Below are 144179 nucleotides of genomic sequence, written 5' to 3'. Positions count from 1 at the left end.
GCTATGTTGCTCAGTTTGGCTGTGTTAGTTCCACAGGAAGTTGTCCTTCAACTGGAAGATGTTGTTGAGGGGACATACCTGCCTGTGCTGTTTGCTACTGGATTGTGCTCCTGATACCAGCAGTAGCAGGAAGTGCCCTAAAAAGTGACATGCTGACCTGTCACTCTTGATAGCCAGTATGCCTTGACATCCATGTGTGATGAAAATAGCTTCAGTCTCCTGCAAAAAGGCTGAGTCATGTTTCAGGTTCTCTGTGTTGCCTGTTTGAAAGACTGCAACACTACAGTTTAAGTCTTTAGTCCAAGAACCCGTGACTAAGGAAAACATGTTGACACTACTGGGGGTCAGTGTTACAAGTATATAAAAAATGTCAGCGCATAGAGACACCGGGATGCAAGGAACAAAAAGCCAGGTGAACGTCCAATAAAAAAGAATCACAGTTTATTGGTGATAGGGATCAAAGAAGGAAATACATTGAAATGCATACATTACCCTGGGCTGGAGAGACAAGGGCACCAGCAGCGTGCAGCATAAGTGCTAAGAAGTCGATTCACCAAAGACCGCTGAGCGGTGTGTGTTCAAAACCGGAAACCAGCCGGAGCAGGGATGGAGTGACTCTGCTGTAGGTCCGGAATCATGACGTAAACCGGAAAGGCACCACTTGCGGGGAGGAACCAGGGTGGAACGCGGTGTATCTTGTTGCCATGTTTCGCGCCATGCACTTTATCAAGTCATGATAAAGTCTGTAAGGTGGAGGGTAAAAACAAGCCTGTGGGACTCCCCAGAGATTTCTATGCTGCCAGCCAACGAGCATGGGATGGATGCTGTCACAGATAAAAGTACATAAAAATGGCAGCGCATAGAGACACCGGGAATATATTTTTGCTACAGGAGACAGCTTATGCTACAAAGTACAGATTGCTAGTGCCAGCTTAAAGGCTCTTTTTCTGTACCGCTGTCTACCTATTTAACATGAAGAAAAGATAACAAAAAGAGGGGCGCACCGACCTAGTGCATTACCACTAAAAATATTTATTAAAATAATAAAATGCATAAAATATACTCACAAACAAAGTGTGATAATACACACGTATCAACAATTCAATGTGTCAGTAGAGACGTCTCGAAGGAAGCCAGACACTGCATAGTGCTGGACGGCGTGCTGCAGAACCGCACGGAGCTGCTGTAGCTTAGGCTGGTTGATGCGTTTCGAGGGCGAACCCCCTTCCTCAGAGCCAAGAAATGCACTAGGTCGGTGCGCCCCTCTTTTTGTTATCTTTTCTTCAGTTTGTATCGGATACCCTTGGTCCTGAGGTGGCAGCGAGACCTTCAGTCCTACCCATCCATATTTGTTGGATATTTGTTGGAAGTTTGCCTCTTCCTTCCCATTATTGCACTAGAGCGCAGGAGAATTGAACTACCTATTTAACATTTTTGTCTAAGGAGTCAGCCAATCTGCTGTTTTTGACTAAGGGGGCCCTGTGCCCTACCCCTCTCTCCCACATTTTTCCTGTTGTGAGAAATAAACTTCTCTTTGTTTAAGCATAAAAGTGACTGGTGCCCATCTTTCTACCTTGTACACCACCCACCATGCCTAGTAACCTGCACCCTGAGGAGGAATGTCGGCTCTCCCTGTCTCTGGGGGTCATCACCAGGCCTCTGTAGGTTGAAGGGGGGGCTCTACATTTTGGCGCCCAACGTGGGGCTCTATTTTTGCTATGGTTGCCCCTAGCAACTGGCTGCAACTACACAGGAATTTTATTTGGCGAGTGTCCTCTTCATCTTCAAGTATTTGGGGGGGGGGGGGGGCTCTACATTATTGTAATTGGTGTTCTAAATCCCTAGACTTTTCCAGCTTACAAAAAAAATAAAGAAAAATTTCTTCTCATAACTGTATCATATTTAAACTATATTAATATAATATACCAAGGTATATTCCCTGCGCCAAGGAATGAATAAAACCAGTGAATAATATAATATAAAAAAATTATAATATAAAAAATAAATTGTTATAATAATAGAAAAATATAGTGAGTGGTGCAGCAGCAGCTATAGAATAAATTGATATATAACCATAATAGTCTTAATAGTAAGACTACCTACAGCGCTTGCTGGGTGTGCCTCTAGTGGTAAAGGTAAATTGTGTTGTGTGAAGTTTTTTACCCAGATGTAAACATAATAAAGTGTTCAAGTGCAATAAATATCTGACTAAACCAATATATAGCAATACAATATAAATAACAGTGCAGATTGCAAATACATAAATTAATGTTCAAATAAATTATATAGAACTGTGGTGAGAGCTATAAAGTGCACGTGATCCATAAAAAATATATAGATATGCAAATCAAGTCCAAAAATTGTGACTGTAGTGACCAGTTCAAATAATATAAGTCCTTTGTGCAAGTGCTTATCCAGTAAGCCCAAGGTGCAGGTGCTCAATATGGACTTCCAATATCCTTTTTCCTATATACTTTGGCCCGTACCCTGTGAGAGGTGATAGGAGAGGAGGAATCCTTACCATCCCACTACCCGACCGGAGAGCCAAGGGGGAACCCTTCCTGGCCTGGGGGGCCAATAAAGCATAAGTGGTCCTAATGCTATAAGGAATGGAGCTGAAAGTTTCAGCTCCATTCCCAGTTGACGACTCCTAAGTGGAAACGCGTCGGAGGGAGCTAGCTGTGACATCCCACGCCACGGACCGTTCTGCAGGCAGCCGTGCATGCTCTTGAGCTTGTTTTGCATTTGTTTGTCCTGTTGGATGTAAGTAGCTGTCTTTATTTCTGAATAAAAGTTTTGAAGGTAATACACTATCAGTCCCTTTTCTTTTCATTGGGGACCTGCTCTGTGGAACCTGCTCCTTACATTGCTGGAATTTCACTACTGCAAAGCGGACCAGCTTCCAGGCTTCCTCGCGGAATTCCCTGTTTATGGCAGTCCATGCTCAAGTCTCCCTGATTTCTGCGGACCAGCTTCCAGGCTTCCTCGCGGAATTCCCTGTTTATGGCAGTCCATGCTCAAGTCTCCCTGATTTCTGGTAAGCACCCATCTTTACCATAAAGTGTCACTTCACCAACGCCACAGAAATCCATTACTTGGAAGCTTTCCTTAAAGGTTTTCTGCGGTAAGGGGCCACCTTGACCAATATTAAGGATCCCATTTGGGAACACGTTCATCTTTATAGAGTGGCACGTTGAGTTGGCACAGAACACCGTTTCATTTTAGAAGTTTTTTGGCACTTCACAATTTTTGAGAGACTTATGTTTTTTTCATTATTGTTTAATTGATCAACACGGACTCATTCACAATGAATTTATATGTTTTGCACCTATTTTGATATGTGTTAATCGTCAAATGTTATGTTTATTGATTTTCATTCATATATTAGGTTAGCGCACTATTCACTCTTCTCATTTACCCACATTCAATTTTCTAGTGCTGCTTTCCGTCTCTAGCACCTATAAATTGCTCACCTTTTCACTCTCACCATATATATATTTATATATATATATATATATATATATATATATATATATATATATATATAAAAATATATCTATATATATATATATATATAGATATATTTAGCAAAGTAGACAATATAGATGTAGAGTCTGTTCCGGTTGCCAGGTCCACCCTTCACCAATTCAAGGCTTCTTCAGGACCCAATATAACAGTAGAGCAACAATCAATATGGTGGATCATAGGGAATCCATTTAGCAAAGCCTGGGGGCAGGCACAGAGGCACCAGAGCTAATCACCAACCTGGTGTGGCTTTCACAAGTCAAAATCTTTTGGATAATTATGTATGTCAATTTCTGACTCTGGGGTTGTTGGAAAAGATCCTGGTAGGAGGAAGCGGAGAGAGAGAGAAGGTCTCAACTACATGTCCTGTCAATGCTATTTATACCAGATCAGAAGACATAATTATTGCCAGATAACTACGACTGCATTACAAGCTGGTTAGGTAATGGCTGGAGTGTCTCCTCATCCCTGCAGATTGTGTCTTCAGATCATGGACATAAAGACAGATGCCGCATCATCCTCAAGGGCCCCTGCAATGAGACTTCGCTGCAAAATTCATCTGTAGGTATCTCTATAAACAATTATATTTACCCAGGCATATGTGCACAATTCCACCAGGGCTCCTATCGGCCCCTTTGCTGGTAATATCTGTTTGTATATTGAATGTATGTACTGTTATTAATCTTTTCTTATATAAAGCTAAGTATTATTTCTATACTGGTTCTTTCTTGTATAAAGCTAAGTATTACTTCTATGCTGGTGCGCATCTATAGACTTATGGTTATTGTTTCATGATGGTTGCACCGTTGGCACCACCAATTTTATTATCAATCCCACTCTTCCACTTAGTGAAGGTTCTGGTTCTCTTATTTACCTACAGGTTTAGCACCATATCGTGTTTAGGGAGGGGCATTTCTCATAACCCCCCTAAAAGATGGCTACATATTCTTCATATTATAAAATAAAATCCCAACAGGGGTGGTGGCAACATGTGTGCAGACCTAGAATCTCCCCAGTAGAGTTCAGGAGAGATTGAGAGAGACTGGGGGTTTTAATTGTTGGGGTATGACAGTGTATATCTACGTATATGCAGAAGTTGTGAATAGTGTTGAGCGAACACGGACTGTATTATTCGTGTTCGTACCGAATAATTGGATTTTTTGTACCCGAACACGGACACGGACACTTTACTGTATGTTCGGGTAAAAATCCGTGTTCGGTCGTTTTATTTCTGGGTTTTGCATGCTTTGGCGCTCTTTTCATGGCGGGCTTTCAACAGCCAATCAACAATCGTTTAACTGGTGTGCCTTAAGCCATCCCAGCCATGCCTGCAAATGTCTCAGTAGCTGTGATTGGCCGTCTGAAGCATGTGACCAAGTCTTTATAAGTTCGAGGCAGCCGCAGCGGCGTCATTATGCTGCTTAGATTCAGGGACAGAGCACACATCAACGTGCTGGCTGCTGATTAGGGAAAGATAGGCAGGAAAAAACCATTTGTGTCCGGATAGAATTGAGGGACAGGTCGGAGTGTTTAGGCAGGGCGAGTTGTAGGCATTTTAGGGATAGAGTCTGCTGAATTATATAGGGTCAGTGTCTTCTACAAACTACAATCGATATTGCTGTATGGGGGGTGGGGTCTGCACTCAATCCTGATCTACGATCTCTTCTCAATCCTGTTAGGGACAGAGTCTGCTGAATTTTAGGGAAACTGTGTTCTACAAACTACAATCGATATTGCTGTGTGGTGTGGGATTGGAGATAGGCAGGTGTCAGTGATCCACATCCATTTTTCTGTGTGTGAGCTGCAGTGAACACAATCTTTTTGGGCTGCAGTGAACACAATCTTTTTGGGCTGCAGTGAACACAATCTTTTTGGGCTGCAGTGAACACAATCTTTTTGGGGTGCAGTGAACAAAATCTTTTTGGGGTGCAGTGAACACAATCCTTTTTGGTGTGCAGTGAACACAATCTTTGTGGGGTGCAGTGAACAAAATCCTTTGTGGGGTGCAGTGAACACAATCTTTTTGGGGTGCAGTGAACAAAATCCTTTTTGGGGTGCAGTGAACAACATCCTTTTTGGGGTGCAGTGAACACAATCTTTTTGGGGTGCAGTGAACAAAATCCTTTGTGGGGTGCAGTGAACACAATCTTTTTGGGGTGCAGTGAACACAATCTTTTTGGGGTGGAGTGAACAACATCCTTTTTGGGGTGCAGTGAACAAAATCCTTTTTGGGGTGCAGTGAACAAAATCATTTTTGGGGTGCAGTGAACACAATCTTTTTGGGGTGCAGTGAACACAATCTTTTTGGGGTGCAGTGAACACAATCTTTGTGGGGTGCAGTGAACACAATCTTTTTGGGGTGGAGTGAACAACATCCTTTTTGGGGTGCAGTGAACAACATCCTTTTTGGGGTGCAGTGAACACAATCTTTTTGGGGTGCAGTGAACACAATCTTTGTGGGGTACAGTGAACAGAATCTTTGTGGGGTGCAGTGAACACAATCTTTGGGGGGTACAGTGAACACAATCTTTGTGAGGTGCAGTGAACACAATCTTTGTGGGGTGCAGTGAACACAATCATTGTGGGGTGCAGTGAACTCAATCTTTGTGGGGTACAGTGAACACAATCTCATACTGAAGGTTTGAGGGTGCTGCCTGTTCCATACTCCCCCTACTCCTCATCTAGCCTTTTAGGGGTACAAACAATAGTAATTGGGGCCTAGTGTGGTTGTGTACGTGTGATATACATACACTTTTTTGGGATCATATTTTCTATTCCGCTATTTAATCAAAAACCTTTGGGGATCAGTTAAATTGGGGGATAGTCTGTGTTGGTACGTGTGAGAGAGATCCACCTTTCCAAGTTGTTGGGGTTCATCTCATACTTCTGAAGGTTTGAGGGTGCTGCCTGTTCCATACTCCCCCTACTCCTAGCCTTTTAGGGGTACAAACAATAGTAATTGGGGCCTAGTGTGGTTGTGTACGTGTGATATACATACACTTTTTTGGGATCATATTTTCTATTCCGCTATTTAATCAAAAACCTTTGGGGATCAGTTAAATTGGGGGATAGTCTGTGTTGGTACGTGTGAGAGAGATCCACCTTTCCAAGTTGTTGAGGTTCATCTCATACTTCTGAAGGTTTGAGGGTGCTGCCTGTTCCATACTCCCCCTACTCCTAGCCTTTTAGGGGTACAAACAATAGTAATTGGGGCCTAGTGTGGTTGTGTACGTGTGATATACATACACTTTTTTGGGATCATATTTTCTATTCCGCTATTTAATCAAAAACCTCTGGGGATCAGTTAAATTGGGGGATAGTCTGTGTTGGTACGTGTGAGAGAGATCCACCTTTCCAAGTTGTTGGGGTTCATCTCATACTTCTGAAGGTTTGAGGGTGCTGCCTGTTCCATACTCCCCCTACTCCTAGCCTTTTAGGGGTACAAACAATAGTAATTGGGGCCTAGTGTGGTTGTGTACGTGTGATATACATACACTTTTTTTGGATCATATTTTCTATTCCGCTATTTAATCAAAAACCTTTGGGGATCAGTTAAATTGGGGGATAGTCTGTGTTGGTACGTGTGAGAGAGATCCACCTTTCCAAGTTGTTGGGGTTCATCTCATACTTCTGAAGGTTTGAGGGTGCTGCCTGTTCCATACTCCCCCTACTCCTAGCCTTTTAGGGGTACAAACAATAGTAATTGGGGCCTAGTGTGGTTGTGTACGTGTGATATACATACACTTTTTTGGGATCATATTTTCTATTCCGCTATTTAATCAAAAACCTTTGGGGATCAGTTAAATTGGGGGATAGTCTGTGTTGGTACGTGTGAGAGAGATCCACCTTTCCAAGTTGTTGGGGTTCATCTCATACTTCTGAAGGTTTGAGGGTGCTGCCTGTTCCATACTCCCCCTACTCCTAGCCTTTTAGGGGTACAAACAATAGTAATTGGGGCCTAGTGTGGTTGTGTACGTGTGATATACATACACTTTTTTTGGATCATATTTTCTATTCCGCTATTTAATCAAAAACCTTTGGGGATCAGTTAAATTGGGGGATAGTCTGTGTCGGTACGTGTGAGAGAGATCCACCTTTCCAAGTTGTTGGGGTTCATCTCATACTTCTGAAGGTTTGAGGGTGCTGCCTGTTCCATACTCCCCCTACTCCTCATCTAGCCTTTTAGGGGTACAAACAATAGTAATTGGGGCCTAGTGTGGTTGTGTACGTGTGATATACATACACTTTTTTTGGATCATATTTTCTATTCCGCTATTTAATCAAAAACCTTTGGGGATCAGTTAAATTGGGGGATAGTCTGTGTCGGTACGTGTGAGAGAGATCCACCTTTCCAAGTTGTTGGGGTTCATCTCATACTTCTGAAGGTTTGAGGGTGCTGCCTGTTCCATACCCCCCCTACTCCTCATCTAGCCTTTTAGGGGTACAAACAATAGTAATTGGGGCCTAGTGTGGTTGTGTACGTGCGAGATACATACACTTTTTTTGATCATATTTCCTATTCCGCTATTCAATAAAAACCTTTGAGGATCAATTGAATTGCGGGATAGTCTGTGTCGGTACGTGTGAGAGAGATCCACCTTTCCAAGTTGTTGGGGTTCATCTCATACTTCTGAAGGTTTGAGGGTGCTGCCTGTTCCATACCCCCCCTACTCCTCATCTAGCCTTTTAGGGGTACAAACAATAGTAATTGGGGCCTAGTGTGGTTGTGTACGTGCGAGATACATACACTTTTTTTGATCATATTTCCTATTCCGCTATTCAATAAAAACCTTTGAGGATCAATTGAATTGCGGGATAGTCTGTGTCGGTACGTGTGAGAGAGATCCACCTTTCCAAGTTGTTGGGGTTCATCTCATACTTCTGAAGGTTTGAGGGTGCTGCCTGTTCCATACTCCCCCTACTCCTCATCTAGCCTTTTAGGGGTACAAACAATAGTAATTGGGGCCCAGTGTGGTTGTGTACGTGTGATATACATACACTTTTTTTGGATCATATTTTCTATTCCGCTATTTAATTTAACTGGGCCTCCATGCGAGACCTGTGTGCCTTGTTGCGCTGTTTTGAGTACTCCACCAACATGGCCAGTGGCAATGACGCCGTTCTCAGCTTAACTATCCCACTTCCATGCCTCCTTGAAAAAACAATTCGGGCGATGATGGAAGAGGATGTGGCACAGGATGAGGAGGAGGAGGAGGATGAAGAGGTAACATTTCCAAGGCTTTCAGGGCAGTCATTCGCAAGGGGCTCCGAGGGTGGGTTCCTGCACACGCAAACGCCAGGGACGCAATTGTCCAGCAGGGGCACAGTTCTGGAGGATGAGGAGGATGAGGAGGAGGAGGAGCTGGAGGAGGAGATGGAACCATGTTCACAGCAGGGTGGCACCCAGGCCAGCTCATGGCCATCACTGGTGCGTGGCTGGGGGGATACAGAGGACACGGACGATACACCTCCCACAGAGGACAGCCTTTCGTTGCCTCTGGGCAGCCTGGCACACATGAGCGATTACATGCTGCAGTGTCTCCACAACGACCGCCGAGTTGCCCACATTCTAACTTGTGCTGATTACTGGGTGGCCACGCTGCTGGATCCCCGTTACAAGGACAACGTACCGTCCTTAATTCACTCACTGGAGCGCGATCGCAAGATGCGCGAGTACAAGCGCACGCTGGTAGACGCCATGCTGCTGGCATTCCCATCTGACAGCGGGGCCACAGTGGAAGCACAAGGCAGAGGAGGAGGAGGAGGAGGTCGCCAACGCAACCAGGGCACCGCCAGCACCTCAGAAGGCAGGGTTAGCATGGCCGAAATGTGGAAAAGCTTTGTCAGCACGCCACAACAAACAGCAGCACCAGCAGCTCAGATGGAACGTCTTAGCAGGAGGCAGCATTTTACCAACATGGTGGAGCAGTATGTGTGCACACGCCTACATGTAGTGAATGACGGGTCTGCCCCCTTCAACTTCTGGGTCTCCAAATTGGGCACATGGCTTGAGCTTGCCCTTTACGCCTTGGAGGTGCTGGCGTGCCCTGCAGCCAGTGTATTATCTGAACGGGTATTTAGCACGGCTGGGGGCGTTATAACAGACAAGCGCAGCCGCCTGTCCAGAGACAATGTGGACAAGCTCACGTTCATTAAAATGAACCAGGCATGGATCCCACGGGACTTTTCCGTACCTTATGCAGAATAGCAATGGATACCGACCTTACCCACCCATTGTTCCATTTTTGCTCTTTCTCACTCTTTTGGGGTGTACCCTCATTTAAAATTTTTGAAAAGAAGCAGTGTTGGCTACCTCGTCCTCCTCCTCAGGGCCAGATTAATGTAGGGGCTATTGGAGCTGCAGCTCCAGGCCCCTACCTTTTATATAGGCCCCGGGTTGGCCATATTCACTGTTACCGCTCTTCTGTCACTTGTAAACACAGAAGTCTGGCTTCTATGCTCGCTTCCCCAGGCAGCACCCTCAGAACCTCCCCACACAGCGTGAAGGCCGGACAAGGAGGGACAGTTGGCGATGCATGGATGTGTTTATGGGCTTCAGAGACAGCATCCCATGTTGAATTAGGCATGCATGGCTGCACCCTTCCTCCTCTGGGTGCATGGCAAGGCACGGCCCTTAAGGCCCTTCAAAATCCTCAGCACCAAGCCCATGATGCTGTTAATCCGGCCCTGGTCCTCCTCCACCGCCGCTTCCACCTACACCGCCCATAGGTGTGCGCAGCCTATTGCATTAAGGTGTGCACCCCAAAGTTGAAATACACATGCATGTGTTTGCCAGCAGGGAGAGTAATGTATCGGGGCCATGTACCTGTAGGCAAGGAGAAATAGAGCAGAGCAGGTCCCAGGGAGATCTTTCCCATCTCCTCACTGGCAATGCTATGTGCCCTAGGTGATTAGGGTGTGCCCAGGCACACCCAGCACACCCTGTGCGCACGCCTATGTCACCGCTAGGCTTGTGACGGTATCAGATTTTCATGCTGCGATTAATTGATTAAGGTTTTGCCACGGTATACGGTATTATCACGGTATTCTATTATTAAATTTAAATTATTAAATTTCCACCTCACTTCAATTTCATTGCTGAATTTAGGGGCTTTGGTTCACTTATGCACATTATTATATAGTCAGTCAGTACAGACTCTGTGAACCAGGCCTAAAATAGGTCATCAAGCAGTGTCTGGCCTAACTGGTGATAACTGGTTCTGGCGCTCGGCTCCGATCCGATGGCCTGGTCATTAAGAGGGCAAATCCTTGTGGTCAAGAAGTGGTTAAACCTGAAGGAGGTGTTGTTTATAAATTACTTTACTATTGCTTTAGGCCTGGTTCACATGTATGCGGGTTGGGGGCCCACATTTGCACAGGCATAGCAGCCCATTGATGTGAATGGGCTTGAGCTGCTATGCCTGCGTTTTCAGCTGAAAAAAGGTGCATGCAGAATTTAAAAAAATGCAGTGGCCATGAAATCCATCCTTCTTTTGCACCATGCGACTTACCTGCCGTTGCTGCACACGCAAACTGTTTATTTTTAAATGCCGTGCCCACGTATACAAAAAATGCAGAAAGCTTGCCAGAGCAGGAACTGCAGGTTAGTCGCATGGTGCAAAAGCAGGATGGATTTCAAGGCCACTGAATTTAAAAAAAATGCTGCATGCACCTTTTTTCTGCGGAAAATGAGGGCATAGCAGCCCGTTCAAATCAATGGGCTGCTATGCCTGTGCAAATGTGGGCCGCCAACCCGCATACATGTGAACCGCCAACCCGCATACATGTGAACCACCAACCCGCATACATGTGAACCAGGCCTAAAGCAATAGTAAAGTCATTAATAGATAAAAACACCGGTCCTCCTGCAGGTTTAACCACTTCTGGATCGCAAGGATTTGCCCCTTTAAAGACCAGGCCATCGGATCAGAGCGCCAGGACCAGTCATCACCAGGTAGGCCAGACACTGCTTGATGGCTATATAATAATGTAATGTGGGCTGCTAGGCGTGTGTGTGTGTATATATATATTTATTAGAGCTGCACGATTCTGGCCAAAATGAGAATCACGATTTTTTAGCTTGGAATAAAGATCACGATTCTCTCACGATTCTCTGTGTAACAAAAAAAAAAAAAATTGGGATAACTTTACTGTTACGTTTTTTTTTTTTTTTTTATTCATTAAAGTCTAATCATTGCGTTTGAAAGACTGCTGCGCAAATACAGTGTGACATAAAATATTACAACAATCGCCATTTTATTCTGTAGGGTCTCTGCTAAAAAAATATATAAAATGTTTGGGGGTTCTAAGTACTTTTCTAGCAAAAAAAAAACTGATTTTAACTTGCAAGCAGCAAGTGTCAGAAAAAGATCCAGTCTTTAAGAGGTTAAACTTCCTTTCTCCCTGGCAGAGGGAAGGAAAAGATACAAATGTAATCATTTTTGTTTATAGTTAGGAGACTTAATGCTGAAAGGTGTTAGCTGAGTGAGTGAATGAGTCATCCAGCTCACTGAAATGTATCAATTCACAAGTCAGGCAGACTTGACAGAGAAACTCGGTATTTTAAAAATGCCACAATAACAATACCGTGGCTATGCAATACCGCGATATATCGAATTACCGAAAACCGGCATATGTCTAGTCACCGCCACATCCACCACCACCTCAACCTCCCTCCTACTCCATATGGGCCTCGTCCTTCAGAGATGAAGAAGAACATTGTTTTATTTTTCTGTTTTTTTTTGTTGTTTTAAGTTATTTCCCTATCCACATTTGTTTGCAGAGCACTTGCCATGCTCTTAATTACGTTTTGCTGCCATTTGCAGCACTCTAGCCCTTTCCTTTGGTGTTTTAGAGCCATTTTAGTGCCTTAAAGTTCGGGTCCCCATTGACTTCAATGGGGTTCGGTGTCCGGGAAAAGTTCGGTAAAAGTCCGGGACACGGACCCGGACTTTTTTTTAAAGTTCGGCCGAACCCGTCGAACACGGACATCTAGGTGTTCGCTCAACCCTAGTTGTGAACAATAAAATAGTTACAATATCACAGAGAGAGCATAATGGACTGGTAGCATCAGGTTTGAGTATTTGTACATACAGGTTTTAAGAGTTTACAAGGTGAGACATTGGCGCTCATCGTGGGGATTGTGGTCAATCATTACAAAGTAGACCACAATGCCCAATGGTCAAGGAATTTCTGGTAGGAACCGTTTCGAACTGCAAAACCACGTTCACACTCTTTAATCATATTTATTTGTGCTGTTACATCTGATAGGGAGGGAAGCAGGGAGCATCTCCATTTGTGCGTTATGAGCAATCTCGTTGCAAAGAGAATTTGTGTGACTATGGATCTAGCCTGAATGGGAATTGTTTGGATGCCTATTGACAGGGTGGCCAGATAAATGTTTAAATACTTATTTCAGGTGGGCTAAACCCTTTCTATTAACCTCATAATTACGAAACCTGACTTTGCTATCGTACATACAGGATGAAATTACAAGACTTGCAACACTGACCCCTTAGTGTGATTTAATCGCATTGATGGCATCCAAAAAAAAGCCATCATACACGTCCAAAATAATAGAGCAGTATAAGTCAGATCAAAGAGTAAAATTACTTTTTAGTAGAAAATAAGAACAAGGGACTATCTAACTACCTAAACTTCAGTGTGTAGTGTAGTAGCTGCAGTGAAGAGGTGAGAAGAGTAGCCGAAGAATGAAGCCAAGTCCTCTTCCGTTTCTGGAATCTTTGTGGCATTCTGTGTCAGGATCAGTTTCACTGTCACCACCGTCGCTTCTCTCAGAATATCAGTTATCCAGGTTTATAATTCAGGCTAGCTCTCTACAGCTAGTGCGTTTAACCCTTTAGCTTAACTGGTAAGACACAAAAGTCGACTGTTCAGGGAGGAAAGAAGGTCAACTTAAAGGGGATGTTTAGCAATTTTGTGGATTTTTTTTTGTTGTTTAGCAATTTTGTGGATTTTTTTTCTTTGTTGACTAAATATATTGAGTATTAAAGGATAAAAAATGTTAATCATCACTGAAGGCTCTTAGGTCATGGTATATCTAGTAGTAGCTGGTCAGATTCAATTGTTCTGCAATGTTGGAGTAATTTACCCATTTAGCCAACTGGCTTCCCTCTGTGCTGTTATGGGAGCAATCCATAACAGCACAGTGATCAGATTTTTATTTTTTTTTTAAAAAAACCTGTGCTAAAATGTAAAAAAAAATAAAATAAATAGGAAAAAAAAATTTTTAGCTGCCCCCCGTCAGCTCGTGCACGAAAGAAAACCTATACGAAAGTCGTGCCACAAATTAAATCGCTGTTCAAACCACACATGTGCGGTATCACCGTGATCGACAGAGTGAGAGCAATAATTTAAAAAAAAAAGCTATGCTCTAACTCTAAACTGGTAACTGTTAAAAGTTTTTAAAGCGTCGCCTATGGAGATTTTTATTGACCGTAGTTTGTCGCCATTCCACGGGTGTGCGCAATTTTAAACCATAACATGTTGGGTATCTATTTACTCGGCGTGACATCATCTTTCAAAATATACAAAAAAAATTTGTTAACTTTACTGGTTAGTTTTTTTTTTAAATGCAGTGAAATGTAATTTTTCCCAAAAAAATGCGTTTGAAAGACAGCTGCGCAAATACCGCATGACAAAAAATATTGCAATGACTGCCATTTTATTCTCCAGAGTCTTTGCTAAAAAAAAAAAATATATATATATATATATATATATATATATATATATATATATATTATTATTATTATTATTATTATTATTATTATTATTATATGTTTGGGGGATCTAGGTAGTTTTCTAAGAAAAAATACTGATTTTAACTTGTGAACAAAATTTGTCAAAAATGGGCTTGGGGCCAAAGTGGTTAAAGTTGAGTTAATAGAAAATAAAAGAAGAATATTCCATACTTACAGCCAACAGGGACAAATCTTTGGGGGTTTTTTTCTCATTGTTTACCTGTCTGTTTTTAGCTGCTCGGTTGAAAAGTTTATACTTTTACTATGGTTTGACACTATGTTGTAGGCCTCTAAAGTCCCGCTAGGGGGTTGTTTGCTTCTCTTGTTTGCATTAATTTGGGATTTTGGCCTAATTATCTTGTCGTCTATACCCTCATTTCCAATATTATTCATAACGCATTAACACCGTTTCAGGGGATCCTTCTTTATTAGGGCTTGGTACTGTTAAAGCTTGTACTGAGTTCATGGAACTGGAGGGATCCTGAAGGCTAATTAGTATGAATACTATTTACCCCTCAGTATTGCTCCAGTTTTAAAAATCCAGTACGCGTTTTATTCAACAGTACCAAGTCCTAATAGAAGGGGAGCACCCAACACACCTTGGCTTCTTATGTTACTTTCTACATTTGACTCTTTTCTTCTTACACATTCAACTCTCTTCTTTCCTTGCATGGGCTGTGTCAGGATCTGTGTCATTACATGGGTCACCTGCTGGTGGCACTGTTGTTCCTGGAACTGAGGGGCGCAGTTCCAGGGCCCACCAGCGGGTGTCTCCCAGCAGCTGGACTGTTCTTTTAATTAAGCTGCACCTGAGGAGGACTGCTGAGGGAATATAAGCCCGCCCTTCACTGAGGCTCAGTGCTTCAGTATTTTCTCTGCTAGCCGTGTCCCTGTCTGAACCTGTATCCTGAAACCTGTATCCTGATCCTGAGTCCTGTTCCCTGCATCCTGCTTCCTGTACCTGGCTCCCTGCTTTCCTTGTCTCCTGTCCCTGTCCTGTCCTGCTATTGTTTGCTCCATCCCTTTGTATATAGTTTGTTAGGTTCTATTGGGGTTTTGTACTGTTATCATTTATATTTTGTTTACTTGTTTATGGTCACTGGTGTTGGTATTGGAGTGTGTCATTTTGCTTAATAAACTTATTTACATCTTTATCCATCTGGGTCCTGATTCCTTGGTGCAGCCAACTGATCTGATCACCCTTGCTGGATGCCTGCATGTGGTATCCCTGACAGAATACTGAAGCCACTAATGATCAGATCGGTTGCACCTGGGAATTAGGAATTTTCTGGTTGTTGCAAGATGCAGTCAGAGGAGGTCTTTTATTTTTCTTTGCTTGTAACAGAAGACAGGGAATATTGTCGCCAAATTTTGAAAACTTACACTAGCGAGCAGTTGTTGGAATGCATCCGTCTGGCCCACTCGTTTGTTGACAAAGGCAGAGTTTTGTTCAAAGAGATTCAGCCACTTATTCAGCTCTGTGCAGAGTTGGCTTTATCTAATACCCCTAAGGGTGGTGATGATTATTCTCCTCCTTTTAGTGTCTCTCAGGTGGTATCTCTTGTGTGGCTCTTGGAAGATGATAAACCCTATTTTATTGAACATTATTCAGTGTATTCTCCAGAGGCCCTGTTGGATTGCATGAATGCTGTATATTCTCTAATCAGACAAGGGGGTTGTAAATTGAGTTTTGTTCAGGCCTTATTGCAAACCTGGTCAGATCTTTCCAATTTAGCATCAGCTAACTCACACCAATCCACTTCTGCCTCTGGACACCAGTTTTCTCAAAGTTTATCCTCTCCGTTACCCGTAGCAACCACAGCTGCAGTTAGGTATGGTTTGCTTTCCACTGCTTGTTCATATCCTGGCTTAACGAGTTGCACTTTTCCTGCATTTAACTCTGTGAAAACTTCCTCTACTACTCTGTTGCCTCTAGCAACCTCTCATAAATTCTCCTCTGTAACTGTCTCTCCTTTTCCACCATCTCCCAATACTGCCATTTCGCTTCCATCTACTTCACAATCTATTCATAGCCCTGCAACCACTAGCAAGATTTCTGTATCTAAACCTAAAAAGAAAAGGAGATTTTTCCCAACACATACAATTATACCTGTTACCCAGCCTGCTGATCCAGTGCCCGCTGATCTGGTGCCTCCTACTGAGCCTGCTGATCCAGTGCCCGCTGTTCTGATGCCTGTTGTTCCAGTGCCTGCTGATCCAGTGCCCACTGATCCGGTGCCTCCTACTGAGCCTGCTGATCCAGTGCCCACTGTTCTGATGCCTGCTGTTCCAGTGCCCGCTGATCTGGTGCCTCCTACTGAGCCCGCTGATCCAGTACCTGCTGTTCCGGTGCCCGCTGATCCGGTGCCTCCTACTGAGCCTGCTGATCCAGTGCCCACTGATCCGTTGCCTTCTACTGAGCCTGCTGATCCAGTGCCCGCTGTTCTGATGCCTGTTGTTCCAGTGCCCGCTGATCCAGTGCCCACTGATCTGGTGCCTCCTACTGAGCCTGCTGATCCAGTGCCCACTGTTCTGATGCCTGCTGTTACAGTGCCCGCTGATCTGGTGCCTCCTACTGAGCCTGCTGATCCAGTGCCTGCTGTTCTGATGCCTTCTGATCCAGTGCCCGCTGATCTGGTGCCTCTTACTGAGCCTGTTGATCCAGTGCCCACTGATCCGGTGCCTCCTACTGAGCCTGCTGATCCAGTGCCCGCTGTTCTGATGCCTGTTCCAGTGCCTGCTGATCCAGTGCCCACTGATCCGGTGCCTCCTACTGAGCCTGCTGATCCAGTGCCCACTGTTCTGATGCCTGCTGTTCCAGTGCCCGCTGATCTGGTGCCTCCTACTGAGCCCGCTGATCCAGTGCCTGCTGTTCCGGTGCCCGCTGATCCAGTGCCTCCTACTGAGCCTGCTGACCCAGTGCCCACTGATCCGGTACCTTCTACTGAGCCTGCTGATCCAGTGCCCGCTGTTCTGACGCCTGTTGTTCCAGTGCCCACTGATCCGGTGCCTCCTACTGAGCCTGCTGATCCAGTGCCCACTGTTCTGATGCCTGCTGTTACAGTGCCCGCTTGTCTGGTGCCTCCGACTGAGCCTGCTGATCCAGTGCCTGCTGTTCTGATGCCTGCTGATCCAGTGCCCGCTGATCTGGTGCCTCTTAATGAGCCTGTTGATCCAGTGCCCACTGATCCGGTGCCTCCTACTGAGCCTGCTGATCCAGTGCTCGCTGTTCTGATGCCTGTTGTTCCAGTGCCCGCTGATCCAGTGCCCACTGATCCGGTGCCTCCTACTGAGCCTGCTGATCCAGTGCCCACTGTTCTGATGCCTGCTGTTCCAGTGCCCGCTGATCTGGTGCCTCCTACTGAGCCCGCTGATCCAGTGCCTTCTATTCCGGTGCCCTCTGATCCAGTGCCTCCTACTGAGCCTGCTGATCCAGTGCCCTTTGATCCGGTGCCTTCTACTGAGCCTGCTGATCCAGTGCCCGCTGTTCTGATGCCTGTTGTTCCAGTGCCCACTGATCCGGTGCCTCCTACTGAGCCTGCTGATCCAGTGCCTGCTGTTACATTGCCCGCTGATCTGGTGCCTTCTACTGAGCCTGCTGATCCAGTGCCCACTGATCCGGTGACTCCTACTGAGCCTGCTGATCCAGTGCCTGCTGTTCTAATGCCTGCTGGTCCAGTGCCCGCTGATCCGGTGCCTCCTACTGAGCCTGCTGATCCAGTGCCCGCTGTTCTGGTGCCCGCTGTTCTGGTGACCACTACCCAGTCTGCTGACCCAGTGCTTGCTGTTCCAGTGCCCGCTGACCCAGTGCCTGCTGTTCCGGTGCCTGCTGATCCGGTGTCTCTTACTCAGCCCGCTGATCCGGTGCCAGCTGATCCCGTGCCCGCTGTTCTGGTGACCACTACTGTGCCTGCTGATCATGTGTCTGCTGATCCTGTGCCTGCTGATCCTTTGCCTGCTGACCCAGTGCTTGCTGTTCCAGTGCCCGCTGACCCAGTGCTTGCTGTTCCGGTGCCTGCTGACCCAGTGTTTGCTGATCCAGTGCCTGCTGAGCCACGGTCTGCCGCCCTGTTTGATGTGCCACTGTCTGTTGCCCAGCCTGGTGTGCCACTGCCGGATATCCTGCATGCCGCTGGCGCTCCCCTGCTTGATGTCCAGCTTGCCTTCAGTCCCAGTGTTGGGACATGTGTTGCAATGAGGGCAGGTGTATCCCTAATGTTACGCCTCTTCAGGAACTTGACCTGTGGGGTGCCAAGACGGCTTCCAGACCCTGGTGGTGGGGCGCATGATCAATTGCTGGACTCTGGTGGCACGCCTTCCGGCAAGTTAAAGGACTTTGGCCTAGAGAGTGCTAGAAGACCCGCAGACATGGAGGGGAGACCTTTTTGGACTTTTGGGGTAGAAGCACAATGGAGCGTCCGGAGGCCGCTCCTTAAAGGGGGGGAACTGTCAGGATCTGTGTCATTACATGGGTCACCTGCTGGTGGCACTGTTGTTCCTGGAACTGAGGGGCGCAGTTCCAGGGCCCACCAGCGGGTGTCTCCCAGCAGCTGGACTGTTCTTTTAATTAAGCTGCACCTGAGGAGGACTGCTGAGGGAATATAAGCCCGCCCTTCACTGAGGCTCAGTGCTTCAGTATTTTCTCTGCTAGCCGTGTCCCTGTCTGAACCTGTATCCTGAAACCTGTATCCTGATCCTGAGTCCTGTTCCCTGCATCCTGCTTCCTGTACCTGGCTCCCTGCTTTCCTTGTCTCCTGTCCCTGTCCTGTCCTGCTATTGTTTGCTCCATCCCTTTGTATATAGTTTGTTAGGTTCTATTGGGGTTTTGTACTGTTATCATTTATATTTTGTTTACTTGTTTATGGTCACTGGTGTTGGTATTGGAGTGTGTCATTTTGCTTAATAAACTTATTTACATCTTTATCCATCTGGGTCCTGATTCCTTGGTGCAGCCAACTGATCTGATCACCCTTGCTGGATGCCTGCATGTGGTATCCCTGACAGGCTGCCTCTGTGTGATCCCTTGACCCCCCTAACAGATTGGGCCCCCATTACTTGACCTTACCACTGGTAAGAAGGCATAGTACATTTGTACAGAGAAGAGCTGAGCTGACATGTGTGGAAACCATGCGTGTCTTAATCCCAAAAATATTGCATAGAAACCAAAGATGAGGGCCCAAGGGACTTTAACGAGACATACACAAAATTGTAAAATTACATTAGTTTATTATAAAAAAATAGTAAAAAATACATAATGTTACACACAACAAAGATGATCATCAACAAAAAACATTAAACATTTTCATTGCATATATGTACTTGTTAGTCTGAGCATCGACAATATCAATGGTCTGTGCTAGATGAATCTTGATGCGTTTCGCAAGACACAATTTTGCTCCATCAGGAGAGAAGCACAGTGTAACGCTCCTGCGTTTTATGTATAATGTGGATTTACAGCTGCAGAAATATTCCATTTCAGTAGTCATGTAGAGAAACGCTGAGACACCAATCCCAACTCCCAAGACTCATCATGTGTGGATAGTCTCAATTCAGCAAGTAGATACACACACTCAATAAGATGTTCCTAGAGTGACTTATATGTATAGTAATATAGTGATGATAGGCTGAAGAGACAGGTTGGGTAGAGATGGTAGATGACAGACACTTGAAAGGAATGTTCTTGAAAGTAAGATAGTAGCAGATGGGATGCAGATAGGTTAAGCAATCATGTATGGTAGCAGATGATAGAGTAGCAGGTGAACATACAGGATAGACCAACCCAGTGCAAGAGCAGATGGTATTAGGCTCAAGAGCTAGCAATCTTAGTTAATGCAGATGTAGTAATAGTCCTTAGTATGCAGAGCTAGATAGTGTAAGCTTTAGTATGAAGGTTATAGAGGTTTCCCCTGTGGGGTACTTATCACTAGTAGCAATGTAGTAGAGGAGAGGTTCGGCAAGAGCGGATGATCCGGTAGCAGGATACAGGGATCAGCAGAGTGGTTCGGATAGCGAGGTATGCTTGCAAGCATGAGAGCTTCAAGGCAGATTATGCGGCGTTGAACGAACATGTGAGTGAGACCGCCGGAGGTTGAAATAGCCGCTCCAGCGGCGCTCAGTGATGACAGCATCGGTCTTAAAGGTGTATGCGCACCTTACCAAAAGAGAATGGTGGGGCGCATACACTTAGGAAAAGTGGAATTAGGGTACCAAAAGGTACCAGAACATTACAGTACCCCCCCTTAAGGCCGGCTCCTGAAGGCCTCTGGAGCTGGTTTGTCTGGGTACTTTGCATGAAAGTTGCGGATTAATCTAGGGGCATGTATGTCAGAGGTGTTTAGCCAGGTGTCGTCTTGGGGCCCATAGTTCTTCCATCGAACTAAGTATTGAAGTTTTCTTCTGTGGATACGAGAATCCAGAATCTCTTTTATCTCATATTTTTCTCCACCTTCAACTTGTACAGGAGGAGGAGGTGGGATAGTAGGCCTTATTCCTTGGTCCGGAACATGGGGCTTCAGTAGCGACACATGGAAAATGGGATGTATTTTGAGGTCTATTGGCAATGTAAGCTGTACTGCAGCTTTTCCAATAAGTTTCTTGATTGGGAAAGGTCCCAAGAAGAGAGGTCCAAGCTTTTTGCTAGGGATTTTCAGTCTTAAATTTTTTGTTGAGAGCCAAACGAGGTCCCCAATAGCATACTGAGGAGAAGGTCTTCTGCGAAGATCATAGTACTTCTTTTGTTGACTATGAGCGTGTGCAATGGTAGTATTAAGCAAACCCAGAGAGTCCTTTATTTGGGTAAGATAGTCTGAGGCTACTGGGTTATTTGAAGGAAGGATGCGTGGTGGAAGAATAGAGGGATGAAACCCATAGTTCAAGTAGAACGGACTCTGCTTGGTCGTACTCAGTGGCGTACCTAGAGCATTTGGCACCCCGGGCGGATCCTATATCTGGCACCCCTCCCCCCCCCCGACTTTAAAATGTAAAAACACCCACAAAAAAATGTAATGTTTTCAAGAATATTTTTTGCACAAATTTCACAGCCCCCCCATCACAGTGCCCCTTGCAGTCTGCCCTCCATCTCTCTAATCACAGTTCCCCCTTTTGCACTCTCTGCCTCCCCTGCACAGTCCTACCTTCAGCATAGATAGATAGCTAATACTATTAGCAATGTGTTTAAGTTTGAGTAAGAGATTGGAGACTTGCTAAAGGAGATATTCAGAGACTACAGACATGATACAGGAGATGGTCAGAGACTACAGACATGATACAGGAGATGGTCAGAGACTACAGACATGATACAGGAGATGGTCAGAGACTACAGACATGATACAGGAGATGGTCGGAGACTACAGTCATGATACAGGAGATGGTCAGAGACTGAGGACATGATACAGTAGATGATCAGAGACTGAAGACATGATACAGTAGATGGTCAGAGACTACAGACATGATACAGTAGATGATCAGAGACTGAAGACATGATACAGTAGATGGTCAGAGACTACAGACATGATACAGTAGATGGTCAGAGACTACAGACATGATACAGGAGATGGTCAGAGACTGCAGACATGATACAGGAGATGGTCAGAGACTGCGGACATGATACAGGAGATGGTCAGAGACTACAGACATGATACAGGAGATGGTCGGAGACTGCAGACATGATACAGGAGATGGTCAGAGACTGAGGACATGATACAGTAGATGATCAGAGACTGAAGACATGATACAGGAGATGCTCAGTCAGAGACTGAGGACATGATACAGGAGATGGTCAGAGACTGAGGACATGATACAGGAGATGCTCAGCACTTGGGGGGTGGGCAGGGAAAATCAGGGGGGTGGAGAGCACTGGGGGGACAGGGAGCACTTGGGGGGCGGGCAGGGAAAACCAGGAGGGTGGAGAGCACTGGGGGGGGCAGGGAGCACTTGGGGGGTGGGCAGGGAAAATCAGGGGGGTGGAGAGCACTGGGGGGGGACAGGGAGCACTTGGGGGGTGGGCAGGGAAAACCAGGGGGGAGCACTGGGGGGGACAGGGAGCACTTGGGGGGCGGGCAAGGAAAACCAGGGGGGTGGAGAGAACTGGGGGGGGGGACAGGGAGCACTTGGGGGGCGGGCAGGGAAAACCAGGGGTGGAGAGCACAGGGGGGGACAGGGAGCACTTGGGGGCGGGCAGGAAAAACCAGGGGGGAGCACTGGGGGGGACAGGGAGCACTTGGAGGGCGGGCAAGGAAAACCAGGGGGTTGGAGAGCACTGGGGGGGGGACAGGGAGCACTTGGGGGGTGGGCAGGGAAAATCAGGGGGGGTGGAGAGCACTGGGGGGGACAAGGAGCACTTGGGGGGCGGGCAGGGAAAACCAGGGGGGTGGAGAGCACTGGGGGGGCAGGGAGCACTTGGGGGGTGGGCAGGGAAAATCAGGGGGGTGGAGAGCACTGGGGGGGACAGGGAGCACTTGGGGGGTGGGCAGGGAAAACCAGGGGGGGAGCACTGGGGGGGACAGGGAGCACTTGGGGGGCGGGCAAGGAAAACCAGGGGGGTGGAGAGCACTGGGGGGGGGGCAGGGAGCACTTGGGGGGTGGGCAGGGAAAATCAGGGGGGTGGAGAGCACTGGGGGGGACAGGGAGCACTTGGGGGGTGGGCAGGGAAAACCAGGGGGGGAGCACTGGGGGGGACAGGGAGCACTTGGGGGGCGGGCAAGGAAAACCAGGGGGGTGGAGAGAACTGGGGGGGGGACAGGGAGCACTTGGGGGGCGGGCAGGGAAAACCAGGGGTGGAGAGCACAGGGGGGGACAGGGAGCACTTGGGGGCGGGCAGGGAAAACAAGGCGGGGAGCACTGGGGGGGGACAGGGAGCACTTGGGGGGTGGGCAGGGAAAACCAGGGGGTTGGAGAGCACTGGGGGGACAGGGAGCACTTGGGGGGAGGGAGAAAGCACTGTGGGGAGCTGAAGAGCATGGGGGGGGCTAAAGAACAGGGGGGGTTTAGTGCATTGGGGGGGGGCTAAAAGCACTGAGGGAGGGATTAGGAGCACTGGAGGAGGTTAAGAACTTTGGGGGGCCAGCAAAAGAAGTTGTATAGGAGGGGGATGGGGCAGCTGCATATAGATGAATTGATCTTTCCCTATTCTTCCTGCAGGAGGGAGAGGAGGAGAATCAGTTATTCAGCAGGAAGCTGCAGGAAGAATAGAGAAAGATGAATTCCTCTATATGCAGCAGCCCCATCCCCCTCCTATCCAGCACACACTTTTGCAATGGTCACTCACCTTCTTCCCGCCGAGGCTCCGCCCCCTTATTCCCGCCGAGGCTCCGCCTCCTTATTCCCGCCGTGGCCCCGACCCCGCTAGCAGCACAGACTGAAGGAGCTGCCACTGCAGCTGCCTTCACACTGCGGGATCTGTCTGAACACACCGGGCAGGACACCGGCTGACACCCCCCAGTGAGTGGCACCCGGGGCGGGCCGCACCCCCGCCCCCCCCATTGGTACGCCACTGGTCGTACTGTGGGTTGCGTTGTTGTAGGCAAATTCTGCCAGAGGGAGAAGATCCACCCAATCATCCTGTTGGTAAGAAGTGTAACAACGTAAATATTGCTCGATGCATTGGTTGACTCTTTCAGTCTGTCCGTTGGTCTGCGGATGGTAAGGAGAAGTGAGCTTCTGCTCAATTCGTAGTATGTGACATAGTTCTTGCCAGAACTTGGAAATAAATTGTGATCCACGGTCAGACAGAAGAGTTTTTGGGATACCATGTAACTTAAAGACATGTTTCATCAGGAGTTCTGCCGTTTGTTTGGAAGAAGGTAGTCTGCGAATAGCAATGAAATGTGCCATCTTTGTCAGATGGTCCACTGACACCAAGATGGTATTAAATCCTTTGGAAGGAGGTAGTTCTACTATAAAGTCCAAGGACACAACTTCCCATGGAGTTTGGGGTATTGGTAGACTGCATAGTAGACCAGATGGTCTCGTAGTGTCAATTTTGGACCTGGCACAGACATTGCATGAAAAGACGAATTTTTGTATAGATGTTTTCATGTCAGGCCACCAGAATTGTCTGGTAATCAGATTAAGAGTCTTTGTCATACCCATATGTCCTGCCATAGGCACATCATGCGATAATTCCAAGATCTTGGTGCGTAGGGTAGGTGGTATGTAAAGTTTGTCGTTGTAGTAGAGGAAGCCTTCTGCATCGGTATTTAGTTGTGGTGGGGGTGAATCCAAACTTATACCATGCAAAACCTCTTCCTTCAAAGAACGGACAACTCCAATAATACGCTTGTGAGGTATTATAGGAACGGAAGGGATTTCGAAGTAGTTTTCTTCAGTTAGTCGTGATAGTGCATCCGCCTTTTTGTTCTTATCTGCAGGTGTGTAGGTCACTAGGAAGTTAAACCTTAGAAAGAATAGTGACCATCGTACCTGTCGGTGAGAGAGAGTTTTGTTAGTCTGAAGATATTGAAGATTTTTATGGTCCGTGTATATAAGTATTGGTAATCGGGTGCCTTCGAGTAGATGTCGCCAATTCTCCAGAGCCAATTTTATAGCAAGCAGTTCCTTTTCACCCACGGGGTAATTTACCTCTGGACTGCTTAAGGATTTAGAAAAGAAGGCGACTGGATGGAGTGGTGAAGTGTTAGTTGGTCGTTGGGAGAGTATTGCTCCTACTGCCATGTTTGACGCATCTACTTCCAGAATGTATTGGAGGGATGGGTCTGGATGGCGTAGTATGGGAGCAGAAGTAAACCTTGTCTTTAACAGGTGAAAAGCTTTATTTGCTTCATCTGACCATTTGAATGGTCTCTTAATGCTAGTGAGCTGTGTGAGGGGTCTCACAATGGCAGAGAAGTTCCTGATGAATTTCCTGTAGAAATTAGAAAATCCAAGGAATCGCTGCAGCGCCTTGCGGGTGGTTGGTGTAGGCCAATCCTGAATGCAGGATATCTTACTCATGTCCATCTTGATTCCTGTTTTGGATATGATGTAGCCTAGAAAGAGTACCTCTTCTTTATGAAACAAGCATTTTTTCAGTTTCACGTATAGGTTGTGTGCAAGCAATCTCGATAATACTAGTCTTACATGTCTTATGTGTTCAGACAAGGATCGTGAATAAATAAGTATATCGTCCAGATATACCACAACACAGACATCTAGTAAGTCTCTGAAAATATTGTTTATAAATCGTTGAAAGGCTGCAGGGGCGTTGCATAGCCCGAATGGCATTACAAGATATTCGAACAATCCGTATCTGGTTCTGAATGCAGTCTTCCACTCGTGTCCATCACGGATTCGAATGAGATTGTATGCCCCTTTCAGGTCCAATTTTGAAAAATAGGTAGCTCCACGCACCTGCTCAATGAGTTCAGGGATAAGCGGTAGAGGATAGCGATCTTTTATTGTAATAGCATTCAATTGCCTATAGTCGATGATAGGCCTGAGACTTGAGTCCTTATTGCGGACAAAAAAGAGTCCTGCTGCTGTGGAAGAAGTGGAAGGTCTAATAAAATCTTTTTTCAAATTCTCATCCAAATATTCTTTGAGATGGGAAAGTTCATCCTGTGAAAGAGGATAAACATGACCGAACGGCAATTTGCTATTTGGGAGTAGATCAATTCTACAATCATAGTCTCGATGGGGAGGTAGTGCTTGAGCATTTTTCTCAAGAAAAACCTCAGAGAGATCCTGATAACATAGTGGTGCAATCTCATCTGTCACCACAGACAGGATCTTCCTGGAAGACGGGAGGTTACACGTACCCTCGCAATAGCAAGAGAGGAAGGCCAGGGTCCGTTCCTTCCAACCTATGGTTGGTTGATGTGCGTGTAACCAGGGAAGTCCCAAAACAATGGGAAAGTGGGGTGAAGGTATTAGATCGAAGGTAGTGGTCTCCATATGAGACCCGTTAGTAGTGACTAGGAGTGCCTGTGTCTGATCAGTGATTGGACCAGAGGATAAAGGAACACCGTTAATAAGACTCACTGAGACAGGTTTAGGTTTAGAAATAATAGGGACTTTATTTAAAGCAGCAAAATGTATGTCAATATAATTTCCACAAGATCCTGTGTCAATCATGGCCTTAGTAGTAATCCTGTTCTGGTCCCACTGTAATGTTAAGCAAACAAAAAGGTAAGGGTTAGTAATTGAAGTTGTCAATCCCCCTAGGAGGACATGTGAACACTCACCCTTCTTTTTGTAGACTAGGGGACAGACGTTTATCTTGTGATCCGGGGATGCACAGTACAAGCAGAGATTACCAGATCGTCTTCTGGCTCTTTCCATAGTTGATAGAGGTGGGCGTATGGTTCCTACCTCCATAGGAGTGGGGTCATCGGCCGAAATCCGAGAAGAACTGGATAATGGCATTGCCATTTTTTCAGCCTTTCTTTCTCGTAGTCTTCTATCTATGGTGATACTGAGTTGTATCAATGCATCCAGGGTTTTTGGCAGATCCGCTCGGGCGAGCTCGTCTTTAACGGCCTCTGATAGGCCAAGCCTAAATTGAGTTTTCAGAGATGCATCATTCCATTCTGAATCAAGGGTCCATCTCTTGAATTCTGCGACAAAGTCTTCCACAGGTCTCCTACCTTGTTTCAAGGACCTTAATTGAAGATCGGCAGTACTCTGCCTATTGGGATCATCATATAGGCTAGTAAGTTCTGCTAGAAATAAGGTATAGGATTTGAGAAGCTGATCGTTTTTCTCAAAAAGAGAGTCTGCCCAGGCCCGAGGATCGCCTGTTAGGTAAGAAATAATAGTACAAACCTTAATGTGATCAGTAAGGTAGGTACGGGGTTTTAGCAAGAAAAGTAACTCACATGCGTTTTTAAATTCGCAAAATATTTTGCGATCGCCTGTAAATACCAAAGGAGGATTTATTTTGGGTTCAGGGGACTGAGCAGTGGTAAGTTGTGTCAGTCTGGTTACCTGCTGCGTCAGAGCCTGATTTTCTTCTCTTAATTCAGCAAGTGCGTGTATTAACGCAGTTACTTGCTGTTTTAATTGTGTCACCTGAGTGGTTATTTCTGCTGAATCCATTTGAGGTTCGTTCAATCTGTAACGCTCCTGCGTTTTATGTATAATGTGGATTTACAGCTGCAGAAATATTCCATTTCAGTAGTCATGTAGAGAAACGCTGAGACACCAATCCCAACTCCCAAGACTCATCATGTGTGGATAGTCTCAATTCAGCAAGTAGATACACACACTCAATAAGATGTTCCTAGAGTGACTTATATGTATAGTAATATAGTGATGATAGGCTGAAGAGACAGGTTGGGTAGAGATGGTAGATGACAGACACTTGAAAGGAATGTTCTTGAAAGTAAGATAGTAGCAGATGGGATGCAGATAGGTTAAGCAATCATGTATGGTAGCAGATGATAGAGTAGCAGGTGAACATACAGGATAGACCAACCCAGTGCAAGAGCAGATGGTATTAGGCTCAAGAGCTAGCAATCTTAGTTAATGCAGATGTAGTAATAGTCCTTAGTATGCAGAGCTAGATAGTGTAAGCTTTAGTATGAAGGTTATAGAGGTTTCCCCTGTGGGGTACTTATCACTAGTAGCAATGTAGTAGAGGAGAGGTTCGGCAAGAGCGGATGATCCGGTAGCGGGATACAGGGATCAGCAGCGTGGTTCCGATAGCGAGGTATGCTTGCAAGCATGAGAGCTTCAAGGCAGATTATGCGGCGTTGAACGAACATGTGAGTGAGACCGCCGGAGATTGAAATAGCCGCTCCAGCGGCGCTCAGTGATGACAGCATCGGTCTTAAAGGTGTATGTGCACCTTACCAAAAGAGAATGGTGGCTCGCATGCACTTAGGAAAAGTGGAATTAGGGTACCAAAGGTACCAGAACATTACACACAGATATCTTAAGATGTAGCAGTAGCCTGTAAATTAAAGATACTCAAAGTCCACTTGTCAGGACCCTACTGTTTTCACCTGTCCACATATCCAGACTATCAAGGGAAAGTGCATTGAAGCGGAAACGAAACGCTAAACTCCTCCCAAAAAGAAGGGAAAAATTATGCTGTTCAGTCTCTCCAGGAGTTGGGGGAGAGGGATACCGGGCCAACAGGACACACAGAGCAGGCAACCCTCCAGATGGCAAGGCCAAAAGATGAAAAAAGGCCTAAACTTCTCCTGTCTGGCAGCGTCTGTATATGGAACTGGAGTAATGAAAGTTTTTTTCCGCTTCAACGCACTTTCCCTTGATGAAGCGAAATTGTGTCTTCGCGAAACGCGTCAAGATTCATCTAGCACAGACCATTGATATTGTCGATGCTCAGACTAACAAGTACATACAGTATATGCAATGGAAATGTTTAATGTTTTTTGTTGATGATCATCTTTGTTGTGTGTAACATTATGTAATTTTAATAATAAACAATTGTAATTTTACAATTTTGCGTATATGTCTCGTTAAAGTCCCTTGGGCCCTCATCTTTTGTTTCTATGGAATAGTACATTTGTACTGTGCGCCCCTATAGCTTGGCCCTCCATCCCCTGCTCTTCAGGGGCAACCAAATTTCCCTTCTTTGCTACATACCATCCTAGGTTGTTCTGAGTGACCGCTGACCAATTTATTTGTTCAGATTTGGCCTACACATGTACATGATTTTCAGTGTACGCAGTGTACGCTGTTTTTCCAAGTACTGTATTTTCTGGCGTATAAGACTACTTTTGAACCTCAAAAAAATCCCCCAAAAATGGGAGGTCGTCTTATACGCCGAGTATAATATCTCCAAGGTAACCTAAGTATAAGTATTACCGGTAGATCATGTAATAGGGGGGTCGTCTTATACGCCGGAAAATACGGTAATAGCTTTTATTTTGTGGTATACTCCATAACCAATGTAATTTATTCACTATTCTAAGTTTCTATGTCTGTATGATTTTTTTGCGGTCTCTGATGTTCTCCATGCACTTGGATCACTGACGGATTAGAACTTGCTTTGTATGACCCCATAGGAGGACATCCTCTCCATCTGGAATAAGACAGCCAACGATCAGCTGAGTACAGTCCGCATCCGAGACACCCTACGGAGAGTCCTCAACCTCCCGCCAAACACAATTATGGAGTACAAATCTCACAACGACAGTCTGAAGTAAGTTAGAACGGGTTTGATAGAACAAACAAGTGGTTACTGCCCTCACCTGTAACTGGTTACAGGTGAGGGCAGTAACCACTTGTTTGTGCTAAGGATTATATTGGCCAGGCAATGCATTGACACCTTTGCTCCCATGGTGCTATAGGCTGGGTGTTCAGTGTGCCCCTGTGTCTTTAAGAAGGGATGGGCTCCCTTTAGGTATATCTGCCCTACACCTATCCATTTAAATGTATGTGCTTCCATTGTTGGAGACTCACAGAATTTAGAGTTAGGACCACAGAAAATGGGGTGCCTTGTCGGGGCTCTGTGGCTTACGCATCTATTTGCAAATGTGTGCAACTAAACCCCTGTTTTTAAGGTATACTGTTGGACAAGTCAATTTGGTTGGTTGCAGACTGGTCGGTAAGGAGAGCCTGGAATTTTTTTTGTGTCTTGTCATAGAACGGGTCTGAACCTGGGAAGATCCAGATGTCTATGTTCTGTCCCTTGTCTGCGCCACCCATTATGAAATTGACATATTTGCCCCAATATGTGGCCATTGTCTAGAAATTGTCAGTGCTTTGTACCACAATATTAGAGACCAGGCTGTCACCAGACTCTTTATCCCATTAACAACCTTCCTATAAGATGATATGTGCATTTAACATATTTTATAAATGTTATCTACTTGTAAAAGTCTCCCTTGCTTAGACTTCCAAAAACCCTGGGACTTCTGCTGGGAGCCTCCACCTTAGATGTGATGTCTGCAGACCCCCAATTGACACTCTTTAGTGTTCCCCTTCACTCCTCCTCCAGCAGCTACATCAAATGTTTTATGTAGAGGGAGACAGAGGAGCTGGGACATCGCAGACAATATTTAGACACTCCCAGAAGAGGCACCGAGGACAGTGACATACACGGAGGGAGGTTGCTGTGCTGGGAAATTGACTCTTCCTGGAGTAATCATATTTTCTAGCAAGTTCAAAGACACACTGCAAGTAAAAGAATGGTTATGGAAAGAATAAACCCATGCTTTTTTCTGTGCTATCACCATAAATGTTCTTAAAGCGGAGTTCCGGTCATGAAAAAAATGTTTCAATAAAAATACCCCCGGGACAGTCAGGGCTAGTACATTCCACAATGGATAGCCTCTGAACTGTCCTGGGTCGCACTTACCTGCAAGAAGAAATAGTTACCTTTAAAATTTCTTCTCCAGCGTTGCCATCTTGGATGTGGGCAGCTGAAGCCAGCGCGTTCCTCTTCTGCGTCCTCTTCCGTGTCCTCTTCTCCCAGAATGCGCCTGCGCCGGCCCCGCTCGTCACTTCCGATGCTGTGCCGCATTCCTCCACAGCTTCTGGGCATGCCCAGAAGCTGCTTAGCAGGGAATGCGGCGCCGCACCGGAAGTGACGAGCGGGGCCGATGCCGTCGCATTGATTCCTGGGAGCGATGACGTTCAGCTCCTAGGAATCATTGCAAACCGGAAGTGACGGCGTGGGCCGCGGCCGCCGAGGGAGGAAGTGTAAGAAAGGTGAGTATATTTTTTTACAATAACAAGGTAAGTGAAAAAAAAAGAAAAATCGTAACTATCCATTTCTTTTTCAGGTGACGAAAAGCAAGCGGATGGCCACAAAATCGATTATGTCGATTTTGTGGCCGGAACTCCGCTTTAAGTTGATGACAGGGTCTCTTTAAGGTAGAGTGTACTGTAAGCCTAAATTCAGCAAATCCCACTTCTGGGGAGGTAATGGTCCATGTATATGCTGATTCTGGGAAGGTGGGTTTTAACTACTTGCCGACCAGCCGCCTCACTTTTACTGTGGCAGGTCGGCTCTATTTCACGAAACGACGTACCTGGAAGTCGTTTTGTGTAATTGCCAGTGCTGATTGGCCAGAGGGGGAGCCAATCAGTGGGTCAGGTGGACGCGATGTCTGCTGGCCACCCGTGATCGCTCCCTATAGACACAGGACAGCGGTCTGCATATGTAAACAAGGCAGTCCGCCGTTCTTTTATAGATAAACACAGGGATCCTGTGTTCCTGCTGTTTAGGAACATAGATCTCTACTTCTAGTGAGTCCATCTCCCACACAGTTAGAAAGCATGCCCTAAGGACACACTTAACCATTTGATCACCCCTGGTGTTAGCCCCTTCCCTGCCAGTGTCATTAGTACAGTAACAGTGCATATTTTTAGCACTTTTTAGCACTGATTACTGTAATTTTGTCCACTGGTCCACTCAAAAGCGTCAGTAAGGTGTCTGATCTGTCTGTTGCAGTCTTGCTAAAAATCGCTGATCACTGCCATTACTAGTAAAAAATAGAAATAAATAGAAATTACATAAATCTATCCATTAGATGCGATAACTTCTGCGCAAACCAATCAATATACACTTATTGGGATTCTTTTACCAAAAATATGTGGCAGAATATATATTGGGATAAATTGATGAAAAAAATTAGATTTCTCTTTTGTTCATTGACGGACACGGCTCCTGATCTTCTTAACCCTTGGGTTATACTGCCTCTTACAGGAGTAGGACACTAGGCAGAAAAAAGTCTGGATACGCCTATGGGCAGTCCCAGGCGGTATTCTCCCCATATCTGCTATAGGTACTCCATTTTCTTTCTGCCTAGTCAGGAGTAAGGACCTAGTTCCTTGCTGGGATCTCTGGTCCTGGCAAATTTTTTCTTTTTAGATACATTTTTTTCTCCTGTTTTTTTCCTGTGAGATTTACAATCAACTGCTGGACTGGGTGACGGGCTGGATAATCTAGATTCAGTAGTCCCCCCAGTCTGGCAAGGGAGCATGTACAGACCTCAGCTCCGTGATAGGTCGGCCACCAGGACAGACAGAAGCTGGCCTGCGAGTTAAATGCATCGAGAGGTCGCATATGTCTGGGTCTCGGCCCGAGTCGCAGCTATCCTCCTGGCCGACAGCCCCCCCATTTCGATGGCGAGGGGTTCTGTCTGGAGTAGTGCCTGCCTGGTTCCTGGTATGATGAGTAGCTGTCCCCCCTCTCCCCCTGGAGGGTTTTGGGGTGGACATGGGCCCCTTCATGGGACGTTCGGACCCCTTGGTTCCCCTCCTTCCCATCAGGCACCCCCTCATCTGTCCTACCATGCTACCCCTCTCCATCCACTTATGCTGGGACTGTGTGGGTGGTTTGGTCCACCTCCTGGGTTGGGGGCAGGGTGGTATGCTGAGGATGGGGGCGGGGGTTTTTCAGCCAGCCACCGGACGACCGGCTGTGCGGGGGGGGCTGTACCTGATGGGGGCTCCTGCCAAGGCCTCCCATCCTGCCTGGACCTGTCCTTGAGGCCTAGGGATCCCTCCTGAGTCCCTGGGAGCCTTGTGGTGCCACACGGGGTCGCCATTTTGTTGTAACCTTGTGCTGTATAATGCACGGTGGTCATGTTTGTGTAGTCCGTCGGCCATTTTGCGGTGGTTTGCCATAGAAAACAGCGACAGCCATGTCTGTGGAGCCTTCTGGTCAGCATTTTCAGTGGTGGGAGCCCTTCCTCATCCCCTGGTGCTGATTCCTGGATCCTTTAATTTCCTGTTTGCCGCTCGTGCAGTGCAGATTCTCCTGGTGGCTGCGGTGCCTGGTTTCTGTGGGGTGGTGAGTCTGGTGGGGTCCTCTCCCTCTCTGCTGAGGATCAATTGATGCTCTGTGACTGGCAACCAGGTGGTGCTGCCAGAGCGGTGGGAGTTGTCTCTTAGCAGTGTTTTATACTTTTTTCTGGGGTCCCTCTGATGACTCATGGAGTCTTTGGAGCACAGGCTCCATCCATGCACTGACAGCGGTCCTGGAGTCCTTTGTATCCCATGTGGAGGTGGCTTTTGGGCGAGGGGCCAGCAAAAATGGGCTCCCTGCCTTCCCCTGCCTCATCTGTCTCATCAGATCCTGAATCTAATTCAGCCGCCACAGACGTGGGTCACCCTACTGGGTCTGTGACCACGCACCCTGAATCCTCAGATAGTGAAGAGATCTGCAGCTACGCATGAAAAGGTGCTGGCGGACGTACTGATTGTATCTGTAGGTGAGATCTTAAAGATGGAGGACGCAGCTGCGACGGAGGTGCAGGTTCCCTTTGGCATTCACAAACCATCCAGAGCAGCAAAGGTGTTGCCTTTCCCCTCCTATTTTGACAGAATTGTCACCAAAGTGTGGGGACGACCAAAGCGTCCCATTGGGATCCCTAAGCTAGGCGATACCCCTATGTGGAGTCCCTTCTTAAGAAGTGGACTGTTCCACAGGTGGTGGACCTGTCTCCGGTTTTCAGATTAAACAAGGCAACCATGATTCTGGTTGAAGAGTCCCCGGCCTTTAAGGATGCGGCTGACAGGAAGGTGGAGGCTGTGGCCCGCAATATGTACACCCTGGCTGGTTCGGCACTAAGGCCGATATTCACCATTGCCCTGATGTCACAGAATCTGACTGAATGGGCTAAGCTTTTGCGCCGTGACCTGGGGGGGGGGGAGTATCTCCCCCCTGCCTTTGCTGAGCTGGTGGACCAGCTGGTCCAGGGGTTGCAGTTTATCTGTTATGCTTCTGTGGATGCAGCTCCCCTAGTGGTTCAACTCTCTGTTTCGGCAGTGGTCCTTCAGCGTGTCTTTTGGCTCAAATGCTGGTCTGCGGACCAGACTTCTGAAAAGGCCTGGACTGACCTTCCCGTTTCAAGGAGATCGCCTGTTTGGTGCTACCCTGGATGACATCATTAAAGTTTTCACAGGGGAGAAGAGTACCTTTCTTCCGCAGGCTACTAAGGGCAAGGATGCTTGTCATAGATTTAAGCCCTCCTTCTCAGCTCATAAGAAGTTTTTTTGTCCTTCAGGGTCGACTGATAAGGGATTGAAGCCCTTCGGGGCCTCCTCTGGAGGATCCAAGCGAACTTGGTCTGACAAGTCAAGAGCGGGCTTCTCCAGACCCAGACAAGGCCCCTTCAGCATTAAGGTGCGCCCTCACCCGTATGGGGGGATGTCTTCCTGGTTCACAGACCCGCGGACTTCCCTGGTACAAGACAAGTGGGTCCATGAGGTCATAAGGCCCGGCTACAAGATCAAGTTTGTTCTTACCCTCCAGTAAGGTTCTTCCTTCCAGCGTGCAACTGTCCCCGGTGGGCTTACAGGCTCTTTTTGGGGAGGTGCAAGAACTTTTACTTCAAAGGGTGATTGTCCCGGTTCCAACTTCAGAACGTTTTCAGGGGTTTTACTCAAACCTGTTTACAGTCCACAGGACTCCTCAAGGCGCTAAACTCCTTTGTGTGGGTGCAGAAGTTCAGAATGGATTCCATTCGCACGGTGGCGGCTTCCCTGCATCAGGGGGATTTTCTTGCCTCTATCGACATCAAGGACGCTTACCTTCCCATGCCAATATGTGTCGGTACAAGCGTTTCCTCCACTTTGCCGTGGAAGAGGAGCATTATTAGTTTGTGGCGTTACCCTTTGGTCTTGCCTCTACTCCTCGGGTCTTCACAAAAGTGTTGGCCACGATGCTAGCATTGTTACGTCAGCAGGGGATCGTGGTTCTGCGCTACTTGGACCACCTTCTTCTGTGAGCAGAGTTTCCTACTGCGCTGGTGGAAAAGCTGGAAATCACCATACGGACCCTGAAGGAGTTCAGCTGGATTCTGAATCTTCAGAAGTCTGCCTTGGTTCCTTCCACAAAGCTAGACTATCTGGGTCTGACTCAGCCTTAGCCAGAGTACTCCTTTCTCTGGACACACTCCAGAAACTGCAGGCTGCAATTTGCCCCCTACTGTCCAGCAGATGGTCATCCCTCTGGACTTGCGTGTGGGTGCTGGGTCTGATGGTGTTGACCTTCGAGGCGGTCCTGTTTGCACAGTTCCATACGTGGTCCCTGCAAAGGGAGATTCTGATCAAATGGGACAAGAATTCGCAGTCTCTGGAAAACCAAATCCAGCTGAGCCGGGGTACAAAAGGGTCCCTGATCCGGTGGCGTAGCGCTCCGGCAGGGCAAATCCTTTCTCCCCTTCAATTGGATGATGGTCACCACGGATCGTCTCCAAGGATGTCCAGTGCGTATTCAATCAGACAATGCCACAGTTGTGGCTTATGTCAATCACCAAGGGAGCACAAGAAGTGTCCTGGAGGTAGCCAGATTTCTAAGGTGGGAAGAACATTTCGTTCCAGCCCTTTCAGCTGTACACATTCCCGGAGTGGAAAACTGGCAGGCGGATTACCTCAGTCAGCAGGCGTTGGACCAGGGAGAATGGTCTCTTTATCCGGAGGTGTTTCATCAGTTGTGTCTCTGGTGGGGCACCCCCGAAGTGTTAGAAATATCAGTTAGATGTCCGATTTATCCACCCCAATGTCGCAGTCCTACTAAAAATTGCTGATCACTGCCATTACTAGTAAAGAATAAATAAATAAAGATGCCATTAAAACATCCCCTAGTTGTAGACGCGATACCTATTGCGCAAACCAATCAATATACGCTTATTAGGATTTTTTTTACCAAAATCATGTAGCAGAATACATATTGGCCTAAATTGATGAAGAAATTTAACTTTTTGCATTTTTTATTGGATGTTTTCTATAATAGAATGTAAAAAATATTGTTTTGTTTTTTTTTTCAAAATTGTCAGTCTTTTTTTGTTTCTAGCGCAAAAAATAAAAACCGCAGAGGTGATCAAATACCACCAAAAAAATGCTCAATTTGTGGGGAAAAAAGGACATCAATTTTATTTGGGTACAGCTTCGCACGACCGCGCAATTGTCAGGTAAAATAACGCAGTGCCTATCACACAAAAAATGGCCTGGTCATTAAGGGGGAGAAAAAACTTCCGGTCCAGAAGTGGTTAAAGCACACAAAAGCCGCTCAGCATAGGTCCTTAGGTTGAGTAATGATATAAGTGTCTTTATCCATGGTTGCCCAGATGGGGCTCATTCACTCCAACAAATCGCGCTGATTGCACAGCTGCTGATGTGCGCTGGAAGTAAACAGTTTCCTTTTTTCCTCTTCTATGTTAGAACTTTATTTAAAAGTCACAAGTGATTTTTCATTAAAGGAGAACTCCACCCAAAAGAGGAAGCTCCACTTGTCTGCCTCCCCCCCGCTCGTTTGGCACCCTTCTGGCTCAGTTTACCGCATTGAAGTGAGCAAGAGGTTCCGCCCCTCCTCCTTCCCTGCAAATTGCCCATGCGCGGTAGGAAACTGGCTGTAGAGCCGCAAGACTTCACTGCCGGTTTCCCTTAGCCAAAATGGTGGCAGTAGCCCCCGAGAGCCAATTCAAGAATCGGCTCAGGTTAGAACACTGCTGGGTGCCTGGACAGGTAAGTAAGTATCCTGATAGTAAAAGTCAGCAGCTACAGTGTTTTTAGCTGCTGACTTTTTATTTATTTTTTTTTTGGGGGGGGGGGGCGGAACTCCTCTTTAAGTTCTATCTCCCCACAGTGACATTGCAATGCGGTAGCTTGCATCACAACCCACTGAGCTGAAAAAAAGATATGCATGCAGTTCTTTTTTCAGTGCACAGCGCTGGCACATGGAATAAAACCATAATCGTTGTTTTCTACTCACTGTACACATTCAAATCGAAGGTTGGAAGCGTTCAAGCTTATCTAAACCCAAGAACAAATATTTGATACATGGCAGCTTACCAGTCCTTAGATGTGGCGCCTGCATTCGTTTTCTTCTTTCAGGCTTTTATTCCTTTATTTTCACCCGGTGATTCTGCCAGTAACACACTTTCTGTCCTAGGGTGACAACGCTCACTCACCGTACTGTAGGGTGACCAGACGTCCCCAGTTTCTGGGGACTTGTCCCCTGACCAAGTCTGTCCCCATTTTTATCCCCCATCTATCCCCCCATCTATTCCACCCTCTATTCCTCCTTCCATCCATCCAGCCCTCCTTCCATCCATCTATCCATTCCTCCCTCTATCCATCCCTCTATCCAACCATCCCTCCCTCTATCAAACCATCCCTCCCTCCAACCATCCATCCATCCCTCCCTCTATCCATCCATCCCTCCCTCTATTTAACCATCCCTCCCTCCATCCACCCATCCCTTCCAACATCCATCTAACTATCCCTCCCTCCATCCAACCCTCTATCTAAGCATTCATACAACCATCTCCCCTCCATCCATCCAACCATCCACCCATCGCTCCCTCCAACAATATCCCTCCCTTATCCATCCAACCATCCATCCCTCCAACCATCCCTCCCTCATCCATCCAACCATCCCTCCCTCCATCTATCCAACCAACCCTCCATCTATCCAACCAGCCCTCCATCCATCCAACCAACCATCTCTTGTTCCATCCATCTAACCATCCCTCCCTCCATCAATATCCCTCCCTCATCCATCCAACCATCCCACCCTCCATCTATCCAACCAGCCCTCCATCCATCCAACCAACCATCTCTTGTTCCATCCATCTAACCATCCCTCCCTCCATCCATCCAAACATCCATCTATCCCTCCATCCACCCCTCCCTCCAATCATCCCTTGCTCCATCCACCCCTCCCTCCATCCATCCAACCATCCCTCCTTCCATCAGGCCAGGGCTCTTGCACACAGGTGGCTGAGCCCATTCAGTGTAATTGCAGCCCAGGTACAGTGTACACAAGTCACTGACATGAATAGTTTTGTGCTGCTGTATTACTCTATACAGTGAACATAAACATGATTACAGCAGCGTACAACTATTCATGTCAGTGACGGGCTGTACATTGCACCTGGGCTGCAATTACACTGAATGGGCTCAGCCACCTGTGTGCAAGAGCCCTGAATCTCAATAAAAGTAATGTGAACATTCACTCTGTACTATCACTCTCTTCTCATGTTAGTGTAAATTATATCACATATTGAGTTTGGTGGTCAGTACCATCCCCAAATGCAATCTTTTCAAGAGTATCAGCTAATTTGCAACTCTGCAATGTATGTAGTGCATACCTGAATGCTACATTCTGTACATAGCGCTCTCCTGAACCCTGCACTGTGTACATAGCGTGCTCCTGAACTCTGTATGTAGCACACTCCTGAATCCTGCACTGTGTATGTAGCACATTCCCGAACTCTGCACTGTGTACGTAGCACACTCCTGATCTCTGCACTGTGTACATAGCGCATTCCTGATCTCCACACTGTGTATTTAGCACACTTCTGATAACTGCACTGTATACGTAGAGCACCTTAGAACCCTGCACTCTGTACGTAGCACACTCCTGAACTCTGTATATAGTGCAACCTTGAACTCTGCATTCTTAATGTTGCGCACGCCTGAACTCTATACATAGTGCACCCCTGAACTCTGCATTCTGTACATTGCGCACCCCTGAACTCTGCACTCTGTACATTGCACACCCCTGAACTCTGCACTCTGTACATTGCGCACCCCTGAACTCTGCACTCTGTACATCACGCACCCCTAAACTCTGCACTCTGTACATCGCGCACCCCTAAACTCTGCACTCTGTACATCGCGCACCCCTGAACTCTGCACGCTGTACATCGTGCACCCCTGAACACTGCACGCTGTACATTCTGCACCCCTGAACTCTGCACGCTGTACATCACGCACCTCTGAACTCTGCACGCTGTACATCACGCACCTCTGAGCTCTGCACGCTGTACATCTCGCACCTCGGAACTCTGCACTATGTACACCGCACATCCCTGAACTCTGCACTATGTACACTGCGGACCCCTGAACTCTGTACATAGCACACCCCTGAACTCTGTGCATAGCACACCCTTGAACTCTGCACTCTGAACATAGTGCACCCCTAAACTCTGCACTCTGTACATAGCGCACCTCTGTGCTTCTTTGGTAAGCATAAAATACAAAACATGTTTAACATTTGGTAGTCATAGCTCAAAAAAGTAGTTTTTGCCCAGATATATACTTTAATAAAGATTTTATTTACTTTACCATAGACAACTCAAGTTTTAGAAATACAAAACTGACTCTATAGCACCCTCCTTCTCTTTCTGTAAACGGGTGCATGTCACCACACACTGTCCTGGAAGATCATGGCGAACCCAGACCTGGAATCAGAACGTGACTCTGTCGTGCTTTGGTCAGACCATTTCAGAAAATCTTTGCTTCAAATCTTCACCGGGTCTGAACCAGGAAAAAACTCCACCAATGCCAACACATCAGAGCAAAACTTTCAGCCGGGTTGTCAGTGTGGATGGGCGAATAATATAAAGCTGATATTTTTCTTGCATATTAAAAAAAAAAGTAATTTACAATAAAATATTTTTGTGATGTTTTCCAAAACATTTACGGCACGTTTCTTGGCTTTGAACTTTTTAAAACTGGCATGACCCCACAGTCAAGAACGTCAGTCTTCGGTGTTCTACGAGCAACAAACACACAGCAGAATACCTGGTAGGGGTGGTTAACTTGAAGTTGTACATGGGGGAAACTGACGTCCACCGCCTATGAAAGGGTGCTCTGGCGCGCTGTTGAGGTGCCCCATGAAGAAGATGGCGAGGGTGCCCATCATGAAGAGGGGGAGAGCCCCCCAAAAACACAAGACGTCTATAACTTTTCCGATCATGATCCAGTTTTCCATTTCCTAGAGATGAAGAGAAGACACTAATTACAGCTGTGCTACTTTCTAAAGGATAAATATGGCCAATATTTTTCTTACGGGTCACAGGAGTGCCCTTTTTTTTGAACTCCTGTGATACTGATTCAGGTGACAGCGGGCTTTCATAGCGTCACTCAGCCGATCCAGGCTATGCAAGGATCTCGACTTTAATGTTGGGAACCACCCATTTGCCTGACCAGCAACTGGCTTAAGGCTCTCAGCACGCCACTGAGAGTTGAGCCAGTCACCCCCTCTACAGCCTGGCGCTTCAGTGAGCACTGGAGGGGCAGGGCAGAGAGCCGGTGACTGACAGTCACCGCTCTTGGTTCAGTGACGACCGAGAACTGAATGATCTTATTGATGCTGTAGCCACATAGGTGAGTATGTTTGTTTTTTTTTTTTAAATCCCACACTTCTCCTTATGGAAGCCTAACTGCAGTTTTATTTTATTTTTTTATTTAGGATATAGTGGGGAAGACTTAAAACTTCTGTCTGGTTCTTATTGATGCCTGCTCATTTCCTGTCCCTGTGACATGTATACAATATTAAAAAAGTTATGACCTTTCCTCGCTGTACTGGAAAATTTTATCAAATACTTGCCATGATTTTTCTTTCCTGGCACCAATTCGTAGCAGTATACATGTGGTATCATGCTGCCATGTTTGCACCAAGAAAACAGAAAATTGCATCAAATACTTACCATCATTTTCCCTTCCTGGCACCAATTCATAGCAGCATACTACCACATGTAAACACGACAAGGAAATTAGGCATCAACAGGTAACCAGACCCTGTGTAAGGTGGGCAGTCTCTGTATAAATAGTTCATAAGAAGTACATATAAGGTTGAACTTCATAGGACAGGAGGAAATGATCCAACAAAAATGGGGGGATCCTGAGACATGTCCAAGCACTAGGGCAAGCTTATTCGCAGGAGCAGAAGCAGGCTCTAAATGTCCGGCAGGAGAAAGAAAAGTGCCTCTAAGTGCAGACAGTTTACAGGTTTATTAGGTGCAATAAAATACAAGGAGCAACTCACATGGAATGAAGTTATACAAGCTCATCAGGAAGGGGAGTCCAAGATATCAGTACTGGATGTCTGCGATGTGGTCCGCTGCTGCGTGAAGGGGAAATAGGCCAATGTGATGAGGTAATGGATGTATAAAGAGGGTTCACATCCAAGGATACCCAACAATAATTATCTTCCCAGGTGTTTACCAGACCCCTTATTTTTACACCCCCCCTAAAGTCCACAAGAACTTAGACAACCCCTCGGAATGCCTCATAGTGGCTGCCATGGACAGCAGTACCAGTGGCTTCTCCCAGCACATAGACCAGTTTCTACAACCACTTGCTCAAAATCTACCATCATTCATCCACGATCGCCTACATCTTCTGGAACTATCGGCTCCGTACACCATAAATATTGTTTAGTAACCTTGGATGTGAACTCTCTTTATATATCCATTCTCTCATCACATTGGCATATCTGCCTTCATCTATTGTTCAACCCCTGACAGACACATAATTATTTTACATTCAATGGTGACTACTACTTCCAAATTCAAGGCACTGCAATGGGAGCCGAGTTTGCACCATCGTACGCCAACCTTACTATGGGCCACTGGAAGTCTACTTACATCTGTTACATCAACCCCTTTCTAGACCATATCATTTTTATGTCTGGTACATAGATGACATACTCATCATTTGGGATGGCCCAAGCTCCTTGATAAATTACTTTGTCATCTACTGTAACAACAACGCCTTTGGCCTACTTCAGTACAAAATCCGCAGAGTCTAGCCTTCCTAGACCTAGAGCTGTCACCAAAAATATACAATTTATGCCAAAAACAATTCCAAACCCACAGCAGGTAATTCCTTTCTACACTACCAAAGTTGCCATCTACCACAGTGGATCAACAACATCCCCTAAGGTCAGTTCTGCCACCTCAGGCACAACTGCACAAGAGACGAAGACTACATCACCCAAAGTGTCTCACTAACCCACACATTTTTGGAAAACGGTTACCCTCAACCTCTGGTAGAACAAGCCTTCCTACCCTATAGGGATAACCTCTCTTCCCCCAGGAACAGTACAGAGGTTAGACATCAGGCCATGTTTACCACCAGATATCATGGTAACCATCAACAAATTGAACACATCCTAGCCAAACATTGGCGCATCCTGCAACAAGATCTGTTCCTACAGCCCCTCATCCAAAACAAACCCAAGGTTACGTACAGAAGGGCTCCCAACTTGAAGAACAAAATTGCCCCCCAGTAAACGTAGGCCTCTTGCTTCTTCCTGATCCACTAGTATACCCACCTTCTTTGCTATAAAGGTTAAGTACCAGTGCAAAAAGACTTTATGCAAAACATGCCCCTTTTTTACGCATAAACAAAAGGAATTTATAGCTAAAGATAAAACGTTCCCAAATAATGAGTTCTACTGCTGCTCACCTGACTATGTTGTTTATTGCCTTAGGTGCCGTTGCAGTATGTTATATATAGTCTGGACTATTACACCACTCGGTAAGAGGTTCAGGGAACACCGCCAGTTCATCGAGAAAGGGAATGATGAACATAGCGTTCCCTGACACTTTCTGGAGCTATCAAAAATACCACCTCTGCCACAACAGTGTGGGTCATTGAGGGTGTCCTCAGGGATCTCCCCAAGGCAGAGCGCTTTGCCAGAGGGAGACTTTTTGGTTTTACAGCCTTGACACCCTTTCTCCTGGGGGGCTCAATGAGGAGCTATAAGTTGCCACCATCTTGTAATCTCCTCTACCCCCTCCCTGTTGCTTTGGCTCCTGGGGCACCACAGTTATACTGTATATTGATCCTCATTCCATTTTTTATCGCATTTTACAACGTCTCATGCTACCCACAGATGATGCATTAATTCCCTTCATATTCCATATGGTATTATTCCTCATAGACGTAATTGTCACTCCTCCTCAGTCCATGATGTGGTTGCCTGCCTTTTCACACTTTGCCACAATATACCATGATAATGGCATTACCTTTATTTGTTTCCTACCATGATGTTACATTCTTTTTATTCTTATTTTTATTGTTATATGGTCCTGCATGGGCCCACCTCCTTGAGGTCATGTTTGTTATATTTACTCTACATGTATGCATATTTTATCTATACATTTACTGTATCTCAGGAACCTCTTATGCCCACCCTATCTTTTATTGATTGATATGATTTCAGTAATTGTCTATCCACATTAGGTTATAATTGCTTGTTTAGGTTCTATCATTGTCCCACCATAATTCTTATTGTAAATGCTGCCCCAATAATGTAGTATCTGGTTCTATATTCCACTATACACGCAGGCACTAGGACCCTGCTAGCCCCGGTGCCTTTCCATTAATACAGCTCCCCCTGCTCCACTCTCCTGCCTGATGATGGAGTGCGCATGCCCAGGATCGGCATCGCGAAGACTCGGAAACGCGCTGCGACCTCCTCCTCCCTCCGGTGATGTCATCTGCACGCGTTGCTCTGACATCTTGGACTCCCCTTCCTGATGAGCTTGTTTTACTTCATTCCATGTGAGTTGCCGCCTGTATTTTACTGCACCTAATAAACCTGTAAACTGTCTGCATGTACATGTATGCTGCCATGTTGGCGCATAGGAAATGTGTTTTTAGTCTGCGTCCCCATTGGAGAGATTTCTTCTCACTTCCTGTCTTTTGTATCAAATACATCCCGTAATTTTCCTTTCCTGGTGCCAATCCATGGCAATCCATACAAACACATTTATACTGCCGCATGGGTGCCAGGAAAATGTGTTTTTAGTCTGTTTCCCAATTGGAGAGATTTTCCCTCACTTCCTGCCCTGACAGGAAGTGGGGGAAAATCGTCCTAATAAGGACACTGATGACAATCCAAAGCAAAATAAGTTTGAAATTGTGTTTTAACCACTTCCAGCAAAATCACGTAACTGTATGTCATTTTGCTAAAGCGATTGTACCGGGGTGATGCCTGCCGCCTTCTGCAGCTCTGCCCAGGTCTCCCGTCCCACCGGGAGACCCAAACGACCAAACGGCACATCCTCCGGCTGGCTGGAGACCCAAACAAAGCCAGCTTTGATCGGGTCTCTGATGTAGTAAAAAATTGCAATGACCGCCATTTTATTCTCTAAGGTCTCAATTGACCTGGTCTTGAAGTGGTTAAAGGAGGCCTTTGCTGAACCCTATATTTTCTTTAGGAAATAATTCAAAATAATTCTAAATATTCAAAATACTCTAAAATAGAAAACCACACTGCTCAAAAAAATTAAAGGAACACTTTTTAATCAGAGTATAGCATCAAGCCAAATAAACTCCTTGGATATTAATCTGGTCAGTTAAGTAGCAGAGGGGGTTGTTAATCAGTTTCAGCTGCTTTGGTGTTAATTAAATTACCAACAGGTGCACTAGATGGGCAACAATGCGACAACTTTGAAAACAGGAATGGTTTTACAGGTGGAGGCCACTGACATTTCTTTTCCCTACTCGTCTTTTCTGACTGTTTGTCACTAGTTTTGCATTTGGCTAGGGTCAGTGTCACTACTGGTAGCATGAGGTGAGTGATACCTGGACCCTATAGAGGTGGCACAGACAGTCCAACTCCTCCAGAATGGCACATCAATACGTGCCATTGCCAGAAGGTTTGCTGTGTCTCCCACCACAGTCTCAGAAGCATGGAGGAGATTCCAGGAGACAGGCAGTTACTCTAGGAGAGCTGAACAGGGCCTTAGAAGGTCCTAAACCCTTCATCAGGACCAGTACCTGCTCCATTGTGCAAGGAGGAACAGGATGAGCACTACCAGAGCCCTACGAAATGACTTCCAGCAGGCCACTGGCGTGAATGTCTGTCCAAACAATCAGAAACAGATTTCATGAGGGTGGCCTAAGGGCCTGATGTCCTCTAGTGGGCCCTGTGCTCACTGCCCGGGATTGTGGGGTTCAATTGGCATTTGCCATTGAACACCAGAATTGGCAGGTCCGTCACTGGCACCCTGTGCTTTTCACAGATGAGAGCAGGTTCACCCTGAGCACATGTAACAGACGTGAAAGGGTCTGGAGAAGCCGTGGAGAACGTTATGCTGCCTGTAACATTGTTCAGCATGACCGGTTTGGTGGTGGGTCAGTGATTGTCCGGGGAGGCATATCCATGGAGGGACACACAGACCTCTACAGGCTAGACAATGGCATCCTGACTGCCATTAGGTATCAGGATGAAATCCTGGAACCCATTGTCAGACCCTAAGCTGGTGCAGTAAGTCCTGGGTTCCTCCTTGTGCACGACAAAATCTGGCCACAGAGTATGCAGCCAGTTACTGGAGGATGAAGGAATTGATACCATTGAATGGCCCCCATGCTCGCCTGACCTAAATCCAATAGAACACCTCTGGGACATTATGTTTTGGTCCATCTGATGCCACCAGGTTGCACCTTAGTCTGTTCAGGAGCTCAGTGATGACCTGGTCCAGATCTGGGGGGAAATACCCCAGGACGCCATTCGTCATCTCAATAGGAGCATGCCCCGACGCTGTCAGGCATGCATACAAGCTTATGGGGGCTACACAAACTACTGAGTACCATTTTGAGTTGCTGCAATAAAATTGCAGCAAAATGGACTCGCCTGCTGCATCGTTTTTTCACTTTGATTTTTGGGGTGTCTTTGAATTCAGCCCTCTGTAGGTTGATAATTTTCATTTCCATCAAACAATGTGGCATCCTTTCATTCCTAACACATTACCCAGTCCATACCAGTATAGATCCTAACACATTACCCAGTCCATACCAGTATAGATCCTAACACATTACCCAGTCCATACCAGTATAGATCCTAACACATTACCCAGTCCATACCAGTATAGATCCTAACACATTACCCAGTCCATATCAGTATAGATATCCAGCATGATATTTTTCCCCATTAGGATCTGATGTGTTTTCAAAGTGTTCCTTTAATTTTTTTGAGCAGTATATATATATATCACACTATTCCAAAAAAAAAGTTGGGCCCTGAATATAGCAAAAATAAACCAAAAATATGTAATATACGTACCTGTATGGAAAAGCATAAATCCTTACCTCTCCCGCGCCTCTGAACCCGATTTGATAGGAGTCATCCAACGACGTTTCTTCTGATTGCTGATGTCATGTCCCTCGCTGTTCCACCAATCACTTTGCCCCTACAGCGCCCAGTGGTGATGTAGAGGCTCGTGGGTGGTACCAAAGAAAACACTTGGAAGCCTTGAATGTTAAAGATCCCTTGGGCGCTTGCAGAGAGCCAACACCTGAGTTGGCACCTGCCAAAGGGGTATTAGGCATCTCCTCTTGTACAATAGCGTGTTGCATTACCATGCGTCTGTATTATTTGGTTCTATGGTCAGAAGCTAACTTTTTTTAAATAGTATAATGCATAGTTAAAGGGTCTTACCTGCTAAAAGCATCTGAAATACGCTTATTGGAGGGGGGTTTTTTTTACCAAAAATATGTAGCAGAATACATATTGGCCTAAATTTATGAAGAAATTAGATTTTTTACATTTTTTTATTGAATGTGTTTTATAGCAGAAAGTAAAAAAATAATTTTTTTAAAAATTGTCATCTTTTTTTGTTTATAACGCAAAAAATAAAAACCGTAGAGGTGATCAAATACCACCCAAAGAAATCTCTATTTGTGGGGAAAAAATAAAGGACATAAGTTGTATTTGGTTACAGCAACGCATGACCGTGCAATTTTTAGTTAAAGTAATGATGGCCTGGTCATGAAGGGGGGTAAATCTCCTGGAGGTCAAGCGGTTAATGTGTGAATGTGTCAAGCCAGTTGCATAAATCTCATGCAATTTTTTTCTATCAAACCGTTAGAGTGCACAGGACTTACCGCACTGGTCTTATTCTGGTCCTTTGTGCTGGAGGTGATGAAGTTGCAGGCCTCCACACACTCCTTTATCTCCGGGGCACAGTGGGCCAGATTTTTAAATAGGGGAGCAGTCACCCCGACATCAAATCCATCAACTGCAACAGAGCAAGACAATTGGTTACTACCATTGATGTAATATCCCTTCACAGATTCTATGTTCATCACTAGAAGTCTCTGCTCTCTAACCTTCCTCATTCCCCTCGGTGGCTTTGAACAGTCCTGTGTTGCACATTCGCTCAGCTCTCTGTTATACAGTCCTCCTTCATTATCTGTAAAAGCCCAACTCTGGGTTCCACATCCCCAGGATGCCACCTTCCCCTCATAGGAGTACCCCCTGACCCTGCAAATTTATTAGCCCTACCTTTTCTCTAGGTGTCTTTGAGCCAGTTGTGCAACATAACAGGTTCTCTTCACTCTCCTCTGGCACATGTAAAGTGGTAGCGCACCCCTCTATAGATTTTTCCTGCATGTGATGGGCTCTTGGTACCTTGGGCCCTCCGGAAGTGGACTGAATGCCAAGTGGGTGTCATTGAAAATGGAAATGGACTGGTAGAAGATCGCTGACAATTAAAGTGGTTGTAAACCCTTCCCTATACCCAGTGAAGTGACCTCAGGTGATACACAGAGATTCAACAAATCCTCCTACATACAGTAATTTGTGCGTGTCTATCTGCAGCCCTTCAAAGTCCAAAATGTATACAGCTTGTCTGAACTTTCAAGAAAGTGTAGCAAGGTTTCCAGGCCTGTGGCCTGATGTGGGTCTGCCATTAGTACCGGAATCCTCGCCAGCCCATGTGAGCTGAGTCCCCAGGTGTGACAATTGAGACAGTCACAACTGCGGCATCTTTGTTTGTGTTTTTTTTATTGGAAATTAAGGGGATGGGAGAAGGGAATGAGTGGGATACTCCTTTCGGCTTTAACTAATTACAATTGGGACTTGATCCTGGAAAAATGCCCGTTGGCGCTTCCTTGACGGTAGCGAGCGCCAGCCAACGCTCACTAAACAAAAGAAAACTCTATAACTTCAAGAAAGTGTTGAATCCATGAGTTATAGTCCTGTAGGTCCAAGACTGAAAACTGTAGAACTCCTGATACTGTTGTGCTGTGTAAGCCACCAAATACTTTCCCCCGCTTGGTACAGCTTGAGGTAGTATGTTGTAGAACTCTGTGTAACTGTCACTGTACTGATACGCTCTGCACACTTCAGGGCCCAAACTGCAGGTGCCCCTTTGACCTTGAACTTTTCAGGGTCCACTGACTATGTACCCCCTTTACAACTTCAGGGTCCTCAACCTAGGTACCCCCTTTACCGCTATCTGACACTGGATCCCAGAACCTCTCCCGGAGTGGTCCCCTCTGACACTAGGCAGACCCCCAGGGACAATCCGCAGTACTCACGACCTGTGTGGGCTTTCCTGGGACTGGACCCCTCTCACACTCCGCAGGCTGTCGGCACACCGGATCCCCTCTGTTCAGCTCAGCACTCTCTGGATTCTCAGGCGACACCCTGAGACATCCACCTTCCTCAGACAGGAGGAGAGACAGCCGCACTCTCCTTTCTGGGACTCTGCTCCCGCCAAAGACAACCTGTCACGCACTTCCTCCAAACTTATACCCACTCCCAGAATCCTTTGCAGCATAATCTGCCTTCTGGGGTAGTTACAAGCTGGGATGTGTCCCCTGATTGGGGTTCCCACACTGCCCTATGAGAAGCCTCTCACAGGAGCCAGTGGGGATACTTCTCCCTTCAGCAGGCGCATCTGGAAGCCCTGACACCCTACCTAACAAATCACAGCCCTGCTGTTAGGCAGACAAGGCCCACTATATTTTTACCTAGCTACATGGAGCTAAAATTACACACAGGGAAGGGTTTTGGCATTGTTGGATTTACCAACAGGGAAGAGTTTTCTTTGCTTTTTTCCACCATATCTACATCTACAGGGTCGGCTTTTGCTACCCATTGGTTATGCTTTACTGCCACAACATGTCTATGAGTCTGCCCGCTCATTGAAAACCATGCACCCCATATGTGGCTGATATTTCAATGATTCTCGGGGAGGCTGAAAGAGACAGCTCCCTCTACTTGCTAGTCTATCAAAAATATATCTATACAGGCATACCCCACTTTTAAGTACACAATGGGACCGGAGCATGTATGTAAAACGAAAATGTACCTAAAGTGAAGCAATACCTTTTTTCATTTCTCAATGCATGTAAATACACTAGCTCCATAGGAAATCTTGGTCAGCTTGACATGGTACTGCTTTCAAACCATAAGTGACAAGGATACCAAGCTTGGGGAGCATGTTAAGAGGATCCAGGACTATGACATGGTAGATTACCTAGGCTAGCTGGCCAGCCACAAATATGATATGTTGTAGTCCTGGGTCCCCTCTCGGTGCTCCCCAAGTTTGGTGTCCCTGTCACTTATGGTTTGGAAGCAGTGCCATGTCAAGCTGACCAATATTTCCCATAGACACCAATGTTAAAAACCGGGAGTAGTGCAATGCCAAGCTGACCAGGCTGTGTCTGTACTCGTGAGTGTACGTAAAGTGAGTGTACTTAAAACGGGGTATGCCTGTATATTAGCAAATATTTGATCCCCTTCCTTCCCAGTTCTAGTGCCCCTTTAACTTTGTACCTTTTGTGCCTGATCACATGATCACTGTGATTGGCTGTCACAGTGGTCACATGATCGGGAAACCATCAAAGCTGATTTTTAGTTGAGACCAGGAGCTGTCTTTGGCGGTTCGGTCACTGTGCTGTGAGCATGCTCTCAGGACAGAAACCCTGGCTGTCCATGGACGAAAATATATGTGTTGCATGGATGACAATAGGTTAAAAATGAAAGTCATATACATAATTAAATTATGATTAAAACTGCAATATGTCTGTGAAGGTTCTCATTCACCCAGGTCATAGTATACAGTATGTAGAGGTAGATAGTCACAGTCACCAGGACTAGTTCTGTAATGTTCAGGACGTTTTGCTGCTCAGCCAGGAGACTTCTTCAGTTCTAATGGGTATCCAGAATGAACCCCAACATTTGTATCCACATTGGTGATTTAGAATAGACCCTGACACTATCAGTATATAAAGTGTAAAAAGGTCCTCAGATTTTTTAAACATCAATAGTTCCTCTTTCCTTGCCGTGAAGGAATGATGGTAACGTGCACCACCGAAGAAAGAGTGCTCCCAAAAGGAATCACCACAAGCGATTAAATGAGATTCTTATTAGCTGCTTCTGTTACTCACCGCTGTCTGCTTTGTACACCCCTGCGCTGGGCTGTGGAGGGGACAGGAGCAGCCGGCTCAGGCTCTCAGCAGCTCGCACAGAGGCTGAGCTGGGTGCCGGTCTAGGCATATGGGAGGATCCTGACCATTTGGTCGCAATCTTTCCCGACTCTGTGACCTCAGCCCACAGTAGGCTTCAGCCTGCTGTCTGTTGAAAATGGGTCACAGGAGTGCAAAACTACCTTCTCCTTTAAGCTGCCTGTGGATTCTGCCAAGTCAGCAAGTGGTCATACTGTCCACACAGTCTGGGTCTAAGAACATTGCAGATGTTGATTGTCCCAAGAACACTGCTGTCATGGACTTGCAATAGTTTGGCAAAGCTTACCTGTCCCATCTTGTCTGTATTAGAGGTCAGACTGCACTTCTGGTTCCTTTTTATCACCTCTACTTCCTGTTCCTGCCCCACCCAGGTCATCACAGGAAGTCTATATTAACCAGTGCACTGCAGGTCTGCTTTGCTGTTCAACAGTGTTAGTTTCCTGTTTGCCGTGTGCTTAAACTACTCTTCTGTGTACTGACTTTGGCTTGTCTCTGACTATTCCTGTTTGCCTGTTACCCTGACCTTTGGCCTGTCCCTTGACTAGCCTTGTCTGCCTGTTACCCCGACCTCGGCTTACCCATCACCATTCCGTGTGTCCTGAGTGGCTGCTTCCCTTCTCTCCCTACAGAGCGTGACCTGGGGGACCCCAGGGGCCGCAACCTGGGCCCAGCTGCAGCCAAGTCCATCCTCACCACTAGAGGCTCTGGTGAGCACCTGCTGGATCTTAGACTCCGCGCCCTGGGGAATCTTGGGCTCACGTTCCGGTCCATCCGCAGCAGTCTGCTATTGGGTTCACTACCTTGTGCTGCGCCCCTGCCTCCAACAGGGTGCAGTTGTCACCTGGCCACAGGTGACCAGACAACTGCATTTGTAACCCAAAATATGTGCTCTCCAGAAATATGCTAAACTTCCTCTCTCAATGGGCTGTGGCCTTTCTAAACCTTACTTGTTATGTTGCCAAGTGTACTTGTACAACTATAGATATAAATTGAGGCAGCCATTTTGTCAGCTGAACCAATTTTTAAAAGGTCAGTTTATGGAAAACTTCCAGTGTCCAAAGTACAAAAACTAAAGCAAAGAAAACAGGTGCACCAAACAACCAAGTTCAATCATTAAAAGTAAGAAGATGGTCGATTGGTTGGTCCCCGTACCTGCTCTACATTTGCTCTAGCTCTTGTATTTTGGCTCTTTGGTGTAGCTATATAATAATGAATTCATTCTGTAGGTTATGTGGGGTGTATTTTTTAGTCAGCCCAAATATGGCTGCTTCTGCACAAAATGGCTGCCTCTCTGCCCTGTCCTTACCTATCCGCCACCTCCACTGCCCCTTTTTGCCTTTGCGTTCGCCCTCCTCTTCACCTCTGTGGCCCCGGGAGTCCCGGCTCAGCCCGTGTCGCTCCCTCTGCCTTTCAAACATCAGTTCGCTCCGCGGTTTCTTCAGCACGTACTCCTCGGCCTTCAGCATGATCCCCAGGGAGCTCTTCCTCCTCTCCTTTTGTGTCTCTTCTTCCTCGCACGGTTCGACCTTCATGTGGAGGTATCGTGGTAAGACCTCCAGGAGCCTCTGCAAGAAAGACCAGGAAACTGGAATTCACAAGGCTGTAGACCATGCTTGACCTTGAAAAAGGTAGTTGTCTGGCTGTTCTGTTTATCTAAAGCCCTGGGCCCAACCTGAGGAGGACAGAGCCAAAGACTGGGGGCATGTTACAAGAGACTCCAATATCTCATGAAATACGTTTGGAGTCTCTGACTATCTCCTGTAGTAATATGTCGACTGTTAACATAGAATAAAATAGAGGGTGCACAGGCCTAGTGCATTATCCTCAACAGGTCGGCTCTGAGGAAGAGGCAAGCCTCAAAACGCATTAGCCTTTGGTACTGCTTGATAGTCCATTGAGATGTGGATGTTCCATCATAGACGTTAATTGATGTTTTTATAAAAAACTGTGATACAAGCATTAGTTTGTGAGTATAAAACTTACCTCTGTTCATTTAATAAAGATACGCATTGTGGATAATGCACTAGGCCTGTGCGCCCTCTGTTTTTTTCTATGTTTCCAGTATATTAGACTTCCCCTTCTTTGGAGGGCAGCAAGGTGTGTTATATCCCGAGATGTCAGATTAAGAGTCTAGAATTGCGTCTGGGCCCTCTGCTAAGCGCAGGAGATTGAGTTTTGTGTCTTCAGTGTATTGAATTTCGGTTGTCTCTGACCTGCCCCTGTATTATGTCTGCAGTCCCATAGAGGATATTTTTCTTTTCCTGCTTTGGCTTCCACTGTCTGGACAGGAATTGAGGGGAAATTCTTCTCATGGGGACACAGACAGAGATAAAATCCTCACAGAAATTTGAGATCTTTCTTACTTTTCAAAAAAAAAAAGTTTTATTGCTGTCTGTATCCCCATTAACCACTTAAGCCCCGGAAGATTTTACCCCCTTCCTGACCAGGGCCTATTTTGCGATTCGGCACTGCGTGACTTTAACGGACAATTGCGCGGTCGTGCGACGCTGTACCTAAACTAATTTGACGTCCTTTTTTTCCCACAAACAGAGCTTTCTTTTGGTGGTATTTGATCACCTGTGCGATTTTTTGATCATGCGCTACAAACAAAAAAAGAGCGTCAATTTTGCAAAAATAACAATATTTTTCACATTTTTTTATATGAAATTCCCCAAAAAAAAATTTAAAAATCAAAATTTTTTAACATTTTAGGCCAATTTGTTTTATGCTACATATGTTTGGTAAAAAAAAATCGCAAAAAGCGTATTTTGATTGGTTTGCGCAAAAGTTATCGCGTTTACTAACAAAGGGAAAGATTTTTGTCATTTTTGTTGTTTCTTTTTTTTAACGAGTAATGGCGGCAATCTGCGATTTTTCTTTGCAGGACTGCGACATTGCGGCGGACAGATCGGACCCTTGACTGACATTTTTGACACTTTTGGGGTTACCAGTGACATTACTGCAGTAATCAGTGCTATACATATGCGCTGTTACTGTAAAAATGACACTGGCAGTGAAGGGGTTAACTTTTTGAGAGGGAGGGGTTAAGTGTGTCCCTAGGGGCGTGCTTCTAACTGTGATTGGCTGTGGCTTGAGGTGTAAGAACAGAGATCAACAGTCCTACATAGCAGAACCGTATGATCTCCATTCTTGCACAGGGGAGAATGACAGGCGGCTGTGTTTACATTAGCCGCCTGCCTTTCTCTCGCTCTAACGGACGATCGTGAGTGCCCGGCGGACATCGGGTCTGCCAGGCACACGCGCGGGAGAGTCCGTGAGCGAGCGTCCGCCGGCGCGCGCTCGCTCCCTAGAGCCTCACAGGCGAGCGACGTAGACCTACGTCGCTTTGCCTGTGAGGGGCTGACCGCCGCAGTAAATAGTCGTGCGCGGTCGGCAAGCGGTTAAGGATCTTCCTCAAACTTCCTGTTTTGTTTGACACACCATATAACTATATAGAGTCACAGGGACACTCTGGTGATGTAGGAATTTCAGTGATGGGGGAGAAGACTGGGGTCATAGATGGCAGAACTGGTTGGAACCGTCAATACATTTCACGGGCTGTAGAGTCTTTTGTTGGATTTGCGCAGCATCCAATTCCCATCAAGGGGGTAGAATAGCTGGCTCCGAGATGAGTCAAGTAAATGTTTGAACATTCTGACTGGGAGAATTGTTGCCTCACCCGTTTCATGGTGGCAGTCAAGTTGTGTGTGTTGGGAGTCCTCAGAGACACGTTCAGAACTATGACACAACTGAGCACAATAAGTGTTGACACGATCATCACAAATATGAGATATCTACAAAAGAAACAAAGGGTCACGATCCAGTTCTGGGCAGGTTCTCATGCCATCAACAACCCATTCACAGCAAGGCTAAGTATATACATCAGTACATTAGTAGATATTAACCACTTCGTTCATCGACAGACGCAGCTCCATATCTTATTGCAGGAGGAAAAAGCATTACCACGTGTAAGGGGGCTCTCCCTGCAGGCATAAGCCCACACACTCTGCTACAGCCTCTAATTTGTTTCTGCCTAGTTTAGGAATAGGACCTAGTTCCCTGCTGGGACTTCGGTCTTAGCTATTTAATAGGGAAACTTTTATATGTAATTTTTTATTTTACTAGTTAGTGTTCTGGAGAACTACAAGCAACAGCCGGCTGTGGTTTCAGACTGGATAATCTTCGCATTCTGATTGTGAAGAGGACCTGTCCTCATCAGCCGCCACGTGGGAATGCGCATTAGTGGAAGCACTTATAGTCTCAGTGCCGGACACTTTTAAAAATGAGAGATGAATCTACAGCGCCGGGTACGCAGGTGACTTTTGGCTCCTGCAGATCCCAAAAATCAGGCAAGGTGTTTCCTTGCCCAGAATTTTTTGACAATATTGTTAATGAACAATGGCAGCGCATCAAGCACATGCTGATGGTGCCTAAGCGCTTTAAACACGGTTATCCCTTTGCAGATGCAGTTTCCACTAGCTGGACCGTGCCACAGAGGGTGGATCGCCCGGTTTCCAGGCTGAATAAGTCTACTGTGGTTCTGGTGGAGGAATCACTGGCTTTAGCAGACCCTGTGGATAGACGGGTGGAGTCTCTGTCCCGCCATCTACACGTGCTAGCGGGTTCCATATTTGAGCCAATCTTTGTGAACATTCTGGTGTCACAGACGGTTACTGAATGGGTGAAGTTACTTAAAGGTAACTTGGAAGCTGAGCGGTGATTGAACTAATAGACCAGTTGGCTCAAGCCCTTGTGTTCATGGAAAATATGGTTTCCAACCGTCCGGATTTGACGGATTGGATCGGATGTCAGCGGACATATCTCCGCTGACATCCGATGCCCCATAGAGATGCAAGGGGCATCTGTTCAGATCCGCCTGAAAAACGGACAGGCAGATCTGAGCGGTCCGCTTGTGTGAAAGGGGCCTTATGGGAGGGATCTGGGGTCGTGATTGGCTTTGTTCGGAACTCCATCCAGCCGGTGGACGTGCCGGCTGGTCGCTCGGGTCTCCCGGTGGGACAGGAGACCCGGGGGGAGCAGTGGAAGTTGGCAGGAGGGATGGGGCGTCCCCTCCCGATGCTTATGATAATGGCTGAGTGGCTACACTGTACATATAAGCGCATACAAACGCTCAAATAAATGCCCAAAAAAACACTCAAAAACGCAACGCTCAGGTGTGAATGCAGCCTGTACCCTCAGTCTTTATAGTGTAAAAAAATTTAAAAAATGTAGTTGATAATGAAGATGGTCCTAGGCAAAATTTTAGAACAACCAGGTGATCAATGTAAAGTTACTTACTTGCCGATAAGTGGGACACTTAGAGACGTTTCAGGAACCTTCTGAGCAATCAGGAACAGGAACACAACCTGAGCAAGGAGAACCGAGATAGAGGTGGTACATTTCTGACCACCAGCTGAAAGTAGACAAAGATGGGACAGTGACTAGAAAGAACTTATTGTACATTTCAGATGATTAGCTTAGCATTTGTACTGGGCCGGTCTCCCCAAAATAATTTTTTTAGTTAGGAATGAATTCTGGTGAGCTTACTCAAGCTCTGGCTTTGAATGTTTTAGGGAACTAAAAGATAAAATCTGTATTTTCTCACCAACAAAATATCTCTTCTGCAATATCCAAAAAAAGTCAAACATGGAAAATGATAATGCTTCGCAATAATGGCAGTAGGTAGGTGGACCTAGGAACTTAGGCTTAAGCCCCGTACACACGAGAAGAAATTTCATCCGGCGACCGATCTGCCGATTTTCGGCTAGTTAGTATGGTGCTTCCGACAACCGACAACCGACTCCGACTTTTCGGGCCGAAGAAATCCTGGTGTGCAGGCTATACAATTTTTGTCGACCATCAAAACACATCTGATTTTCGTCTCATTAGAACAGATTTCGATGGGGAAAAATCTTATGAGCAAGACTGGGCATGCTCAGAGATGAAAGAACACATAGAAAGCAATCCAACACATGACATCACTTCTGAAGTAGAATTCTGTCGGGAAAATTTGTGTGCAGTCTAGAGCACATTCCAACCAACAGACACCACTCTGGACAAAAGACGGACGACCGGTTGGCGGAAATTTGTTGCATGTGTACGAGGCTTTAGAGTCTCCACCACTGGTAACTCTCTAATATGTATGGCCCTCATGTACCATACATAAGACCTTCCGACACAGAGTACAGTTTCAGCATTTAAATGAGACTTGGATTATTACTTAACACATGTCAGCAAAACTCTACTGATGATGCCTTAGGTAGACTATCTTGGTTTATGATTTGCAGATCATGGCACTCTTTCAAAGTATACAACACCTCAAGGTACTCCCATCTAAATGGGGTCCTTACTACATCAGGGTCCTCAGTTTTCTCCCCTATATAAAGAGGAGCTCCAGTCTCTCTCTCAAAAAAGGAAAAGTCAGCAGCTTCAAATACTTTAATTTAAGGACACTGACCTGTCCTGGATCCAGCGCTGTCCTCATTCAAACCGATTCTTCAATCGGCTTTAGGTCCAGGCACCAGCATCTTGACTAAGGGAAACCAGCAATGAAGCCTTGCACAGTCGGCTTCCAACTGTGTGAGCCACGATGCGCTTTGTGAATTGTCCCGCAGTCTTCTGGGGCTGTGATGTGTCCCAGAAGGCTGTGAGGGAATCTGCCACACCGCAGTGATCTGACCAGAGGTGGGTTAATGGGTACCTGTCAAAATCAGGTACCCACTCCACCCAAAGAAAAAACTGGGTGCTAATTGTTAAACAGGAGGTAGGGAGAAGGAGACAGCAGCTTTTGGGTGAAGTTCCGCTTTAACCACTTGCCGACCACCCCACGTATATATACTGCGGGACGGCGGCTCTTACAGGCGAAATCATATACTGTACCTGTAAGTGATTGCCTCTCCTGGGTTTATGGCACGAATGCTCGACACAGCATGCCTCGTCCGTGCCCATCAATGTCACATCAGTGTTCATCCATGCCACATCCATGCCACATCAGTGCTCATCCATGAACATCCATGCCACATCAGTGCTCATCCGTGCCACATCCATGACACATCAGTGCTTATCTGTGCAACATCCATGCCACATCAGTGCTCATCCATGCCCCATTCATGCCTCATCCATGCCACATTAGTGCACATTCACCAATCAGTATAGTGTGTGAGGAGAGGAGGGAACCAGTGCAGCAGTGCGAGTGGGCTGGATCCGGAGTGTCCACAATGCTGATCTGTGCCCATCAATGCCTATCCATGCCTTATCCGTGCTCATCCATGCCACATCAGTGCTCATCCGTGCCACATCCATGCCTCATCCGTACCTATCAATGCCACATAAGGCCTCATCCATGCTACATTAGTGGTCATCCGTGCCACATCAGTGCTCATCCGTGCACATCCATACCTCCTCCGTGCCCATCCATGTCACATCAAAGCTCATCCATGCCACATCAGTGCCCATCTGTGCCACATCCATGCCCCATAGGGGCCTCATCCATGTCCCATACGTGCCTCATCCACGCCACATCAGTGCTCATCCGTGCCACATCAGTGCTCATCCGTGCCATATCAGTGCTCATCCATGCCACATGAGTGCTCATCCGTGCCACATCCATGCCATATCAGTGCTCATCCATGCAACATCCATGCTACATCAATGCTCATCCATGCCACATCCATGTACCATCTGTGCCCATCCATGCCACATCAGTGCTCATCCATGCCTCATCAGTGCTCATCCGTGCCACATCCATGTCACATCAGTGCTCATCTGTGCCACATCAGTGCTCATCCGTGACACATCCATGCCAATCAGTGCTCATCTGTGCCACATCCATGTTACATCAGTGCTCATCTGTGCCACATCAGTGCTCATCTGTGCCACATTCATGCCTCATCCATGCCAAATCATTAAGTAATAGGAAATAAATTGGCGCTCCTTTTAAAATAAAGGACTAAAATGAGAATGCAATTTCCCAAGAAAGAGGGGGTGTAAATGTGAAGGTAAATAAATCTATGGAGGTGCCAAATAAAGGTAATAACTGTACAAAGAGCACAACAATTGTGCGATGAAACCAAAAACAATGCTAAATGAAGTGTGACATCAGTGGCAAATAAACTGTTATAAAATTATAATGTTCACTGGCATAAAATAAAATAAATGTAATCCAGCAAAGTGCAAAGACAATAAAGTGCTCCAATGCAATAAATATATCACAAAAAACCAATTCATGTGCAAATGAGCAAAATGATGCTGAGTGAAATGTGCCACCAATTCTTTGGTATACAAAGTAAATGTCGTACAATATAAGGTAGTGCAAAAGCAATAAAGTGCTCAGGTGCAATATAAATAATAAATCACAGAAGGATTGTCCATGTGCAAAATGGTGCAATATAGTGATGTGCTTCAAAATATACAGTGACTCTTGTGACTCTTCTTATATATACTGAATATATATATATATGGTGTCTCTTGTGATTTTCCACTGTTGTCAGTTGAGACAGCGTGTCACCCCAGTGAGTCTAATCCTTAAATAAGTACAATGGCCGCTCACCTGTGATGAATATTGGCCCCATTTTCATCTGTGAAGGAAGACCTGGTTTCCTTCCCCTCTCACCCAGTGATTTTCATCACAAATCATATGAGTGTATATGGAGGTGAGCAGCCATTGTACTTAGCTCACTGGGGTGACACGCTGTCTCAACTGACAACAGTGGAAAATCACAAGAGTCACACATATATATATATAAGAAGAGTCACAAAAGTCACACATATATATATATAAGAAGAGTCACACGAGTCACACATATATATAAGAAGATTTACAAGAGTCACACATATATATAAGAAGAGTCACAAGAGTCACTATGTATATTTTGAAGCACATCACTATATTGCACCATTTTGCACATGGACAATCCTTCTGTGATTTATTATTTATATTGCACCTGAGCACTTTATTGCTTTTGCACTACCTTATATTGTACGACATTTACTTTGTATACCAAAGAATTGGTGGCACATTTCACTCAGCATCATTTTGCTCATTTGCACATGAATTGGTTTTTTGTGATATATTTATTGCATTGGAGCACTTTATTGTCTTTGCACTTTGCTGGATTACATTTATTTTATTTTGTGCCAGTGAACATTATAATTTTATAACAGTTTATTTGCCACTGATGTCACACTTCATTTAGCATTGTTTTTGGTTTCATCGCACAATTGTTGTGCTCTTTGTACAGTTATTACCTTTATTTGGCACCTCCATAGATTTATTTACCTTCACATTTACACCCCCTCTTTCTTGGGAAATTGCATTCTCATTTTAGTCCTTTATTTTTTATTTTAAAAGGAGCGTCAATTTATTTCCTATTACTTTATATTTCTTATAGTGGTGACACTGTAAAATTGGCAGCATCCTTTATAATATATATTTTTTCATTTTTTGTGATTCTTAATTTTCATCTGATATTGATTTTTTACGTCAATCACAATTTTTCCAGTGATAGCGCATTGGTCTTACTTTCTTGTATCATGCCACATCATTGCTCATCCGTGCCACATCCATGCCACAACAGTGCTCATCCGTGCCACATCCATGCCCCATCAGTGCTCATCCATGCCACATCTGTGCCACATCAGTGCTCATCCATGCCACATACATGCCCCATCAGTGCTCATCCATGCCACATCTGTGCCACATCAGTGATCATCCATGCCACATCTGTGCAACATCAGTGCTCATCCATGACACATCCATGCCACATCAGTGTTCCGCCATGCCACATCCATGCTACATCAGTGCTCATCCGTGCCACATCCATGCCACATCAGTGCTCATCTGTGCCTCATCCATGCAAAATCAGTGCTCATCCGTGCCTCATCACAGCCACATCAGTGCTCATCCATGCCACATCCATGCCACATCAGTGCTCATCTGTGCCACGTCCATGCCAATGCCACATCCATGCCCCATCAGTGCTCATCTGTGCCACATCCATGCCACATCAGTGCTCATCTGTGCCACATTTATGCCACATGAGTGCTCATACATGCCCAATACGTACCTCATCCATGCCACATCAGTGCTCTTCCGTGCCATATCAGTGCTCATCTGAGCCACATGAGGGCTCATTCGTGCCACATCAGTGTTCATCCGTGCCACATCCATTTCCCATCCGTTCCCATCCATGCCACATCAGTGCTCATCCCTGTCACATCTATGCCACATCAGTGCTCATCCATATAGTTACATAGTTACATAGGTTGTGAGGTTGAAAAAAGACATCAGTCCATCCAGTTCAACCTATGATGTGTGTGTGTGTTTGCTGTTAACTGTACATTGTATACTCCTTTATGTTGTGGTCTTTAAGGTGCCCATCTAATAGTTTTTTAAAACTATCGATGCTCCCCGCTAATACCACTGCTTTTGGAAGAGAATTCCACATCCTTACCGCTCTGACAGTAAAGAACCCCTTACATATTTTAACCACTTAAGCCCCGGAAGATTTTACCCCCATTCCGACCAGGGGGTATTTTGCGATTCGGCACTGCGTGACTTTAACGGACAATTGCGCGGTCGTGCGACGCTGTACCTAAACGAATTTGGCGTCCTTTTTTTCCCACAAACAGAGCTTTCTTTTGGTGGTATTTGATCACCTGTGCGATTTTTTGATCACGCGCTATAAACAAAAAAAGAGCGTCAATTTTGCAAAAATAGCAATATTTTTCACATTTTTTTATATTAAATTCCCCAAAAAAAAATTAAAAAATCAACATTTTTTTACTTTTTCGGCCAATTTGTTTTATGCTACGTATGTTTGGTAAAAAAAAACGCAAAAAGCGTATTTTGATTGGTTTGCGCAAAAGTTATCGCGTTTACTAACAAAGGGAAAGATTTCTGTCATTTTTGTTGTTTTTTTTTTTAACGTGTAATGGCGGCGATCTGCGATTTTTTTTGCGGTACTGCGACATTGGGGCGGACAGATCGGACCCTTGACTGACATTTTTGACACTTTTGGGGTTACCAGTGACATTTCTACAGTAATCAGTGCTATATATATGCACTGTTACTGTAAAAATACACTGGTAGTGAAGGGGTTAACTTTATTTGGGAGGGAGGGGCTGTGTGTATCCCTAGGGGCGTGCTTTCTACTGTGATTGGCTGGGGCTTGAGCTGTATGGACACTGATCAACGGATCTACATACTAGATCCGAGAGATCAGTGTCTTAACACTGCCTGACATTCTCCCTCTCCCCCGCCGATCGCCGAGTGACACGCGCGGGGGGGTCCGTGACCACGCGGGAGCGGGAGCGCGCCTCCGGGGGCGCGCGCTCGCTCCCTAGACCCTCACAAGCTAGTGACGTAGCCCTACGTCACTTTGCCTGTGAGGGGCTGACTGCCGACGTAGATCGGCGTTAGGCAGTCGGCAAGTGGTTAAGGTAAAACCGTTTTTCCTCTAGTTTTAGTGAGTGGCCACGTGTCTTATTGTATTCCCTTTCTCTGAAAAGTTTGTTCCTTATGCTAGGGTCATCACCAGTACAGTATTTGTACATTGATATCATATCCCCCCTCAAGCGTCTCTTCTCCAGAGAGAATAAGTTCAATGCTGATGTCCTCCATTCCCCCATTCCATACCTTATCAGTGCTCATCCGTGCCACATCCATGCCTATCAGTGCTCATCCGTGCCACATAAGTGCTCATCCGTGCCACTTTCATGCCACAACAGTGCTTATCCATGCCACATCAGTGCTCAACTGTGCCACATCAGTGCTCATCCATGCCACATCCATGCCACATCAGTGTTCCGCTATGCCACATACATTCGACATCAGTGTTCATTCGTGCCACATTCATGCCACATCAGTGCGTGTCCATGCCACATCCATGCCACATCAATGCTCATCTGTGCCTCATCCATGCTGCATCAGTGCTTATCCATGCCTCATCAATGCAACATCAGTGCTCATCCATGCCACATCAGTGTTCATCACTTATAAACAAAACGATCGCTTGTCAACAAACCGGTACCATGTCCGGTTCAGCTCCTCTCCTCACGCTAATCCGTACAGTGTGTGAAAGGAGGGAGCCAGTGCAGCAGTGCGAGTGCGCTAGATCTGGAGTGTCCACAGTGCTGAGCTGTGCCCATCCATGCCTCATCTGTGCCCATCCATGCCTCATCTGTGCTCTTCCATGCCTCATCTGTTTTCATGCTTGCCTCATCCATGCCACATCAGTGCTCACCTGTGCCTCATCCGTGCCACATCAGTGCTCATCCGTGCCACATCAGTGCTCATCCATGCCTCATCCATGCCACATCAGTGCTCATCCTTGCCACATCAGTGCTCATCCATGCCACATCATTGTTCATCCATGCCACATCCATGCCACATTAGTGCTCATTCGTGCCACATCAGTGCCATCACTGTGCTCATCAGTGCCTCTACAGTGCCCATCAGTGCTCATCAGGGCCACTACAGTGCTCATCAGTGCCCTACGGTGCCTCACAAAAGTGTAATAGGTAGTCAGGAAATTAGATTTGAAATTTATGTTCCTAGAACTCCTTTACATACATAGTTACATAGTTTGTGAGGTTGAAAAAAGACATCAGTCCATCCAGTTCAACTTATGATGTGAGTGTGTGTTTGCTGTTAACCGTACATTGTATACCCCTGTATGTTGTACATTGTATACCCCTGTATGTTGTACATTGTATACCCCTGTATGTTGTGGTCTTTAAGGTGCCCATCTAATAGTTTTTTAAAACTCTTGATGCTCCCTGCTGATACTACTGCTTGTGGAAGAGAATTCCACATCCTTACTGCTCTGACAGTGAAGAACCCCCTGCGTATTTTAAGGTTAAACCGTTTTTCCTCTAGTTTTAGTGAGTGGCCACGTGTCTTATTGTATTCCCTTACTCTGAATAGTTTGTTCCTTATGCTAGGGTCGCCAGTACAGTATTTGTACATTGATATCATATCCCCCCTCAATCGTCTCTTCTCCAGAGAGAATAAGTTCAGTGCTTGTAGTCTTTTCTCATAGCTGATGCCTATTTTTCTATCTCTTTAAAAGGGAAACCTTTCTTCCTGACTATTTATGGCAATTTATTAAATGGCCACCCATCTAAGACTAATATTTAAAGTGATACTAAAGCCTCATCTTTTTTTGTTAAAAATAACAAACTTGTTATACTTACCTGCTCTATTTAATTGTTTTGCACAGAGCAGCCCAGATCCTCCTATTCTCGGGTCCTTCATAACATATTTACCGGCCCCTTCCCTGCTCGCCATCCTGACATATTACCCGCAGCAACCAGTGGGAGAGGGGAGGTGGGAACCTGCCAGAGCGGATGGGGGGCCAGGAGACAGTTCAGGGTACCAGGGGCAGAAGGGGTGGGTCGGGAGACAGACAGTACAGGGGGACCAGAGAACAGCAGGGGAATGGAGAAAAGCAGGGAACCGGAGACGAGCACAGGGGGGGGACTAGAGAACAGCAGGGGACCAAAGAAGAGCATTAGGGGGACCAGAGAACAGCAGGGGAGCAGAGAACAGCACAGGGACTGGAGAAGAGCACAGTGGGGACCAGAGAACAGCACAGGGACTGGAGAAGAGCACAGTAGGGGGGGGGGGCTGGAGAAGAACACAGGGGAGACTAGAGAACAGCATAGGGGGGGGGGGGGCAAAGAACAGCACAGGGACTGGAGAAGAGCACAGTGGGGACCAGAAAACAGCACAGGGACCAGAGAAGAGCATGGGGGGGGGGGACTAGAGAAGAACACAGGGGAGACTAGAGAACAGCACAGGGCCTGGAGAAGAGCACAGGGAGGACCAGAGAACAGCAGAGGGAATGGAGAAGAGCACAGGGACCGAAGAAAAGCACAGGGGGGACCAGAGAACAGCAGGGGACCAGAGAAAAGCACATGGACCAGAGAAGAGCACAGGGGGGACCAAAGAGCAGCACAGGGAATGGAGAAGAGCATGGAGAGGGGGGAATGGAGAAGAGCACAGGGGGGGACCAGAGAACAGCACATGGACCAAAGAAGAGCACAGGGGGGGACCAAAGAACAACACAGGGAACGGAGAAGAGCATGGGGGGGGGGGACTGGAGAAGAACACAGGGGAGACCAAAGAACAGTACAGGGACCAGAGAAGAGCATAGGGAGGGGACCAGAGAACACAAGGAATAGAAAAGAGCACGGGGGAGCAGAGAAGAGCACAGGGGGGACTGAAGAAAAGCACAGGGGAACCGGAGAAAAGCACAGGGGGGACCAGAAAACAGCAGGGGGTCAGAAAAGGGGGGTGGGGTGGGAGAGAACAGAGAAGTTGCTGGGTAAGATCACAGAAGGGCCAGGAGAGAGCTGAGGGGCTTGCGGGCAGCAGAAGGAAGCTAGAGAGGAGAGGCAGCATATAGAGGAACCAATGCCCTCCATCTTCCTCCTGCAGCCGCTGAATGCCCACTTTTCCTCCTCTCCCTCCTGCAGGCATTCAGTGACTGCAGGAAGAACATGGAGGGCATTAGTTCCTCTATAGGTTACCCTTCCTCTCCAGGATTAGAGGGAAGCCACACGGGCCCCCTGGACCATGGGGCCAGATCGCAATGGCGACCACTGTAGTTACGCCTACTGCAGTGGAGGAAAAAAAAGTTCTGGCAGGATGAAGGAGCAATGAGGTATGAATGGAATGCTGGCAGAATTCTGAGGCTGTGACAGTTGGAGATGAGAGATGGGCCACTGGTGAGAGGATTGCTTGGCATACAGAGGAGTTAATAAGACTAGTAGATGAAAAGATTGCAGACAGGGAATTCTGAGGATGGAAATATTCCCTCATATACCTTCTACAAAGCACATTCTGTCTGTACAGAGGCAATATACAATGGTGATCGAAAGTTTTGGAACCCCAGGTAAAAATTTGTATTAATGTGCATAAAGAAGCCAAGGAAAGATGGAAAAATCTCCAAAAGGCATCAAATTACAGATTAGACATTCTTATAATATGTCAACAAAAGTTAGTTTTTATTTCCATCATTTACACTTTCAAAATAACAGAAAACAAAAAATGGCGTCTGCAAAAGTTTGGGCACCCTGCAGAGGTAATATCTTGTACTCCCCCCTTTGGCAAGTATCGCAGCTTGTAAACGCTTTTTGTAGCCAGCCACGAGTCTTTCAATTCTTGTTTGAGGTATCTTTGCCCATTCTTCCTTACAAAAGTCTTCCAGTTCTTTGAGATTTTTGGGCTGTCTGTCACGCACTGCTCTTTTAAGGTCTATCCATAGATTTTCAATTATGTTGAGGTCAGGAGATTGTGAAGGCCATGGCAAAACCTTCAGTTTACGCCTCTTGATGTAATCCCCCTCGTGGATTTTGAGGTGTGTTTAGGATCATTATCCATTTGTAGAAGCCATCCTCTCTTTAACTTCAGCTTTTTCACAGATGGCATCAAGTTACCATCCAAAATTTGCTGAAATTTTATTGAATCCATTTTTCCTTCTACTCGTGAGATGTTCCCTGTGCCACTGGCTGCAATACAACCCCAAAGCATGATTGATCCACCCCCATGCTTAACAGTTGGACAGAGGTTCTTTTCATTAAATTCTGTGCCCCTTCTTCTCCAAACGTACCTTTGCTCATTCCGGCCAAAAAGTTAAATTTTAAGCTCATTGGTCCACAGAACTTGTTTCCAAAATGCATCAGGCTTGTCTATATGTTCATTTGCAAAGTTCAAACACTGATTTTTGTGGTGAGGACGTAGAAGAGGTTTTCTTCTGATGACTCTTCCATGAAGACCATATTTGTACAAGTATCTCTTTATAGTGTAATAGTGTACCACAACTCCAGTGTCTGCCAGATCTTTCTGGAGGGATCGTGCAGTCAAACGTGGGTATTGAATTGTTTTTCTCACAATCCTGCGAGCTGTTCTGTCTGATATTTTTCTTGGTCTTCCAGATCTTGCTTTAACTTCCACTGTTCCTGATGACTGCCATTTCTTAATTACATTCCAAACAGAGGATATTGACATCTGAAAACGCTTTGCTATCTTCTTATAGCCTTCTCCAGCTTTGTGAGCGTCAACTATTTTCAGTTTCAGTTTTCTAGACAACTGCTTAGAAGATCCCATGGTGCTGATTGTTGGGGCAAGGTCAGATGAGTCTGGGCATTTAAAACTTTTGAGATTGACATCACCTGGTCTTCCCAGATGATGATTGAGAACAATCCATGACACTGGCAGGTCTCAGCCTTGCAAAGGGGGCAGTGCATGCAATAAATTCTGCAGGGTGCCCAAACTTTTGCAGACACAATTTTTTTGTTTTCTGTAATTTTGAAAGTGTCAATGATGGAAATAAAATCTAACTTTTGTTGACATATTATAAGAATGTCTAATCTGTAATTTGATGCCTTTTGGAGATTTTTCCATCTTTCCTTGGCTTCTTTATGCACATTAATACAAATTTTTACCTAGGGTGGCCAAACTTTCAATCACCACTGTAGTTTACACTTTACAGAGACAGGAGAGGATCACAGCAGCGCTGCATAGTGAAAGAAGATAGGAGCAGGAATGGGGCCTGTTGTCAGAATCTTCCCACTGGGCTGCAAGCAGGGACTTCTATCACCTGACAGCCATGCACAGTGCTGAGTGATAGGAGGAGGGGAGCCAGTTCCCCCACCTGTGCAAGTGCCAAGTGCCTCTGGAGTCGGGGGCAGAGCTGGCAGGTAGAGCCGCTCTGCACAGAGGTAGTTTGCTTCTACAGAGTGCAACCACAAAGCGTGTCATCGGTTGCTAGGACGCCGCCGGTCCTGGCAACCAATGACTGCAAAGAAATTTGAGGGTGGAGGTAGATGCTGAGGTGTCCTGCTGACAGCAATCATCACTGGGTGCAGTGTGTGAGAGCACACATTGCACCCATTGACTATACCCTCATTGAGTGGAGCTCAGAGACTCCAGTCCAGATCTGCCGGACACCGGGACTTACTTTAAATCTAAGGACGGTCCTGCGGTAACGGGACGGTTTGGAGGTATGAATTGGTGAGAGCTCTGCAATGAGTTCTTGGGTCTGCATCCCTGCTGTGTCCACCAGACCATCTCTACTGGATTTTATTTTTATTGCTATATTATGGGGACTGTAATAGGAGAGGCTGGAACATGCAAAGATGGACAGGGACACTCAAATCTCGCAGGTGGACAGGAACAAAGACTGGAATTGTGACAGGTAGGTCTTCACTATAGGATTTTAGACTCCATCTTTGACTAAAATATCACTTTTGGGTGGACTGTCCCTCCCTATATACCCATAGACTATTCTATTACTGTATGAATTTTTGGGAAAAATCAGTTGACCTTATATGCAAAAACATTTAACCCTTATGGAAACACTAAACCATTCCTGCTAAAGTCAGTTCATGTGGACATCTAGTCTATGGGAACTATCCACATCTGCAGGTTAAATAGAATTTATAGTGGTTTTGTACATGTTTCCTTTGTCTGTTTATCTATTTGTCTATTTATTAGGGTCAGGGTTAAAAAATATTTTAGCCCATTTTTGTTTCGTTAACCACTTGCCGCACGACTATTTACATTGGCAGTCAGCCCCTCACAGGCAGAGTAACGTAGGGGTACGTCGCTAGCCTGTGAGGGTTTTGGGAGCGAGCGCGCGCCGCCCGAGGCCCCCCCCCCGCGCGTGTGCCTGGTGGACCCGATGTCCGCCAGGCACTCGTGATCGTCCGTGACAGCGGGAGAAAGGCAGGCGGCTAATGTAAACAAAGCCGCCTGTCAGTTCTCCCTGTGTAAGAATGATGATCAAACGGTTCTACTATGTAGGACCATTGATCACTGTTCTTACACATCAAGCCACAGCCAATCACAGTTAGATACAATACATTTAACTCTTTCACTGCCAGTGTCATTTTTACAGTAACAGTGCATATTTATAGCACTGATTACTGCAGTAATGTCACTGGTAGCCCCAAAAGTGTCAAAAATGTCAGTCAAGGGTCCGATCTGTCCACCCCAATGTCACAGTCCCCCCAAAAAAATCGCAGATCGCCGCCATTACGCGCTAAAAAAAAACAACAAAAATGACAAAAATCTTTCCCTTTGTTAGTAAACGCAATAACTTTTGCGCAAACCAATCAAAATACGCTTTTTGCGATTTTTTTTTTTTACTAAACATATGGTTAAAAAAAATTGGCCTAAAATGTTAAAAAATTTTGATTTTTACTTTTTTTTTGGGGAATTTCATATAAAAAATGTGAAAAATATTGTTATTTTTGCAAAATTGACGCTCTTTTTTTGTTTATAGCGCATGATCAAAAAAAATCGCACAGGTGATCAAATACCACCAAAAGAAAGCTCTGTTTGTGGGGAAAAAAGGACACCAAATTCATTTAGGTACAGCGTCGCACGACCGCGCAATTGTCCGATAAAGTCACGCAGTGCCGAATCGCGAAATAGGCCCTGGTCAGGAAGGGGGTAAAATCTTCCGGGGCTTAAGTGGTTAAGGTAAATATAAAATATAGAACAATAACATTGCGTAGTTCTTCATCCAGTCAGCAGATGGCGATGTAGTCCCTATTTTACATACTTAGCTGGAATCATTTTCAGCTATGCTGGTAGAAGCCTGCTATATACAGAACTCATTGCCGGCAATGCAGGAGAGGAAGGAAGTTGTGAGAAACTTGGCTCCTCTAAGACTTCTTGTGGTTACAAGGGGACAGCTGTCGGATTGGACGCTGGCACCCAATGCAACTTCAGTGGCCATTTTAGGTCAGGCAGAGTCTATATTACCACTTTAATACCTGGCACTTTTACCCCCTTTCTGCTTAGGCCAATTTTCAGCTTTCAGTGCTGTCACAGTGTTGAATGACAAATGCATGGTCATGCAACACTGTACCCATATGAAATTTTGTATCATTTTTTTTTACACAAATAAGGCATAGTTGCCAACATTTTAAAAAAAATTCCAGGGACACTTTGCAGCACAGCTATCAATTACCACACCCACTTCCCTGAAGCTCCACCCACTCTGCATAATTAATCTCGCCTACTTATCAGATTATAGGGTCTACTGAATAAAGAGAGAATTACAGGAAATTAAAAAGGGAATTTCAAACTTAAGGCCACAGTAGCAGAGTTGGAATAATTCTCCCATTCAGCTGCACTACTTCTGCGTACCATTTATGGGCAGCCCAATTAACAGGCGCTTCCAGGGACAATATAAATGACCTGGGACAGGCTCCTTTTTGCAGGGACTGTTCCAGGAAAAAAGGGACAGTTGGCAAGTATGATAAGGCTTTCTTTGATAGATAAATTAAATAGGACAGAAAATTTAGAAAATTCTTTGCTGAAAATAATCTAAATCAGTGTTTATTATTTAGTCTAGAGGAAAGTTATAGAGTCCACAAACTATGGTATACAATATATATCTGAAAATTGATCAATCTCGATGTACTAATGGCCTCATTTCTTGAAAACCGAAAATGCCAGGACAGTACAAATACCCCCAAATGATACCTTTTTGGAAAGCAGATAGTCCAAGCTATTTAGAAAAAGGTATAGCGATTTTTTTGAAGTTGTAATTTTGTTTTTCACAATTATTTGGAAAATTTGAAATTTGTAATTTGAAAAAAAAAAAAACATACTTTCCCAGTGCAGTACAGCATTATCATATAGCTGGTGTGGCGTGATCACAGACACCGACTGGTGAGAGTATGTAAAAGAAAAAAAAAAATAATAATTTTTTTTCAATTTTTTATTATTTTTTTACGATTTTTTTTTTCTTAAAACACACTGTTACCAGAGCAATAACGACTCAAGGACTTTGTGCATTATTTTGATTGATTTAATGAATGTTTTCTTGAGCTACTGTAAACAATTATTAGTGTACCACTGATGAATATTTCACCCTTGTTCATATTAACATGGTACTACTCTGGCGAAGTGATCAGGATTTTTTTTTTTTTTTTACACATTATGATTGCATATACCAATGAATTTCATTGCTATAAGCAACCATGTTCCTGTGATTGGCCTTTCTGTACCATGTGATCATTGTGACCAATCACAGCTAGCAACACAATTGTATACAATCAAAGGCATGAAAGAAAGCCATTCATTGTTTACAATTGTCATGTGATCTGCTATGATTGGTCACAGCGATCACATGATGCTGGCGGCAGGCTGTGCAGTGATCAGTCATCGGATGTGTCCGGTGTCATATGCCATTGTTCCAGAACAACAGTGCTCCCGCCCGGCCTATAGTAAAATGACGGCCAGGCAGGAGCACTGTTTTAGGATGATGCCATTTGACACCAGACACAGACGATGTGTCAAGACTTTGGCTCCCAGGTTTGGCGTGCTTTATGCGAGTGGCTAGTGTAGGGACAGGTTCCCCGTCTAGTAGGGACAGTGCAGGGACTTTGTCTACCTGTCTTCAGGAAGCCTTCCCTTTAGGTGTGGACTGGCCAGGCAGGTATTCTGCTCCACGTACCCAGATCTGCCGGACACCGGGACTTACTTTAAACCTAAGGACGGTCCTGCAGTAACGGGACGGTTTGGAGGTATGAATTGGTGAGAGCTCTACAATGAGTTCCTGGGTCTGCATACCTGCTGTGTCCACCAGACCATCTCTACTGGATTTTACAATATTCTGCTCCACGTAGGCTGACTCTGTGTAGCACAATTGTGTTCAGTAAGTTTGAGGTTAGGGCTTAGAGGACCACTCAAGTTCCCTCACACCAAACTCATGAAGCTATCTCATGAGCAGGAGAAAAGTCATGCTGAAAACAGTAAGGGTCTTTCCTCAAACTGTTGGCACAAGTTTAGAAGTGTACAAACTTAAATGCTGTAGTAATAACAGAAACCTTTACTGGAAACACCTGAACTCAATAATTTGGAGGGGATGGTGGCCATAAAGTGTATTTTCCTCCCGATTTCAAGGATCCCCTTGTTTCTCTTTTGGTGACCTGATACGCTTGCCACTGTATTTTATGAGCCATATTTTTTTCCACACATTGCTTACTCTTTCTCACCCCACCTCGTGGTTATCTCACCTTTGGCTGGCAGGAAATAGACCAACACTACCAGGGAGGAGATGAGGACACAGGGTACGATGATATTGACAATGTAGAAAAGAGGCTTCCTTTGAATAATAAGCCCAAAATTAATCTCTTGATACTGAAGGTCGTCCCTCGTATAGCGATTGTTTACATGCTTCCACGCAGGGCAGTGCTTTATTGCCCATTCACCATTTTCTGAATGTGGCAGAAAGTGGTAGGCAAGAGACAAGAAAAAAAAAAAAAACAAGAAGAGGTTAGTGGATGGGCTACCATCGGTGGCAACTTGAGGAATAATAGTAGAAGATGGGAAAGGGAAATAGCATGATTTTACCTGTGAAAGCCTCAGGGTCAATGTCCACCCGCTCCAACAGCTCCCCACTCTCGCCAAAAGCCAAAAGAAGAGTGACTTCTTTCGCATTGTATGTTTTTGATCTACAGGGAGGGGGCATCCATTAGATTTGTGAAGAAATATACAATCTTGTTTCCACAAATGTATACCTTCTGTTATCTGTTTTCACCTAAAATTCTTTGTGTGTTAGAATGTAAGCTCCTCTGGCGCAGAGACTGATGTGACTTGCTCAGTGTTCTCTGTACAGCACTGCACCATATGTCAGAGCTATGTATACTGTATGTATATTAATAGTGTGTAACTGAGTGGTGTTGGAGATTTCCGCTCACTGTATTATGTCTTTTAAGGGGAAGGGTACCTGAAGGCTGAATTCAGCGCTCCTAGATGATGTGAAGGTTAGTCAATCCTTTGAGGATTTTTTTGGGCGCAGGTATCGATCATGGACTCTTGCAGCAGTAAGTCAGAGTGGCGGAAACTTAGAAAACGAAGGATAATTGGGTTTTTTGGCCATAGGAAGAAATAAACAGCTTGATGTCAATTGTAGGCCTGGTTGACAGTATGGGTTCCTTGACAAAGTCCTAGTCGGGGATCCTGGAAACCACCAGGTCATATTATGCTGACTTCCTGGGTAGCAGAGACCTTGATTGGGCAGGCATGCCAAGTTTTCTGGATTCTACTGTAGGACTGGGAAATGGCAGTTCTCTTATGAGTTTGACAGAAGACATCACGGCAGATGAGGTGGTTAAGGCTATTGATAAGCTTGCCATTAAGAAGTCGCCTGTGCCACATGGATTGAGAGCTGAGTTTTATAAGCACTTTAAGGCTACTCTGGCCCCATATTTGGTGGAAGTTTTTAATAGATGTCTAAGAGGGGGTCGCCCTCCATGCAGCAATCTGCGGTGATTCTTCTGTCAAAGGGTAAAGATTCTTCAAGAATTGAGAATTGGCGGCCCATTAGCCTTCTCAATGTCGATAGGAAGATACTTTAAAAAAAAAGCTTTTGACGTTTATCGCCTTTAACTGGCAATTTTACTCTCACCACCAGCACTGTTCGGTTCAGGGTAGAAGCACTTTTTCAGCAGGGTTAGCTGTCTTGGAGGCTCTGGCATGGTGCAGGGCTGCAGGCTGGGGAAAGTTTCTGCTGGCCTATTCTGCAAAGGCCAGTGAAAAGCCTGAGGGTCCAACATGGTAAGCTCCTGGCTTATGTTGCCCCATACCTAAAAATGCTTCAGCAGTGGTGAGTGACAGCGGAGAAAATTAAGTCTTTTCCTTGGAAGGTCCTGGAGAGGATGGGTTGTTGAATCTGCTTTTAGCGAGCCACTGGCCTTGAGAGATTGCCCAGGCCCTGTTATAAGGGAGGGTTTGCGTTTGATGAATCTGGAGAGAATGCTTTTTAAGTTTTGTGATTTGGCCTCATTTCATGGCAAACTGGAGAATCATGGTTGTCCAAGAGTGGAGTGTGGTGGGGTGGAAGAGACGATGGACCATTTCTTGCTTCAGTGCCCCTTTATTATAGAAGTCTATAAGAGGGTGGATGGGGCTCTGGGTATCCCTTTCCTTACCTGCTTAGGTTATGTGGAGTGGTCATATGGGGCCTTTCAAACTCACTGGGATTTTGATTTTGGGACAGTTTTTCTAGTTAGCTTAGAAGTCCGTGTCTACATGTGGAATGCACAGTCCTTCCTGTCAAGGTGGTGATGCACAACATTCAGGTGAGGTTGGGAAGATTCGGTTTCTTGAGAAGGACAGGTGGCGGCGGAAGGCCTGGACAAAGGCGTAGAGGAATGTCAGTTCTCCGTAGCTGCTGTCAGTCTCTGGGTGTGCGGCTTTTGTTTCGGTCCTTTCACCTCCCCTAGATTTTTATAAGATCAGATGCTTGGGAAAAGGCTGCATGCATGGGATCAATGTTTAATCGCTTCTTAGCCTGATGGTGTGTTTAGGTTGAAGTAGGGTTGTGTTTTGCATAATTTATTGGTTTGCTGTTTAAAAAATTATGTTTCTTTGTATATAGCTCTATTTATGTTATTTTCAGAAAAAAAGCTATTTTCTTTTTGTTATTTGCTGATGTAAGCTTGTTTGTTTTTGTTTATTTATGTACTGTATATATTCTTTTTTATTTATTTTTGTATACCGTATATACTCGAGTATAAGTCGACCCGAATATAAGCCGAGGTCCCTAATTTTACCACAAAAAAATGGGAAAAATGATTGACTCGAGTATAAGCCTAGGGTGGGAAATGCAGCACTGCACCAGAGACGCACCTGTGCATTACAGCACATTACATTACAGTACATTATACAGTACATTTGGCCTCCCCCCTCCCCCCTCCCCCCCTTAACCCAGGTCAACCATAAAGAGAAATATTATCGTAAATAAAATAAAAATCTATAAAATAAATGACTGTAAATATAATATTAAATGTAATATTAAAAAAAGGAAACCTTGAGTTGTGGTCAGTCAGTGGTACATTACAGCACATACATTACACCTCCAACACCCCCCTCCCCTCAATCCACATTAGGCCTTCACCTCACCTCCACTCCCCCCCTCCCTTCAACTCACATTAGGCCTACACCTCCAACCCCCCTCTCAACCCAGGTCAACCATAAATATTAAATAAATAAATATATATAAATTAAACTATTAAATATAATATAAGAACCTTGGGGTGCCGGATGCTGCTGATGTGCTGAAGTGCAGGTGTTCCCTCAGTGCCTCCCAGCCTGGGCAGCTCACTTCTTCAGCAGCGCGGCTTCCAGCACTGGCTCCTCCCACAGTGTGACGTGCGGGCCACTGACTCTCCGCTGACGGTCTCCTCCGCTGCTACAGAGGAGTCAAGCTGCTATGTTATTGGCATATTACCGTATTAACGGCGGCGGATGCGGGTCGGGGGTGAGATTAAAAGTCATCCCCAGTCATTCCTGATCGTTCCTGGCATTTCCCCATTTAAATTTTTTTCTCACTCGAGTATAAGCCGAGGGGGTGCTTTTTCAGCATAAAAAATGTGCTGAAAAAGTCGGCTTATACTCGAGTATATACGGTATATGTAAATATGTTTTTAATAACACGCTGTATGTTTGCAAAATTTAAAATAACAAAAATGTTCACTCTAAAGTCCCACTGGTGGCGAGGAGGCAGAGTTCCCCTTTAAAAAAAAATCTGTCTAGTCTACTTTGACTACTACCTCGCTGAAAAGTGAACCCCGTGTCGTCTGGGCAGCAATGAATGTGCACATCCACCAGACCTGCCTCTCTAGCTAGTTCATTAAAAAAAAGCCTGCCACAGTCTACCATGGCTCCAGTAACTTTCTTGTCCTTAGTCCTAGTGATGGTGTAAAAATCACCACCAAAGACACAATTTGCTGGGCTGTAAAAAGAAAAGGCTTGATCTTCATGAAGAGGCATTTCCTGTCCCACTTTGTCTGGGGCCCATAGATATAGATGTTGATCGGGTGCAGGTCCTGCCCCCCCTATGGAGACATCTAAGACCATGCATCTCCCCATTTTACCTCAATAATCCACCAACAGGTTACCATGCCGGAAAAAAGTACTGCTACCACTACTCCAGTGTAAGGCTCAGCCAAAAGAGACCAGAAGGAGGGGCTGCGCCTCCACCCCTTCGCCAAATTAATATCAGCCAAACTAGACAACGGGGTCTCTTGCAAAATAAAAAAAAAAAAAAAAACAGCATTAAACCTGCTGAGCAAAAATAAGGCCAAATTACGAGCACTTACTGATTTTATGCTGGCGACATTAATGGTCACCACCTTCAAATGAAATAAAACCATCAGGATGATTGAGGTACACATTCTTAGCCTTCTTGCCCTCTTCCTACTCGGAGACCCTACACGCTTCAATTTGCCTTGTGATTCCTCTTCCGTACTTCAAAGGAATTCTCTCCAGATTAATCAAACGCAGACCCTCCCTCATAACGGGGCCTAGGCAATCCCTCAGAACCAGTGGCTCGTTAAAGGCGGATTCAACAACCCTTCTCTTCAGGTCCTTCCCAGGAAGAGACTTTATTTCCTCCACTGTTACTCGCCACTGCCAAAGCATTTTCAGGCATGGAGAAATGTAAGCCGGGAGCTTACCATGTCAGACCCTCAGACTTTTTACTGGCCCACCATTCTCCCAATTTCACAGAAAACGCCTAAACCAGGACTGAAAAATACCAACCCACCGAGACGGGTCCTCTGCCAGCATCTTACCAAAATTATGTTTCAAAAACATCAGAGAAAAAAATACCACAGGGTTGACCATACCTAGACCACCCATCCACCTAGGAAGGTAGGTTATAAACCTATTAATGAGGTTCAGTTTGTTCCCCCAAAACAGCTGGAAGAAACAGCTGTAGATCTTCGCATAGAGAGACACTGGAAAAACACAGACAAAGCTGACATACAGAAATACTGGGATCAGGTAAGTTTTAATCAGGTCAATCCTTTACCTGTAAGAGAGTTTCCATTCCTTACAGCTGGCAACCTTGGCATCAGCATCTTGTAGCCTGCTTTCCCAATTTGCAAGGCCGTAATCGTGGGGACCAAATATAATACCTAAAACTTTAATTTCCTGCCGGGGCTCTGGCAAGGTGTCTGGATGCTCGAAGCTATCGCCTTCCTCTCCCATCCAGAAAATGTCACTTTTATCCTGATTAATCTTTGAGCCTGATGCCTCAGCATACTGCTCCATTACCGGGACCACCTCCTCGGCCTCCTCTGTCCCAGAGATGAAAACAGACACGTCATCAGCATAGGCCACAACCCTCAAAGTGGGCTCACCAGGTACCTGCAAACCGTCCACTCTCTAATGAATGAAGGGATTGATTGCAAACGTGTATAGGAGAGGACTCAAAGGACACGCCTAACGCACACCCAAGCAAACCTCAAAAGGCCATCTGATCCAACCATTCACAAGCACGATAGTTGCAGCCCCTCTGTACAAAGTCTCTAGACTGTAGACTGACGGACTTTAGAGTATAAGCTCTTCTGGTGCAGACACCGTTGTTACTTGCTCAGTGTTCTCTGTATATCACTGCAGAATATGCCAGAGTTACTGTATATAAATCAATCAGCCATAGCATTATGACCACTGACAGGTAATGTGAATAACACTGATTATCTTGATAAAATGACACCTGAAAGTTGGTTGGATAGACAGCATGTGAACATGTTATCTCTGAAGCTGATGTGTTGAAAGCAGAAACAAGGGGCAAGCATAAGGAAAGGCCAAATTGTAATGGCTAGACAACAGAGCAACTTCAAAACTGCAGCTCTTGTTGGATGTTCCTGGTCTGCAAAGGTCAGGACCAAGAGTGATCCAAGGAAAAACTGGCGACATGGTCATGGGCGACCAAGGCTCATTGATGCACGTGGGGAGTGAAGGCTGGGCTAAGTAGTTTAATCCAATAGAGGAGTTACTGTAGCTCATATTACTGAAAAAGTTCATGCTGGTTCTGATAGAAAGGTGTCAGAACACACAGTGCATATGCAGTTTGCTGTGTATGGGGCTGGGTAGCCGCAGACCGGTCAGGGTGCCCATGCTGACCCATGTGCACAGCCACAAGCGTTTACAATGGGGACATCAGCATCAGATCTGGACCACAGAGCCAGTGGCGGCTGGTGCTTGATATTTTAGGGGGGCCGCCAACCAATGCCACCCCCGGGGAGACAGACAGGACAGCGGAGTTCAGAGGCCTCCTTACCTTAGGAGGCAGATGAAAAGGATCCGAGGTAGGGCTGCTGCTCCGCACTCTAGGTTCTCCTCCTTTCGGGGATGTTGCTTCTCCTCCTGGCCAAAAAGAAAGTAGGTCCTGGGACCCCAACTGGCCAGGAGTCCTAAGACTCCCTAGCCAATTGGGTCTTAGAAACCAATTCCTGATTGGACAGGAGGAGAATCAGGAGGACAATAGCGAATATTAATTACCTATTGTCACACAACTGCAGTGCTCTGTGCCTGGAGCCCACCCTTTTTTGAAGCCAATTAAAGCCTCAGGCTCTAATCACGTGCTTCAAAAAAAGAAAAACCTCATTGAAATTCATCCGTCCGGCACCCTGCTTGTAGATTAGGGGCTGGGCGCATTGATTAGGGGGGCGGCGCCCCTACGCCCAGTATGGACGGGCCACCACTGCACAGAGCAGTGGAAGAAGGTACCTGGTCTGATGATTCACATTTTCTTTTACATTATGTGGATTGCTGGGGGTGTGTGTTTCTTACCAAGGGAAGAGATGGCACCAGGATGCACTATGGAAGAAGAAAAACCGGCAGAGGTAGTGTGATGCTACTGACGGCTTGGTGACAGATACCAGAGCATACCTTCAGAGGTCTACTTCAGTCCATGCCTCAACGACCAGGGCTGTTTTGGCGGCAAAAAGGAGACCTACTCAATATTAGTTGGGTGGTTGTAATGTTATGACTGATCTGTGTAAATGTATATTATTAATATGTTTGAATGTGGTGGGAGCATTGGAGTGTAATCTCCTCTGGTGCAGAGATGTCCCTGGCTCAATGATACATATAAAGTACAAACATTGATTGCTCACCTGAACACCAGTGTGCAGTTCTGCCAATCAAAAGGGAAGTAGGTGACCACCACAGGGCATGCACTCCTGAAGATGGCTGGCGGGAGCCAAGACATGTAGCCATTGCTATGTACCAGGACGTTGGCGTAATACGCCACTTCAAACTGGCCATCAACGCTGAAAGAAAATATGAAGGGCAGTTACAGAGCAGGGTGGCCCCTTTTCATAGAATCAATTTATTTTTTAAATCTTTTAGATTTATATGAGGTTATAAACAGCTTAATATAATTGGGGTTATAGCATGCAGCCTCTTCATCCTACATAGTAGTGATGTACATTTTTCAGCACTTTAATGCTCAGTGTAACCCTAACACTAACCCTTCTTGTAACCCTAACACTAACCCTTCTTCTAACCCTAACACTAATCCCTCTTCTAACCCTAACACTAACCCTCCTTGTAACCCTAACACTAATCCTTCCAATAACCCTAACACTAACCCTCCTTGTAACCCTAACACTAATCCTTCCAGTAACCCTAACACTAACCCTCCTTGTAACCCTAACAATAACCCTCCTTGTAACCCTAACACCAACCCTAGGGCCAGCCTTTGCTCAACTAAGTTCTTGTCTGTATGATCATCTTTTCTGCTCTTAGACATAGACTAACTATGCTGCACCTAAAGATACTACCACCAAGAACCCCCCATTAGAAAATCCTCCTGTTACCCTCATCTTCTTCAATTGAAAATCTGTAACTGCTCTTGGACAATCAGAGCTCTCCTCAGGAAAAACAGGCGGTGGGACATTTGCTCATCCTTGAACCCACTGGGATCCAGCATGGTTTTCAGTGTGAATCAGTCGATGAATGAAAGCAGAGCACTTGTGACTTACACTTTCCTGCTCTTCTGGCTGTTCACACCAAGATTTGCTAGAAAAATGGTAAACCCCTAAATCTGGTAACAAACGCTTTTGATGGTCCGATGCACTCATGGTTGCCACCAAGGCAAGACCCTATAGCAGCCTTTTTCAACCTTTTTAACCCAGAGCTACCATTTAAAAAAAATAATCAAATAATAAGGTATTGGTGCTGCGCTGTTGTATGACAACTAATAATAAAGGTGATCAGCAAACAATATTATACGTGACAAATGTGCATATGGCAAAAAAACTGTGTGCAGAAATAAATATAAATTTAAAAAAATCAAATAGCATACATAAAAATACACTAAGTCAGTGCAAATAATCAAACCAATGTTGGGGCGGTATATAACAATGAAAATAGTAAACCAAATCTCCAAACGCCCATCCAGAATCATATAGATCCATCTAGTGATCAATAAGTGTCCATCGCTAGAAACATCTACAATACTCATGGGTTTCAGTAACATTTTGACTGTAGGTAGAAAGACATGTTTGGAGAGCAATTCAGTCACATTACATTCTGTTAGTTTGAAAACAATTGCTCTGGCTAAGGACTTGTATTACAAGTTATACATTCTGAAGTTGGTGGCACCTAGCTAACTAAATTCTTTTGAAGTCCCATTTGAGTCTTGGGTGACATTCTTTGATATGCGGATGGTCATTCACATAGGCTTGTCACTTCCAGGGTTTGTTAGCTGAACAGGTCTTCAAAGGCTGAGATAGCAATCTTGCAAATGAAGGGCTGGGCAACTGGTGTGAAACTGGTGGTCTCAGACAGTCAACAAGATATACAGGATGTTAGACAATCTGCTTCATTACAAATATATTTTATATAAAATATATTTTGTTTATAACTAAAATGGCTGTTCCCTTTTCCCCATCAATATCGATGGACACTTATTGATCACTAGATGGATATACTGTATATGATTCTGGATGGGCGATTGGAGATTTAGTTTGTAGTTTACTATTTTCACTGTTATTTACCACCCAAACATTGGTTTGATTATATGCACTCACTTAGTGTATTTTTGTGTATGCTGTTTGATTTTTTTCATTTATATTTATTTCTTCACACATTTTTTATTGCCATATGCACATTTGTCACGTATAATATTGTTTGCTGATCACCTTTATTATTAGTTGTCATTCGACAGCACAGCACCAATACCTTATTATCTGATTTCTTTCAGCTACGGATTTGCTGATTGGTGCATGTGGCAGTCAGCCATTTTATTACCCCCTGGTTATAGTGCGAGTGGGTAATTTTTATAGACCATTAAAAAAAATTTTCGGGTCTCAGCAAACCCCTGTCAATAATTACCATACCTATACAATGTCCCACATTGCTCATCAGGGGGAAGAATGCTACTAACATTTGTGGCCATTGGGAGGAATATCCTTACATTGGTGGTCAGTGGGAAGAATACTCTTTATATTGGAGATCACTGGGAATAATGCTCCTTATATTGGTGGTCAGTGGGAAGAATGCTCCTTACATTGATGGTCAGTGGAAAGAATGCTCTTTACATTGGTGATCAGTGGGAAGAATGTTCCTTATATTGGAGATCACTGGGAAGAATGCTACTTACATTGATGGTCAGTGGGAAGAATGCTCCTTACATTGGTGATCAGTGGGAAGAATGCTCCTTACATTGGTGGTCAGTGGGAAGAATGTTCCTTACATAGGTGGTCAGTGGGAAGAATGCTCCTTACATTGGTGGTCAGTGGGAAGAATGTTCCTTACATAGGTGGTCAGAAGGAAGAATGCTCCTTACATTGGTTATCAGTGGGAAGAATGTTCCTTACATTGGTGGTCAGTGGGAAGAATGCTCCTTACATTGGTGGTCAGTGGGAAGAATGCTCCTTACATTGGTGGGCAGTGGGAAGAATGCTCCTTACATTGGTGGGCAGTGGGAAGAATGCCTCTGTGTTATGACATTGAGTGCTGGTATCCTGTAGAGTGTGAGCAGATACTGTATGTGTGGATCTGCACAGATCAGCTGATTGCGGGTGCAATGCAGGGCTCTTGCAGATGGTCAGTGTAAGCTGTGTGCTTGTACCTCATATGGGCAGGCAGTTACACAATGACAGGAAGAAAAAATGAACTACCTAGAGTTCTCAACTGCACCCTGGTAGTTTATTAATAACTACAAGTCGACAGCCGCAAAGGTTGTCAGTACTTGTAGTTCTCCTATTCACAGAACTCTGTGAATGAATAATGTGTGGGGGGAGAAGATCCCCCACTCGCTGTCACAATGAGGGATTAGGGAGGGGGGGGTTAGGGGCTGCTGCAACAGTAACATGTTACAAAGGTGAACTTATCCTTTAATGAATGTAAATGTGATTTATTTGGCAAACAACACATGTGAGAAGCACAACGATAAATACAAATATACAAAAGAATACAAAACCTGGCGAAACCTATACAAAGAGGTTCCTAACCACTAAGCAGGATAAATAGGGTAGAGCAGGATCATGCTGAGCAGTAAGGAATGAGCAACCAGAATGGGGAAAAGGTAAACAGGAGCAGGAAAAAGCAGGCAGGAGCAGGCACAATGGGAAAACAGGCAAAACACTGAGGCACTGTGGAATACTAGAGGAGTGGCTAAATACACTCTCAGTAGCCAGCATCAGCTACGTTATAATTGCTGGGATCTGCTGGCTACTGGGAGTCACCCACTGTTGGACAGTGGGACAACACCCTTCAGAGCCAGGAACCACCGCCAGCCACCAGTGCCACCAGCAGGTGATCTAGTTCATGACACCCTGCCATTAGTGGTCAGTGGGCAGAATCCCCCTATGTTGATGGCCAGTGGAAGGAATGTCCCTTATAGTGTTGGCCAGGAGAAAGAATATCCCTGACACTAATGGTCAGTGGAAGGAATGCCCCTGGCATTGTTGGCCAGTGGAAAGAATCTCCTTCACATTGGTGGTCAGTGGGAAGAATGCTCATTACACTGATGGCCAGTGGTAATAATGTCCCTGAAATTGATGGTCAATGGGAAGAATGTCCCTGATATTAGTGGGTAGTGGGAAGAATGCCTCTGACATTGGGGGCCGGTGGAAGGAATGTTCCTTACATTGTTGGCCAATGGGAAGAATGTCTTTAGCATTGGTGGACAGCAGGAAGAATGCTCCCTAAATTAAGGGTTAGTGGGAAGAATGCCCCTCTTACAAATAGCTAAATAGATCATTGGTAACTTACAGATCATTTCAGTGGTAACTTACCTAAAGGGAAGAAATTTCTGATTGCTCAAGGAACCCCCTAACATCTTCCGGAGGAACTGTAGGGTTCCACGGAACTCTGGTTGAAAAACTGGTGGTCTCAGACACTGGTGGTCTCTACACACACACACACACCTCATTTAATCCCCCTTTTCTCTTCAGTTCTGTTATATACAGGGATGGTGTCTCATGTAAAGTCCCAAAACTGCCCAAAATTTTCCATGTTGTCAGGGATGGAGACGCTTGCTTTACAGGCTGGTGTTTCATCTAAAGTCCCAATTTGCCTTTACTATCTATATTATTGGGATGGGGGTGTGCGTTTTTCCAGCTGGTAATTTTTTAGTTTGCACCTTATGGCTTCCACATAGCCATTCGTTTTTTAATGCCAGTCATGGCTGGGAGCAGGTTGGGGGAGGATTGGGCCACCTCCAGCTCACCTGTTTCCCATCCATCCATTAGCATTCATGTACTCCCAAGTTTGGAGACACTCAGTAGACACTCAGTTTGAGTAGTGTTAGGTAGTGTTTAGGACTGCAGAATACACAGGGTGCCTTGGAGTGGCCTGCAGCTTATACATGCGTTTGCAAATGTGTGTTAACTAAACCCCTGTTTTTAACCTATTATGTTAGACCGGTTTATTTGGTTTGTCAGCAGACTGGTGGGTAATTATAGCAAACTAAGGGCCGGTTGGTTTCCACACACACCTTCTATAATCCCCTTTTTCTCTTCAATTCTGTTATATACAGGGATGGAGACGCTGTGCAGTGCTCGCCGGTGTCTCATGTAAAGTCCCAAAACTGCCCAAAATTTTCAGAGAAAGTCTGCCCTACAGAGTCCAGAGCCTCAGCTGACATGCAGCATTGGTGGCATTCATCTTTTTTTTTTTTTTTCTGGAGTCAGTGTTTGCTTTTAGCTTTTCAGAAAATAAAACTGGAAGCCAAAGCAGACATCCTGTGAAGGACCTTTTGCTGAACATTTTGAGAGTCAAGTTGCTTTGGAAGACCTTTTTATTTTGACTTACTTGTTTTCCAAAACGATGTCTGGCAACCAGACCTTGTCGGACGAAACCCGTAAGATTGCGATCCCGCCGTAGTCTGACTCATTCCACGTGAGGCGGTAGTCATCCCATTCCTAGGACAAATCAAAATATTTGGCACTTCCGGAAAATACTGCAAACAGTGTGTTAATCGGGTGTGATAAACGGAAGGGCCAAGGGTCAAAGCCTTCTGAAAGGACTGATGGAAGCAATGGTGCTCTTTGAGTAAATCAACATTTTGAGCAAGGATTGCGTAAAACAAATTCTGAAGAAACATGCAAATTTTTACACACTTGCTATTTAGTGGTTTCATGTTGGTATTCTGTACTCAGATTGGAGATTTGCCGTCAAATAGATATTGGTGTTTAAAGAGTAACTCCACTTTTGTTCAGAAAAAACATTGCAGGGCTTTTAACAAACTTTGTTGCAGATTCCTACCTTTTGTTATTCTGAAGAAATAGCTGTTTGTTTCTCTGTGTCCATGAGTGATTCTGAATGGAATTGGTTTTAAAATTACCAGTCAGCTGCTGCACCTGCAGGGTTCTAATGAGGAATGTGGCATGGTCTGCATCCCTTTAGTATCTCACCAAAAATAACATTTTTGTTTCAGGGGCTGCTCAAAATCTGAATTGTATCTTACTGCAGACTTCTGGGAAAATCAGTGAGCCAATCACGCAAGCCGGAAATTACAGATCTGGGGGGATTGCCAGGTTGCCATATTGCATTTTACAGAAAATTACAGCGGCTGCAGATTAAAAGGTAAAGGTCATTTCTAACAACTTCCAATTACAATATGACTCGTGTAGCAATTGTATACACTATATTATTATTTTTTTATTTGCTAGTTTTTTTCCCCAGGAAAGTGGAGTTACCCTTTAACCACTTGCCGACCGCCCGCCGCAGATATACTGCAGCAGACGGGCTCGGCTGCGCGAATCGCGGTACCTGTAGGTACACGCGCCCACCCCCATTAGACAGCGGGGAAGCCGATCCACAGGGCAGGCGGCTGCGATTACCGCCAGGCACCTGCGATCGCTCCCCGTGGAGAGAGAATGACGGTCTGCTGTTGTAAACACAGCAGACCGTTGTTCTCTCTGGATGGAACACAGAGCGCCTGTGATCCTCCTATTTAGGATCACAGGTCTCTGTGTTCATTTCACAAATCTCTCCCCCATACAGTTAGAAAACACCCCTTAGGCTCACATTTAACCCTTTGATCGCTCTGGGTAACCCCTTCCCTGCCAGTGTCATTAGTACAGTAACAGAGCATATTTTTAGCACTGATTACTGTATTAGTGTCACTGGTCCCCCCAAAAGTGTCAAAAATGTCAGTTAGGGATGTGATCTGTCTGCCGCAATGTTGCAGTCCTGCTAAAAATCACAGATCGCCGCCATTACTAGTAAAAAAATTTAAATAAATAAAAATGACATAAATCTTTCTCCTATTTGTTAGACACGATAACTTTTGTACAAACGAATCAAAATACGCTTATTGGGATTTTTTTTTTACCAAAAATATGTAGCAGAATACAAATTGGCCTAATAGGATGAAAAAATTTGATTTTTTTTTTTTTTGGGGAATGGTATATAGCAGAATGTGAAAAATCTTGTTTTTTGTTTTTCAGAATTGTCGCTCCTTTTTTGATTATAACGCAATAAATAAAAGTCGCACAAATACCACCAAAAGAAAGCTCTATTTGTAGGAAAAACACACATTTCTGTACACATTCAACCAGTCAAGAACAGACTGGCAAACTTGCGCTCAGAGACTCAGAGAGAGAGCGAGAGAGAGAGAGAGACAGAGACAGAGAGAAGTCAAGCATAAATCGCTGTGCGTAACTGGTTATGCAAAAAAACTGAAAATTGTTATCAATACTAACCATAGTTTTCCTTTCCTGGTCCGTCCTCCCATCAGCACACTTTGGGTTAACTCCTCATTTTAACACCTAGGACCACCTTCTTCCAGCCTAATAAAACCAGGTCCTCCCTCCCCCCTCTTGTTCTTTGTGTAGCGGCGACAGGCACTTATGCCCCATACACACGTGCAGATTATCTGCAGACTTTTGTCTGCAGACTTACCTTTTCTATGTAGTGCAAGGGGCTGCCGGATTGCATACAAATTGAAAGTGTTTAGGTTTGACCTCATATTATATGGTTTTGGTAAGTCTGCAGACAAAAGTCTGCAGATAATCTGCACGTGTGTATGAGGCATTACTGTGAAGAACAGTGAAGAACAGAGCTGATGCTTCCTGTGTAGGTCCAGCTCCTGTCACAGATGGAGTGATATGAAATGCACTCCGCCTCCGCCTGTGACAGGAGCCATACAGAAAGTATGATCGACTCTGCTCTCTACTGCATCTGCATGCTTCCTCCAGCGTCGGCTCCTGTCACACTCCATTTTTGGCTCAGAGGAGCCAGCATTACCCGCCAGCAGTACCAGCCAGCAGTACAAAGCCAGCAGTAACCACCAGCAGTAGCAGCCAGCAATAACAGCCAGCAGTAACCATAGTAGTAACCACCAGCAGTAACCAGCAGTACCCACAGCAGTACCATCCAGCTGTAACCACCAGCCAGCTGTAACCACCAGCAGTACCAGCCAGCAGTACCCACCAGCAGCACCCACCAGCAGTACCAGCCAGCAGTACCCACCATCAGTAGCAGCCAGCAATACACACCAGCAGTAACCATCAGCAGTACCAGCCAGCAGTACCCACCAGCAGTACCCACCATCAATACCAGCCCGAAGTACCCACCATCAGTACCCACCAACAGTCCCTGCCAGCAGTACCCAAGAGAAGTACCCGCCAGCAGTTCCCGCCAGCAGTACCAGCCAGCAGTACAAGTCGTGGAGGACAGCCAGCAGCAGCCACCAGCTATACTCACCTGGGGACAGCAACCAGGAACCCTGAGGAAGAAGTGAAGATTGAGGTCAGTTGAGGTGCAGGTAAACCGCAGTGCATCCGTGTGAAAGAAGCCTTAGGTCTGTGCATTAGTGTGTGTAAATTGTTGCAAAATGTTTTTTAATACCTAGCTGTGTTCTGTCATAATAAAATGTCATGTCCTTTTTCATACATGTATGAACAAAGACATGACATTTTCTGGCTGCCTAAGTCACATGTGCTAGGGGTGCAACTAGCCCCCAGCACATAATTGTAAATATCCCAGCACGTGCAATCTTTCTGACTCCTACCACAATGACCACTTTAACCGCTTGCCGACCGCTGCACGACTATTTATGGCGGCGGTCAGCCCCTCACAGGCAAAGCGACGCAGGGCTACGTCGCTAGCCTGTGAGGCTTTAGGGAGCTCCTGCGCGGTCACGGACTATGCCGCGCGTGTGCCCGGCGGACCCGATGTCCGCCGGTCACTCGCAATCATCCGTTACACCGGGAGAAAGGCAGGCGGCTAATGTAAACAAAGCCGTCTGTCATTCTCCCCTGTGCAAGAATGGTGATCATACAGTTCTACTATGTAGAACCGTTGATCACTGTTCTTACACATCAAGCCACAGCCAATCACAGTTAGAAACACGCCCCTAGAGACACACTTAACCCCTCCCTCTCAAAAAAGTTAACCCCTTCACTGCCAGTGTCTTTTTTACAGTAACAGTGCATATGTATAGCACTGATTACTGTAGTAATGTCACTGGTACCCCCAAAAGTGTCAAAAATGTCAGTCAAGGGTCCGATCTGTCTGCCGCAATGTCACAGTCCCGCAAAAAAAAAAAATCGCAGATTGCCGCCATTACGCGTTAAAAAAAAAAAACAACAAAAATGACAAAAATCTTTCCCTTTGTTAGTAAACGCAATAACTTTTGCGCAAACCAATCAAAATACGCTTTTTGCGATTTTTTTTTTTTTACCAAACATTTGGTAAAAAAAAAAATTGGCCTAAAATGTTAAATTTTGATTTTTACATTTTTTTGGGGGAATTTCATATAAAAAAATGTGAAAAATATTGTTATTTTTGCAAAATTTACGCTCTTTTTTTGTTTATAGCGCATGATCAAAAAATCGCACAGGTGATCAAATACCACGAAAAGAAAGGGGAAAAAAGGACGTCAAATTCGTTTAGGTGCAGCGTCGCACGACCGCGCAATTGTCCGTTAAAGTCACGCAGTGCCGAATCGCAAAATAGGCCCTGGTCAGGAAGGGGGTAAAATCTTCCGGGGCTTAAGTGGTTAAATCACTGAAGAGGTCATGGTGGCTAGAGTGTTCCTTTAATATCTCTCAGAACAAGTAAACCTCTGTATACTGATTGCATTTCATTTGATCATCCTCTAGTTGTGTTAAATTGGTGGGGGGAGGGGGGGGGGGGCAGAGTGCCACCTCACTGAAATGAGTTTGCCACCTCCCTGAAATTAGTTTTTGCAGGTTGGGATGTCTGGCAATGCTTCACCACAATTAATTACCTTAAAAATGGAGCGGATCCCACCGCCGTTCCAAATAAAGAATAACTAGCAGGAAGGTATGTCTAATTTATAATGACGAGCAAAAGTCTTGCAAGAACTCCAATCGCGGTACTGCATATGTCTTCAACGGTACATTTGCCACGGAAGCCCATGAGGCTGCCATCCCTCTAGTAGAGTGAGCTCTGAAACTCTGCAGAGGAGCAAGACCTGTTGTTTGTATGCCAAGGTGATAACCTTTGTGATCCAAGTAGCCAAGATCCTTGATGACACTGCCTCCCCTTTCTTAGGCCCGAAAGGAAGGATGAATAGGTTATTGTACTTGTGCATCTGTTGAGCCCACTGTAGATACACTGACATTAAGCTGACCATGTCCAGTAGTCTAAGGTCTAAATGGTTCATCTGTAGCACTGCCTCCCAATGTACATTACATTTTGAGATTAATTTAGTGGCTATCTGGATGGATGTTGCAAAATTGATCTCTTCAGGATAGGGCTGCCAACTCTGATACTCTTCTTGCTGTTGTAATTGCAGTAAGAAAAACTAGTTTGATTGTCAAAAACCAAAGCGGACATGACTCAGGGGGACCAAATGGAGGCTGCAGTAGCGCCTTTAGTACAGTGCCCAAGTTGGGAAGAGGTTCTTTTTGGAGGCCGAATTATTATTGCTGCTCTGAAGAATAGTTTTATTAAAGACTTGTTTGCCCACTTAAGCCCCGTACACATGTCCCGAATGTCGGCCGAATGATTGGCCGTCTTTTGTCCGGTGCTGTCCTGTCGGCTGAAAACTGCAAAAGACAGCACATGAATTTTGTCGGCCAACAACAGCCGACTGCAGAAGTGATGTCATATGATGGTTAACTTTCCGTGTGTTTTTTCTTTTCTGAGCATGCCCAGTCTTGCTAATCGGCTGTTTGTCGGCCGAATTCTGTACTGACTGGCGAACAATCGGCCATTCTGGTGTTGGCCAACAAAAATTTTAATGCCTGCACAACAGATTCTGTTCGGCCGAAAAGTCGCTGTCGGTTGTCGGAAGCATTATACTAACAAGCCGACAATCGGCCGATCGTTCGGTGGCCGAATATTTACGGCCGACAATCGCTACGTGTGTACGGGGCTTTAAACTTTAATTTAATTATATGCCAAGCCTACATTCAGTGCTGTCTGCAGAAAATCTTAAACATTTGCAATACTCAAAGTTAGAAGGGAGTTGTGATGCAAAGTCCACAAATCTTCTTAAAATTCTCGAGTATGTAGCGTTTGTCGTAGTTTTTCTCGCACTAAAGTGTAGAAATGACCTCGTCTGAGAGACCTTGCCAATGTGATCTGGTGGATTCAACAGCCAAGCTGTCAGCTGAAATTTCCCTGGATTGGGTTGTATCCACTACCCCTGCTGTAGTAATTCCCTCTTGAGAGGCAGGTGTACTGGCGTTGCTGATGCCATTTGTAGGAGCAACAGAAATCATGGCCTCCGGGGTCAGAATAGTAGAATTAGGATGGCATGAACCTCTTTGTTCCCAATCTTCAGCAAGGATCTCATGGTTAGCGGGATTGGAGGAAACAAATACACTAGGGTGAACTGCCACGGAATTTGGAAGGCGTCCTGAGCTAACGCCTCGTTGCATCTGAACCTTGATACGAATTTAGGCACTTGCGCATTCTCTGGTGTCACCATCAGGTCTGTGCTGGGTTTCCCCCATCTGGCAAAGACTGGCTCCACATAGCGTCTGTTGATTGACCTCCGTTGCTGGGTAACTTCCAGGCTTAGTTGGTCTGCCATTTGGGTTTGTTGTCTGTAATGTAGACCACTGTTAGTTTCCACATGAGCCTTGGCCTAGTGAAAAATCAAAGCAAACTTTTGATTCCTCCCTATCAGGCTATATAGGCTACCACCGTCTGGTTGTCTAGTTTCAGTTTGACTTGAGCTCCCTGAATCACTCCTTTGAAAGCTAGCAGGGCCATGTATGCTGCTTGCAGTTCCAGGAGATTGGAGTATCTGGTCTTCGTTGACCTCCATTTGCCTTGAGCCTGCCTTCCGAGACAGTGAGCCCCCCCAGCCCCAGAGGCTGGCATCTGAGGTTATCAAGATCCAGTCCTCCCAGGCTAAGAGGCATGCCCCGTGACAGGGTCTTAGGCAAAGTCCACAAAGCTAGACCCCGTCAAATGTGCACTGGTAAATGGATCTTCTGGTCCAATGACCGTCTGTCCTATTGGCCCAGGAAGGACATTTGAAAAGCTCTCATATGAAATCTTGCCCATGGCACTGCCAGGATAGCCGCAATAAATATCCCAAACATTTTCATATAGTCCTTTGCCAATAGTGTCAGGGATTTTGTGATAAGGTAGGAGAACCTGCTCTGATTGTGTGTTGAATATACCTAGGTATTCCACCTGTCGAGCAGATAAAACAGGGTGCCGTGTCGTGGCTCTGCAGCTTACACATGCGTTTGCAAATGCGTGTCAACTAAACCCCTGTTCTTTATTTATATCGAGACAGGTCTACTTGGTTGGTGGCAGACTGGAGGGTGAGTACATCAGACTGGGGGCTGGCTGGCTTCCATGCACCTCTTTTAATCCTTTTCAATTTGTTTTTTGTCGAGTAGGAATGAGATTGCACTTTTGGTTGTTTATCAGCCATCCAAAATTGGACAAGATCCCCAATTAGCTTGTCGTTTTGTAGTCCAAATTCCTCTCTTGAGTGGGCCACGGCCGGAACATCGTCTAGGTAATGAAATATTTTTATTCCTTGCATATGGATAAATGCTATGATGGCTGATAGGTTCTTGGAGAAGACTCTGGGTGCTGTGTTGATCCCGAAGGGCAAACACCTGAATTGATAATGGCATTCCCCTACTACCAATCTGAGGTATTTTAGATGATGTTTTTTGATTAGGACATGCAAATATGCATACGCTAAATCTCAAAGGAACTGGCATAATTACCTGTTTCTGATGTAATTTGGTCACTTATTCTTGTAAGAACTTGCGTTTCTTCTGATCTCGTGTCCCATGCGTCCAGACAAAAATATTTGATTGTTTCTCCCGAAACTTTATCCTGTATCTGTGCTTTACTATTCTCTGAACCCAACGGTCCCTGACCTTCACCATCCATACCCTCCAGAATATTGCCAATCTGGCTCCCACTTAGAGAAGCTGGATGGACAGATTGTCAAAAAGGTTTCTCCATCTTCTTTGCCACCTGTTCTGTTCTGGACTTTACACTCCACAAGAAGGAACTTTGTGTACCTTTCCATTGTGGTCTAGTGCAGTGGTTCTCAAATCCGGTCCTCGGGACCCACTAACAGGCCAGATTTTAAGTATTACCTTGGGGGATGCAGACTAGAATACTGCAATCACTGAGAAGCAAATGAGATCACCTGTGATGTAATTTAGTTATCTTGCAAACCTGGCCTGTTGGTGGGTCCCGAGGACCGGATTTGAGAACCACTGGTCTAGTGTATTCCCAGCCTGGCCTGTATGATCTGGCTTCCTGGGCCTTTCTGAATTCGGACTGCCCTGATCGAAAGGGTGGTTGTCTTTTCCTTGATGTCTGAGGTAGCAGACCCGAATTCTCGTCTGCGACCCGCTTGATCACCTCTTCTAGTGTCTTCCTAAACAGCATCTTGCCATTATAGGGGATGTTGTATAACGCCTGTTATGATGCTCCGTCTGCGGTCCACTGTCACAACTAAAGCGCTCTTTTCCCTGTTACTGAGTGTCCCATAAGTCTAGCTAGCAGTTTTACCAGGTCTATGGAAGACTCAGCTGAGAAGGCCGCCGTCAAGTAAAGCTCTTCAAGAGCTGCGAGAATTTTTGCTGCTTCAACTGTTGCACGCAGTGCTGTCTTCATATTCGAGACCCAAATTTTTAAGGCCCTTGAGATAGATGGTAGGGCTGTAGGTGGAGGACAGGCTGCTCCGGCGACCATATAAATCTTAAGATAGGCGTCTGCTCGCTTACACATTGGGTCCTTGAACTTGGAGGAGTCTTCTAGAGGGAGAGACACATGTCTTGTCAGGGGTTGTAGGCTGCATTTACTCCCAGCGCTGACTCTCAAAAAACAGTGTCAGAGGGTTTGAACAGATATCATTTTGCAAACCGATTCTTGATTCTTGCTTTCCTCTCCGGTTTTTCCCATTCATCCTCCATTAATTCATGGATTTCCTCCATGAATGGAAAAGAAGCTCCTTGCTTCCTAAGGTTTGGAAAAACCTTTTTACCTTCTTTGGAAGTTGAGTGTCCTGACCCCAATCTATGGCTTCTTTTATAGCCATAACATATGGGTCAATCAGAGGAAAATCGAACAAATTTGGCATATCTCCTGATTCGGAAGATGATCCTGATGAAATTTCCAAAACCTTTGGTGTTCTTCGGCCTTGATCTGTGGAAGTACTTGCTTTAGGTTCCCCCCTTGAACCGCTTGCACTGGAGACCAAATGTATGCTTTCGGCCACTGCCTCGTGAATATAATCTTTAACTCTGCCCCCTTATCCGTGGCCACATCTCTCATGCATTCGACACATAAAATTTTCCTGGGAACTGATGGCGCCACACAGGCCCAGCATAGGCCATCTGAAGGTCACCCTGTCTGTCTTGGTTCCACTGCTGGAGATATACTGCAGCTTGGAATGGTGGGCAAACAGATTTTCTGTTTAGAGTGAAACCCTGATTTTGGGGATTTAGAGTGGTGGCGGGACTTCTCTTTCTGTGATTGTCTTTTTTTAGGGCTTCTGCTACTAATAAGATTAGGTACCACACCAGTCATGCGTGCATCACTCTTTTCCTCTATAGTCCCACGTAGCCCCCTCTTATCTTTCCACAGATCTTCGTGCCTGTTGTGGCTGATGGCGAGCTCATGGCTAAAGATGAAAGAAAAGATCTTTTTGGAAGACAGCCAATTAGGAAAATTAACTATCCAGTACTCTCTCTTTCTCTCCCTACTTATTTCTCCTTTTTTTTTAACCTCCCTGGCGGTATGATTCGTTCCGGTTTTAGGTGCTGAAAGCGGTACCATTATTTTGCATGCAATTTTTAAAAATGAGCAGCCCAAACCAACTATTTACATGTGATTTTTTTTTTTACTGTGCGTTCTTCTTTATAACATCTCTGGTATGATAAAGTTTGAAACACAAAATCATAAATTATAATATAATAAATGACTATAAATTTAAAGTATGTATGTATGTATGTATATATATATATATATATATATATATATATATATATATATATATATATATATACACGTATATATATGTATATGTGTGTATATATATATATATATATATATATATATATATATATATATATATATATATATATATATATATATATAAAAGTACAGTAAAACTGCAGGAAAGGGCACTGGGGGCAATCTAATGTGAATTTATTTTATTTTGCAAAGTATCAGTGTGTTTGTGTGTTTTACTTTTGAATTTGCCGCCGGTTCCACCCCCCTGCGAGCGTCACGTCGCAGGAGACAGAAGCCGGGGCACAGAGAGTATCCGGAGGAAGACCTGCCGCCGCACACCGCCCGCATACATCTCTGGATCCCGGGAACAAGGTAAGTAACCCCTCTACCAGGATCCTTCCTAGCAGTACCCCGAGTGTGGCTCGCGGTTGCCGCTTTTGGGACTGAAATTTTAACCCCGAGTCATACTCGGGAATACCGCTAGGAAGGTTAAATCTCACTGACCCTTTAAATGTCAGACATCTTGCCTGCTGCAAGCAACCTAGAGCCTGAAGCATGGCAGGGAGACCGGGTCTAGCAGCTGCTGAGAAGGTCTTCAGCAAGCCTGGCTGGGACAAAAGAGTGAGAGATGAGTGGGGGGAGGAGGGAAGCTGCATCCCTGGATCCCCGACGCTGCCCATGCATACAGGCTCATCGGATCCCAATTGAGATGACAGCCGCGGCATTCCGGTTTTATTAGCACCGCAGCACTTGCTATGCCCTGCAAACGCCCCTCCTTGACGTCACCCGGCAGCATCAGAAAGCCAGGAGAGCTGCTGGCTCAGACCCTAAGACCCCGTTCAGACAGGGTCGATGCGACTTGCTGGGGCGACCTGTGAAGTCGCGGTGCACGCTGACCTCAGTGCGACATGCACGGACTTCATATCATTGAAGTCAATGCAAGTCGCCTCCAGGTCGTCCCAAAGTAGTACAGGACCCTTTTTCTAAGTCGGAGCGACTTGTGTTGCTCCTATTTGAACCGGTCCTGTGCTAATCAATGGCAGGCGACCCACTGCGACTTGCCAGGCGACCAAGTCGCCTGACAAGTCGCGCTAGTGTGAATGAGGTCTAATGCCGGGGAAATGAGACGGCTGCAAAGTAGGTTTGTGGTTGAACCCTCTTCTGCTCACCACAGTCTGGTGGTCTATCATCTCCAATCAGTCTGCCCATTCTCTTTTCATCAAGGCATTTTCCTCAACACAACAGCCGTTCACTGGATATTTTCTCTTTCGGACCATTCTCTGTAAACCTGAGAGATGGTTGTGTGGGAAAATTCCAGTACATCAGCAGTTTTTTCCAGTCCTTCTGAAACCAACAACCATGCCACGTTCAAAGTCCCTTAAATCCCCTTTCTTCCCCATTCTGATGCTCGGTTTGAACTTCAGCAGGTTGTCTTACCCACATCTAAATGCATTGAGTTGCTGCCATATGATTGGCTGCCATCTGCCAATCTTGCATTGCTGTCATTAGCAATTTGTCTTACCAAGCAACTGAAGAGGTGTACCTAATAAAGTGGCCGGTGAGTGTACTATAATATAATAATAATAATACAGTATAATGAGCTATAATAATATATATTTTTTTTACCTTTAGTACACATTATTTGAGGGGAAAAATAATGATTGATAATAAAAATGTAATGTGCAGTTATTTATTTATTACAGGTACTGATATAGCGGCGTTAATTTACGCAAAGCTTTACACATACAGTATATACAGTATTGCACATTCACATCAGTCCCTGCCCTCAGTCCAGAGTTTTCCTCTTACCAGCTGGAGCCATACGTTAGTTGTCATAGTCTCCTCTTTCTCATTCTGTCAATGGGAATAAAAACAGAAAAAAATGTTTAGCAATTGTTCGTGCGGTCAAATCGATGTTCTTTTTCGAGTGTAGTGACGAGAATATTTGAAGGAGCAGGATGGAAACTTTTTCTCGAATAAACACATTTCTAACATTTAATGTGGTTCCCGTTTGGGGAAGTCCATTCACTCCAAAATCAAATGTAAAAAGCAAACAAAACTTTGAAGTACAAAAGACAAAAGAAAGACCAATTACCCCTGCCGCATCCTGATATATACTATATTTACAATAAGTTTGCAGTCCTGCTGGTGGTGGATTTTAATAGTACTTATATGAGACAGACGTATTGTATTTAAAAAAAAAAAAAAAAAAAACATATTTTATTATATATCATTTGGAAACACAATGGGCGCCCAAAGGTGACTACATTAACCACTTAAGCCCCGGAAGATTTTACCCCCTTCCTGACCAGGGTCTATTTTGCGATTCGGCACTACGTGACTTTAACGGACAATTTCGCGGTCCTGCGATGCTGTACCCAAATTAAATTGACGTCCTTTTTTTCCCCACAAACAGAGCTTTCTTTTGGTGTTATTTGATCACCTGTGCGATTTTTACTTTTTGCACTATAAACAAAAAAAGAGCGACAATTTTGAAAAAATAACAATATTTTTCACATTTTTTAATATTAAATTCCCCCCCAAAAAAATGTAAAAATCAAAATTTTTTAACATTTTAGGCCAATTTTTTTTTTTACCGTATGTTTGGGAAAAAAAAAAAATCGCAAAAAGCGTATTTTGATTGGTTTGCGCAAAAGTTATTGCGTTTACTAACTAAGGGAAAGATTTTTGTCATTTTTGTTGTTTTTTTTTTTTTAACAAGTAATGGCGGCGATCTGCGATTTTTTTTTTGTGGGACTGCGACATTGCGGCGGACAGATCAGACCCTTGACTGACATTTTTGACACTTTTGGGGTTACCAGTGACATTACTACAGTAATCAGTGCTATACATATTCACTGTTACTGTAAAAATGACACTGGCAGTGAAGGGGTTAACTTTATTTGAGAGGGAGGGGTTAAGTGTGTCCCTAGGGGCGTTCTTCTACCTGTGATTGGATGTGGCTGTGTGTGTAACAGCAGAGATCTACGGTCCTACATAGCAGGACCGTATGATCTGTGCTGTTACACAGAGGAGAATGACAGGCGGCTTTATTTACACTAGCCGCCTGCCTTTCTCCCTCTCTACCGGAGGATCGCGAGCGAGTGAGCGGCGGACATCGGATCCGCCGCTCACTCGCGCGGGGGGTCCGTGAGCGAGCGGGAGCGCGACCTCCGGCGGCGCGCGCTCGCTCCCTAGAGCCTCACAGGCTAGTGACGTACCCATACGTCACTTTGCCTGTGAGGGGCTGACTGCCGCCGCAGTAAATAGTCGGGCGGCAGTCAGCAAGTGGTTAAAATACATGAAAGTATAATACAATATCCTTGTGAATATTGTGAAAATCCATGGATTGAAGTGTGTAATCCTTGTTGCTGGTCTACGCGTTTCGTAATGTGCTTCCTCAAGACCAACAGCAGGTGTATCACAATCTAGTAATCTTAAATGAATATGCCATCAGTTTCATATTAGTCATATAATGATTATATATAACTTTCTTCAACAATATTTCTATACATTTTTTTCACTGACGTCACTTACATGTAGAGACGTCAGAGGCATACATATATCGCATATGTCTGGGGCGGACATGGGACTAGCAACCCATTGGCATCTACTGGTTGTATAGTTAAATTTGCACTCACATTTCCTTAACCACTTGCCGACCAGCCGCTGCACCCACTCTAAACCAGGGAAGCCGAGGCGCAGGGCGCCAGGCAGCCGCGATAGCTCCCCGTGAAGAGAGAGCGGCGGTCTGCTAATGTAAACACAGGAGACCGTTGTTCTCTCTGGTATCGATACAGAGCCTCTGTGTTCCTTCTATTTAGGATCACAGGTCTCTGTGTTGATATTACAAGCCCATCCCCCCACATTTAGAAAACACCTCCTTAGGCTCACACTTAACCCTTTGATCAAGCTCACACTTAACTCTTTGATCGCCCCTGGGTTAACCCCTTCCCTGCCAGTGTCATTATTACAGTAACAGTGCATATTTTTAGCGCTGATTACTGTAGTAATGTCACTGGTCCCCCCAAAAATGTCAGTTAGGGGTCTGATCTATCTGATGCAATGTCGCAGTCCTGCTAAAAATCGCTGATCACCACCAATACTAGTAAAAAAAAATAAAAAAAATAAAAATGAAATATTTCCCCTAGTTTGTAGACCCGATAACTTTTGAGAAAAGCAATCAATATACACTTATTGGGATTTTCTTTATCAAAAATATATGGCAGAATACAAATTGGCCTTATGAAAAAATTTGATTTTTAAATTTTTTTTTATATGGAATGTTCTATAGCAGAAGGAAATATTGTTTTTTTTTTTCAAAATTGTCGCTCTTTTTTTGTTTTTAGCGCAAAAAATAAAAATCGCAGATGTGATCAAATACCACCAAAAGAAAGCTCTATTTGTGGGGGAAAAAAGGACATCAATTTTATTTGGGTACAGCGTCGCACGACCGCACAATTGTTAGTTAAAGTAAGGCAGTGCCGAGTCGCAAAATATGGCCTGGTCATTAAGGGAATAAAACCTTCCGGTCCTTAAGTGGTTAAGATTACTAGATTGTGATGCACCTGCTGTTGGTCTTGAGGAAGCACATTACGAAACGCGTCGACCAGCAACAAGGATTACACACTTCAATAGATGGATTGAACGTAGAGAGGTGTTCACAGCATTGTTCACAAGGATATTGTATTATACTTTCATGTATTTTAATGTAGTCGCCTTTGGGTGTCCATTGTGTTCCTAATGATATATAATAAAAGATGATTTTTTTTAGAAATACAACAAGTCTGTCTCATGTGAGTGCCATTAAAATTTATCACCAGAGGGACTGTGTCTTGCAAACTTTTTGTAAAACTTTTAAGTATTTAGTTTATTAATTAGTATTTAGTTTCCAATAACATTTGTCAAGTTGTTGAATGTACTGAGAGTTTTTTTTTTCACAAACTTTCATTCAAAAATCTACTAGTGTATGGCCAGCTTTATGTACAGTAGTGTAAGTTTTGTCTGGAGATGACTCTGCGAGCTGAGAGACCAACTGAGGGTATCTGTATGAATTCATGCACACACTGACTCCCGACTCCAAAGTACCCATAACAATATCAATCCACCCTGTAGCTGTTCCCATTGCTTCTATACAGAGCTCTGTTATATGACACTGTTATGCACACTCAGGAGTCGGCATGGCTATTGGTGACCTTTCACCTCTGGCCTCCTAAGACTCAGTGGGGTTGATTTACTAAAGGCAATTATGCAGTGCAAGTGCGGTTGCTCTAGATCTGTGGGAAAGCTCAGCTTATTTCTATCATCCAATTATGTGCAAGCAAAAATGCAGTTTTTTTTTATTTTCCTTGCATGTGATTGGGTATTCTTTGCAAAGTGAAGCCTGACCTAATTTACTAAGTTCTGGAGCAATTGCACTTTCAGTGCACAGTATATTTGCCTTTAGTAAATCAACCCCAGTAAGTAAACAAGCTAAATGAGGAGAATGAAAATATATATCTCTTATAGGCTACATTTATGTACATTTAGGCCCCTTTCACATTTGTACGACCTGAAAGTCGCTCAACTTTGCTGCGACTTGAAGCAATGCCTGTGTAATCTTGCGGTCTATGGAGCTCAAGTTGCAACAAAGTCGGACCAAAGTGGTGCAGGGACTACTTTGAAGTCGCTCAGATGTGAATGGTACTCATTGGAAATCATGGGGTACGACTTGTCAAGCGACGTTGCAGTCCCAAACCGCGCTGTGTTATAAGTGCCTTATTCTACATATATACACATACACAGACTATATTGTCAAAAGTATTGGGACACCTGCCTTTACATGCACATGAATTTTAATGGAAACCCAGTCTTAGTACATAGGGTTTAATATTGAGTTGGCCCACCCTTTGCAGCAATAAGAGCTTCAACTCTTCCGAGTAGGCTGTCCACAAGGTTTAGGAGTGTCTATGGGAATGTTTGACCATTCTTCTAGAAGCACATTTGTGAGGTCAGGCACTAATGTTGAATGAGAAGGCCTGGCTTGCAGTCTCCACTCTAATTCATCCCAAAGGTGTTCTGTGAGGTTGAGGTCAGGACTCTGTGCAGACCAGTCAAGTTCCTCCACCCCAAACTCGCTTATCCATGTCTTTATGAACCTTGCTTTGTACACTGGTACGCAGTCATGTTGGAACAGGAAGGGGCCATCCCCAAACTGTTCCCACAAAGTTGGGAGCATGAAATTGTCAAAAATGTCTTGGTATGCTGATGCCTTAAGAGTTCCCTTCACTGGAACTAAGGGGCCAAGCCCAACCCCTGACAAACAACCCCACACCATAATCTCCCCTCCGCCAAATGATAGGGACCAGTGCACAAAGCAAGATCTGTAAAGACATGGATGAGTGAGTTTGGAGTGGAGGAACTTGACTGGCCTGACCTCAACCCGATAGATTAACTTTGGGATGAAGTAGAGCGGAGACTGCGAGCCAGACCTTCTCGTCCAACATTAGTGTCTGATCTCACAAATGGGCTTCTGGAAGAATGGTCAAACCTTCCCATAGACACTCCTAAACCTTGTGACAGCCTTCCCAGAAGAGCTGAAACTGTTATAACTGTAAAGGTCGGCCAACTCAATATTGAACCCTACGGACTAAGACTGGGATGCCATTAAAGATCATGTGCGTGTAAAGGCAGGCGTCCCAATACTTCTGAAAATATAGTGTGTGTGTGTGTATATATATATATATATATATACATACATACACACATGTTTTTTTAATCTCCCACATGACTTACCAGGGAGATGAGGTTGGTCAGTGTGAGTTTCAGACGGACTTCGATGATGTCATGGATGGATTTGACGGGACGAGCATTTTTGTCGTAGTTAGAAAACAAGTCATTTAACAGCTGAAGCTCCTCACTGGCCAGCGAATCTAATAGACAAAGAAATAGCCAATTAGCAGGCATGGTGTACAAAGCTCCAACCCCTAGGCAGAGGAATGCAAGAAGGCGGTTAAATAAAGGTAATATTTTTTAAAACTTAGTGGCAGTTTATAAGTAAACCATTAGGAGTACATGGGAGATGAGATGTCCTTCTTTAACTGTCACAGATTGGTGGCTGTTGTTGAATGGGGAATATCCAGAATACTGAACTCCAGGCAAATGTGAATGAATATTCACTTGTATGTTATGGGTTACAAAGTATTTTTTAGCTAAAGTGGACCTAGGCTCAACTGTTAACTGTGTGGATGGATAAAAGGATAGATGGATAGACAAAAAATAACTCAAGGGTTGAAATTCTTACCTGGAGAAGAGGCTGATCTGGGGCCCTTCCCATTGCTTCCTACCCATTTCAAGACACAGGTCCTTGGTCATGTGGTCTGCTGTAGGGGATGATCAGATTTCATACAGGCTGATCTTCACAGCCATCTGATTCACAGGCTGATCCTCACACCTATCTGATTCACAGGTGGACTCACACCTATCTGATTCACAGGTGGACTCACATCTATCTGATCCTTGGGGTTGCATTAACTCATGTCACACATTAACATGCGTTGCATTAAGGCAAACCATAAAATTTAATGGGCTGCCAACAAACTGAAAAGCGGACATGAACCCTTTTTTCTGAGGCAGTGCATTACTGTGGATTGCAGTGAGCTTCATGGTGCATTTCTGTGCTTTGTGGTTACACTTTTGGCAAGACATATACCTTCACTCATAAATATAAAGCTAAAACTTACCACCCCTAACACTAAATCTATGCCTTCAATCCCTTCAAGTCTATACTTAGTAGGGATGCACCGAATGTTCGGCAACCGAACATTATTCGGCCGAAAATAGCAAAAAAAGCACTTTCGGTGTTCGGCCGAATAAGTAAAAAGGCCGAATAAATTTGTGCCGAACAATGTCCCGACGGCGACCCACCATCCTCGAGCATCACTGTAAACATAGCCGGAGGCACTACAGCGGCGGTCACTAAATGGCGGCCCATTGGCGGTCCGCGCGATGCTTCCTCCCGGACCGCGAGGCCGCTACCTAGGAGTCCTTCAGTCCCCTTCCTCACTGCGGCTCCCGGCTCCCTGCTCACACCCCGCCGGTGTCCTGTCCGGCCGCGAGTAGGGGGTGTGACGTCACGCGCGCATCCCGCCCCCTGCTCCTGACTGCGGCTCCTTCACACTCGGTCCAGCGAGCTAGGACGTGACACTATGTGCACGCCCCGCCCCCCTGTTCGTGGCTTTTGGCTCCGACCTGGCTGCAGTTCAGGTATGTGGAGCACATTTGGGGGAGAATACGGTAGCTGCACAAGCATTAGTGTGCAGACTGGCATATTTTGCCATATGTTGCCATGCTCATTAGAGTGCCCTATAAAGTGCCCCTTAAAAAAAAAAGAAAAAAAATGTGCCCAACAGAGTGCTCCCTTGACATAAAATGTGGCCATCAGCGTGCCCCTTATTTTATGCTAAGGGACATGCTGATGAGCATATTTTATGTTAAGGGGCACTCTGATGGGCATATTTTATGTTAAGGGGCACGCTAATGGGCATATTTTATGTTAAGAGCAACGCTGATTTAAATGTTTTGTTTTGCCCATCAGAGTGCCCCCTAACATAAAATGTGTCCATCAGCGTGCCCCCTAACATAAAATGTGCCCATCAGCATGCCCCCTAAAAATTGGCAAAATAAATGGAAAAAATGCGAAACACCGCGTTCGGTATTCGGCCTTCGGCCAAGCATTTCATTATTACTCGGCTTCGGCTTCGGCCAAGAATTTCATTTCGGTGCATCCCTAATACTTAGCTTCTCACGACCAAAACATGGGGAAATCTTGGACCAAGACTGTGTCTTAACCATCCTGCGTCATAAAACATACAGCTCCTGGTTCCTAAAGGGTATGTATAGCCATAGCCCAAACTTCTGTTGGAACCTTCCTTTCTCCTTGTAGATCAGTGCTTCTCAACCTAATGGAGACCAGTGCCTGGTATATTCTTCCCAAACCTCTAAATTTTTCCCAAACCTCTAATGCCCCAACATTTTAGGAAAATTTTATACTCACACAATAAAATATGGACATTATGAATGTGCATTGAAAGGTTGGAAAGCTCTAGATGGGGCTGGGTGTCAATGTTGGGGGGATGGAGGGGCTGAGGGGACTCTGCAGGTGACTTGCTGGCCCTGTAGCGGACAAGGTTTCTGGAGGAAGCTAAGGAGCAACTGTGTGGGATGGTTTCTCTGGAGTTGGCTTTGCAGGGGAAATGCGGGGCTGGGAAGCACTGGGGTACACTGTTGGGGGCACTATGGGGAGCTAAAAGCTCTGCAGCAAACTGGAGTCTATGTGTGGAACTGTGGGGTTCTGTGGGAACATTTTAGGAACATTTTATACTCACACAATAAAAATATGGAAATGATAAATGTGCATTGAAAGATTGGAAAGCTCTAGATGGGGCTGGGTGTCAATGTTGGGGGGATGGAGGGGCTGAGGGGACTCTGCAGGTGACTTGCTGGCCCTGTAGCGGACAAGGTTTCTGGAGGGAGCTAAGGAGCAAATGTGGGATGATTTCTCTGGAGTTGGCTTTGCAGGGGAAATCTGGGAGACTGGAGAGCACTGCAGGGCTGGGAAGCACTGGGGTACACTGTTGGAGGCACTATGGGGACCTAGAAGCTCTGCAGCAAACTGGGGTCTATGTGTGCAACTATGGGGTTCTGTGGAAACATTTTATACTCACACAATAAAAATATGGATATGATAAATGAGCATTGAAAGGTTGGAAAGCTCTAGATGGGGCTGGGTGTCAATGTTGGGGGGAAGAAGGTTCTGGGGGGCTGAGGGGACTCTGCAGGTGACTTGCTGGCCCTGTAGCGGACAAGGTTCCTGGAGGAAGCTAAGGAGCAAATGTGTGGGATGGTTTCTCTGGAGTTGGCTTTGCAGGGGAAATCTGGGAGACTGGAGAGCACTGCGGGGCTGGGAAGCACTGTGGTACACTGTTGGGGGCACTATGGGGAGCTAGAAGCTCTGTAGCAAACTGTAGTCTATGTGTGGAACTGTGGGGTTCTGTGGGAGGTGGAGGGCCCTGTGGGAACTGAAGGCTCCTAAAGGCTTGGGGGGGGGGGGGGGGGCTGACCTGTGAGAGGTTGGGTGGTGGCACTATAGAAGTTAAGAAGCACTGTGGGGGGATAGGGGATTGGCAGCTAGCTGAAGTCCCAGGAAGAGGGAAGCAGTGACCCAGAAGTGGACAACAGCCCAGTGGTTGAGAACAAGGCTTTCTATTGATGAAGACTCATCTCCAGAACTCCCAAGAGCCCTTTGCCTACAAAGTGAGGAAAGGCTATTGGAAGTCAAGATTGTACTGTACAAATGTGTAGAGGGACAGAGAGTAGGGGTTAGGTGTTACGTAGTCCAGCAGGCAGGGAAGACGTTAGGATCTCATTATATTTCTGACAGATCGACAGTTTATTTATTTTTATTATTTTTTTAGGCATTTTAAATAGATGAAATGTGGGATAATGTGTATAAACTGCAGAGATATAATGCATATGTTTGGTTGTTATTTTTCTTTGTTTTTTGTTTTTTTTGGGGGGTATTTTTTTTTTGCCCCCACATATACTTTCATGCAGAAACTGATCTAGCAAAGTAGACCTCATCCATTACCTACAGGTCATAGTTTTCCCCAAAATTGAATATCTCTGCAAATGGAATGTGTAAAAATCCAGCATTATGACCCCGACTAGAGGAAGCTGAAGAACATACTTTTCTCTTATCATGGGCAGTGTCTTCTAGTGGCCATAATGCAACGTTTTCCCCATTCACACATTCAATCTGCAGAGAATATAGCAGGAGAACATTTCATTTTGTCTCATTTACACAGAAGGAATTTGCATGCTGTTTGGATGGATGAACAGCTATGCAAATTATTTATAAAATGCTCCACTTAGTATGCAATCGTTATTTGTGTGCTTGCAGTTGCCTCACTTACTATTTATTGAAGCAGGATACGGCTATTTATAATGATTTATATTTAAGTGCGAGGTGAGAGTTTTATTTGTGGGCTTTGGCATTTGGCAGTTTTCTTTATTTCATTTTTGGGTATTATATTTACAGTGGGATTTCTTACTTTCTTTTATTGTGTACAACCGGGGTCTCCAATCTTTCCAGTACACGGGCCCCATCATAGATTTTACCAGGGCTTTTTTTCTCAGAGAATAGGTGCAGGAACTCCCCCTTCTAAGTTACTTTGTGTCTCCGCCCCCTACCCACCTCCGAGCACTAACCCTTGGTTCCACCCCTTCCAACCTCTGAGCACTGACCCTTGGTTCCACCCCTTCCAACCTCCGAGCACTGACCCTTGGTTCCACCCCTTCCAACCTCCAAGCACTGACCCTTGGTTCCACCCCTTCCTACCTCCGAGCACTGACCCTTGGTTCCACCCCTTCCAACCTCCGAGCACTGACCCTTGGTTCCACCCCTTCCAGCCTCCGAGCACTGACCCTTGGTTCTACCCCTTCCAACCTCCGAGCACTGACCCTTGGTTCCACCCCTTCCAACCTCCGAGCACTGACCCTTGGTTCCACCCCTTCCAGCCTCCGAGCACTGACCCTTGGTTCCACCCCTTCCAACCTCCGAGCACTGACCCTTGGTTCCACCCTTTCCAACCTCCGAGCACTAGCCCTTGGTTCCACCCCTTCCAACCTCCGAGCATAGCCCTTGGTTCCACCCCTTCCAACCTCAGAGCACTGACCCTTGGTTCCACCCCTTCCAACCTCCGAGCACTGACCCTTGGTTCCACCCCTTCCAACCTCCAAGCACTGACCCTTAGTTCCACCCCTTCCAACCTCTGAGCACTGACCCTTGGTTCCACCCCCTACCCAGCTTCCAGTACAGCCCCTTTTAGAGAATATAGAGCCAAGTATAATTTTGTATTGGAATGTATAGAATAGGTTATGATAGCAAGAAAAGCAATAAAATAGATCCCCCACAGCCAGCAGCAATAGATGCCCCAGCAGCAATAGACCCCCAGCAGCAGCAAAAGATCTCCCAGCAGCCAGCATCAATAGACTCTCTAGCAGCCAGCAACAGTGGACCCCTCCCTAAACAGTAGATCCCTTCTAGCAACAATTAACCCTCAGTATCAAAAGATCCTCCACCAGCAATAATAGATTACCATGCAAAAATACTTTGTAGGTGCCGGTACTGTGTTCCCCCGCGTTCCCGCTGAAAAAAAGCCCTGGATTTTACAAAAATTCATGGGCCAAAAAAACGCAGTTTTATAAATGAATGAATAAAATGTAAATGTAATGAATGAATAAAATGTAAATGTAATGAATGAATAAAATACATGAATAAATAAATGTTTTAATAAGTTTTACCTGGGGCTTTTTTTTTTTTTTGTAATCACCATCATATTATTCAGAGCAACAGAGAAAGAACTTCAATAGAACAAAGCAATGAAATACCAAATAAACTTGAGCCATTTATAAAAGTGTAACAAAAATAAATTCAGTCCCCCTCAGTCCCCTTTATTTCAGAGTCCCCTCTAAAGCAGCCCATAGAGATGATTTGATTTTACCAGCAGTAATCACATGTAAAAAATCCAACAGGCTGGCTGCACCCAAGTCAATCAATGGATCAACTTGGTTACAATCAGCCTGCCCATAGATTAATCGAATCTCGGCCAGTCCCTGCTGAACCAGCTGAATTGCAATCCATGTAAGGCCGTCTTTACTCTGAATCCCATCAGAGTCCCCCTTACATCATTAGTCCCCATCAAAGTTCCATCTTACATCAGAGTCCCCATCAGAGTTCTTACTTACACCAGAATCCATTATTATGGGCCAGAGTCCACTTAAAAGTCCTCTCTTACATATCAGTCCCTCTTAATTAGGTTTCCCCTTACATTAGAGTCCACAACAGAATCCCTCTTACATCAGGGTCCCTATTGGATCTCTCCCCCCCCCCCCCACATCAGGGTCCCCATCAGCATCCCCCTTACCTCATGATTCCCATCACAGTCCCCCTTACATCCAGATCCCCAACAGAGTCCCCCTTACATTAGGGTCTTTATAAGAGTTCCCCATTACATCAGGGTCCCCATTACATCAGGGTCCCCATTACAGTTACCCCTTATATCAGAGTTCCCCCTACATCAGGGTCCCCTTTAGAGATCCCCCTACATCAGAGTTCGCCTTACATCAGGGTCCTCATCAGAATCCCCCTTACATCAGAGTCCCTATCAGTGCCCCCTTACATCAGAGTCCACTCTATCATATGGGTCCCCATCAGAGTCCCCCCTTACATCAGGGCCCCCCATCATAGTAATAACAAAGACTAACTGAGCTACCACCCTGTAATCATGTTTATAATGAGGTTAAAAGAGCTAGCAAGTCGAAAGGTTACAATCCAATCTTCTTTAACCACTTTAGGGCCGGAAGGTTTTGCCCCCTTAATGACCAGGCCCTATTTTGTGATTCGGCCCTTGCGTTACTGTAACGGACAATTGCGCGGTCATGCAACGCTGTACCCAAATAAAATTGATGCCCTGTTTTTCCCACAAACACAGCTTTCTTTTGGTGGTATTTTATCACCTCTGCAATTTTTATTTTTTGCGCTATAAACAAAAAAAGAGCAACAACTCTGGAAAAAAAAAAATATATATTTTCACATATATAACATTCTCAAAAAAATGTAAAAATCAACATTTTTTTAACATTTTAGGCCAATTTGTATTCTGCTACATAGTTTTGGTAAAAAAAAAAAAAAAATCGCAATAATCGTATTTTGATTGGTTTACGCAAAAGTTATCGCGTCTACTATTTACGGGAAAGATTTATGTCATTTTTATTGTTGTTTTTAATTTTTTACTAGTAATGGCGGCAATCTGCGATTTTTTGCGGGACTGCAACAGATTGGACCCCTAACTGACATTTTTGACACTTTTGGGAAGACCAGTGATATTACTACAGTAATCAGTGCTAAAAATATGCACTGTTACTGTAATAATGACATTGGCAGGGAAAGGGTTAACCCAGTGGGAGATCAAGGGGTTAAATGTGAGCCTAGGGGAGTGATTCTAACTGTGGGGGGGGGGCGTGGCTTCTGAAATGACCATAGAGACATGTGATCCTATATAGAAGGATCACAGGCGCTCTGTGATCATTCCAGGGAGAAGAACGGTCAGCTGTGTTTACAACAGCTGACCGTCCTTCTCTCTCAGCGGGGAGCGATCGCAGGTGTCAGGCGGCAATTGGAGCCGTCTGCCCGCTGGATTGGCTTCCCCGCTGATGAGCAGGGCATAGCCTCCCGAGAGCAAGTGCAGTACATGTACGGCAATTCGCCTGGGAGCGGCTGCCTGCAAGAGGTAAGAGAAAGCAATGTCGGGGTAAAAACCCAGGAACAAGACAGTCATTGCGTTTCAGCCTATGCAGGCCTCATTATGACTAAGACCTGCATAGGCTGAAACGCGTCAACTGTCTTGTTCTTGGATTTTTACCCCAACATCGTGTTCAATAAAGAAGATTGGATTTTAACCTTTTGACTTGCCAGCCCTTTTGACTATTGTATCTCCATCATAGTCCAGCTTACATCCAGATCCCCTTCAGAGTTCACCCCCCCCCCCCTTGTCTCCCATCAGAGTCCCCTGTACATCAGGGTTCTGCACTCCTGCACTGGAGACTGCATCATGGGGTGCAGAGAGTGCATATCAGCTATGGGCCAGATAAAATCTTTTAGCAGGCTACAGGTGACCCGAGGGCCATAGTTTGAAGACCCCTGATAATACAACAGAGCGATCAGCAATATTAATTTCATTGTTATCCCTTATTATAATATTTCTATTCTTTTTATTTGTTTTAGGCCTTGCTTTGTATGGTTTCTGGAGTACAGACTACGTACTATGATTTAACCATTTGTAAAACCAAAACTTTTTGGTAAATTTTGGATAGAGTGTGGAAGGGTATTTATTGCTCCCTGTGTTTCTGCTAGGGGGATTCTCCCCTTCTCTTTTTGCCCTGGTGACTATTAAAGGAAGTGATAGGAAGGCTCTCATTTTGGAGTTGTTAGAGAACAATGGGTGGTGGGAACTCCTCCAATGGGTAAACCAGTTTTGGTGACAACGGTCTACCGGTACAAGAAGTGCAAATCTCCCCAATGAGGGAACAGAAAGCAATAATTAAATTTGGCAGAGGTTCTGACTCTCATCCACTCTGTAGAATAATTAAAAATAAAGTTTCTCCTGGAGTTTGGGCTCTACATAACATAAATGTCCAATGTCAATACCCCTCCCCCTCCTTGGTGCAGGAAATAATGCTAATTTTCTAGGGTGTTAATCCTTTCCTAAGTTCCAGTCTAAGATGGTGCCTTGCCCTAGATTTCCTGTTTCAGGGCAGCTCCTTTCTCCTGCAGCATCCTATGGAGCCATTTTTGTATGCAGGGACTCGAGTTGTTTCTCCCTACACTGAGTGCATCAATAGAAACACATAGCCCCATAGCCTAAGATGGCAAGGCACTCACCTCCTCCTCTCTTCTCTTCCCCCCTCTTTTCATCAAACTAAAGCAGGCCATAGACGATTCGAATTTCGTACGATTTATCGTTCGATAAACGAAAGCGGCACTCGTGCACATCATCGAGTGTACCATCAATGTGAGCCGAAAATCGTACGACAAAACACTATTTTTTGTGCCTTTTAACCACATCTCTACCGGACACACTCCCTACTGTTCTGTGTTTTGTTAGGCGAAATCATACAACTCCCCCACTAATGATACGAAATTCGGCCGATTTTCGCAAAAAAAACCAACATGTTGGATATGTGAATTTTTGCTGTCGTACGAAAATCGAACGTTTTACATAGCACACTAACGATACGAAAATCGTTCGATAACACAGACTGGCTGCAGACTGTGCTGTCCTCTGTTAACTCTTTCATTGAAAGTTGTAAACTGCAAGCTCAGGGGTAGGAATAATAAAGAGTTCACTGGGGAATATTTATTTTATTATTCTCAGTGCGTTAATACTACTTTAATCTATGATCCTGCAGTTTTCTCACTGTTGGTTCTGACTGTGAGCACTGCTTTCAAGCAAGCCTCTTTTATCGCTGGTCTCAACAGTTTTGTTGCTGCCCTGTTTTGCTCACATCATCATGTACAATGCAGGACCAGCGGTTACTGCTGTTACAGTAGATCATGCATTGTACATGATGATCTAAGAGATTCCACATCCACATTCTGGGGCAGGAGCAAAGAAGACCAAGCTGGGAGTTGTCACATAGCAGGACTATGAAATAAATGATGTAATCCTCTCTAATACACCATTACCTAGACAAAATAGGCATCATTTAGATTTATTTATTGTAGCAGGTAGGTGCTAGGTAAAGATATAGTGGGCATTGTCTGCCTAACAGCAGGGCTGTGATTTATTAGTCAGGGTGTCATGGGTTCCAGGTGTGCCTGCTGAAAGGGGAGTCTCCCCACTGGCTCCTGTGAGAGGCTTCTCATAGGGCAGTGGAGGAAACCCAATAAGCTTATGGCTTTATTGTTATCTATTTGTATGTTTACCTTGAATAAAAATATCGAAACAGAACCCCACCAAGAAAATGACACCCTCAATAAGGGGTCGCTGCTGTTGACCAGTGGCCTAAATGTAAGAGGTGTCCCCTTGGGAGAAGATGTGGTGGCAAACAAGATGGCTGTTTAGGGACCAAATGGCTTCATTATAAGAATTTTATTCTGTGCTTGTTTTTGTCCTTTACATGTACTCTTGGCATGTTGCAAACATAATTCTGATGACATAGCAAAACTTCTGATTTATGTTTGCAGAACCTGTGGTGAAGAAGTTCCTGGAAACTGGCATCTGGACGCTGTTTTTTTATAGCACATTAGGCCACAAGAAATAAACTTCCTCTTATGGTAAACCTTTTGATGAACCATGATCACCAGACAATTAACTCCATGTTTGATGTAATGATATTATTCTTTGGTTGATTTTATATCTGGAAAAAATAATTTCCCCAGTCTCTGATGATCACCTGCAGTGTGTTCCCATTGTATTAACATCTTCTGCAGCATGTCCCCAGTCTGATCATTTCCTGCAGCATGTCCTTAGTATCTCACCATGTCCTGGAGCATGTCCTCTGTATCTCACCATGTCCTGGACCATGTCCTTAGTATCTCACCATGTCCTGGAGCATGTCCTTAGTATCTCACCATGTCCTGGAGCATGTCCTTAGTATCTCACCATGTCCTGGAGCATGTCCTTAGTATCTCACCATGTCCTGGACCATGTCCTTAGTATCTCACCATGTCCTGGAGCATGTCCTTAGTATCTCACCATGTCCTGGAGCATGTCCTCAGTATCTCACCATGTCCTGGACCATGTCCTTAGTATCTCACCATGTCCTGGAGCATGTCCTTAGTATCTCACCATGTCCTGGAGCATGTCCTTAGTATCTCACCATGTCCTGGACCATGTCCTCAGTATCTCACCATGTCCTGGACCATGTCCTTAGTATCTCACCATGTCCTGGAGCATGTCCTCAGTATCTCACCATGTCCTGGACCATGTCCTTAGTATCTCACAATGTCCTGGAGCATGTCCTCAGTATCTCACCATGTTCTGGAGCATGTCCTCAGTATCTCACCATGTTCTGGACCATGTCCTTAGTATCTCACAATGTCCTGGAGCATGTCCTCAGTATCTCACCATGTTCTGGAGCATGTCCTCAGTATCTCACCATGTTCTGGAGCATGTCCTCAGTATCTCACCATATCCTGGACCATGTCCTTAGTATCTCACAATGTCCTGGAGCATGTCCTCAGTATCTCACCATGTTCTGGAGCATGTCCTCAGTATCTCACCATGTTCTGGAGCATGTCCTCAGTATCTCACCATGTTCTGGAGCATGTCCTCAGTATCTCACCATGTTCTGGAGCATGTCCTCAGTATCTCGCCATGTTCTGGAGCATGTCCTCAGTATCTCACCATGTTCTGGAGCATGTCCTCAGTATCTCACCATGTTCTGGAGCATGTCCTCAGTATCTCACCATCTCCTGGAGCATGTCTTCAGTATCTCACCATCTCCTTGAGTATGTTCTCAGTTTTTGACCATCTGCTGTAACATTTCTGCAGTCGTTGACCATCTCTGGTAGCGCATCTTCAGTCTTCTGAAGCATGTTCTCAATATCTTATTATCTCTTGTATGTCTGCAGTCTCTGACCATCTCCTATAGCATATCTGCAATCTCTGACAGACCACTGTAGCATGCTCATGCTTACTTATACTTGAGTCTGTCTGGCCTCTATGTAGCTACATATCTCTTGAATTGGGTTTCACTGACTAACAACATGGTGAAAATGGAGAGCAAATGCTTGAAGACTGCTCTTGTTTTTGTAAATGGAGGATAGCGCAGTAAAATAATTATTACTATGGTTTTTTAGCAGAGGAAACAGTCATGACTATCCTGAAGTAGACCCTTTAGAATCCTGGGATTCTAAAAACCAAATAATTATGCTCACCTAGGTGGATGCAGCATCGGTCCCCCACTGCTTATAAGACCAAGAACTGAGCAATCAAAGTCCTCTGATCACTCAGTTCTCAGTCTTTAGTTTGCAGAGAGCCATACAACAGGCAAACATTACATTGTCCGGTGCTAGGTGTAATGACAATAAAAAAGGGTAGCTCAATGTGTCCCAGAATGTGCGATATAGATCCCAGTCCGACTGCTATAGGTACAGACCACCTGGAGAGGTGGAAACAATGAAAGACATAAAAAAAAAAAAACAGTAGCACATGGGGGATACTCTAATGCCAAATTATGGAGTCTGTGCATATTGTAGAGTCATTCCACTCTAGAGATCCAATATCAGAAGAATAAATAGTTTGTTGAGAGCTTGTCCAGTGATGAACTGTCAATCAGAGCCAGTAACTGGACCATCCGAATTATATATTATACCTACAACTCTTTCACATTGCATTGTCTAGTGCAAGCTTGTCAGCACAATGCACATTAGTGCATTACATAGTTACATAGTTTGAGAGGTTGAAAAAAGACATGAGTCCATCCAGTTCAACTTATGATGTGTGTGTGTGTTTGCTGTTAACCGTACATTGTATACCCCTGTATGTTGTGGTCTTTAAGGTGACCATCTAATAGTTTTTTGAAACTATCAATGCTCCCCGTTGATACGACTGCTTGTGGAAGCCAATTCCACATCCTTACTGCTCTGACAGTGAAGAACCCCTTACGTATTTTAAGGTTAAACCATTTTTCCTCTAGTTTTAGTGAGTGGCCACGTGTCTTATTGTATTCCCTTTCTCTAAAAAGTTTGTTCCTTATGCTAGGGTCGCCAGTACAGTATTTGTACATTGATATCATATCCCCCCTCAATCGTCTCTTCTCCAGAGAGAATAAGTTCAGTGCTTGCAGTCTTTCCTCATAGCTGATGTCCTCCATTCCCCTAATTATTTTTGTTGCCCTTCTCTGGACTCTCTCCAGTTCCAGCACATCCTTCCTGAGGACCGGTGCCCAGAACTGGACGGAATACTCCAGATGTGGCCGGACCAGAGTCTTGTAGAGTGTGACAATATTCTCTTTATTTCTGGAGTGAATCCCCTTTTTTATACATGCCAGTATTCTGTTGGCTTTGCTTGCATTCAATTTGGTGTGAACAAACCCTGGGACTCCTCTTCCCAACCCTTGGCTGGATAGAGTTTTTGGGATCATTGACTTATGGCTCCCATAGAAGGCTCGAATTGCAGCCAATTTCTACTATATTGGTTAAAATTTCAAGCTATGGATGGCCTTGCAAGTATCCCCTGGCTTGCCAAAAGATGATTAAAAAGTTGACTGAGCCAGAATAAAAATTATTGGGTGAACTGTTACTGTATTTTATCAGATGCAGTCACTGTTTGGCAGTGCCAGCAGCAATGGGTGCCACCGCCACGACTATCTGAATACATACAATGGCTATTTCCTCGATCGATTAGCGTAGATGGGGGAATCCATTTTTTTTTCTCTCTTTTTCTCTCTCGTTGAATGAACATCCTAAATTTGAGCCATCCATGGGGGCTTTAGTCTTTTTTCTGGAAGAGCATTGCAGCTTCTGTGCTCCCTGCAGAGCCTTTCACCCTGGTGCACATGTAGGGTGAAGTGAACCCATCTTATTAACCTTTCAAAAAAGACAGTATACAGCCAAAGTTTGTGACCTTCAAACTTACATTAACAAGTTGGACATCACTTTTGGTAATCAAGCACATAGCCAAGCAATATCTTTTGACAAAATTTAGCATACAAAGACATTTTTGACAATTGTGTCCTGCCAGCACTGTAGTGTTGCCAACGGTCAATATTCCTAATGGCAGCCAGTAAAAAATGGGCTCTTTTCTCCTGCCAGTAAGTGCCAGTGACAGGAAAAGGTTTCCAGTAAAAAATGTGGCTGTGACGTTCGGCTCAGAACTGCACATGAGTGCCTGGTACAGTGTGCCGGAGGGTGCCAGCAGGGGGCGGGTCTGGCAGAGGAGGTGCCTGAGCATGTAGTATGATGTCATGGTGCAAGAGATTCGAGTGGAGCAGCCAGAGACCCATGTGCTGGTCTGCAGGATGTGAGCAAGGCAAGGTGGCAGCAGGACTGTCAGTGCTGTTTAGACTGGAGTAGACTGTGCTGCTGCACACTGCTGTCAGTGTCACTGTGAGAGTCCATTTCATGTATGTGTACCGCCCATTCTAACTTCTTGCCCTCCTGACTCCTGTTCCTGAGCTACTTACTTTATCGAAAATAAAATAAGAAATATGTTTTTTGCTTTAAATCATTTTGCTAATTACATATTGTACTTGTTTGTAGCCTAAATACTGAAACTTGCACAACTGTATATTTGTAACTGTTGGAAATGCCAGTAAAAATTGGTCTGTTCCAGTAAAATTTTTGGGTGTCGTGTCAGTAAATTTGAACGTGGTAGGTTGGCAACACTGCCACACTGTGATTGGTCTGTTCCAGTAAAATTTTTGGGTGTCGGGTCAGTAAATTTGAACGTGGTAGGTTGGCAACACTGCCGCACTGTGGTAACAGTTTGGGGAAGGTCCTTATATGTTCCAGCATGACTGTGCCCCTTTGTGCGAAGCCCATTCCATAAAGACATTGGTGGATGAGTTTGGTGTAGATGAACTTTGGTGGTCTGCACACAGCCCTGACCTCAATAGTACTGAACACCAGTAGGATGGATTGAAACGCGGATGACATGTCTGGTCTTCTCATCCAACATGTGGAAAGCTTTCCCAGAAGAGTGAGGGCAATAATAGCTGCAAAGGGTGGACTGATGTGATATTAATGTCCACAGGTTTGGAATGTAAGGTCCAACAAGGTGTGATGGTTTGGTATCCTATATCCTAATTACTAGGCATGCAGTGCTGACCACACCGATTTCAATATTTGGAGTCACTGGCCAGGACCTATTATGAAGATCAGGAAAGTCTGAGAAAATTCAGAAGTTCTTATCTGCCTACTTCAGGTCCTGTAACTCAAAGTATCAAAGCCAGAGAATCAAAATGACAGAAAGGTCAGTGGACAACCCCTATTTTCTTACTTTAAAAGGGTTACCTTGGGTTTGAACTGGTCACTTCAGAAAAAAATATACTTTAGTTATGGCGCTGAACCGAACGGTTCGGCTCGCTTTTGTGCTTTTCCACTGCTAGTACTGCATGGTACGGTGTAGGAACGGTTCGGTACGGTACGGTACAGCGGTGCTTTTCCACTGCATGGAACCGAACGGTACGGCTCTCAAAAACAGTACCACCTCAATTGTGGTTCCAAGAGGTACCATACCCGGTACCATATCCCACAATCCTTTGCATGCAGTCACTACTAGCCACTGATTGGTCAGAGAATCCCACCCACCCCGTTGTTATCCCACCCACTTAACTTTAGTACTACTTTAGTGGAAAAGCAAACCGTACCGTACCGTACCGTTCCAACACCATACCATGCTGTACCAGCAGTGGAAAAGCAAACCGGGCCAAGCAGGGCCGAGTAGAGCCGAGCCGGTACTTGCAGTGGAAAAGTGCCTATACAGATGGAGTCCACTGGAAAAAGGTACTGGTCTCTTCTTCTTTCTCTTGTGGCAAGACCCCCCTGCTGTAATTCCTGGCTGTGCTCTCAATTTGGCTGTTCCCACCCACCTTGTAGAGTTTCTTGTTGCACTCTACCTAAACCCTACAAATACAACCAGGCAAAGTCATAACGGTCACATTATGTGTTTGGACACGAGGACGTGAGGACGGGAGAGCTCACAGCCATAACATATTGTTAGGCAGTTTATGTCCTCAGCTGCTACCCACAGCACAAGTGTCAATTTTAGACAGACTGATCCTTTAATCTACAAGCCAACAGCTCACTAAACCGCTAACCAGAACCTTGGGCTAAGACACAGACATACATTAGGTAAACAGCAGACTTACAGCATAGGAAAGGAAGAAGAAACCAGAAGGGAAGCTGAGCGCCCATCTTTAGACTGTCAGCTCCTGGGACCGTCTCTCTTTCCAAAGGGCCGGCAGCAAAGAAAGCCTAGTAAGCTTGGAGATATTTAAAGATGGGATGTGTTATTTCCATATGGAAGACAGTATCATCTTCAGAGTCTCCCTCCGTCGCCCCTGGAGAGCTCGTACCCACTGACAAGGAACACATGCAGCTGTCACCAATTATTTCCAGTTAAAGACCCCCCCATTAACCTTTTCGTGGTTTTATGTTTGTTGGCCTGTTCACAGACTGTCTACGATCATAAAGTTGTTGAAACTTATTGTAAATGGTCTTCTGATTCCCCAGACTTTTCCAGCCTAAATAAAAATAATGAAAACTTGCTATGTCATATCATATATACACAATAGACTTAATTCACAAAACGTTACACAAGGAGAAGAACCTTTATTTTAGCCACATAACTGCAAATACTAAAATTTCATCAAATCTTAGCCGATAATTGCTGTCACTTGTTTTGACAATAGATATATAGGGCCTTTTGGGGAAATGTTGGGTGGCATGCGCTTGACCCGAGGAGTGGAGAGAAAAGCTGTTTTTCTAAGGGTGCTGACCAAATGTGTCATCATGAAGTAGAGACATTTTTGGGTATTCCCCCTTGGAGGGGAGGCAAGGAGATGTTCCCTAGGGGAGAAGGGTTTGTAGCCTGGAAGTTTTACACTTCTGACAGAAGCTCTGCTCCTGGTTAATATGATGTAGAACCATATTACCTTTTTTTGAAAATGTGTTATGTTGAACTGTTGAAGAAATTTGTTGTTTGCATTGTGGCAGCATTAGCCCTCTGTTTGCTGGATATACCTTAAAAATTCTCTGAGTAAAAAGAACCCTGCTTACCTTTTGCTGGTTCAAACATTCCAATCCTTTGGAGTTCTCCCACTGTCCTATACAAGAAAGAGTGAAGTGGGCACCTGTTTAATGGACTAGCCTGGCTCTGTGAAGCTGGAGGCCTAACAAGTTCCTGTGGTTACGGGTGTGGGACATGTTCTCTGTGACCACTAGTTGACCCTATTTGAGCTGGATATTTTATCTGTGGTTGGGAACTTGAGGAACTCAAGCTGGGTGTCACGATCTGGAGTCAGGCTCGAAGACCAATAGCTATAGCAGCTTACACAGGAACCAGCTGGATAGGAACACAGGCAGGTCACACTGGCAGATGACGCAGGCTCACCTGAGGTGCGGAATCTAAGTACTAACCGGTGTTCACCAGCGCTCCTGATGGTGGAGATGGATTTTGCTGCGTGTTAGTACCAGGTCGCGGTCCTCAGCATTGCCCCACCAGGAGGTGAGCAAGCCAGGGTCCAGTAGCAGATATAGCAGGTCAGGATCAAGCAGAAACGTAGTCTAGGAATAGCCAAAGGTCGGTAACAAGTAGCTGCAAGCCAAGTGTCGATAACGGATGGTAGCAAAGATACGGACGGCAGCAGGAGAGACAAGCGAGATATCGGCTGTTGAAGGCACAATATTCTGGCAACCAGGAAGTGCAAAGACATGGCTTATAACAGGAAGTTCATGGGAGGAGCAAAGGGTTCAAAGTTCAAGGCAATAAAGATTCACAGCATGGCTCAGCAAGTAGAGTCATTGGCAGACTGTAACGCTCCTGCGTTTTACGTATGATGTGGATTTTCAGCTGCAGAAATATTCCACTTCAGTAGTCATGTAGAGAAACGCTGAGACACCATTCCCAACTCTCAATGACTCATCATGTGTGGATGATCTCAATTCAGCAAGTAAATACACACACTCAATAAGATGTTTCCTAGAGTGACTTATGTATATAGTAACACAGTGATGATAGGCTGAAGAGACAGGTTGGGTAGAGATGGTAGATGACAGACACTTGAAAGGAAATGTTCTTGAAAGTAAGATAGTAGCAGATGGGATGCAGATAGGTTTAGCAATCATGTATGGTAGTAGATGACAGAGTAGCAGGTGGACATACAAGAGAGATCAACCCAGTGCAAGAACAGGTGGTAGTAGGCTCAAGAGCTAGCAATCTTAGATAATGCAGATGTAGTAATAGTCCTTAGTATGCAGAGCTAGATAGTGTAAGCTTTAGTATAAAGGTTATAGAGGTTTCCCCTGTGGGGTACTTATCACTAATAGCAATGTAGCAGAGGAGAGGTTCGGCAAGAGCGGATGATCCGGTAGCGGGATACAGGGATCAGCGCAGCGTGGTTCCGACAGCGAGGTATGCTTGCAAGCATGAGAGCTTCAAGACAGGTTAGCATCAAGGCACAAAGCAGTTTGAACGAACACATGTGAGTGAGAGCCGGCGATCTAAATAGCCATCCAGTCCGGCGCTCAGTGATGACAGCATCAGTCTTAAAGGTGTATGCGCACCTTACCAAAAGAGAATGGTGGGGCGCATACACTTATGAAAGAGTAATTAGGGTACCCAAAGGTACCAGAACATTACACAGACACACTGGAGGTCCCAGGTTCAAGTCCAGGTCCTGACACTGGGCTAGTTGGGAAGCTGCTGGGTGGTCCTTGGCTTGAGTTTTCCCAACAGGGACTAGTCCTTTCTTTCATGGACATATTCTCTGAGAACCCTGAACCAAGCATTTATGAAGTGCACAGAATTTCCAAGTGTTGTCTGCTCTGCAGAAGGTTGCCGTCATGGCACAGGCTAATTTCAGAGAGTTCCAAGATCTGGTTATAGATGGAACCTATTGAACTGAGCCTCTTGTATGTCTTTGAGCACTGATATCTCCTTGCTATAATTCTCATCCCTGTTCTTGTTCACCTGGAAGTTTTGGGTGTTCTCACCCACCTTCTGTTACATTTGTAGGGATCTGCTGCCCTTTACTGTCAGCTACTAGAAACACATTGTATTGTATAATAATGCATAGCTCAAAAGGGTGTAAGATACGGGACTTTTAAGGTGCTCAGATACATAGCAATACAAGATTTTTAAAATAAAAATAAACATTTATTTATATCAAAAAAGAATAAAGACACTCATACAGCCAAATTACATATATGAAAGTAGTATTATTCACTGCGCCTTTACTTCCAACTGGTTTCGCCGTAACAGCTTCCTCAGGGAAATGCGCAAAAGTTTACACTGAGTAGACATAAAATAATAGTAAACACAAAATATGTATACAACAGTACAATGTTATTACCAATACACAAAGCACAAGGTTAGGGTAATCAAGCTACTACATAGGAACTTCTGTAAGATTGATTACCCTAACCTTGTGCTTTGTGTATTTGTAATACCATTGTATTGTTGTATACATTATTTTGTGTTTACTATTATTTTTTGTCTACTCAGTAGTATAAACTTTCACACATTGTCCTGAGGAAGCTGTTACGACAAAACCAGTTGGAAGTAAAGGCTCAGTGAATAATACTACTTTCATATATGAAATTTGGCTGCATGAGTGTTTTTATTCTTTTTTTATATAAATAAATGTTTATTTTTATTATAAAAATCTTGTATTGCTATGTGTCTGAGCACCTTAAAAGTCCCGTATCCTACACCCTTTTGAGCCATAACTCTTTGGGATGTTGGAGCTTTTAAATTATTTTTGGTCCAATCAACACCAACCCATATAATAATGCATGTCACCACCTGGCTCTGGAGTTGTTGGAGAAGTGCCTGGAAGGAGGAAGTGGAAAGAGATAAGGTCTCTGCTACATGTCCTGTCCATGCCACTAATACCGGACCAGAAGAGGCGATTATTGCTAGATAAGTAGGACTGCGTTCCAGGCTGCTTGGATAACAGCTGGAGGGTCATCTCATCACTGCAGATTATGTCTTCAGGTCTCCAACATAAAGACATATGCCGCATTATCCTCAGGGGCCCCTACAATGGGACTTTACTGCATAATTCAGAAGGAGGTATCTCTATAAACAACTATAAATACCCTGGTATACATGCACAATTCCACCAGGACTCCTGTTCTGTTCTCACTACACGTATGCCCCAGGCGTGTGCAGCTCAACATACAGCTAAACCTTCAATCCTGCAATAACCAGTCCTTTTGTAACTTAAGGCTTTATTCCAGTGAAAGAATGGTGGTCACATGAAACAGGTTACAAGTCAGATGGAGCGTGAATATGTGAAACTGTAAATAAACAGATAAAGCATACAATCAGTGTACAAACATAAAAAATATATGCACTGAGTATATAACTAACAGTTCTGAGCATACCAGCGATGCTTCCAAGAGGGTTCAGGAATCTTCCCACAGCACATAGGATACTGTCTGCTCTTCCATGAGGTTTAAAATGGAGATTTTCTCAGAGAGGGGTGGAACTAATATCCAGCAATAGAGAGCAAGAGATACCATAAAGTACTGTACAACAACAGTCTATGTCACAGTGGCATCTTGTGGACAATATTGGTATTGCGAGTTCCACTAACATTAATTACTTCTTAAGCTGGAGGCATGACAACTCCTATTGGGCCCTGAGCTGATAATATCTGTTTGTACATTGAATGTATGTACTGTTATTATTCTTTTTTTTTGTAATATTATTTCCATACATACCGGTGTGCATTTGCATACTTATGGTTTATGTTTATTTTATTTTTTTTTCTTTATTTGCCTACTTATTGTTAATTTTTTTATGCTGATTGCAGTAGTTCTTTTGCTCCCAATGACCTTGATTAGATTACCGAATAATTTCCCAGGAAGGGGAATCCATCTGTTCACTGAGGCACTGCCAATTTCACTATCAATCCCTCTCCTCCACTTGGTATAAATTCTTATTTACCTACAGGTTTAGCACAATATCCTGTTTGGGGAGGAAATTACAAGTGTAGCTGCGCTTCGGAAAATAAAATATATTTGCTAACACCCAATCTGGTGCAATTATGGGCTGTTGCTGATAAAAGGAAAATTCCTTACTATGGAAGATAAATATATGCTCACTCTATAATGTATAAAGTGCTAAATATGTGAGTAAATAAATAAATAAATATATTAATAAATAAATCTGTCTAGATTAGAGGGCTGCATTGGGTGCGGGCTCCAGCGGCAACTGCCGCAAATCTCGCATTGGGTGCGGGCGGTTTTCCCATTGCTTCGGGCGGGTGCGGGCGGTCAGGAACTTTTGCGGGAGACCCGCGGGAAACTCTATGATGTAAGGACTCACTGTACTTGTGCATGCTCTCTCCGCAGCTATGGTTCCTTCCTTCCCCAGCGCAGCCAATAACCAACGCTGATAGTGCCAGACCGAACCATTACACAGGAAAAGGAGGGGAGCAAAGAAGAAAAGTCTTCCCTGACCTCGATCCGCCAGCTCTCGTTACTCTTCTCAGGATATGTTATATGACTATCAGTGTACCATACCCCGAGAAGAGTAAGGAGAGCTGGCGGAGCGAGGTCTGGGAAGACTTTTCTTCTTTGCCACCCTTCTTTTTCTATGTAATGGTTTGGTCTTGCACTGTATCAGGTGTTGTATGAGGTTATTGGCTGGGGAAGGAAGGAACCATAGCTGCGGGGAGAGCATGTGTGTAATGGTTTGGTCTGGCACTGTATCAGGCAACGTTGTATGATGTGGTTATTGGCTGGGGAAGGAGAAGGAGGAACTATAGCTGCAGGGAGAGCATGATGAGCTTCTAACTCGTAGACCTCTTTTCAGCATCATTATACAGCATTATAAGATAAGGGCTTTGGCCGCAGATAAGGGCCAGCACTGAGATAAAGTTTGAGGGAGTGGACACAAACATTGCGGGTGCGGGCGGGATTGGACACAAACATTGCGGGTGCGGGCCGGATTGGACACAAACATTGCGGGTGCGGGCGGGTGTGGAACACATAGGTTGCGGGTGCGGGCGGTCCTGGTCATACATTCAGTGGGTGCGGGTGGGTGCGGGCGGGTGCGGGTTTAAGAAAACAGGCCCGCGCAGGGCTCTAGTCTAGATTATAAATTAATATGCTGGACTAATTGATGTGTGACATCCTATCAGTGTCACCAATGATGATGCTGCCACTGTGCAAAAATACCATATATATATATATATATATATATATATATATATATATATATATATATATATATATATATATATATATATATATATATATATATATATATATATACACACACACATACAAATCATGTAATATAAAGTGCAATCACATATGAAAAAAAATAGGTGTCTCAGACAAGATGGCGGCGAAGCTGTGTGTTGGTTGGAAGAATAAACAAAAGAAGATGGGAGTTAACGATTAAAGGAGGTTACGGAGTCAGGGAGGAAATAACCCTTTAACCACTTGCCGACTGCCTGACGACGATTTACGTCGGCGGTCAGCCCCTCACAGGCAAAGTGACGTAGTACTACGTCGCTAGCCTGTGAGGCTCTAGGGAGGTAGCGCGCGCCGCCAGGGGCGCGCTCCCGCTCGCTCACGGACCCCCCCCGCGCGTGTGACCGGCGAACCCGATGTCCGCCGGTCACTCGCGATCGTCGGTTACACCGGGAGAAAGGTAGGCGGCTAATGTAAACAAAGCCGCCTGTCATTCTCCCCTGTGTAACAGCACAGATCATACGGTTCTGCTACGTAGGACCGTAGATCTCTGCTGTTACATCACAAGCCACATCCAATCACAGTTAGAAGCACGCCCCTAGGGACACTTAACCCCTCCTTCTCAAATAAAGTTAACCCCTTCCCTGCCAGTGTCATTTTTACAGTAACAGTGCATATGTATAGCACTGATTACTGTAGTAATGTCACTGGTACCCCCAAAAGTGTCAAAAATGTCAGTCAAGGGTCCGATCTGTCCGCCGCAATGTCGCAGTCCTGCAAATAAAATCGCAGATCGCCGACATTACTCGTTAAAAAAAAACAATAAAAATGACAAAAATCTTTCCCTTAGTTAGTAAACGCAATAACTTTTGCGCAAACCAATCAAAATACGCTTTTTGCGATTTTTTTTTTTACCAAACATATGTAGCAAAATTGTCGCTCTTTTTTTGTTTATAGCGCATGATCAAAAAATCACACAGGTGATCAAATACCAAAAAAAGAAAGCTCTGTTTGTGGGGAAAAAAGGACGTCAATTTCATTTGGGTACAGCGTCGCACGACCGCGCAATTGTCCGTTAAATTCACGCAGTGCCGAATCGCAAAATAGGCCCTGGTCAGGAAGGGGGTAAAATCTTCCGGGGCTTAAGTGGTTAATGAGGCTGTTTGTGTTGTTTCCACACTACTTAATAGATAATTGGGCTCATATATTCTTATTGTCCGGTGAGTGGGGACGAAAGAGGGGAGCACGGAGTGAAGCACCTGGCAAAATTTGAGCACTTTTTGTGATTTATTTCTGGGGAAGGATACAGAAAAATTTCTGCAGCATTGAAGGTCCCAATGAGCACAGTGGCCCCTTTCATCTGTAAATGGTAAAGTTTGGAACCACCAGGACTCTTCCTAGAACAGGTCGCCTGGCCAAACAGCGATCAAGGGAGAAAGGCATCAGACAGGGAGGTGACCAAGATCCCAATGGTTACTCTGACAGATCTCCAGCCTTTCTCTGTAGAGAGAGGAGAACCTTTCAGAAGAACAACCACCTCTGCAGCACTCCATCCAATCAGGCCTGTATGGTACAGTTGTGAGAAAGGGGTTACGCCCCGAAATGCGTAAGCGGCATTTAGAGGTTCCACATCTCTACACGGTCCATACCTTCACACCATGCCCAGTGGACCTCCTTGGTGGACTTACCATCTCTATTTGTGCCTATGTTCCATCCATTTTTGTGAGTATGTTGTATACATGTTTTTAACAATAAACAGTTTTTAAGGTAATGCGCTAGGTTGGTTCGCCCTCTGTATATTTTTTCTTCCTAGTTTCCTTTGTGGCTTCCCAAACCATCTATGAGTGGCAGCACAGCAGGACGACAATTCTAGTCAAGGTCGTGTCTAGTGATCCAAGTCGCATGAACCACCCCTCAAGCGCAGGAGCATTTCTTTTTCTTCTTTATGGTAGAGTGGCCAGACTAAATCCACTCCTCAGTAAAAGGCACATGACAACCCGCCTGGAGTTTGCCAAAAGGACTCTCAAGACCATGAGAAACATAATTCTCTGGTCTGATGAAACAAAGATTGAACTCTTTGGCCTGAATGGCAAGTGTCATGTCTGCAGGAAACCAGGCACCGCTCATCACCTGGCCAATACCATCCCTACAGTGAAGCATGGTGGTGGCAGCATCATGCTGTGGAGATGTTTTTCAGCTGCAGGAACTGGGAGACTAGTCAGGTTCGAGGGAAAGAAGAATGCAGCAATGTACAGAGACATCCTTAATGAAAACCTGCTCCAGAGCGCTCTGGACCTCAGACTGGGGCAAAGGTTCATTTGCCAACAGGACAACGACCCTAAGCGCACAGCCAAGATAACAAAGGAGTGTGAAAGTCCTTAAGGGGCCCAGCCAGAGCCCAGGCTTGAATCCGATTGAACATCTCTGGAGAGATCTGAAAATGGCTGTGCATCAACGCTCCCCATCCAACCTGATGGAGCTTGAGAGGTCCTGCAAAGAGGAATGGGAGAAACTGCCCAAAAATAGGTGTGCCAAACTTGTAGCCTCATACTCAAAAAGATGTGAGGCTGTAATTGGTGCCAAAGGGGCTTCAACAAAGTATTGAGAAAAGGCTGTAAATACTTCTTTCCTTGTTTTTTTTTTTTTCAATTTTTATCTTTAATAAATTTGCAATGATTGTAAAACAAATTTCTTTCACGTTGTCATTATGGAGTATTGTTTGTAGAATTTTGAGGAAAATAATGAATTTAATCCATTTTGGAAAAAGGCTGTAACATAATGTGTGGAAAAAGTGAAACACTGTGAATACTTTCGGGATGCACTGTATGTAAGGGATAAAATCGCAACACTTGCAACACTAACCCCTTAGTATGGTCTAATAGGGTGTCCAAAAAAAGGACGCCCAAAAAATCAGACACGTCCAAAATCATAAAGCAGTAGAAAATCAAATAGTGAAAATGGCATAAGTAGAAAATAAGACCAGTAACTATCTGACCACCTAAACGTCAGAGTGTCGTGTAGTAGCTGCAGTGAAGTGGTGAGAAGAGCAGCTGAAGAATGAAGCCAAGTCCTCTTCCGTTTCTGGAATCTTTGTGGCATTCTGTGTCAGGATCAGTTTCACTGTCACCACCATCACTTCTCTCAGAGGATCAGTTGCCCAGGTTTATAATTCAGGCTATCCCTCTACAGCTAGTGCGTTTAATCCTTTATCTTAACTGCTAGGACACAAAAGTCAACTGTTCAGAGAGGAAAGAAGGTCAACTTAAAGGGAATGTTTAGCAATTTTGTGGATATTTTTTCTTATTGACTAATTATAGTTAATCACTTAAGCCCCGTACACACGCACAGATTGTTGGCCAACTGATCGGCCAACTTTTGTCCAGTGTTTGTTGGTTGAAATGTGCTCTAGACTTGCACTGGACTTTTGTTGGCCAACAAAAACCAACTTCAGAAGTGATGTCATGTTCTGGTTGACTTTCCGTGTGTTTTTTCTTCTCTGAGCATGCCCAGTCTTGCTCATCTGATTTTTGTCTGCCGAAATCTGTACTGACTGAGGAACAATCGGCCGTTCTTTGTTGGCCAACAAAAATTTTAAAGCATGCACACCAGATTTTTTTCGGCCGAAAATTCGCAGTTGGTTGTCGGAAGCATCATACTAACAAGCCTACAATCGGCAGATCGGACGTTGGCCAACAATTTACGGCCAACAATCTGTGCGTGTGTACGGGGCTTAAGTCCCCATTCACACTAGCGCGACTTGTCAGGCGACTTGGTCGCCTGACAAGTCGCGGTGGGTCGCTCGCCATTGATTAGCACAGGACCCGTTCTAATAGGAGCGACACAAGTCGCTCCGACTTAGAAAAAGGGTCCTGCACTACTTTGGGGCGACCTGCATTGACTTCAATGATATGAAGTCCGTGCATGTCGCGCCAAGGTCGCGGTGCACGCTGTGCACCGCGACTTCACAAGTCGCCCCAGCAAGTAGCGTCGCCCCTGTGTGAACGGGGTCTAAAGCATAAAATTGTTCATAGTTTATGAAGGTTCCCAGGTCATGGTATATATAGTAGTAGCTGGTCAGATTCAAGTGTTCTATAGGGTACTGCTACAAACTTTTCATCCTCTAAGAGTGCTGGCCAAATGGGAGGAGGATATGGGACCTATCTCAGGGGAAGCATGGGAAGAGGCCCTTCAGGTGGTACCGACCAGCTCTCTAAATGTTTCCCAAAGATTAACGCAAGTATATATACTACTGAGGGTATATTACACCCCCCATAGACTTCATGTCATGGGCTGGGCATCCACCCCAATATCACTAGGTGCAAGTGGGACCATGGAGATCCTATTTGTCTGTTGTGGAGATGCCCAAAGCGGCACTTCTATTGGAGGTGGGTGTTGAACACTTTTTTTTTCTTCCAAAATGTTTTTATTGGGTATCAAATGCAAAATGCACAGCATTGTCAAACAACAAATAACAGAATGATCAGAACATAAGTATGTGTTACGTACCTGATCCGAAGCCGGAGTGTAGAGAGGGCTCCCCTTGCGGCTAGGTGCAGAGCACCCCTGGAAGTGGGACAGGGAGTGCTGTGCCCGAATTAGCACGGGTTGCCGGTTGGGATGACCAGATGAAAGCAGGAACCAACTTGTTGAGAAGTCCCAAGCAGGTCTGGAACACTTTGGCAAGCCAGGCAGTTACAAGGTGCAAACAGGAACAGACTGGGAGAATACTGGAGCGAAGTCAGGAGCCAAGCCGAGGTCAAGTATTGGAGAAGACAACAGGAATCCAAGAGCAAGCCAAGGGGTCAGGAGCCAGGAGAAGCAAAGTCAAACAGTCCTGGTTGGCAACGAGAAGTCAAGATCAGCAGGTTTACAAGGTACAGGGAACACGGGAGGCTGTTGATCATCCAGCAACTAGTTGTTGTGGCTGCTGGCTTTAAATAGGCCGTTTGGCGCCAAGCACCATTACGCATGGCATTGGCGCACGCACATTCCTGACTGCGTTTGCCCGTGTTTGGGCGCGCATGCGCATTCGCGCCAATGCGCAAATTCGCTGATTCGCCAGGATATTGGTAGTTCCCTGACAGTATGCTAGTACATAACTCAAAAACTTGGACACTCTTAATGGGATATTTCAGACCTCTTCTCCTCTGGACCCTAAACCATGTCTGCTCAATTTATTGGATGATTTTGACTTGGAGGGACATACCAGAGAGGCGATGACTCAATCCCAATTTCTAACACACAAACTGATTATGGTGCACTGGAGGTCGGAGAGCCCTCCTAAAGTTAAGGAATGGATCAACAGCATTGGCAATACGCTCTGAATAGAAAAAATAATCTATCAGCATAGGGGAAGTATACGTAAATTGGAGAGAGTTTGGAGACCGTGGCTGGATGCACCGGGTTAGCCCTGGTGGATCTGGTCATAGATACATTACTTGGTGGGAATGCCGGGTGTGGAGGAGAAATATAAGCTAATAAAAGAGGAGGAGGTTTTGAAGTTGAGGGTATTTGGTATCCCTGGATTAGAAAGATGTTATATCTGTGTTGTACGTGCCTTGAACTTGTGTATGGTAATGGAATGGTCTTTACTAATATGTGTATTTTTGTCTTACTGATCATTTGGCAATTTGTATTGATATGGGCTGTATGTATCTATATTTTCCCAAATAAAAAGTTATTCTTTGGATAAAAAAAAAAAAGATTCAATTGTTCTGCAATGTTGGAGTCATTTCCCCATTTAGCCAAGTGGCTTCCTGTGTGCTGTTTTGGGAGCAATCCCCAGCTTGAGAGCAATCCCAAGCTTGTACAATATGAAGGATTTCCACACTAGACTGCAAGAAAACCTCCTTACTTGTCAACAGGACATGTGCCCTTACGTGTTTCGTGCTGCACCCATGGCAGAAAAACCCTTCAATACATGTTGTACATATGTCAAGAGACATGTGACCTCAAACCTAGTCTCTGCATAGGAGTGGATTTTACTGATCCTCCTGAAGTGGTATGAATTGTTTCATAACCCGTCTCTGGGTTTGGATTAACATGACTGTATTTACCGGTGTGGATAAATGTAAATGCTGACATATGTTCCTGACGGTCATTAGAACCTAAGAAGATTTGTGGATGAGCAGTAAAACATCTATGACAATATAAAACAAGTCAGTTAAACTGGACTATTAGCTAGACATTTCCGTTTTTGGTGACATTCAGGCCGTGTGTATGGCAGCCGGTCCAACAGAAGCTTGCTGGCTTCTGTCTGACAAGCATGCTGGAAAACCAGCAGCCGACCAGCTCCCAATCAGCACTCTCAGCCAATAGCTGAGAGCACTGACCAGTGTGTTCTGGAAGGGGGGCAGAACACAATAGATCAGCAGGGGAGATCACTGTACTAACATTTGATTGTTAGTACAGCGGCTCCAACCGGAGCTGTCATGTTTTATTTTTTGTTCAACCCAACTAATGGTGTGTACCAGGCATAGACCAGGGTTTCTCAACCAGGGTTCTGTGGAACCCCAGGGTTCCTCCTGAGGTTAATAGGGGTTCCTTGAGCAATGGGCAGTTTCTGCCTCTCAGATAAGTTCCCAATGACACCATTGTTCCTTTTAGCTATCTGTAAGGGGGTAATTCTTCCCAATGGTGAGAAGAGTAAGGAGCATTCTTCCCACTGACTGTCACACTAATGTGTCATGAGTTGTAGATTATTAATTTTTTGCAGGGGTTCCCCGAGACCAGAAATTTATTTCAAAGGTTGCTCTGTGTTGAAAAGGTTGAGAAAGGCTAGTATAGAGGATAACAATGCTCCAAATGCTTATAGCCTCTGCGCAGTCCGAGATGTCCCAAATGCTTGCCCACGAGTTGGGCCATGCTCATTCCACCCTGATGTATCAAAAGAATGATGGGCCACACACTGATGACATCACTGAAAGAAAAAGAACTTTACTGTGGTTAAACAAATTTCAAGATATCCCACCTTGAAGCCACGCGTTTCGTCTATAAGGGCCTACTTATAGAGACAAAGGTTTCTACAATTAAGCCTGTATGGGTGAAACACATTGGTGGCAGAATGTTTGGCAGTTTGTTCTACTGCAATAAAGTTGTTTTCACTTCAGTGCCCTCATCGGTGTGTGGCCTGTAGTTCTTTTGATACAAGATATAGCTTTATGACATTACTATCTCCAGCATTGTTTGTTAGTTATACCTTGTAAATACTGGGTGGAAGAATAAACAAAGCAGTTTATGTAGATGCTACCATCTATTCTTCCATAATTTTTAGATTCTGCCATGTGCCATTGTGTCTTTCAATGTGGATTTCCAACATAATTAATATTATAAAGTTACAAAAAATAAATAAGAAAAAATAACATATATAAAGAGGAAGGTAAGAGGAGAGAATCTGAAGGCAAGGAGATCTAGCTGGGTTCTCAATATGACGTGGAAGGTGGGGCAGATGAAAATAAGAAAGGGGAAATACCAGCGACTAGAGGTTTTCTGTTCTGAAAGAGTCAACAATCACATCTGTACCATTATAGAGTATACTGTTTCAATCAGAGACAGAGAGTCTGAAGGCAAGCAACCTTTTCTGGGCTCTCAAAAACAACATAAAGGGAGAGGGGGGGGGGCAATGAAAGGAAGAAGGGGGAATATCTACAACTGGGGATTTATAGAGTGTGGAGTTTTAATTAGTAAAAAGGTATAAGGGTCAATGGCACTGCCTAGGGAGAGGGATTACTAAATGTAAGATAATATATAAACATGTAATGTATCAGTACATGATTAAGCATGTACAAGGTAGACCAATAAATTGCCAATATATCACATAAGTGAGACAAATAATTTGTGCACCTTCTAAAGTGACCAAGTGCTGGAAGTGTTAATAATTCCAATCAAGAAAATATATAGAAAATTAAAAAAGGAAAGATAGAGATAACAATAGTGATAAATAGTGCACTAGTGAAAATGGTGGAGGGGTATGACCTCAAAAAATAGGTGATTAATGTAATCACAGACTATAAATAAATAAGTGTGTCACCAAGAATCAAATAAGTGAAAAAAAGTTGAAAAAATCACAATAGTGATAGTGGGTAAACTGGTGTACATAATAGTGGGGTGTAACCCCAAATAAATAGTATAATTAATGAAAAAATGACAATTAAATACATAAGTGAATCATCAAAAAATCAGTATTAATATAAAAATTATTAGTCCATGCAAGTATCCAAAAGCCAGGTGTAAACAGGTAATAATGATGTTCCCAAGTGATGAAAAAGCCAGGTGAGGTGGGAGTGCTCGTGTTCCCTCTTATATCAAATGCACTCACCAGACATAATCACCCCACACAGGGGTATTGCACCAGGGTATATGGATAGAGAGAACTCTCTATTAGCTCAGCTGTTTCAGGGATGAGGAACTCGAGGGCGGATGGTCCTATGGTAATGCTGCCCGGGTGACCACGATCCTTAAATTGTGGGGTATCCCCACAGAGGATAAAGAAGGGCCCAATAGTGTGATAACGTTTATAACAATATTTATTATAAAATTGGTGCAGGGTACTCACAAACATATGTAAATCAAGAGTGCTGTATAGTAGGTCTTTCCGGAATGCGGTTTGGGTTCCAAATGCCGTAACCAGAAGTGACGTAATGGCGCTATACGCGTTTCGTCATGTGACATCTTCAGTAGCCTCAATTAATTAATTAAATTTCAATTAGTAGCAGGGAGTCTGAAGGCAAACAGCTTTTTTTTTTTTCTAAGTGTTTATTTTATAGTTTTCCAGATAACAATCAATAACAGTCAAACAGAAATCTACAAATGTGTAACCAGACAACAAGACAACCACCCAACCTAGCACACACCACCCTCCACACCACCCTATGCTCTCACCAGGGGAGACGAGATGGTACCTTTCAGATGGCAGTACTCAGAAGACACTCATCTCAACCATACCCCAGTCTCTACATGCATTGAGATAACGGAGTATCTTTCCAAAAGGAATTTGCGATATCCAGCCAGGACTGCCAGATTTTAGAGAACGTATTAGGTCAAGCCCTACCCTTAAATATCAACTTATAAAGCGATATGTCTCTGTTCACCAGACTGTAAAAATGTTGCCACCCTAGGTGGCTCAGCATTTTTCCATCTCAGCAGAATCAATTTCTTAGCATAGAATAATAACACACGGATAAAGGTTCTAGCATGTGTCTGATGAACAAAGTCATTGAGGATACCCAAAAGTCCAACTTTCGGGGTAGGAGACACAGGCAGATGAAGTGTATTGTTGAAAAAGGCAAAAATGTCTGTTCAGTACTCCCTTATTTGAGGACAGGTCCAGAACATATGTAAAAGATCCGCTCCCAATCAGCCACCTTGGGGGCAAACGGCCACAGGGTCAACGCCTATGCGAACCATCTTCTTGCAGGTGGTGGATAAACTTAAATTGTAAAAAATGATCATTGAACTAATAAGATCTTGGAAACATACCTATGATGCCTCCTCCCATCAGTCCTCAGACAACCCAGGAATCAACTCCACCCATAATCGTTGTGCTAGATGGAAGGGGTCATCCCCAGCCGTCAAAAGGAATAAAAACGTTAGAAATAAAAACATGTGAGATGTGAGTAACCCCAAGCCGGGACCACCACCGAGAGTCAGAGCGACCCAGGAGCTCAGGAAAAAGTTGTGCCACAGTCGGGCATTAGGAGATAAAGGCAAACAGCTTTTGATGGACTCTCAAAAATAATATATGTAAATAAAGAGGAAGGTGGGGCACATGAAATGAAGAAGGGGTAAGATCTGTGACTGGAAATTTACTGCTCTCAAGGAGTCATCAACTGTATCCATACCAATAAGGAGTATGGAGTTTCAATCAGAGACAGAGAGTCTAATGGTAAGCTGCTTCTACTGGGCACTCCTTAGAAAACCGTTCTAAGGAATTTACTCTTCCTGGACTTGTCAAGTTTTCTAGAAAGTTTTACATTGAAAGTGAGCAAAAAATGTGAATTTCCCCAGTGGGGGCACAAACAGCAATAAAAACCTCACAGGAGTTCTTATCTTTAAGCACACACAAAAAAAACTTAAAGCTGAACTTGCAGATATAAAACACAACATAAGGCGACTCTGTAATCAAGAATACATGATTAACTGTATTAATAAATGCCAGCAGTGTAATTGCCTGAATATGACCTGTTATTAGCCTCTTGCAGTCCCTGTACAGTAGAGCTGGAGTGTGAAAGGAAGAAGCAGCACAAGGAGCGAATCATTTCATGAGATGAGCTCATCACTGTCCAGTCACAGGCAGGGGGTGGGGCCAGGAAGGGGGTTGAATATTGCTGGCTGTCAGATGAGGATATCTAGTGGAAGAAAAAAGTACTGCAGAGGGAATTTCTGAATTGAAAGTGAATTTTCCCGGAAAATCTGGTATTACTTTTTTTTTTTTTTAATGAGCAATTTATTTTTATCTTGTTCTTTTTGACTGAGTTCTGCTTTAAAAGTTTTGGCTATACATACATTTTGATTGCATGGACTCTGATGTCAACGTATCCTCATCATACCCTCCTATATTGGGGACACTAATAGCCTTGGCTTGAGTTAAAAGACGAATATTCCTCTGACTACTCGGTTCTCATGATCTTCGGGACAGCAAATTATTTTGGTTTCTCCCAAACCGCTTTTACAAAGAACACAGAAATGTGACCCCTGGAATTTATTTCCACTCCCTGATAGACAGCACCATGTGGGCAGCTGCCAGAAGGCACAGCGAGCGGGATGCCATCTAAGATATAATGTGACAGGGGAAATGAGAGTCTTATCGTGTCTCAAACGTGACTCCTTCAAGGTTAATAGAGTCCCTAAATATCGGAAGGTTGTAAGTGCCCCCTGCTTGAAGGCAGTGGCAAGAAGGTGACATCATCAAGATGAGGACATGGACACAAGCATTCTTTTTTTTACATGTAATTGTCTTGTCTACAATCCTTCTTCATAAAGAATTTTGGAGGTAAGGGGTTACCATTAAAGGCTCAGTCCAAACAAAAATGATATGTCAGTGTTTGGTGGATGCTGGAGAATTAATCCCCCTGACTCTCTTTTCTATTTCTCTGGGACTTTATAGGATGAGATCTCTGCACTTCCTGTACACCTGTTGTGCCCATTATGAGGGACTCCCACCATCCCTGTGCTGATGTTCTGGGTGTCTACCTACTGTGCTCATTATGAGGGGTTCCTACCATCTCTGTGCTGAGTACTTTGGTCTGCACAGCTGCTTTGCCCATAATGAGGGGTTCCCACAAACCCTGTGCTGAGTTCCCGTCTTAGTACACCTTCTGTGCCCATTATGAAGGGTTCCCACCATCCCTGTGCTTGGTTCCCAGGTCTGTACACCTACTGTGTCCATTATAAGGGGTTTCCACCATCCCTATGCTGAGTTCCCAGGTATGTACACCTGTTGTGCCCATTATGAGTGATCCTACCATCCCTGTAATGAGTTCCCAGGTCTGTACACCTGATGTGCCAATTAGGAGAGGTTTCCACCATCCCTGTGCTGAGTTCCCAGGTCTGTACACCTTCTGGGCCGATTATGAGGGGTTCCCGCCATCCCTGAAATGAGTTCCCAGGTCTGTACACCTGCTGTGCCAATTAGGAGAGGTTTCCACCATCCCTGTGCTGAGTTCCCAGGTCTGTACACCTTCTGGGCCGATTATGAGGGGTTCCCGCCATCCCTGTGCTGAGTTCCCAGGTCTGTAAACCTGTTGTGCCCATTATGAGTGATCCTACCATCCCTGTAATGAGTTCCCGAGTCTGTACACCTGCTGTGCCAATTAGGAGAGGTTCCCACCATCCCTGTGCTACATGCCCAGGTCTGTACACCTGCTGTGCCCATTATAAGGGGTTTTTACCATCCCTGTGCTGAGTTCCAAGGCATGAAGACCTGCTGTGCCCATTAGGAGAGGTTCCTGCCATCCCTGTGCTGAGATCCTGGGTCTATACACCTTCTGTGCCCTTTATGAGTGGTTCCCATCATCCCTGTGCTGATATCCCTGGTCTGCACACCTGCTGTGCCCATTAAGAGGGGTTCCCACCATCCCTGTGCTGATTTCCCAGGTCTGTACACGTTCTGTGCCCATTATGAGTGATCCTACCATCCCTGTAATGAGTTCCCAGGTCTGTAAACCTGCTGTGCCCATTATGGGGCGTTCTCACCATCCATGTGCTGAGTTCCTAACTCTACACACCTGCTGTACCCATTAAAAAAGGGTGTAACATGTAACATATTTAGAAGCTGAACTTATCCTAGACATCTAGGGTCTGGTGTTCTCTTTGCCATTTCAATGTGTGGTGTCATCATGCCAAGATCAATAGAGCTCTCTAAGGCTCTCAAAAGGAAAATTCTGAAATCAATCATTCTACTGTAAAGGAAATTATTTTCAAGTGGCATAGTTTTCAAACAACTGCTAATTTGTCCAGGACTGGCCAACCAGCAAATTCAACACCCAGAGCTGACGGATTAACCGGTTGCCGACCGCCGCAAGTACATATACTGCGGCGGTCAGCCCCGGCCAGGCAAAGTGACGTACCGGTACGTCACTAGCCTGTCACTGGCTTGTGAGCCAATAGCGGGCAGGCGCGCGCCCGCCCCGGCTCGTTCCCTAACAAGTCAGTGCGTGTGACCGGCGGACCCGATGTCCGCCGTGAAGGGAGAAAGGCAGACGGCTAATGTAAACAAAGCCGCCTGTCATTCTCCCCTGTGTAAAAATGGAGATCACACGGTTCTACTATGTAGGACCATTGATCTCTGTTCTTACACCAGTAGCCATGTCCAATCACAGTTAGAAACACGCCCCTAGAGACATACTTAACCCCTCCTTCCCCAATAAAGTTAACCCCTTCCCTGCCAGTGTCATTTTTACAGTAACAGTGCATATGTATAGCACTGATTGCTGTAGTAATGTCACTGGTACCCCCAAAAGTGTCAAAAATGTCAGTCAAGGGTCCGATCTGTCTGCCACAATGTCGCAGTCCCGCAAAAAAAATCGCAGATCGCCGCCATTACTCGTTAAAAAAAAAAAACAACATAAATGACAAAAATCTTTCCCTTTGTTAGTAAACGCAATAACTTTTGCGCAAACCAATCAAAATACGCTTATTGTGATTTTTTTTACCAAACATATGTAGCATAAAACAAATTGGCCAAAAATGTTAAAAAACTTTGATTTTTACATTTTATTTGGGGGGAATTTCATATAAAAAAATTTTAAAAATATTGTTATTTTTGCAAAATTGTCGCTCTTTTTTTGTTTATAGCGCATGATCAAAAAATCGCACAGGTGATCAAATACCACCAAAAGAAAGCTCTGTTTGTGGGGAAAAAAAGGACAAAAAATTTGTTTAGGTACAGCATTGCACGACCGCGCAATTGTCCGTTAAAGTCACCCAGTGCCGAATCGCAAAATAGGCCCTGGTCAGGAAGGGGGTAAAATCTTCCGGGGCTTAAGTGGTTAATATTATGGGGTGTTCAGGAATCTCTTGCAACAGTTGGGGTCAAAGTGCATGTATCTACAATCAGAAAGAGATTGCACCAATTCACCCTAAATGAAAGATATGTTCAACTTTAATGCCTGGGAGTGGTGCGGCTTCTATATCATGTGACTGATTGGCTCTAACAGTGGTCACATGATTAGGAGCTCATCCTACTGGTTCGTGATCAGAAGCCATGACTGAGAGCTGTCAGTGACAGCTCGGCCAGTGTGCTGGGAGTGCGCAGTGAGCATGCTCTCAGCACTTAAAAGCTCATGCCACTGCGGAGACATACAGTATGTGCAGCGACTGGGAGATGAAGCCCACTTTTCTTACTGCCACATACAGTATATATTTTACAAAGTCGGCAAGAGGTCAAGAAACTACCCTTGCTCTCCAGAGCAGGATTACGGTTTTTCATTGAACATATGAAGACCAGACATTCTAAAACAATATGCTAATCAAAGATAAAGTTGGTTGGTCACAGTAAAAGTAGAAAAGTTTGCCACAAACTAAAAACAGCATTTCAGAAGAATCTCCTACCAACTGTGAAACATGCTGGTGGACAGTGGCAGGAGAAGATCAACCAGTGCCCAGGCTGAAGATGTCAAATTGCAACCCCCCGACGAAAGAATAACCCCCAGCTTTGAAGTCAGTGGAGGCATAACCCCCTGAAACAGGGGTCAGTGGACACATTATTAAAACCAGCACAGATGTCATTGCACACAATAGTAACCCCAAGCACAGGTGTCAGTGCACGCATTAATAACCCCCAGTTTTTTCCTGTTTGTTCAATAAAGCACTCCTGATTTGTAAAGAAAAATAAATAACCCCCAGCATTGATGTCAGTGGATGCATTAACAACCCCCACCCCCAGCACAGGGGTCAGTGGATGTATTAACAACCCCCAGCATCCATGTCAGTGTTATTGACCCCCCCCCCCCCCCACATTGATGGTCAGAGGCACTGACATTTAATCCCTCCCATGACCACCAATGTGGAGGAGGGGTTAACTTTAACTGCCATGACCACAAATGGCGAAAAGGAGGTATTAGGTTAAAATTTCAATGCAATAAGGACTAATGCAAGGTTGGGGGATGGGGGGTTAACATTCACTGCCACTGACCACCAATGCGGGGGGGGGGGCAGTGGCAGTGAAAATTAACTCTTGAGCCCCCGCACGCATTGGTGATAGGTGGCAGTGAATGTTAATCCCCCATCCCCCACCTGCATTGGTGGTCACGGCAATTTTAACCCCTACCTCAATTCCCGCCTGCTCCAGTCCCATTCCCTTACTTCCTGTGCTCTGGTGTTGAACAGGGCGCAGCAGCGATACTAATCCATGCTGTCCAATACACTCTCTCCATCTGCTGATCTCCCACCTCCCTCTTACAGGTGGGTGTGGCCACATTCCCATCCCGCCCACACAGTAAGCAGCAAAGAGGAGGCTCCGCCTCTGGGTTGTGTCTGCAGTGCTGCACCAGACAGAAACTGCAGGAGGAGGTAAGGGGAGGAGATTCTAGTCCAGCAGCTGGAGGGAGGACAGAGCAGAATCCTCCCTCCAGAAGCCATCACAGCCCTGCCCTGTGCTTTGTTCTGAATGGCAGGAGTGACGGCAGCATCACTCCTATCATTAAGGTAGCTGGAGAGAAGAGTGCTCATCGGCTCTCAGCCTTCCCTTTCCACATAGCGTCTCTGCGACCAGGGCACATGCCCCTTCTGCCCAACCCTCGTCTTGGCCCCGGTTTGGGATGGTTTCTCACTTCATGGTTTAAGCAGCATGCAGTCATCAGGTCAACTATATATGGGATTGCTGGCTGGCTGTGCGCTTACCCCCACCCCCCCCCCCCCCCAAAAAAAAATTTTTAATTGAAATACACACACACGCAAGAAAATTGGCTGCAGCACTTCATTGGTAAAAACAAAACACATCACCTACAGATTAACTCAATTTAATAGGCAAATACCAGAAAATGTATCACAACTAGAGCTTATTTAAAGGATTCAAGCCAAATGTTACATAAATCTCAAAAACAGTCCCCCCCGATTCAAGGGTGACAAACCACATAGACGTGCCTACAACAAGGGTAGGTGGGTGGCTGCTTGCTATCCAGAGGTTGCCACACTGCATGTTACAAAAGGCTGTCTTTAACCACTTGCCGACCAGTCACGTTGACTGTACTGCGGCAAAGTGGTTTGTTATCGTCTGGCGACGTAGACCTACGTCACCAGACGATCCCCTCTCTCGGCGGCGCGCGCGCCGCCGGAGGCTCGCTACCGCTGTATTCAGTCACAGCGGGAGTCGGGCCATGGGGAGGAGCGGCGGTGATCACCGCTGCTCTTCCCCGATCATCGGGGATCTAGTGTGGAAATCCGCCCGCTTGTGTAAACAAAGCGGGCGGATCTCCTAAGTGACTGGCAGGGTCAGATTGCAGGGTTCAGCATAGCTGAACCTGCGATCTGTCCCTGTGTCACTCAGTCACCTCCCCCCACTGTGTCACTCAGTCACCTCCCCCCACACACGTCAGTAAGCACCAGGCATACATTAACCCCTCCCTCTCCAATTAAAATTAACCCCTTCCCTGCCAGTGTCATTTTTACAGTAACAGTGCATATTTATAGCACTGATTACTGCAGTAATGTCACTGGTACCCCCAAAAGTGTCAAAAATGTCAGTCAAGGGTCCGATCTGTCCGCCGCAATGTCGCAGTCCCGCAAAAAAAATCGCAGATCGCCGCCATTACTCGTTAAAAAAAAAACACCAAAAATGACAGAAATCTTTCCCTTAGTTAGTAAACGCAATAACTTTTGCGCAAACCAATCAAAATACGCTTATTGCGATTTTTTTTTTACCAAAAATATGTAGCAGAAAACAAATTGGCCTAAAATGATAAAAAAATTAGATTTTTACATTTTTTTTGGGGGGGGGGGGAATTTCATATAAAAAAATGTAAAAAATATTGTTATTTTTTCAAAATTGTCGCTCTTTTTTTGTTAAAGTAAAATTCGCACAGGTGATTAAACACCAAAAGAAAGCTCTGTTTGTGGGGAAAAAAAAGGGACATAAATTTAATTTGGGTACAGCATCGCACGACTGTGCAATTGTCTGTTAAAGTAACGCAGAGCCGAATCGCAAAATATGGCTAAATATGGCTTGGTCAGGAATGGGGTAAAACCTTCCGGTCATAAAGCGGTAAAAATACGCTCATTGAGAATTTTTTTGTCAAAGACATGTAGCTAAGTACATTTTGGCCTAAATATATGCCAAAAATTGAATATATTGGATATTTTTTAATTGTCAAAGTAGAAAAATATTGTTATTTTTTTCAAAATGTTTGCTATTTTTTATTAATATCGCAAAAAATAAAAAGCGCAGAGGTGATCAAATACCACCAAAAGAAAGCTCTGTTTGTGGGAAAAAAAGGACGTAAATTTTGTTTGGGTACGGCGTTGCATGTCTGCGCAATTGTCAGTTAAAGTCGCACAGTGCTGAATCGCAAAAAGTGGCCTGGACGTAAGACAGCAAAATCCTCCGGTGGTAAAGTGGTTAATACCACAATCCAAATAGCATGTGATGGGATCCTTCCAATCAAGGTTACCTGTGCAGGTGAGTTGAATAAAGGGAAAAGAGCTCCCCACAGCTGAGCTGCAAATTAACAAATAATTAAACACACCTGTGTATGTGAGCTGCGGCCCCAAGTTTATGTTGGTGGGCCCACAATGTGCCCCATGTGAGTCCGTTCTGCATCATATCAAAGTGTGCTTGATGAGAATGTGAGGCCATCTGTCCAAAAGTTGAAGTTAAACCAGAAATGAATAACAAAATATTTTAGTGGAGAATAAATCCTATTTATGTATAAAAAATGACACTAGTATCCCTTGCCAGTAGCTTTCCTCCTCCCTCCCCCCCCCCCCCAGGGCCAGATTAACATAGGGGCTATTGGAGCTGCAGCTCCAGGCCCCTACCTTAATATAGGCCCCGGGTTGGCCATATTCACTGTTACCGCTCTTCTGTCACTTGTAAACACAGAAGTCTGGCTTCTATGCTCGCTTCCCCAGGCAGCTCCCTCAGAACCTTCCCACACAGCACGAAGGCCGGACAAGGAGGGACAGTTGCCGATGCATGGATGTGTTTATGGGCTTCAGAGACAGCATCCCATGTTGAATTAGGCATGCATGGCTGCACCCTTCCTCCTCTGGGTGCATGCCAAGGCCCTTCAAAATCCTTAGCACCAAGCCCATGATGCTCTTAATCTGCCCCCCCCCCCCCCCCCACCTGTAGCAGATTGGATGCGGAGGGTGGACAGGATTTCCCGAATGGAGGACCTAACCTTTCAGGCCCTCGACACCCCATCCAAGTTTTATGACACTTGGGCCCCATGGATTGACTTTTCCTCCTCGGATGAGTACCGCCGACTGATGACTACTTCGATAGGACATATGGTAGCAGATTACCTCTGTCACCCAGCCTAAGTCTGGGGGAATGCCCCCACACTCCTCTCCGTCAGCTGGCATACCGCCCCCCCCTTTTTTTTCCTTTCTTTTTTTTCCTTTCCTATTCCCCCCCATTCCCTGCTTTTCCTATTCCCCTCTCCTCCTTGCCTTTCTGTCCCCCTCACCCCCTGTCCTGGGACGCCTCCTGTCTCTGTCCCCTTGTACTGTTCATCCCTACCCCCCTTCCTTTTTTCCTCTATCCCTATGTCCCCTCGCTCATTGGGGAGCCGTTTACTAACATTATCGGATGGTTATCTCACGGTATCGGACACAGCTAGCTCCCCTTGGGGGTGTCCATTCCTGGGGTATACCATCTAGATGTACCACCGTGCTTCCTCCCCACTGCCTCCTTCCACATCTCTACAGGTAGTTGGGACAGAGTTCGCCCCTTCCCCTCGCTTTGTTACGTTTTGTGTTTCTCCCTACACCCCACCTGAGAGTACTTCTTCCTCGTGTGGAAGCCCTCTTAGACCTACTGGATACTCGATGTAGCTATTATAGCTAGGGCTCGAGCCCGGGATACATCTGCACGCCCATGTACTGTACCTATGTGTCGATACAATATATTATGCCCCGTTCTACTATGACATGTCATGTTTTACTTTCTTATATTAATGATACTGGGATTTGGGTACAATGTATGATGCTCTCTGTTGGGGTCCTTTCACACGGCCGCTCCGTGTGTCCGCAAATCATCCTATTTTTTTGCGGATGATTTGTGGACATAATGTAAGTGAATGGCACTGCGGATGTCAGCGGAATACCATCAGCTGACATCCGATTTTCTTCCTTTCAGTTCTGTTCCGTTTTTTGGAACGGAACCCTATTTTTTCATCCGTGTAAAAAACAGAAAGGAAGGAAAATCGGATGTCAGCGGTGTCATCCGCTGACATCCGCAATGCCATATACTTACATTATGTCCGCATATCATCCGCAAACGGATGGGATGATATGCGGGCACACGGAGCGGATGACAGAAATGTCATCCGCTCCGTGAAAAAGAAAAAAAAAAAAGTCCCGCAGCGGACTAAAGCAGCGGAGCGGCCGCGTGAAAGAAGCCTTACACTATGTTATCTTACTTTGTATCAGTTGGCCTTGCAGCCTCGCTATTTGTTGTTATTGTTCCTTTTCTATTTTTTCAATAAAATGTTTATTTAACCACTTGACCACCGGAGGATTTTGCTGTCTTCCGTCCAGGCCACTTTTTGCGATTCGGCGCTGTGCGACTTTAACTGACAATTGCGCGGTCGTGCGACGCCATACCCAAACGAAATTTACATCCTTTTTTTCCCACAAACAGAGCTTTCTTTTGGTGGCATTTGATCACCTGTGCAATTTTTACTTTTTGCGCTATAAACAAAAAAAGAGCGTTTATTTTGAAAAAATAACAATATTTTTAACATTTTTTTATATGAAATTCCCCCCAAAAAAAATTTTAAAATCTATTTTTTTTTAAATTTTTGGCCAATTTGTTTTCTGCTACCTATGTTTGGTAAAAAAAAAAATCGCAATAAGCGTATTTTGATTGGTTTGCGCAAAAGTTATTGCGTTTACTAACAAAGGGAAAGATTTCTGTCATTTTTGTTTTTTTTTTTTAACGCGTAATGGCGGTGATCTGTGATTTTTTTTGCGGGACTGCGACATTGCGGGACAGATCGGACCCTTGACTGACATTTTTGACACTTTTGGGGGTACCAGTGACATTACTGCAGTAATCAGTGCTATACATATGCACTGTTACTGTAAAAATGACACTGGCAGGGAAGGGGTTAATTTTATTGGAGAGGGAGGGGTTAATGTATGCCTGGGGCTTACTAACGTGTGGGAGGGGAGGTGACTGAGTGACAGAAGGACAGATCGGATGTCCAGCTATGCTGAACACTCTGATCTGTCAGTCCCTGTCACTATGGAGATCCGCCCGCTCTGTTTACACAAGCGGGCGGATCTCCTCACTAGATTCCCCGACAATCGGGGCAGAGCAGCGGCGATCGCCGCCGCTCCTCCCCTGGCCCGACTCCCGCTGTGAATGAAAACAGCGGGAGCGCGCCTCCAGCGGCGCGCGAGCGCCGCCTACAGGGGGAGGAGTCCAGCGACGTAGGTCTACGTCGCTGGACGGGAACTAGCCACTTTGCCGCAGTACGCTCCATGTGAGCGGTCGGCAAGTGGTTAAAAAAAAAAAAAAAAGACACTAGAGTTGCAGCCACCCCATCTTCTTCCCCAGGGAGAAGTCTAATGTGAATGATAAATATATGGGGTTATGGCGCTACTCTATATATACTTGTTGATGAGATATAAATAGCTAAAAAAAACTACTAACATAAAATTTGTGTATGTGCCTTCTCGTGTTGTATATATAAAAAATATGAATTTAATAATTAATTAATTAATTTTATATATGCTGCGTGATTGTCAATTATCAAGTAGCATTAATAAATTCATATTTTTATATACCATCTTCTTTATTTATTACATGCAGCATTGACCTCATTTAAAGTCCCCCTTTTCCCCCTTTTTTCCCCCCCTTTTCCTTTGTGCTTCGATACAGATATAGGGATGGAGGTCCCTGCTGCAATGCCGCAGATCAATTTTTAATTTTTACTATATATAAAAAAGGTTTGAATAATAATTCAAACCAGAAATGAATCTTAAAACACAATACGTTTCCAAAGCACACTAGCAGTTCCACCAAGGAATGGCTCAAATAGAACAAATAGAAGGTTATGGACTGTCCTAGTAAAAGCCCTCATTTTTTCCCCATTTCATTTTTGCAGGGGGATTTGGAACCAAGAATTGAATGCAAGGAAACCCACAAACACCTTACAACTGAAGGAATTTTGCATGGAGAAGTGGTCAAACGTCAGTGAGTGTAATGTCAGAGAATGGTAGGCAGTTATACAACATGTCTACAGGAAGTCATGTCTGCTACAGGGGGCAATACTAGCTTTTGTTGCTAAGGGTGGACCTACTTTTTCTCAGTACACCGTTAGATATTTTGACATTTTTTAGGAATAAATGATTAAAAAGAGAAATGTATCTTGTGTTCCTGTTCAAGTATATCATCTTTATCTGTAGACACTACGTGAATGAAGAGCTAATGTTTACCTGTAGTTCATATTCCTATCGCACACCTTCCTGGTTTGTAGGCTCGTGTGTACTGGGTGCTGAAGGGATCACCAGTTGGCAACTGCATTAGTTACAAGTAAATACATATTCGCCAGCACACCAAGGCATGCCTGACGAAGGGGTCCTGTGCGGCTCCGAAACGTTGCACTATTTTTTGATGTGATCGTAACTTCGATAAAGTTTTGGACTGCTTTTGCAAGAGCCTTGGTGTGCTGGCGAATATGTATTTACTAATGTTTACCTGTTCCAATATGTTGAAAAAATCAACTTTTTCAATTGGGTTAAATAATTAGTTTTTCACATGATTATATACCGTAGATAGATAGATAGATAGATAGATAGATAGATAGATAGATAGATAGATAGATAGATAGATAGATAGATAGATAGATAGATAGATAGATAGATAGATAGATAGATAGATAGATAGAGAGAGAGATAGATAGATAGATAGATAGATAGATAGATAGATAGATAGATAGATAGATAGATAGATAGATAGATAGATAGACAGACAGACAGACAGACAGACAGACAGACAGACAGACAGACAGACAGATAGATAGATAGACAGATAGATAGACAGATAGATAGACAGACAGATAGATAGATAGATAGATAGATAGATAGATAGATAGATAGATAGATAGATAGATAGATAGATAGATAGATAGATAGATAGATAGATAGATAGATAGATAGATAGATAGATAGATAGATAGATAGATAGATAGATAGATAGATAGATAAATAGATAGATAGATAGATAGATAGATAGATAGATAGATAGATAGATAGATAGATAGATAGAGAGATAGATAGATAGATAGATAGATAGATAGATAGATAGATAGATAGATAGATAGATAGATAGATAGATAGAGAGATAGATAGATAGAGAGATAGATAGATAGATAGATAGATAGATAGATAGATAGATAGATAGATAGATAGATAGATAGATAGATAGATAGATAGATAGATAGATAGATAGATAGATAGATAGATAGATAGATAGATAGATAGATAGATAGATAGATAGATAGATAGATAGAGAGATAGATAGATAGATAGATAGATAGATAGATAGATAGATAGATAGATAGATAGATAGATAGACAGACAGACAGACAGACAGACAGACAGACAGACAGACAGACAGACAGACAGACAGATAGATAGACAGATAGATAGACAGACAGATAGATAGATAGATAGATAGATAGATAGATAGATAGATAGATAGATAGATAGATAGATAGATAGATAGATAGATAGATAGATAGATAGATAGATAGATAGATAGATAGATAGAGAGATAGATAGATAGATAGATAGATAGATAGATAGATAGATAGATAGATAGATAGATAGATAGATAGATAGAGAGAGAGATAGATAGATAGATAGATAGATAGATAGATAGATAGATAGATAGATAGATAGATAGATAGATAGATAGATAGATAGATAGATAGATAGATAGATAGATAGATAGATAGATAGATAGAGAGATAGATAGATAGATAGATGGATAGATAGATAGATAGATAGATAGATAGATAGATAGATAGATAGATAGATAGATAGATAGATAGATAGATAGATAGATAGATAGATACAACTTTTTTATGGCCATAATAGGCCCACCATGAATTGTCCTACAACCAGTTATGAAATA

General features: G+C 44.8%; 1 protein-coding gene across 3 annotated transcripts; it reads right to left on the bottom strand.

The window, feature by feature from the left end:
- Positions 1-39550: 39550 nt before the first annotated feature.
- Positions 39551-115513, bottom strand: LOC309552378 (acetylcholine receptor subunit epsilon-like). Of its 3 annotated transcripts, XM_082253320.1 has the most exons (13): positions 115315-115513; positions 99673-99809; positions 94708-94752; positions 83287-83396; positions 78138-78293; positions 71581-71681; positions 71244-71444; positions 55503-55617; positions 53884-53998; positions 51511-51769; positions 46833-46966; positions 39735-39927; positions 39551-39567 (listed from the first exon to the last, which is right to left on the bottom strand). In XM_082253320.1, the coding sequence occupies exons 1-12, from the start codon at positions 115358-115360 to the stop codon at positions 39748-39750; spliced, it is 1599 nt and encodes a 532-aa protein (XP_082109446.1). In that variant the 5' UTR covers positions 115361-115513; the 3' UTR covers positions 39551-39567; positions 39735-39747. The 3 variants fall into 3 exon arrangements, with proteins under 3 accessions (XP_082109446.1, XP_082109445.1, XP_082109447.1); XM_082253319.1 differs by lacking the exon at positions 39551-39567 and having other exon boundaries at positions 39687-39927; XM_082253321.1 differs by lacking the exon at positions 39551-39567 and having other exon boundaries at positions 39687-39927; positions 51565-51769.
- Positions 115514-144179: the final 28666 nt, after the last annotated feature.

The sequence above is a fragment of the Pelophylax lessonae genome, assembly GCF_965119305.1.
Source record: "Pelophylax lessonae genome assembly, chromosome: 4".
NCBI classification, from domain to species: Eukaryota; Metazoa; Chordata; class Amphibia; order Anura; family Ranidae; genus Pelophylax; species Pelophylax lessonae.
The sequence above is the reverse complement of the archived record's forward strand: the minus strand, read 5'-3'. Positions and strand labels throughout refer to the sequence as shown.

Bases quoted from the DNA above. Each gene is read 5' to 3' on its own strand.
- LOC309552378 (XM_082253320.1), bottom strand. From the start codon at position 115,360: ATGGGCGCTCAGCTTCCCTTCTGGTTTCTTCTTCCTTTCCTATGCT. The intron at 99,810-115,314 runs GTAAGTCTGCTG...TTTGTCTATTAG, and splicing joins TCTTCTTCCTTTCCTATGCT to ATTCGCTGGCCAGTGAGGAG. The intron at 71,445-71,580 runs GTAAAATCATGC...TGCCACATTCAG, and splicing joins TGACCCTGAGGCTTTCACAG to AAAATGGTGAATGGGCAATA.